General features: G+C 33.5%; 13 protein-coding genes and 1 pseudogene across 18 annotated transcripts; 3 read left to right on the top strand and 11 right to left on the bottom strand.

Annotated features, from left to right (window-relative positions):
• Positions 1-9863: 9863 nt before the first annotated feature.
• Positions 9864-14344, bottom strand: LOC126699057 (uncharacterized). 2 transcript variants are annotated; one of them, XM_050396612.1, is made up of 3 exons: positions 14185-14344; positions 12094-13027; positions 9864-10587 (listed from the first exon to the last, which is right to left on the bottom strand). In XM_050396612.1, the coding sequence occupies exons 2-3, from the start codon at positions 13011-13013 to the stop codon at positions 10122-10124; spliced, it is 1386 nt and encodes a 461-aa protein (XP_050252569.1). In that variant the 5' UTR covers positions 13014-13027; positions 14185-14344; the 3' UTR covers positions 9864-10121. The 2 variants fall into 2 exon arrangements, with proteins under 2 accessions (XP_050252569.1, XP_050252570.1); XM_050396613.1 differs by lacking the exon at positions 14185-14344 and adding an exon at positions 13141-13595.
• Positions 14345-19388: 5044 nt separating this feature from the next.
• Positions 19389-26579, bottom strand: LOC126699447 (uncharacterized). 2 transcript variants are annotated; one of them, XM_050397277.1, is made up of 9 exons: positions 26446-26579; positions 25120-25353; positions 24593-24866; positions 23866-24016; positions 21522-21744; positions 21324-21415; positions 20824-20959; positions 19894-20225; positions 19389-19659 (listed from the first exon to the last, which is right to left on the bottom strand). In XM_050397277.1, the coding sequence occupies exons 1-9, from the start codon at positions 26490-26492 to the stop codon at positions 19409-19411; spliced, it is 1740 nt and encodes a 579-aa protein (XP_050253234.1). In that variant the 5' UTR covers positions 26493-26579; the 3' UTR covers positions 19389-19408. The 2 variants fall into 2 exon arrangements, with proteins under 2 accessions (XP_050253234.1, XP_050253235.1); XM_050397278.1 differs by having other exon boundaries at positions 25120-25271; positions 26446-26537.
• A 2327-nt stretch (positions 26580-28906) lies between these two features.
• Positions 28907-33150, bottom strand: LOC126699893 (uncharacterized). 3 transcript variants are annotated; one of them, XM_050397861.1, is made up of 6 exons: positions 33010-33150; positions 32476-32651; positions 32249-32383; positions 31579-31689; positions 30552-30656; positions 28907-29323 (listed from the first exon to the last, which is right to left on the bottom strand). In XM_050397861.1, the coding sequence occupies exons 2-6, from the start codon at positions 32617-32619 to the stop codon at positions 29159-29161; spliced, it is 660 nt and encodes a 219-aa protein (XP_050253818.1). In that variant the 5' UTR covers positions 32620-32651; positions 33010-33150; the 3' UTR covers positions 28907-29158. The 3 variants fall into 3 exon arrangements, with proteins under 3 accessions (XP_050253818.1, XP_050253821.1, XP_050253820.1); XM_050397864.1 differs by having other exon boundaries at positions 32476-32647; XM_050397863.1 differs by having other exon boundaries at positions 32476-32657; positions 33011-33150.
• Positions 33151-38927: 5777 nt separating this feature from the next.
• LOC126699892 (RNA-binding KH domain-containing protein RCF3) lies at positions 38928-44473 on the bottom strand. Its single transcript, XM_050397860.1, has 8 exons — positions 43459-44473; positions 41605-42078; positions 41057-41305; positions 40303-40563; positions 40043-40113; positions 39750-39858; positions 39535-39661; positions 38928-39421 (listed from the first exon to the last, which is right to left on the bottom strand). Exons 1-8 carry the CDS (start codon positions 44131-44133, stop codon positions 39402-39404), a joined length of 1986 nt encoding a protein of 661 aa, XP_050253817.1. The 5' UTR covers positions 44134-44473; the 3' UTR covers positions 38928-39401.
• A 6934-nt stretch (positions 44474-51407) lies between these two features.
• On the top strand, positions 51408-54105 carry LOC126699567 (protein PLASTID TRANSCRIPTIONALLY ACTIVE 7). The gene is made up of 4 exons (XM_050397468.1): positions 51408-51572; positions 51830-51886; positions 52010-52069; positions 53656-54105. The coding sequence occupies exons 1-4, from the start codon at positions 51510-51512 to the stop codon at positions 53989-53991; spliced, it is 516 nt and encodes a 171-aa protein (XP_050253425.1). The 5' UTR covers positions 51408-51509; the 3' UTR covers positions 53992-54105.
• A 2591-nt stretch (positions 54106-56696) lies between these two features.
• On the top strand, positions 56697-61724 carry LOC126698956 (protein phosphatase 2C 57). The gene is made up of 11 exons (XM_050396487.1): positions 56697-57119; positions 58134-58262; positions 58394-58496; positions 58811-58921; positions 59424-59503; positions 59634-59687; positions 60351-60467; positions 60649-60703; positions 60840-60872; positions 60970-61016; positions 61349-61724. Exons 1-11 carry the CDS (start codon positions 56797-56799, stop codon positions 61470-61472), a joined length of 1176 nt encoding a protein of 391 aa, XP_050252444.1. The 5' UTR covers positions 56697-56796; the 3' UTR covers positions 61473-61724.
• A 4814-nt stretch (positions 61725-66538) lies between these two features.
• LOC126698752 (uncharacterized) lies at positions 66539-67498 on the bottom strand. The gene is made up of 3 exons (XM_050396175.1): positions 67346-67498; positions 67199-67251; positions 66539-66928 (listed from the first exon to the last, which is right to left on the bottom strand). Exons 1-3 carry the CDS (start codon positions 67407-67409, stop codon positions 66812-66814), a joined length of 234 nt encoding a protein of 77 aa, XP_050252132.1. The 5' UTR covers positions 67410-67498; the 3' UTR covers positions 66539-66811.
• A 4749-nt stretch (positions 67499-72247) lies between these two features.
• Positions 72248-78612, bottom strand: LOC126699241 (sm-like protein LSM5). Its single transcript, XM_050396949.1, has 5 exons — positions 78471-78612; positions 76424-76505; positions 76174-76297; positions 72916-72988; positions 72248-72623 (listed from the first exon to the last, which is right to left on the bottom strand). Exons 2-5 carry the CDS (start codon positions 76455-76457, stop codon positions 72591-72593), a joined length of 264 nt encoding a protein of 87 aa, XP_050252906.1. The 5' UTR covers positions 76458-76505; positions 78471-78612; the 3' UTR covers positions 72248-72590.
• A 3331-nt stretch (positions 78613-81943) lies between these two features.
• LOC126699773 (importin subunit beta-1) lies at positions 81944-87028 on the bottom strand. Its single transcript, XM_050397743.1, has 3 exons — positions 86844-87028; positions 83316-85739; positions 81944-83214 (listed from the first exon to the last, which is right to left on the bottom strand). The coding sequence occupies exons 2-3, from the start codon at positions 85730-85732 to the stop codon at positions 83016-83018; spliced, it is 2616 nt and encodes an 871-aa protein (XP_050253700.1). The 5' UTR covers positions 85733-85739; positions 86844-87028; the 3' UTR covers positions 81944-83015.
• Positions 87029-90315: 3287 nt separating this feature from the next.
• On the bottom strand, positions 90316-92622 carry LOC126699505 (uncharacterized). The gene is made up of 6 exons (XM_050397363.1): positions 92021-92622; positions 91582-91684; positions 91402-91467; positions 91084-91239; positions 90795-90891; positions 90316-90694 (listed from the first exon to the last, which is right to left on the bottom strand). The coding sequence occupies exons 1-6, from the start codon at positions 92565-92567 to the stop codon at positions 90569-90571; spliced, it is 1095 nt and encodes a 364-aa protein (XP_050253320.1). The 5' UTR covers positions 92568-92622; the 3' UTR covers positions 90316-90568.
• A 3129-nt stretch (positions 92623-95751) lies between these two features.
• Positions 95752-99608, top strand: LOC126699449 (luminal-binding protein 5-like). Its single transcript, XM_050397279.1, has 8 exons — positions 95752-95920; positions 96704-96971; positions 97063-97277; positions 97383-97625; positions 97768-98247; positions 98335-98489; positions 98659-98741; positions 98834-99608. The coding sequence occupies exons 1-8, from the start codon at positions 95863-95865 to the stop codon at positions 99333-99335; spliced, it is 2004 nt and encodes a 667-aa protein (XP_050253236.1). The 5' UTR covers positions 95752-95862; the 3' UTR covers positions 99336-99608.
• Positions 99609-99885: 277 nt separating this feature from the next.
• Positions 99886-102491, bottom strand: LOC126700674 (uncharacterized; annotated as a pseudogene).
• A 248-nt stretch (positions 102492-102739) lies between these two features.
• Positions 102740-108770, bottom strand: LOC126699450 (acyl-CoA-binding domain-containing protein 1-like). 2 transcript variants are annotated; one of them, XM_050397280.1, is made up of 6 exons: positions 107970-108767; positions 106779-106884; positions 106506-106609; positions 104810-104901; positions 103423-103520; positions 102740-103160 (listed from the first exon to the last, which is right to left on the bottom strand). In XM_050397280.1, the coding sequence occupies exons 1-6, from the start codon at positions 108521-108523 to the stop codon at positions 102981-102983; spliced, it is 1134 nt and encodes a 377-aa protein (XP_050253237.1). In that variant the 5' UTR covers positions 108524-108767; the 3' UTR covers positions 102740-102980. The 2 variants fall into 2 exon arrangements, 1 of the variants encoding a protein (XP_050253237.1); XR_007646797.1 differs by having other exon boundaries at positions 102915-103160; positions 103423-103540; positions 107970-108770.
• Positions 108771-111808: 3038 nt separating this feature from the next.
• LOC126699748 (glucan endo-1,3-beta-glucosidase) lies at positions 111809-114035 on the bottom strand. Its single transcript, XM_050397717.1, has 4 exons — positions 113765-114035; positions 112655-113631; positions 112227-112563; positions 111809-112105 (listed from the first exon to the last, which is right to left on the bottom strand). Exons 1-4 carry the CDS (start codon positions 113841-113843, stop codon positions 112083-112085), a joined length of 1416 nt encoding a protein of 471 aa, XP_050253674.1. The 5' UTR covers positions 113844-114035; the 3' UTR covers positions 111809-112082.
• Positions 114036-124060: the final 10025 nt, after the last annotated feature.

The following is a 124060-nucleotide window of genomic DNA, read 5'->3' as shown; positions in this document are numbered from 1 at the left end:
GAAGTTATGCATTTTATAAGATGAAAACACACTACTCAGACTGGCCATAGAAGTGGCAGCATTGATAAATTTTTGGGTTTCATGAAGCTGCCATTCTGTTGATGATTGTGGTTTTCTTATTGGCTTTGTTCGTATTGACGGGTTGGTAAAACTATAAAAGAACATGGAGGACTTAACTGCTCTGGAATGCCCAAACACACACTTGTTCGACCCAAAGATGTTAAATTGTTTATGGATTATGAAATAGGATATGTTTGGAACGGAGTAAGATGAGGGAGAGGGGTTGAGACTTCTGGTGGATGTTGAATCAATCAGCCTAAAACATTCATAGATCAACTTTTACTCCTCAAACTTCCAGTCTTCAATTATTGCTCAGTTGGAAAGCTGGATTGCTTCAACTTCTTCTTTCAGGACAACAAATGGTATCAATCTTTGGGATCAGGCCGGACTCAAATTTTTCATGTCTTCCATAAACATCATGGTTCCAAATCAAACTGGTGATGGTTATTTCAAATTGGGATTCCTATGTTGTCCATAAACCTTCCTGAATCTTAATTTGACCTTTTCCCCTCCATGATGTCCATAAACGTTCCTGAATCTTTGACATTTTCCCCTACATGATGTCCTTCAATCGGTCATTAGTGCTAAGAAGTTTATGATTGTGTCAATATGATATGCTCAGCTCAAATACAAACTGCATTATGTATGTCTATAATAGGCCACATCTTTCTATAGTTTTGCATACAATTGAAAAATATCTTGGGAAGTTTTTCTTTGTCGTTGTAGAAGAGATTTAATTGGGGGCTACACATCAAATAGAAGTTATTGAATCATAATTATGTATTTTATTAAAAAAATATATTGATTCATTTTGAAGAAATAATGAGATACCTTATTCAAATAAGGAATAGGGTTGAAAGTCAAAAAAGTCTGTGTGAATTATATAGAGAAAAAAAAAAAAAAAAAAAAAAAAAAAAAAAAAAAAAAAAGAATGAAAATTTCATTTTTTCAACATATTGAACCATTAAATTTTTATATAGTTATTAAAATATTTTATTTATTATTATTTAATTTTACCCATGAACTAGTTATAGACCGTGCTTTGCACGGTTTCATCTATTTGAAAATTTATAAATATTGCAACAATATACTTCTTTCAAAAGTACTGAGAGAAATACCAAAATTGTTAATGTAATAGACATGGTATTCTTGTAAAGATTCCCCAAATAGATGAACAAACACATATTCGATTATTCCTATAAAAAAACACATTCTATTATTGTTATATGAATTAGTAACCAATTAGTAATTTAAATTAAAAGAAATAAATTGTCTACTATCATGAGATTTATAATTAGATTTAACTAAACATTCTATGCACCAGTTTCACAAATCATGGCATAATAGTATGCTTTGTTGTTTTGTCATTAGAAGTTGAGTTAGATGAGACTTTAATATCAAGTTCCACACGTTGCATATTTGACTCTTCCAATCCCCTAACTCATGTCCTTCATTTCGGACCCATGCTCAATCTAGCAGCTGGAATTAGTGTCGTGATCTTCATCGAGAAGTCACAACCACAGGCATATATTACTGTTCATAGTGAGCCTTCCTATATCCAATCACTCCCTTACTTTGTCATCTCCAACGGTCTTTCCCGTTTTCCTTTTCCAAAGTCAAAATATATTTTACTCCATTTATACAAGAACTGAATGACTTTTAAGGAATTTTTAATTTTCTTTTGTTTTGCTTTGTTTTTTTTTTTTTAAATAATGATTTTTGTTAATGGGTTTTGCTTAAATTTGATATACTATTATGAAGTTATGTTTTCTCATTTCTGCTTGGCCCTGAAAATCTGTTAAATTGCTGGTTATGACGAATGTGTGCGTATGGGTGTATGAGTGGCTCTAAAGGTTGTGTCTTTGGTATAACATGTTTTGAAGATAATAATGAGGAGGTGAATTGGCTGTGTGAATTTCTCTAACTTGATGGTGATTTGATGGTGAATTTGATGGTGATTTCAAATTGGGATTCCTATGTTGTCCATAAACCTTCCTGAATCTTAATTTGACCTTTTCCCCTCCATGATGTCCATAAACGTTCCTGAATCTTTGACATTTTCCCCTACATGATGTCCTTCAATCGGTCATTAGTGCTAAGAAGTTTATGATTATGTCAATATGATATGCTCAGCTCAAATACAAACTGCATTATGTATGTCTATAATAGGCCACATCTTTCTATAGTTTTGCATACAATTGAAAAATATCTTGGGAAGTTTTTCTTTGTCGTTGTAGAAGAGATTTAATTGGGGGCTACACATCAAATAGAAGTTATTGAATCATAATTATGTATTTTATTAAAAAAATATATTGATTCATTTTGAAGAAATAATGAGATACCTTATTCAAATAAGGAATAGGGTTGAAAGTCAATCAAAGTCTGCGTGAATTATATTGAAAAAAAAAATAGAAAGTGTGCGAATTAAGATATAATGAACAAACTATATATAAAAAAAAGGAATGAAAATTTCATTTTTTCAACATATTGAACCATTAAATTTTTATATAGTTATTAAAATATTTTATTTATTATTATTTAATTTTACCCATGAACTAGCTATAGACCCATGCTTTGCACGGTTTCATCTATTTGAAAATTTATAAATATTGCAACAATAGACTTTTTTCAAAAGTACTGAGAGTAATACCAAAATTCTTAATGTAATAGACATGGTATTCTTGTAAGGATTCCCCAAATAGATGAACAAACACATATTCGATTATTCCTATAAAAAAAAAAAACACATTCTATTATTGTTATATGAATTAGTAACCAATTAGTAATTTAAATTAAAAGAAATAAATTGTCTACTATAATGAGATTTATAATTAGATTTAACGAAACATTCTATGCACCAGTTTCACAGATCATAGCATAATAGTATGCTTTGTTGTTTTGTCATTAGAAGTTGAGTTAGATGAGGCTTTAATATCAAGTTCCACACATTGCATATTTGACCCTTCCAATCCCCTAACTCATGTCCTTCATTTCGGACCCATGCTCAATCTAGCAGTTGGAATTAGTGTCGTGATCATCATCGAGAAGTCACAGCCACAAGCATACATTACTATTCATAGTGAGCCTTCCTATATCCAATCACTCCCTTACTTTGTCATCTCCAACGGTCTTTCCCGTTTTCCTTTTCCAAAGTCAAAATATATTTTACTCCATTTATACAAGAACTGAATGACTTCTAAGGAATTTTTAGTTTTCTTTTGTTTTTTTTTTTTTTTTTTTTTTTTTTTAAATGATTTTTGTTAATGGGTTTTGCTTAAATTTGATATACTATTATGAAGTTATGTTTTCTCATTTCTGCTTGGCCCTGAAAATCTGTTAAATTGCTGGTTATGACGAATGTGTGCTTATGGGTGTATGAGTGGCTCTAAAGGTTGTGTCTTTGGTATAACATGTTTTGAAGATAATGAGGAGGTGAATTGGCTGTGTGAAATTAGTTGATGAAGACGGTTAGAAATGCGGAATACATGACGGGCTTACCTGGACGGGCTTGACGGCCCTGCTTGACGGGCCCACCTGAACGGGCATGACGGCCCTGATTGACGGGCCCACCTGAACGGGCCTGACGGCCGTTCTTGAAGGGCCCACCTGAACGGGCCTGACGGGTTGGGACTGTTGGGCCTGTGCAAGGGCTATCCCACGCGCTTTGAAGGCCCATCGCTGACAGGCCCAATAAGGGCCCATGATCCGGAAACGGGAATCCTTGCTCACCACGCTTAGAAGAATTGGGACTAGAGTCCCACATTGAAAAAATGTGAAAACCAAAAAGGAAAAGTCAACCCTCTATCACTATAAAAGGTCTAATACCCACAGTAATCGAGGTACGCTTTAATTGACCCTCTCTAACGCTCTAAGTAAAAAAGAACAATTCTAACTTGACCGTCGGAGAACCTTTGGCCGGCACCACACCGGTGCTCTTTGAAGGACGTCCGTCGATTGTTCTTGTCGTGCAGGTTCGATTCGAGTCGCGAGTACGGTGTGACCCATTGGTGACAACTTTCAACGTCATCAGTTGATTTCTTTAACTTTTTGTTTGCATAACTGTGGTCTAAATTTCGATCCATGAAGTTGGTAAGTTGGAGTTTTTGCTAAGAGATTTTAAGTTGAATGAGTGAAACCATGTTGGAGGATCTTAGGATTTTCAAGTATAAATGTTTGGGTATGAAAATGGTAGGTGGTTCTCAACTTACCAATTTGAGGATTGAAAAGCAAGGGGGTGGTGGTGTGATTATTGATGGTTTATGACTTTATGTTAGTCATGTCTTTGGTTTAGTGGAGTTGATTTTCGTGTGAGTGTGAAATCTTGATTGACAATAAGGATACTACAAATTTTGTTACAAGTCTTTACAAACTGAAGTTTTATCTGTATCCCCTAGTTTATATCACTAGATATAATTTTATATATCAAAAAAATGTACAATGGGTATGAAAATGTTGGTGGATCTTTTTATATTCACTCAGTATAAACTAGGGATATAGAAAAAACTTTAAATGGAGAAGCCCAGTTCTTTCCCTCTCTGGGCTTAATGTTTAATTGTTTATTACAACTTTAAATTCAGGCTAACTAGATGCAGAGACAATGTTATCCAATTAAACATTAGCCCATTCCACCAGAGTTGCTTTCAAGCCCAAACTAGCCCAGATTCCCAAGCCCAAGTTTTTTTGGGTTTTATTAAAGAGAGCACTTGCCTCTCCAATTAAACATTAAGCCCATTCCACCACAGTTGCTTTCAAGCCCATAAGGTTTGAATGTTTGATTCATCCTTATGTGTCTGCCTCTTGATTCATTTACGAATACATTATGCTCATTCCTGTTATATGATGGCATTACTCGGTTCATCAGCCTCCAGTTTGAATATGGCATCTTGAAAATGCATTTGGTTTTCATGTTTGACAGTGATGATATATCATTGGATGGACTAGAGCAAGAACTGGAAGAATGCAAAAAATGACGTTGTAATTAAAGTAATTCCATATCATTTCCTTTGAAAATTCATTCCTTTAGATATATATATATATATATATATATTTTTTTTTTTATCAACGCTCCTTTACTGCAATACTTTGTTTATTTTATTTCTTTTGCTTTCTCCTTGTACATTTTCATCGTGTTTTATCATGTAAATTGGTTTTTGTTGCTTACCAAAAAAAAAAAAAAAAAAAAAAAAGGTTTCATGTGTATTTTTAGAGGTTTATATATTAATGATCCCCCCGTCTCTTTAATAATGTAGGTAGTTGCAAACATACTATCTGAAGGTACAAAATTAAGGGAGTATACAAAGGGGGTTGAGAACAATTTACGGAAAGTTGAATTGGACTTGATTCAGGTTTGTGCTTACTTAACAATATCCTTTTTTGCCAATCAATAATAGTTTTATAACTCATAAAGACATGATTTATTTTTGAAAACTTTCTTACTAGGCTTTGCTTTATGTTAACCAGAAAATTGTCTTATGTAGCTCATAGTTCTATGAAGTTCACAACATAAAAGTGGTAGATGCTTTGTTGCCAGAAATCCTATAATTATCCATATAAAAAAAATAGTGTAAAGAGGCTTCTCTTCTATGTCAGGAAGTCTTCTTCATAATAGCTTGGTTCTCCACTTATAGATCATGTTATATTGTGCACAAAATTTTTTTTCTTTCTTTAATTCGTTAGTTTATAAGCACTTAGTGAGTTCTGGAACCCAAAACCTTACCCTCCACCCTTTCTTATTGAGGAGGAGGTGCTGTGTTAGCTAGATCTCATTGGCCATATTGTGCAAAAGCTTTGTGGAGCATTGCTTCCTTTTGGAAAGCTTATTGTCAAGAGATCATTTAGTTGGTGATTTTGGTGTTGACTCACCGTCTCCGTTTTTTCATAGTGAATTATATATGGAAAGTTGGTTTTAGTGTCTCATGAGATACTTTTTGCTGAATGGTTTGTGAGTATTGTTATCCAAGTTAAAACTAATGATGATTAACAAATAGTCCATGCAGTTATTGGAGTGTGATTTGTGTGTGTTAAGTTTTGAGAAGCTTTGATATCAGATCTGGAAGTTTAAATTGCCGTATCTGCCCTTTATTCTAGTAGTTTCATATTGCCCAAGTTTCTTGCCACTGTCATTGTTTCCTTGTGCCAACTTTCTTTGACTGGTTAGATTTTGAACCAAATACTAATCTTTTTCTGTCCCACCCTTTGTCAGTTAACTGCATGGCTCTGTTATCATTTTAATCCTTATACTCCAGACACATTCGCATTCCCTTAGAGTTGGCAAAGTAAGCCCTACCTCATCTAGTTAGGCTTGCTTGTCTAGGTAGCCTGCATTTAAGGTTATAATAATTAGGTGTAGCACTTGGAGCTAGGGGTGTGCAACCAACCCACCAACCCGCTAAAACCGACCTGACCTAACCCAACCTGCTGGGTTGGGTCGGTTTTTAGAGGTTGGTGGGTTGGGTTATGAAATTTGTTTTTATAGTGGGTCAAATTGGATTCGGGTTATAAAATTTATAAATCTATCTAATCCAACCCTACCCACCTATATTTAATATATATGTATATATATTTTTAAAATTTTTAAAAATATATTATACAATTTTGTTATTTACTTTGTTACCGATCTTCCTAAATAATGTTTTATCGTAATTTATATGATTAACTGATCACTTGATTGTTGTATTGATCATTAATAAATTTTTTTTTTTAAATGTGCACTTCACATCGATCAGGCACACGCTTGCGCTTGATGCTTTGCGCTTAGGCTCCAGGAGGCCTTTGTACTTAAGTGCGCTCAGCGCTTTTAACAATACTGTGCCTGCCCTAAAAGGTTAGAAATGGTGGCTGGTTGTTTTGGCTTAAGAGTAAAGGGTGGCTGGTCGAGAGTCCTCCTAAGAGTAGAGGGGGTTGGTTGGCTGGCCTAAGGAAGAGGGTGACTACATCATTTTGTGTGTAAAAAATGTACAATTAACTTAGTGAAGAACACACACACACACATTTTTTTTCCGAACCCATCAGCATTACCTTTTATTCCGACTGTTTCTACTGCTGCTCTTGCAATAGGGAAGTCTCCACGAGCTCTTCTTCCTGCGAACACACACATATTAGTATATATCGATTTTTTTTTTTTTAATTTATAAACCGTCAGCTTTACAAACACATAAATGTCGTACCAAGTGCACAAAGATTTACACACATGCATAAGGCAAAAAAGGGGATACCAACCATCCAAAACATCAATCACAAAAGTAATTTCATACAACAATGTAAAGCAAACTACTTTCTTGAAATGAAAGACAAACAGTGATGGAGGAAAAATGGTGAAAAGAAAATATGTTTTAGAAAGCCAAGTTACTTAGAGAAAAGAAAGAATAAACTAACTCTTCAAAAGACACACTCTTAGAATAATACCTCTTAGGCAAATTTGCCAAAGGCTAACTAACTTTTCTAACTAACTAATAGGCTATTGCACTTATCACTAACAACTTATCAGCTAACTAACTTTCTGTTACAAGTGATGACTTAAAAGGAAAATGTAATTTTCAATTTTGCATTAGGAAAGTATATGAATAGATAAGAAACCGGCCACAATAAATGTATAATTAAATGCCTAATTGTCTAGCTAAAGCAACAATTGAGAAAAATTGAAGGAATTAACCTTCCTTGCGGTTGGAACCGTGGGTTTGAGAAGAGAGTTAAGAGAGCTTCCTCCTAGAGCTGATTCTCTGTATCAGAGACAGTATCGGTCTTTCATGGATTTGATTTCAGAAGTGTTGAACAGGTTTTCTACTTATCGGATCGCTTTGTTCTCTACCATTGCCTGGGCCTTATGGCAGAGAAGGAACTGATTGGAGAGTCGAGCTAAGGAGCTGATTGGGGAGTATTTTGACGCAAATTCCCAGCACATCTCAACGTGCACCTCGACCTGCCAGGGTGCGTTGGTGTCCTCCGCCTGAACAGCACTACAAGGGGAATTTTGATGCAGCTTTCTTTGATGCTTCGGGTTGTGCATGGATTGGAGTGGTTTTTCGCGATCACTCGGGCCAGAAGATTCCTTTGGTTCAGACAGTGGAGTTGGCTGAAGCCTTAGCAGCAAGGAGGGCGGTTGGGTTTGCTTTGGAGTTGAGTCTTTTCAGTGTTGAGCTTGAGGGAGACTGTTCAAGGGTGATTTCGGCTTTGAATGCTTTTGAAGAGCTGTAATACACTGTTTCGCCATGTGACTGATGAATGTAGGAGAGTTAGCGCTTCTCTGAGATTTTGCAAGTTTCAACATGTTAGAAGGGAGGGGAATAGATTAGTTCACGCTTTAGTTAGAAGAGCAGTTTTATCTGCAGACACAGATGTATGGGTTGAATCCCTACCTAGTGATTTGGAGGATGTATTCCAATCGGATTTAGCTTAATAAAATTCACTTATCTCTTTCTCAAACAAAAAAAAACTTCCTCTTTTTTTTTTTCATCTTTCGTTCAGAAAGAGATCAAACAATGGAGATGGGAATGAGGCCTTTGCATGGCTGGCCATGTGGCTAATTTAGGCTTAATGTACAAAACATGTGTCATCATGCATGGCTCTTTGGTATTAGGAAATGTATGGTGGTGGGTGAATAGAGAATGTGTGATTGCATTCACTTGGTTACCCCCACAGTAGCTAAGCTTAATAATTTGAAATTTAAATTAAGATATTCAGTATTTGCATTATAGTTTAATTTTGTACTTTTCAAGTGCCTAAAATAGAAAATTAAAAACAAGTTAAATATAAAAATTTGTCAACATTTACACAATTTATCAATTTTTATAAACATATTTTTTTAATACACGTATTGGGTTATAAAGTACTTAATTTACATTTTAAATTATTTTATGGTACTCTTTATACTAATAGTCTAATATACACAATAGGAACATAGTGAAAAAAAAAATTATTAATCATATTTTTATTCAGCCCTAAAACACAAACTCCTAGCTCTGCCAATGAGTATGTAATGAGGACAGTTTCTCCTCAATTTTTTTTTTCCTCAATTAAGTATGAAACTGTGACTATACAAAATACATCCATACATTATACACATACAAGTCTATTATATAGGCCTACAACTAGTGTGGCGTGTATTATATATACACATGCCATTGAATTTTATTACGACTTTCAGTAAAAGGTCCGAAAGGCTATCATTGCTTGTGCTCCGCGCATAAGATTTTTGAAGGGAAACAATCCCACCATTTGAATAACCAAAGAGATAGTAACAAATGAATACCAAGAGCTTGTAACTCAACTAGTAACTCTACCTCCTAGCATTTCCAAAGGAGGTATCCAAGATTCAAATCTCCTCTCTTCCAACTATTGAACTATAAAAAACAAAATGAATAAAAGCAACTGGGATTTGCTGCCAAATAAGCTACTTTTGGCTTGTTTTCTAATCAAACAAGCTGCTCCAGATAGATGGTTTTTACAAGAGCTTGAGTTAAACCTCATGAATCATTGAGGGAGGCCATAAACCCTGTTTGCAGTATTATAGTTCATAACTCTCAAAGAATTATCTGTAAAATTGGAAAGAAAAATATAGTCAATGATGTAAGAGAATTGCATTCAAGCTCTTGCTAAAGCTTGAATTGGACTCTAAAGCTTGCACAAGCTTTTAACTGACTCCAAAATTCAGCCAAGAGATATTATACAGAACATCAAGGAAAGTGAACATTATGAACATGATGATGACAAAGAAAATGCATTCAAACTAAGATGTTTAAATTAGGACATAGCTTACAATTTACAAACCATTTGGGATATGCATAGTAAATAATAGATAACAGACAGACAATCCAATCTAAATTTTTTTTACTCAATTATATACATATTTATATCTAGTCACATAATTTGTAAAAATTATGTACTTAATATACACAGTAAATAAATCCAAACTGCATTAATACTTACAGAAGTTTGAAAAAAAAATCACCAATCTGAAACATGCATCCCCATGTAGCCCAATTATGAACATGAAGAGCAAATTCTGTTCGTAGCATGATAGCAAATGGCATGAGTGCTATTGACAGCCATGATAAAGGATCAATTTAAAGAGATGGAAACAACCATCCCATGGTCCAACCAAGGAGCAAACCAGCACTGGCAAGACCCAACCCCACTGCAAAAGCAACAGCACGTTTTCTAATCTCACTCCTTCGTTTACCATGCCTTCTCTTTCCAGCCTTGTGCTGATCCTTCTTTGTCTGTCTGACCCTGTGCGGAAACCAAGGTAAGCCAGACGGAAAAAGACCAGAGATAGGTTGGTTTTTGTTCTTACGCTGGAGGCACAGGTTCTCCAGCTGCAGCAATTGGAACCACTGTTTATAAGCAAAGACCTGTGACGCCTGTATGAAAAAGAGTGTAACAACATGCTCCTTATCAGCATAGGCTTGCTCAGCTGCTTTCTCAGCTTCCCTTGCTCGTGTTTGAGAATGACACAGTGCCTCCAACAACTCTGTCTTGCTAGGATCATCGTCGGGCTCAACCTTGGTAGTACTATTACCAATACTGAGGCTGGAGCAAACATATGTACCATTGTTCATCAATAAATTGAACTCAATATGATTACAGCACAAGTAAAGTAACAAAAGGTACACAGAAGGCAATGACACTAGGGAAAGTAATGGCATTAACATTTAAAACCTTACCACAGGCATAATTATGGGATTTTGAGACATCCCTATGAAATAGGGAAAGTGGGAAACCAGTCGGAACAATATAATTTCTGAGAGTTCATTATAATTTGGAAAGAAAAAAGGATATATTCATAAACTTGGCAAATAATCCAGCATGATTTACGGCACAGGACATATACTGTGATTGAAATTTAGTATAATACATATACTTGGGTCACTTAGGTGTAATTAATGACCCCTTTAAAATATGAAGAATTTGTCACACAGTAGATATAACAGAGAGATGGATAAAACAAATTTTGTTGTAGCAATCAGTTATCTCTTTCTTCAGATCATCTAACTGGTTTTATTAACTCATGGTCACAATAATATAATATTAACAGTAAATAAACTCATGTTCTTGCAACTTAATAACTTAACAAACTAATGAAGATTTCTGACTATATTAAGGACAACTACAGTTTGTATGTGAAAACCCTTTTTTTTTGCTGGGGGTGGGGGAATTAGAACACAGTAAATGTGACTGTCAACAACCCCCCCACCTTTTTTTTCTTTTTCTTTTTTCTGTGGGACTACTAGATTCAGCCCTTCATAATCATAATATAGGAAACACATTCTTTGGACTTGAATTTCTGCAGTATTAGTTGTCAGCAATTTATCATTAAAAGATGTAGATAACAGTCTAATGGGATCTTTTCTTTTCTTTTTTGACAGATAAAGAAAGCATATGCATGTAAATGACAGAAGGTTGTACATCAAATCACAACAAGTCTATTGTGGCTTTGCATGTGATAGTAAACTTACCCCCCCCCCCCCCCCCCCTCTTTTTTTCCCCTCAACTTCAGCTTAAAATAAATAAATTACATCCTTCATATTTCATTTGGAAATTATTATATAGTGTTTGCTTGTGGATTCTAATCTTTCTGTGAGGGGGGACATCCTCACTACAACATCGGCAAAATGGTGGACCCTTGTAACAATCAAAGACCTTGCAATAAATTTTCATCCTTCTGATTGATGATTAAAAAAAACTTATTTAAATTAAATTAAATGATAATCCTATTTGAAAAATGACTTGATTACATCACTACACATTGATTACGGTCATGAGATTAAGGTTATCAATACCTAAATTCTATTAAAAAAATTTGAATCATCTAGATGAGTACGCTGTAGTCTGAACTACTAATAATTGATGTGAAAATGTGAGGTTTCCATTTGGGAAGCACCCCATCATATATTACTTCATATGGTCAAAAGTATAGTAAGTAAGACACAATGGATCACTTAAGCATCAATACACTATCTAAATGAAGCACCGATGATGGTGCTGTTGATTCTGAAACCACAAAAAGGACTGTAAAGTAACAATCTACAGCATTACCTGAAATGCTGGTCCGAATTCTGCTGTGAGTAATCTGTAGCGGAACTTTCCCATGCACGGTTCTCCAGATTGGAGAATCCCTTGTTAACTGTCTGATCTAAAGATGAAGCCAAACTCTCATCATGGTGGAAATGCTCTGTATGAGCAGACGGTCCCTTCCTAAAATGCTTGACCTGTGGCCTTGGAAGATCACAATTCTCAATATGTTCAAGTGACCTCTGAGCAACCAGCGAAGCCAACTCATCTTGACCAGCAGTGCGCCAACAGGTTTCAGTCTTCTCAGCTCCCACCCAATCGGATCCCAGTTCAGAAGAAAGCTTCTTAGCTTGTTCATGGACCAAGCAGTTGAAAGAATCCAAGCCCATGAATTTGTCATCTAAGTACCAGAATTCCCCCAAGTCTTTCTTCTTAAGAGTTTTCTGTGAATCATTACTGAGTACATCCTTGACTTCACCCATTCCAGTATTATTTTCATTTTTCAAACAACTGGCAGAAAAATCCCAAGGTTTCTCCATAAAAGAATTATTTTCTTTAACAGTTTGATTATTAACTTCTTCCTTTGTTTGATGATCCTCATTAATTTTTGTAGTTTTATTAACAAATCCAGAACTTAAAACTTCAAGCTCAGCCTCCAAGGCATTTAGCTGTTCATGAGTAAAATCTTTGGGGTGTCCAAAGTTTGGCTGCAGGTTCAACCACCACCTCATGTTGGTTGGTGGATCAGAATATGATTTATAAGGTGTGCGCATTGGGGAGGGATGATCAGGTCCATTTGCAGCACCATCAGGTGAAACATCGGATTCCGATTTTGAGGAAGATGACGAGGAGCAAGAAAAATTTGGAGCTCGCCTGGAATCTTCTTGGGCAAAGCGATAGTTAGCTGTTTGCTGCCTTGTTGCTCTTGCTTCTGATGTGGCCATTATGTTACCAATCTCTGATGGATTAAACAGAAGCAAAGTTAGAATCTCATATAGGCAACTATATCCAGTAAAGCATTTGTTGTAGTCCATATAATCAAGACATTTGAAAGCTCAAAGCTAAATAAACCTGTTAGACTAAGCTTGACTCAGCAAAGCCTTATCACAATTCACAATTACTTCGTTTACTTGGGTCACGGATCCCAATAGTCTAGTACTCCACAAAATAAACAGAATTCAGATCACAGAATATATGACCCAGACAAATTCAGCACAACTAAAATATGGTTCAACTCATAAGAAATAGGATGCTAGAGATAAATTTCAACACAAACTGAAAATTCTGGGAAACCTTTAGGAGCTGCTTTTGTTTAGTTACCAAACATTAAAGAAGTGAACTGTACATGAAAAAAATATGCAAATCATGCTGACAATAACACTTAACCTTGATGTATAAACACACAACAAATATCACACCCTTGATTAACCTACATTTACCAACATAAACAACTTCTCAATGAGTGAAATTGTTCTATTCGGATTTAAAAGCAAGCCATGTTCATGAAGTAGGTCAATTAGAAACATGAAGCAAAGCCTCATACAAGCATAGTTGACAACGAGATATATAAGTATATAACATAAACTCCCAAATCATATTGGCAATTATAAATTTGACCCAGTAGATAGACAACTATAATAATAAAAAAAAAACAAACCCATTATGAAGTATTATTGTATTAACCAAAACCCAGGTTTCAGAAAGTGCAAACAGGCCCTAAAGTCCAAGACCCACATCAAGAAATCCATAGAATTCACTTTGAAAATAACCACAGAAACTTCAGTATAAACAAAATGAAAGAACACCCATTTCTCAAAATAAAGAAAAGGTAGCAATCAAATTGGTTTCACTGCCAACCCAGAAGGTGAAACAAGAAGCTGATGCAAATTTATAGGCTCAAAAGACAAGACAGATATTGACACAACCTCTTCATAACAAACCAAATATACAGAAATGAACAGAAGTAGATTCGGTATCCTAAGTATAATACAAAAAAGGTAAAGCATAAAGAGTTAAAGAAAGCATTTAAAAATGAAGAAAAGAAAAAGGAACAGAACATGAACATGAACATGAACCAAAAATTTTGATGAGATCAAGAAAGAGAGATAATATTACCTTATCAAAAGAGATGGGTTTTTCTTGATTTCCCGCTAAACTCATATATGTACTTAAAAAAAAAAATTTGGTCTCAGGTCTGAAGTCTTAGTCCTTTACTGTTTTTTGTTTGTGTTTCTTGGCACTTACACCACTGTTGAATCTGTTGACAAAAAACTATACTTTCTTCTTCTTCTTTTTTTAAACAAAAAAAGAAAACTCATTTATAAAATAATTTTTCTGATTTTTTTTTTTTTTAAATTTAGAGGAAGAGAATTTATCTGAGGTTAAAGTCATAACTCAGTGATAAACCATTAATCTTTCTCAAAAAAGGAAGGAAAAAAACCCTCAACTTATCAAAAATAGAAATAAAATAGAAACGAATTTTGATTTTTTCATGGTTGGTTATTTGTTATTACCGAAAACTTTTTCTAGAAAATTGACTAATTTTTCTATATTTATGTTTGGTTGCAATGCTGAAAAATAAGGAATATTTTCACTTATTAGACTCACAAGGGAAAAGCATTAATATATATATATATATATATTTTTTTTTTTTTCCTACCAAAAGAATTAACATGTTTGTTATATTATATAAATATGTAACAAAAATTGTCTCTCTCTTTTTTTGTGCCATTTAGAAAAACTTCCACTGTTGCATATGAAAAAATATTAATGATTTTCCGTGTAAAACCAAACAACATAAAATATTTTCCAAATTGTTTTCTAGTATTGTTGTTAAAAATAATGTGAAAATTATGATTTAAAAAGTGTTGTAAAACACATGTTTACGGTATTCATAAAGCAAAAAATGTATTTGATACTATGTTTCAAATAACATATTTCAGTGTGTGAAAAAAATAATTATGTGTTTAGTATATGTGTGTATTTTTTTTTTTTTTTTTTTAAACTGACAAGCACAATACAAGTGGCCCCCTCATTGAAATTAAAAAATGAAGTGTTATCTAATCTAGTGGGTTCCATAGTTTTCAAAATATTTACAAAAGTGTCATTAAATAATGTTGTTTGAAAACTAAAAATTGGTAAAAGGAGTTTTTTAAATGCAATATTTAAACACCCTAAACTGAGCAACATTGCTCAAACACTCTAGTAAAAAAAATCCTTAACAAATGCATTATTATTATTTTTTTTGGCTCACAATTTTTTATATTTAAATACTGAAAACTATTGATTAAACACCCTAATCAAACAGGTCCGTAATCACATAAGTGGGTTCTAATTAACTCAACTAATAAAAATTTTTGTCGTTGAGTAAGAGATTTAGGGTTCAATATCGATCTACACCAAAAACCAATTGGCATCTTGGTTTGATGATAAAAAGTAATAATCAGAAACAAACTTCTTAAGTTGAAACTTTATTTAAAAAAATGTATTCGCATAAGTAAAACAAGTTATTTTTCTAAAGAAACAAATGTTTTACTTTGAAACGTTTTAGAAATATTCATTGTTTTACTAAGTCATGTCATTTAAAATTCCAATTTACTTAACAAGTTCATGTAAATCACACCAAAAAAAAAGACTCTCAACAAAAAAAAAAAAAAGTCACACCAAAAAAAAAACGACCATTGAATTTTTAAATGTTACGTGTCTTTCATCTAGTTGACCATAGATTTTTTTTTATGTTAAAGAAATTGTGAGATACCTTGCTTATAGATGGATTTATTTTTTATTTAAAAGGATAGTTAGGTTACAACTCACATTTGTAGTGTGGCCAATAAAGCAAGGATTAAATATAAATTAAATGAAATATTTTACTATTATTATCAAAATGAGTTTGGCTTACTTCTATTACCTTTTTAATTGAAATTTCTTTTTATTATAATGTGAAATTACCGTATTATTTACTAACTAAATAAAATGTAGAGATTAAAGATTTATTTGGAATCCGCTTATTTTGCTGAAACTGAAAACTTTTGGTTGAAAGTACTGTAAATAAAGGTAAAAGTTAACTGAAATAATACAGTGAAACTCATGAATAGTACTAAAAAATGCGGTGAGACTTATAAATAGTAGCAAAAATAAGTTAAATAGTAAAATAAGTTGGCAAAAATAATTTCTGCCAAACGGACATTAAAACCCACTACCACTTGCCATTGTATATTTAAAATAAAATGAAATTTTCAGTTAAAAAAGTATCGGAGATAAGTTAAACCTTATCAAAATTATCTTAATGATTAGTGAATCACTTCAAATTTTAATAGTTTCCAACTTTCAACTAAAGTAATCAATAATCATCGAGCACCCTTGGTGCGATGGTAAGTCTTTGTGGGGTGTAGGGAGTAAGAATTGGGGTTTAAATCTCTAGGCAAAAGTTTCACACATATATACACTTAAATTAAGTTAGAATAGAATTTCTATCTTGCAAAAATAAAAAATAAAAAAAATAAAATAACAACAACTACTACTGCTGCTGCTACTACTAAAGTAATCAATAAGCCACGTGGCAATAACACATTGATTGTACGTGTTGTACACATGATGAATTGATGAGCCACTTTGATGTAACTTTTATTATATTAAACATAGAATTATAATAGGTGATCAAAATGATTTTTAAAAATATTAAATTTATCTTAACTTTAGGTAATAGAGTTTATCAAACAAATTATCTTAACAATTTTTTTCATCTAAAGTAATTTGTCTTTATAATTAATGAGTTATACGGCAAACACGTATTATTCGATGTGTAAGTGTAACATATTTGTTAAACCACTTGTCACCATTATGATTTTTAAAACCTAATTTTTATTATATAATATTACAATATATATTTAGATGATTGTGGAAACACTCATCTAAATATTCTTTTACTATTTTTAGTTGTTTGGACGTGATAAATAGGCTTTGAAAGGCCTTGTTTAGCAATTCACCATTGGGGCCACATATTATCAACAAATCAAAAACACAAGATAAAAAATCTCCAATCATTTTCAACTACCATTCCATCAGTCACAGTATCACACCCCATCCTTTTCAGTCCTAGCCTTTCTTAAATTAAAGAAATTTGTTTTAGGGCAACAAAATGAGTCCCTTAAGTCTCAACCATGTAGGGTCCATGTCTAGATTTATAGCTGAGAAGCCGGACACAGCCATAACCTTTTAATAAAGACTCAGCATTTGCCCCAACAACCTGACCTTTGAAAAAAATGAAATTTTTGAAGCTAAAAACTAAAAGTTTAAAACCCTTTATTAACTATAATAACTCAGAAAATATATATATATATATATATATATTACCAATAGTTTTATAGTCTAGTGGCATGAAAAAGGTTATTATTATATACTTACTCAAAAAAATATATATAATACCAACAGTTTTATAGTCTAGTGGCATGGAAGAGGTTGAGAGTGTCAATTTCAATTTTAATCCCCACTTGCAAGTTGTAACTAAACGATAATGTAATTGAAATTTTCATGATTATCCTCTTGTCAAAAAATCAAATCACTAGAATTGCAGTCAATTGGATACATTTTCAATTAGAACTTAACATGAGTTTCAATTGGATATATTTTGAAACCATGATTTGTAGTAAGCAGGCAGAACTTTGAGTTGAAAGAGATGGAATTGCCAGTATATTGATTATACACCAAGTACTTGTTGTAATGAGAATAGTATTTTGATATCCAACTCAAGTTGCCCTTTTGGCATTGTTGTAAGAAGTAAAGCTTTAATTCTAGAGCACTAGATTTTACCACTTGTATACAACCAAGAAAATTGATGTTTGAATAATCATAAACTTGCTAATGAAGTTTGAGTCTTTAGTTGTGGGTGGTGCTGAGAAGTGAGAACCTATTCCAACTCAAAAGTTAGGACTTGGGGGGTGTATTGCTATTGCTCTTGCTCCTGCAATGGCAATACAACAGTCCCATAGATCCAAAGTATGCACATAAACCAGTCTAACAGACCACAAGAAAAACATAAAAATGAAGTACGGTTATGATAGGGTTAAACAGATACATTTTGCTATCAACAGCACGGGCGGCATTACGTGCAATTTTTTATTTTTATTTTTTTATATATATATAAAATTTTAAAAATAAATAAATAAAAATTGTTTTGACTCCCCTAAAATAAATATTTGAACTCACCCTCACCTTAAATTTTGATTAAATTCAGCTAAAATAAACTTGAATATAATCATTTTAATACGACTTTCACAATATTTTCACAATAATTAATTTTATAAGTGAGGTTAAGTGACAAGTTGTAATTAATTTTTACTTTGATTCACAACTGACATCACTTTTTTATCTTTCTTTTTTTGCTAATATATCACCCTTTTTTTTTTACTTACCTTTAACAACTTATCACCTATATTTGTTGTGAAATTTTTGTGTAAGTGTTGTGTCAACAACACTACTCTTAAAATATTTAATTTTATAATAAAAAAATGTTTCAAATTTTTGCTTATTCATTAAATAAATAAATAAATAAACCTCGTATTTGGGACTTTGGCTTACTTTTCCATTGATAGCAAAATGAAGCTGTTTTTCCCTGCACTTTTCTTCCTCATCAGCACAAAATTACACTGTAGTTCTAATCATCATATCTATATTTATATCTGTGATTATTTCCTTATTTTCTCTATCTCTCTTTCTCCGTTCTTTGTTTTCTTAGCTTTTATCTTTGTTTGATCAAGTAGTTTTCTTAACTTTTATCTTTGTTTGCTCCAATTCCAAAAGAGTGACCATATATATGGTTAAAAAGTCATACACTTCAAAAGTAAAAATTTATATCAGTTTTTTTTTTTCTTAGTTTCACATACTCCTAGTCCTACTCATAAGTTTGTTATTATTCTTCTTTATCCACACACATATACACTTACATTAAATTAGAGTAAAACTTCTATTCTGTATCCCAAAAAATATATATATTCTTCTTTATCATATATTTTTATTTAATTAATATTACATATAAATATAATAAGTTATCATGCATTTAATGGTTGTTATCTTACTAATTTTTAAACTATTAATAAATTTTTTAGACTATTACACGATATAGCTATATTGTATACTAAATTGTATTTATTTTGGATTATTGTATATAATATGGAAGTTGTATATATATAAATAAAAAATTAATCATTTTATTTTTTAATCACCCCATGACAAATTCCTAACTCCACCACTACTGACCCTCTTGGAAAAAAATCCTGGAGCCGCCACTGATCAACAGGGAGAAAAAATTAGAGACTTAGAAATATACAAAGATGATATGCCATTAATATTGAATCCTTTGTTTATATTTCATTCTAAGTATGGACAATCTTTTTTGCAGTGGAAACTTTTCATTCTTCCTACCCAGTTTGTCTAAGTAGTATACAATTTTTTTCAGGGTTTCCATGACCTCTTCACTCTCATAGCCAAATTCTCTCTCTTGGATACTCACAATTCTCTTGAGTAGCTCCAACAACTCACCATCATCCTTCCCTAATCTAGTCTGAATGGACACCAAACAGTCCAGAGCCTCCCCTGCCATTCAAATTAGAGAACATCAGATAGATACAGATTAGACTTGTATAAGTAGTTCATGTGAAAATTTCAAATGGATTTTGACACTAGTCAAGATTGTTGGTCACAGCCAGATTAGGTAACGTGAAGTAATGGGTAATTCATAATCATGACCATATCCAACATAAATAGAGAGGATAATAAACAAAATGACCCAAGTATCTCATCAAGCAAAAAGTAATAAAACAAGCTTACCAACAGGTAGAGAATCTTTTCCAAATGCCTTTTCACGGATGTGCAAAACCTCCAGCGCAAGTTGCTCAGCTTCTTCATCCCGTTTTAGATTGTACAGAGTAACTGCAAGATGCAACATAGGGAAGGTGATGGATTGATCATCAGGCCCCACTGTCTTCCTCATGATTTCTAAACTAGTCCTGAGCAAGCGTTCAGCTTCCACAAAATTCTTTGAGCGTGAATAGGACGTTGCAAGATTCAGCAGGTGTGTCACTGAACTGGGATGCTCTTTTCCTTTATACTTCTCAGTGATCAACAAGCATTCCTCTAACATTTTTCGGCCTTCTTTTCCCCTACGAGCAACAAGAGACGAAAGGGAAAGCAAACTAAGTGAGGTTGAGAACCATGAGGGCAAAAAATGAATTACTTGGTGAAGCTTCTCTTATTTACTGAAGTTTCAGAACTGTAGCCCATAAATTTTAGATTGTTTACATTCCAGCTATCCTTAAAAAAGGTAACTAAGCAAAACCATTTTAAAGCTCAATTATCAGGTCCCAAGATTTGACATCTCTTCCAAACTTAAGAAAAGGATGTTTTGCTTGACAAGCTTTGAAAGAGCAATTATAGGCCTTAAGCATGCCCTTTTGTTGAATTGGAAGTCGTTTCAAACTCATATATCCAGAGAAAAATCATTCGGATATCTGATGATACAATGATATTTCCTGATGGTTTTTCTACACCTACCAATTAATGCTATTAAATGTTGAAAGAAGTAGTTCTCATCACAGTCAAAGCATTTATCACTAATAAAGTAGCACAATCACATAATGAAAAGAAATAAAAATGCATAAATTAATTTCTTGGGGGTAAAATTATTAAATTATACCTAAAATATATATAATTTTGATATGTGCATTTTCATTTTTAAATCCAACGACAATCTGACTCTACCTTCCAACAACATGAAGTAACTCCGCCAAATCTATTCTCATCTTCTCCATTATGCTGTCATCTAAAGCCACATAATTTGAATCCTTGATAACCTGAAGAGCATTTTCATATAATTGAATGGCTTCATCAGGGTTTCCTGTGTAAAAACAGCATAAGAATTAAACTGTTTGAGAGTCATAGTGGTTATGAAACAGACACAACTTGATGACCTTGAGACTTATTGATAAAAGGCCCTCGAACTTAGATTATTATCATAGGACATTTGCTCATCAGACTATGAATTTTGAGCAAAATGAGGACTCTCACCATCCAAAAAATAAATTTATCTCATATCATTGACCGTAATCACTTTCTAATGATGACAAGGAATTAGGGCCAAATTGTTCTTCCCTTAGGCATCAATGTAGAAAATGAAGAAACAGCAAGACTTTTTATCAAAGTACAAGAAAAAGTGTTATTTGCAAAAGAGAGAGAGAGAGAGAGAAAGATTACAGAGCTACCTTTTGCACACTTTACATGGGCCAAGGAACACATTGCCATTCCAACTCTTCCATCACTTTCTCCATATAACTTCTTATATAGGTTTAAAATTCTACAGAAGATTAATATAAGATATAAGTGAAATAGTGAATAATCAATCTAAGCTCAGTTGACTCCGGTCCATATGAAAGAAAGTAACAAATATAAAAGATAATAACCTAACAAAATGAGTTTCTGCATCAGTCGCTCTTCCCTCTTTGAGTAAAATATTTCCAAGACCAAATAAAGCTACAACCAAATCCTCGCTTTCAGCACCTTTGTTCAATTCCAAGATAGCAATTGCACGATGGTAGGTTTCTACTGCTTTTGTGGATCTGCCAATGGCTCCAAGTACTTTTGCCATCCCCAACAATGGTGTGATAAGATAAATGCTATTTTTCCCTAGAAAAAAAAGGTTTAAAGACAACCTCTGAGTTTCTGATTTGCTCCTTCACATGAAGCTTTGGACAACAAAATAAATATCAAAGATGCAACAGTGACAACAGAAGCCTAAAGAATGATATAACGGGCTAAAAATAGAAATTTATGATCAATAATATCTTTGCCATCACAAATTTTGAAAAGGCTAAAATGCAAATTACATGGGGATCTTTGGAATTTACACCCTAAAATTTAAGAATATGGATTTTACCCTCCTAAAGTTTAAGAATACAGAATATAACTTCAGGAGGTAAAATCCATATTTTGAAAATTCAGAGTGTAAAATCCAAAGGCCCCCAAACGTTAGGGATGTAGTTTGCACTTTAAGCCTTTTGAAAAATTAGACCATAGCTCCAGCTTCACTCAAGCATATTAATAGCCCACCATACTTCCTTTTCTCCAACATTTCTTTAGGAAATGGAAGAGTCTTCAAGTCATTATACAAAGAGTAAAACTTAGGCCCAATTCCTTAGGTGTTGTACATTAGGTTCTCTAATTAAGTTTAACACGGTGATTGCATTAACCAATCAAGTACATGGTTGAATTTAATTGTCCTTAGAAAAGATCACATTGTTTTTGCTACCATCATTAATACAACTAATACAAATTCAATTAGGGAACCTAAGGTATAGCACCTAAAAACTATGCCTAAGCTTTGCCCTTGTACAAAATTGTACACACTATTAAGTATTAACTAGAATGACAATGCATAATAAATTAAAGACATCCTCAACGCCACTATCTAATCTCTGGAAGCATCTTATTTAATCTCTGGAAACATCTGAGAAACTGAATATTATGACATGATTGTTACTCATTGCATCTATATTGGAATATCTTGAATTTTTTGATCAACTTTATTTATGGCTGGGACTTTTGTATTCAGCCTAAGGTGGTTTCATCATGGGTAATGAAGAGAGGAAGGACCAATGGGCAACGGGTGAGGCAATGAGAAGAGAATAAAAAGCCCATGGTTTAGCAGAGGATTTAGCACTGGATTTGAATGTCTGATAACTCTAAGTAGCTGGCCTAAGAAATTTTTAGAATTTAGCTGATTTTTCATATTGAATTGTTCATTCTATATGTTTTCCAGGGACAGTGGGTTGAATTGAGTACATGGGCACTTTCCAGGAAGTATGAGAATTGGACCAACAGGGAAGAAAAATTTAAGCTAAATTTGTTATCAACTTAGTTCCCTTCTAGTTTTACTTTTGAGGCTTGCAACAAAGAATGATGTCTCAGTAAAGCCCTTGACATTCTAACACATTATACTGCAAAAATGGGTACAAACATGAATACTGCCGTCTGCACTTCTGTATCAGCTGGATGATCATTTGTGAGCATATATACCAGGACATCTTCAGAGGTAAATGCAACAAGTTTTTCTTTGCAAGTAAACAAGAATCCGGGTCAAGCAAATGCAACAATAATTTAGTCTTCTTTTTTCTTTTGGTTATGATTTAAGATAATTTCTTGATAAGTATGATTTAAGATAATTTATCCTTTTATTATTCAATAAATCCCCATCTCCTGAATATAGTTGATCCTCAAAATTTCAAATTGTTGCAAAGTGACAAATGTTTGAACATAAATAGCTCGAAAACTGCTAGCAAGGCAAGTATAAGCATCATTCAGGGTAATGAGATAGAGCAAATCCCAATGGATCTCAGCTTTGCAGTCAGAGTATTCTAACTTCACAGAAATGATCCCACATGAAAATTATGCATGGTGGATATGTGAAAAGTAAGTCAATGCTAACCTTTCATACCTTTCATAAACAAGGATGCCATTTGGGCTTAAAAATATACTACTGAAAAATGGTTTGTGCTTAAAATAACCGAAAAATGTTAGCATTTCAAGGCATCTTTGACTCACTGTAATAGAAGATTTAAGCAGTTACTTAATTACTTTAGCATTTTGTAGTAAAAGTTTTACAGGTTTCTAGATTCCACGCTAGATGTTAGCCTTGTGTTTTGTAAATAGAAGATACAGACAACTAATTTGTGATTCAATTTTTTTGACACCAGAAAATACAAGTAACAACAACTATATGAAAGTTTAGGGCCTTTAGGCTCCAATTACCGTATCTGTTCTCCAGAATATCAATAGATCTCCGGTACAGAAGCAATGATTTCTCAAACTTCCTCAAAGTCGAATACATACTTCCCATATGCACAAGCACAGAATCCAGAAACGGTTCATTGTCCTTTAGACTTTCAACAACCTCAGTCAACTGGCCATCAACAAAAATGCACCCAAAAAAGAAAAAGGCTTTAAATACATTATTTCCCATAGTGATCTAGGATGTACAAAGGTAAGCAATAATCTGCTATAAATAAATGAATTAGAAGGATAAAAACTGCTAGGTATAATTTCAAAATCTGCCCTAAAAATGGTTCAGTGTTGGAGTGAGAATACTTTGAATATCAATAAAACACGCAAAAAGGGACAATGCCTACTCTCTGAACAAGATGACGTACATGTTTATGTTGCACATTAATCATCATTCACTTGGGTTTTCTTTTCTCTTCTCCTTAAAAAAAGAAAATTAAAAAAAATATAAAATAAAAGAATACGGCTCTTAGCCTCTTCTTATCTTAATAAAGTCTGACGGAAAGCCCTAAAATTCCAAGTCTTTAATTTTATAATGGATTAGCACGAATAAATAGCTTGAAACTTAAAAAAAATTATCCTGCCATTTTCAGTTTCTTTTACCATAACAGAGAGAAAACTTATTTGTAGGAAATCACCACAGCCTAAGAATATGACATCAGAGTGATAGTACAGTCCATAAGGAAAAAATAATTACCATAGTAAGTAGGGAACCAACGAACTTTAAGTCCCCAACAGCCATATAACCAAGGGCAATGATGTCAAGAAGAGCAGCCTCTTCTATGCCTTTCGTACCTGCATTCATCTGTTCTTTCACAGCTTCATAATTTGCTTTAAGTAGGTATATGGCATCACTTTTGTTCCCCTTCATAATCATTCTTTTGACTTCACCAAATAACTCTTGCAATTGTTTTTCAAAATCACTCATGTCACCCAAGGGATAACTTGTCTGGTCAAAAGACATTTTAGACCTGATAATCATAAATATCAGTTAATGATGATTCTGATCATGATACTTCACATGCATAGAATGCCTTATGCTAGATCTTATGTCCACAAATTTTGAGATAAACTTATTATATCATTTTATAAAATTTTACAATTTAAAATTTCAGATGTCCAAGAAACAACAATACGCATTAAATCAGCAATGCTCATAAAAGAAAGCGATTGCAAGTACTGAACTTTTTTGATAAGTAATTGCAAGTACCGGAGTTTTCCCACCTTTGAATGTTGTTTGGAGCTGAAACATCAGGAGCATGATTTTCTTGGCTTGCCACATCTACATCTAATGAGCCAACTGATGCAAAAGGTTTCGAGACATGGTGACCAGCAATGGCTCTGAAGGGTAACATGTAAAGCTTGATGCTCCATTTCTGTTTTTGGAGACAAACTGAAAAGCATGTTATAGCTTTCTGCAATTGGTCTGACTGCATGTGTAGACACACTTGACTCATCCTAAAATGTTCAAGTAAGAAAAAAAATGAACGTGACAGCAAAAGTATGAAGCAAATTCAGCTATAAAGTTAGGAAATTATAGTTCATAATATTAGATTAAACCATCTGAAATGACTCTAGATTAAAACTGACCACAATGATTAACCTTCCTTTTTTTTTAGGCTTATTAATCTTGTTGTTCTTCATAAATGTAAATACACAAGTGGCTTGGCTTTCCATCGATTAAATCAAATTAATAGTCCCCTTACTTGATCCCCACCTTTTTGTGTCTCTATGAAATGTGAATGAAGTACACACCCCTTTCCCATTAGTTTGATCACTATTAATTTTTCCATTCATAAACATCCATGTAATAGTTGATACTGTCTTAATCCACAACCTGAAGTCTTTTCTTCAATTTGACCAAAAATGCCAAAGTTTTGCACAGAAATCTGTATGGCTTCAAATTCAATTGATGGACATAATTGATAGTAAAAATGGAAAACGTATTGGGTGATTGAACCATATTCATAATTATAATGGAAATCACTGTAAAATCACCATCATGAGAGACCTTACTAATACTACCTTGACAAATTGCATCCGACACCATAATTACAAATAGACGCCCTTTTAGCAAAACATCAATTTTCTCCATCTATAGGACTAAAACATCATGTCTTTTGGTCATGGTCCAAAAAAAAAGGTTACTCTGGAACTTAGCACTAGCTTCAACATAAAGGGTATCCCCTTATTAAATGTCTCATATGAACTCAAATAAAAATCCTTCCACAGTTGAATTAAGCAATTTTCTATTTTATCACTCAGAAAGCAGTTGATTATCAACCGGTTAGAACATTATAATTCCAGTAACATAGCTAGCATAGCTAGCAGAAGCAAAATTCAGCTAAAAAGAAACATAAAATAATGTTATATAGCTAGAAGGAGCAAAACCCAATACAAAACAGTGACAGAAATATTGAACTTACAGATAAAACACAGAGAAATTCTACTACAGTGTAAATTTCAAACAAAACACAAGAGAAATTTTACCACAGTGTAAATTTCAAGAAACCCACATGGTAAATTTGAATAGAGAGAGAAAGAAAGAACCTTTTGTTGCTGATAGAGGGAGAAAGAGAGAGAAGGGAAGCTGCCATTGTAGAAGTTTGCAGTGTGAGTGAGGAGTGATGAAATGAAAAGGCTTAGCGTTATGAGGCAAACGGTGTGGCCGGGTTGACTCAGCGAGTCACTTGATTGTTCAATATCAGATCATGGGCTCAGGGTTTTGGGAGCCCACCTTGAATTGGATTCATTAAGCCCATCTTTGAAAAAACTTGAATTTTTTTTTTTAATTATAGGAAAAAATAGATTTTACAGAGGTAAAAATTGGAGAGGTACTGTTTGTCAAAAGATGTCCCACGAATAAGAAGATCACAACAAGATTTTTTGCGGATTAGTGTTTAGTGCAAATAAGTTTTAATAATTGGGTCAATTGCAATGACATGTTCAACCTAAAACTACTCTATTCATTATTCGTGTCAATATCTTTTAACCCATGTAAATAAAATTTATTTTTGTTTTGACTTAAATTTGCATTTTAAGAATAGAATTTGATTTATCAAAAAAAAAAATTCTCACTTAATTTATTATTAGATTGTTTTATTTCTAAATTTGAGTAGAATTTCCTTGGGTTGAAATAAAAAAATTTTAGATTGTATGTCATTGGCACTTTAATTGAATTTATAACAAAATAGAAATTCTATAGAATTTTTATTTGTAATAATAATTATTATAGTTTACATGCTTATAAAATATAAAAATATGTTAAAGATTTTTGGTTGTATTTTTTAAAATGGGTAGAGATGGATTATATTTATGTTGACCCAATCCAATATGCTTATTAAAGGCGTTATGTAGGTCAAGTCGTGTTAATTTACTTAATAAATAGATTTTGTTCGAGTTGGCTCATGTAGTTGAACACTTTTTCTTATGTATTGGATACATGATATACTTTTCCCTTGGTAGAATTGATTGTGGGAGTCACGATTCCATATTGGTTTTAGGCCATGCCGATGTAAAATGTCGGAGGTCAAAAGTCTTAGTCAATGGGTCTCGATCAACGATCATGGTCAATGGTCAACCTATTGACGTGGCTAGTTGACGTGGTTACATTACTAGCTTTTGGTTTGCCTTTGCTTTAAATCTCTAAGTTATCTTTCAAAATTTTCATTTAAGACATTTTTACTCATTAATAATGTTGAAATAAGTAAAATAAAAGAATAAGATTTTTTTTTTTTTTTAGTGGTAAAAAAATGATTGCTTGGCTTTTACGAGGGATGCATGTAGAAAGGCAGAATTTGTATATCATTATGCTTAACATGTTATTTGACACTTAAGAGTCAGGAAAATTATTGGGTATTTCGGGTGTATATTTCCTCCCTCTCACATAGATGTGAGCCCCATGGTGGGTGGGACACACTCCTATGTGAGAGGGAGGGAGTCTACTCCTGGAGTATCCAATAACAATCCCAAGAATAAGGACGCAGCTATAACTTTTTTTGATGACATTCCTTTTTTTATTTATTTTTTTTTTTTTTATGAATAACTAGGAGACAAAAATTATTCTTAAAATTTCCACACATTGCGTGGTATATAAATGTTGAGGTGGAAGTTCCTTATTGGTATACAATAAAAATAAAAACATGTGTGAAAGCATTGTTGTACTAACCTCAACAAGTGTGAAAATTAAAAATCGTTTTTGTGCATCTTTAACATGGCTGTAAATATAAGGAAAAAACTTGTTGCACATGGTATGTGTAAATACACATTACCCAAAACAATTGAAAACGGTGACTTTAAGTTTGAAGTTTGAAATTTTGACTTAAAATCACATTTTTAGTTGTTTTGGATAGTGTGTATTTGCCCACACTATATGCAATAAACACTACTTTTCAAGCGCTTTTTGTGTGTACTGCTGTGTCTTTCCATGAAACATTTGCTTATGAGTTAAAAAAAAAAAATGGGAACCCAAGTCAGCACTGTATATGAAAGAGAATCACCAAAAAAGCAACCTTAGGCCTAACCCAACTCAATATGCTTATTACAGGCGTTATGTAGGTCAAGTCGTATTAACTCAATAAATAGATTGTGTTCGAATTGGCTCATGTAGTTAAACACCCTTCTTAGGTAACTCCACCTTACAATTTCTACAATTTTAACTAAGATTCAAATTTTGCCACATCAATAATTTAAATAAATACCATAACAGTGATGCCAACGTTTGTTGTGGAAACAGAACCTAGGATGGAATTGAACAGCCAATCTACAACATCAATCAATCTTTTTTTCTTTTTTCTTTTTTTGTATAAACATCAATCAATCTTTGTTATGATCATTGTATGATTGAATGATTGTGTTTGGACATATTCCATTTTCTGTTTTAGAATTCGATGATGGTCTAAATTTCAAATTGTAATGCTTATAATGCTTTTGTACTCTTTCCATCTTCTTGAATAAGATTATTTTATTCATATATACACAAACAAATGTGCATTTTTCTGAACCAAAAGAGGGGGAACCAAAGAACCAAATTTAGTCTTTTGACACCAAATGTCAACAGAGAAAATGGACAACCTTTGTCACTTTATCAGACAGAAATTTATAGGTAAAAAATACAAAATCAAATGGGCAACTTTCAGAACATCTTTTACTTAAAATACGAAGCTTTATCACTACAATAAATAGTTACCAAATTACAAAAGACAAAACCGACATCCCAGAATAACCTGGGACCAGAGTGCTCATTAAGCTAACAAGACCATCTTTATTTACCCCGGATTTTAACTGCAAGAGTCCACTGAACCTTCCCCTCCGGCAAAGGGATAGATTTTGGGAACCGTAGTGGCACCTCATACTCACCAAAAGTCGTCAAAGGGGAAGGTAGGTGCACGTTATCAGCCGTGATGCGCACACTAAGCTGCCTTTCTACCTGAAATGGCAAAGAGAACGTATCGGTAGGACAAATATAAAACAAAGCGGACACTACGAGACTTACACTGTCTTTAGAAGACACCATTTGAATCTAAGTACTGAAGCCTCCACAAACACCTTTAATCTTTCAACTAGTAACTTGCACAACACAATAACCATAACACATCTAGCAATAAAAGGACCACACCTTGGTCTGTATTGTCTAGGTCTAAAGACTAGCATGATTAAATCACATTAAGTATCTACCTTTTGCCTGCTGGTTTAGAGTTTAGACAGCAAAAGGTTTTCTATTGTAAAAAGAAGTAAAGTTCTCAAATCAGACAGGGTTCAAATACTAACTTCCGAAAAATACTCATATCAGACCATCCAGATTTTCTAGGTCCTTTATAATTAGCAGGGTGGATCCTTGATCAGTTAACCACTGAAATTATTTGGTTAAGTTAAATGAAAGCCATCTTTCCGGTCAAAGGACTACGTGCAAATTGTTTCCCAACTGTATACATAAAGCAAGAAAAGGAAGTTTAAAACATAAATCAACAAACCCAAAAGAAAAAAATGATGTCTAAAGAGGAATCACAAAGTGAATCACATTGAAAAGTTTACAGATCAATAGTCACTAGATTGATTTCAGTCCTAGAATTAAACTTTCAAGGTGCATTAAAGTAATTGCAGGTCCATCTAAGGAAAATTAGTACTCAAAAGTTAAGAGGAATCCAAGGATTATAACCACAAGGCCACCTTTTCTTTTTTCACGGGAACAATTTATTAAACATTAACAATAAGACCAGATATACTTTATGGTATGAATTCTTGGATGTTAAAGTGCAACATGTTCATTAGATACACCTAGTCAAATTTTGAATGTTAAGATAGATGAGTGGAAGTTATAAAAAAGATAAGGAATGAAGTCATCCACTCAAAGTGGTTAGCTCTTATCAAGTAAAAGAGCTAAGAAAAGTTACTTGCGATGGATGGGAGAGAAAGAGTGATTTAATTCAAATTTAAAAAGTGAAAAAGGTAGTGAAACCCTCAAATAACAGGGCAGAAGCAGTGATATGTTAAACAGGAAGACAATAGAAGTTTGGATAGGGAAGAATGGTGAAAAAAATATACGTGGCCAATTCCGATTAGTCAGCGAGGATCCACAGAACTGAGTCCATAATTAATTAGGATTAAGACTTAGTTCACTTAAATAATTTATCAAACATACGAAACAAAAACCAAACCTCAGCTATGATGTCCTCCTTTGTAATAGGTGAACGCAATTCTATAGGCTCTTCTTTTGAGGCACGTAAACGAAATTTTTCGACATTGATGAACCTCCGCAATACCTGTGAATTCTTAAACATGTCAGATACCCCAGATCACAATTTAATGCAATCAACATTCAATTATAGTATTAGATACCTCTATTATTTAAATGATGGAATAAACTGTAATAGTGCAGCGTCCCATCAACTTTAATGGGACCATACCTAGTTTCTCCTACAATAGTTAGATTATTAATAACTTCAAACCATTCAAATAAATCTATCAACTATAAAGGTATACAACTTTGAAATTTTGCTTAAACTGAAATGGTAAATTTACTTGTATTTTTACTAATATTTGTATAGTGAATAGTATAGCATGTATAAGTGAAAGAGCAACATTGAAATTTTGATGACAAGAAATATCCAATTCACAATTTTCATGTTGTAATCTTTCATATAAGACAACTTTATGTATTGAATGGTTTGGATTGTTGTAAAACCTACAATCACAAGAGAAAATAGGTGAGCAGTATTAGTGTTGAAGGGCTGCCAAAAACTATTATAGTTTATCCCTTAAATGATAACTCCAAAAACATACATACAACTTCTTAATTTTTTTTTTTTTTTTTTTTTTTTTTTTTTATAAGTGTTTGAGAAAACTTCTTAATTGTTAAGCAACATATTTTTACTTCATTAACACAGTTGTGAGAAATCAATTTGATCAACTTTTCTTTGGATAGGTAACTAGGGGGAGGCAGGCTGGTGGGTTTGAACCCCAGAGCCCAGTCACAACAAGAGGTGTTAGAACCACTGGGGTATTGCTCAAATATCAGCATTTGTTAACATATATCATAATTTTCACTTTTACACAAATTAAAGAATCATAGATAGATCAAACACTAACCCTGAAAGAAGAAAAGAGATATACATATTCAGAATCAAATGAAATGCCTTAAACTGTTCTGATTGGAAACCATAAGCATCAAAATTAGGTGCAAACCAGCTTAGAATTATCAAGACGTCTTGCTGCCTTCTCGAATTCTTTCAGCTTATCTTCCTTAGTCTCTTTAACTACTTTAACCTCCGCTTCTTCCTCCTCATGTTGGTAGATCTAAAGCAAGTAGATGAGAGGCATATCATCAACAATTTGATACATGACAAAAGAAAGGCATGGATGTCTCCCTTCTTGGAAAGAGACTTTGCTGTGATTTGGGCAAATAACATAGGTAAACAGTTTTTCATTTCTAGATAAACGATCAGCTCATGCTTCAATCATGGAACACATACAGTACAAGGAGAGGAGAGCTTGTGAAGGAGGAGAGAAAGAGAGATAGCGAGTAATGTCAAATGCATCAGAAAAGACATACCCTTAAAGATCCAAAATCATATCTACTGTAACTAATAAGATATGTAATGAGTTATGCTAGCAGAATGTAACTACCATCCGACTGCATAAACGCAAGAACATTCCATCCTAACCACAAATTCATAATTTTGCAACGGCGTAAGCATATTTGCATACGTGTGTGCGTGTCCACACATATTTGCTAAAAAATCTCCAATGCATTAATTTATGCACACACAAACATGTTCAATGCATAAGGGTGTAAAGCATAGTTACATGGAAATTAAGTACTGTAATAAGGCATATCTGTGCAATAGAAAAGAACCTTGCGCTGTTCCCTGACAAGATAAGCATACTTCTCAATATTTGGAACCGCTAGCAACTTGGGCATAAGGTGGTTGCGGAAATGTCCAGGAGCAACCTTCACTGTCTCACCGGCTTTACCAAGCTTCTCTATGCTCTGAATGCATCAACACTAATCAATACTTAACACCCCAAAAAAGAAAAATCCAATCAACATACAATCAAACTCTTAAAAACCCCTCTACTCACCGTGGTTAAAACAACTTCCAACTTCCTAAATCTAAGTCCTTGACTAGCATACAGCACCGGATTCACCACACGATCATTGCTCCGGACACTAGTGTCCGTAATAACCTTTCGAAGGGCATTTCTGCCATATTGCAAATAAGCCATCTAAAACAACCCTCTTTAGCTGAATCTCCTTCCTTCACATTACAACACAATCAATAACAAAGCCAAAGACTTTTTTTGATCACCCATTGAAACAGAAATAAAATATAGCAAGAAATGTAAGTTTTTCTTTGAAATGCTTTGAATTATAATCCAATCTAATCTACAATGATAACAATTCACGCCATTCTAAAAAAAATTATCTTAGAAATGATTCAATATTTGAGTAGACATACAGTGTTGGGTTTGAAAATTCCACATTGAAGAAATGGGGTTTTTGAATTGACACTAGAAGTGGAATTTAAGGGTTGTTAAAGTGGAGATTGTGTGCTTTCTCGGGAACCAAACACAGGCTTAACGAAAAATAAGAGAAAGGAGAGAAAAAATTCGTACCGAATACCGCGACGGAGAGAGAGTACGACGGTAGATACGGTGGTCGGAGAGAATAAGAGAGAGGAGTTAATGGTTAGGGTTTAAGAGAGTTCACAGAGGAAGAGACAGAAGGGGATTATGGGGTTTTGGTGATGAAATGTCTGAAATACCCCCCTAAAATTTATTTGTTATCTATATTTCTCTCTATATATATATATATAACCGAAATATCTGCTTGCACCACAATTTTCCACGTCAGCACAATATTTAAAAAATAAAAAATAATATATATATATATATATATAACCGAAACCTCTGCTGGCACCACAATTTTCCACGTCAGCACAATATTTAAAAAATAAATAATAAAAATAAAAACATTATAACACCTCAAAATCCTTGCAACCTTACCCCTCTCTCAAGTTAAAAAATATAAAGCCACAATTTCTGCAAACTCTCTCTCTCCAAATGTAAATATCAAATTCAACCCCTTTAATTTCTCTTTATATTTTTGAGGCTTCTATAGAATTTTCCACGTCAGCACAATATTTAAAAAATAAAAAATAAAAATAAAAACATTATAACACCTCAAAACCCTAGCAACCTTACCCCTTTCTAAAGTTAAGAAATATAAAGTCACAGTTTCTGCAAACTCTCTCTCTCCAAATGTAAATATCAAATTCAACCCCTTTAATTTCTCTTTATATTTTTGAGGCTTCTATAGAGTTATAGTGAGTTATGCTGATTTTGTTTTGTGTGTGTGTGTGTATAGATGGCCATAATACTCCAGTATTCCAAGAGAAGTTTGTGTTTTCGTTAATTGAAAGCCTTAGAGAGATAAGTGTTGCAGTTTGGAACAGCAATACAAAAGACGATTTCATTGGCAGCGGAAAGTAATTATTTTGTCTCATATTTTTGTTTTTTGAATTGATTTTGTGTGCTTTTTAGACCATTTTGGATCAATTTTGTTAATTGGTTGTTTTTTTTTTTTTTTTTTTTTTGATAGGGTCCAATTGGGGAAGGTTCTTTCAAAGGGTTACGACGACCGCACTTGGTGTCTGCATACTAATAGTGGGGGGTAAGTGCTATAAATTATTAACCCTTTTAAGTGTATAATCTGTTTCTAAAATTATCTATAATATTTTGTCCTCCAAAAATTTTATCTCTTTAATTTTAGTATATTATGTTTCTTAAGCTATAGACAGATTTTCTTTGTTTCTTATTTTCAATAATAAATCATTTTATTGCAATACCGGTAATTGTTTAAGAAATCCAATATGTTCATATATTTATAGAATAGAGAATAGTAGAAGCCAATTTTATTACAACTACTTAAATTGAGTTGACTTAATTCCGTACAATTACAAAGTATAGCATGAAAGATAATGGAATTAATTGTTATAATTTTTATTTTCTTTCCATGTTTTGAATTTCCATGTTTTTATTGTTGATGAGAAATTAAGGCTCAGTTGCACAATATGTGTAAATTCTTCAGAATGCTACTTTAAATAGTAAGTCAATGTGTCTCTTACATTTGGGTATTAGTTAGAATTATTTTCAAATGATTGTACCAATAAAAGTGAATGTGTATAAATTTTGTTTAATTATCCCGCGCATCGCACGGGTTAGCGACTAGTTTTTATTTATTGTTAATGTCATGGACTCATAGGAATTGAAAAAAAAAATTAAAAAATTAAAAACACCAAGAGCGGAGTACAAGTAAAATAAAATAAAATTATAGTCTTATATATATATATATATATATATATTTATAAATAAGCTAGTAAACAATATGACTCAATTAAAAATAAGTAAGTCTAGGTTTATTTATGGGCTTGATAATAAGCTTGATATGAGCTTGAAAATAAACTCATATGTTACTGGATCTTTAATTAAGTGGGAGTTGGGATCACTCGTCCAAACCATATGAGCTTAATATGGGTTTGTTGCTGTACTTTGTTTGATCTTAAGTTTAAAAGTTTTATATTGATCTTGAGATTGACTTGTCTAAGAATCAAGCCAAACTTAAGCTTGTAGACTTTTTAACAAGATTGAGTTCAAACATTGGTTAGGCTTGGTTCAAACATTTTACTTTTGTTATCGAAACAACAACAAGAAAAGGTCTGTTATGGTACTTTTTTTTCTTTTTCTTTTTTGTTTACACCTAATTTTATTTGGGTACCACATATTTATTTTCAAACATCACTAATAAGTTATTGGGTTTTCCCAAATATATTTTTTCTCTATTATTATGTTAATCACAAATGTTTTATATCTCATTATCTAAATTGGGTTATGATATAAAATATCACAAAAAAACCCAAAAACTCATACTTTATCCAATTTTATTATTATATTATATTTAAAGCTCAAGAATACTTATGCTTTACAATATTTGAGAAACACATGATTCAAGTCCATGACAAAACAATTTTATCAATGGAATTCAAATCCATGATCAAAGCCAATGATTTAAACCCATGGCAATTTATTTATCCAAAGCTCAATTTTTATTGGCAACATCAAAGCTCAATTCTCATTAGCAATATCAAAAGCCCAACTTACGTTGGCACTATTTAAATCCCAATTTTCATTGGCAACATCAAAACCCAATTCTCATTGGCAATATCAAAAGCCCAACTTACGTTAGCACTATTTAAAACTCAATTTTCATTGACAACATCAAAACTCAATTCTCATTGGCAATATCAAAACTCAATTCTCATTGACAATATCAAAAGGCCAACTTGCGTTGGCACTATTAAAAGCCCAAGCTAATTACTTGGCACTATTCTATCAAAAGCCCAAGGTTATTAATACTTGGCAAAATACTATATCATAATTATTTCACTTAAAAGTCTGATAATGAACAATACTTTAAATTCTTAAACATATTATTATAATATTACAAGCTCATGGAATTTATGAATTATCTATTTTCAAAACCCATGACAATCATCTTGTAAAAGCCCATGGAAAGTTATGATTGTTAGACCCATGAAGTACATGGACATCATTTGCATCGCGACATCCATAATATACGCCTTCGATACTCATGGTAAACATTCAAACCCATAAGATCATCATTTAAGTTATGATGCGATTATTAGAAACCATGAACATTATTGCAACATGGAATTTATCGAAGTAAATATTATTTACAAAAGTATTTTGAAACTTGTCCTATTGTTTCAAACATTACAACTAATTGCCTAAAGGCCCATTGCAAGTATTTATGAAAAACCCCAAAATATTTACTAATAAAAGTCCATGAGGAACGAAAGCCCATGGTAACATGTGCACACAACCCAACCCATGTGAGCAAGCCTAAGCAAAAAACACCAGCAGGAGGCAAAGGAGAGTGGGCAAACAACCCTTATTCATTCCTAACCAAAAAGAGCAACTAAATACTCATACAAGGGAACCAAACCTTTGAGAATGGACTAAGGGTTGTCCCATCAGTTTTTTGCCACCCTTTGCCTGACGTGAACAGTGCCTAAGGGCTGTCATATCAGCTGAAGTCAAAAGGATGAAGGGACTCCACCATCTTCCTCAAGACTGCACCTCTAGTGGAAGGGGAGCTGAAACCAAACTTCAACAAATTAATGCTATAAATGTTAAAAACATTCAAGACGTGATTCATGTGCTAAGCCCATGAATCCTAAAGGGGAAAAATTGGGAACATATGGTTTGGAGGGCATAAAGGGATCTCCAGCGGAACCCCTTGAAGTAGACTAAAGCTTGACACCTGGCTTGGGGGTGTTAAATCTTACTTCTCAAGGGGGTCCGAATCTCAGTTGCAACATTAGGATTCACTCTTGATACATACCTTAATCACAATAATTAAGCTCAACCCCAAATCCTGGCATTTAATGCAAAAAAAAAAACTCTAAAATCTCATCATTACCCAAAGAAGCAAGGCAGCCCCTAAAATGGATTTTCCTACTTCTGATCAAAAAAGCCTGACCTTGATTTAGTACCTCTGAGTAGTCATATGTTTTTGGATTCTTGTCAATAAATGCTTCCCTATGCTCCATTATAAAAACACAAGCAACTAATCAGAAAGACAACCTAGCTACCCTCCTCTGAGACTTTGGATTCGTTGGCCATTTTTGCTGGTGGTTCAGCTCTCCTTAAGCTCATCACTCATCATCTTCAGCCTACACTCATCTAATCCCAGATATTCTTCTCACCCCTCTACACATCACAGCTCAAAAATGTCCTCCAACTAGACACAAACAGCCCATTACTCACAAAAAGTTTTAATCTCAGTATTAATTTTATCTTACTCACTCAAAACAGTCCACATTCACCTCGTTCATGCCTTATAAATACATACCAACCAAAATATTAGCTTAATACTTGCTGCACTGAGCTGGAGATCTTTCTCTCCCTTTATTACATCATTTTTTTTTCCTCTTTTATTTGTAACTATGGAGTCTTTAATCCTTATTTAGTATTATTATGATGAATGCCATAATGTTCTGGAAACTATCTCTTCCAATGGAACCTTTAATTTTTGTTTTTTATTTTACGGTTGAAGGATATAATGTATATGTAACAATTGAACTTTTCCCTTATATTGATGTAATGATGGCTGAAAGTATAATGAACTCCCTTAACCGAGACATGCAAGGACCCCTAGGAGTTAACACATTCCTAAACTTATTTAATTATTGACCATTGGACTGTTTAAATCTGTTTTTTCTAGAATAAGTGTAATTTTACCCTTATCGCTGGAGGATTGATTTGAACTATGATGCTGTAAAAGGACTAATAATATAACAAACTAGCAACACTAACATGTTTATTTTACTTTATTGTTGTCTTCTTTGTTAGGGTACAACCTCTATCTCTTGCTTGAGCGGACTTACACCACACCGATAGCCTTTGAGCTTTATTTCAAGGGCCATCGTCGAGTTTCGACTTGACTACCCCATATTCTTTTTGGGAACATCAAAATTTTCCCCTCAACAAGGTCTATCCAATACCATATTGTTTAAAATTTAGGTGATGTGATAGTCTATACACAGTTAGATCTAGAAATAAAATCTTAACTATGAAATAGAGTGAATCATTTTCCAAAAAAAAAAAAAAGGCAAGAGTAAAACCGAAACCCAATCAAACTTCAAATTACTCATGAATAAGATTTTTTTTTTTTTTAATCCAAACCCTAATAGATCATAAAAGGAAAATAATGATAGACTGGATTACATAATTTAATCCTTCAAGTTTGGACTTGATTTCGTTTTTGGTCATTTTGATTTTAGTCCACTAAATTTGATTTTATTATGATCTTTCTATCTATGTCCATGGCTAAGAATAATGCTAGTATCATAGCATAACTCATAATTTGCCCACGTGGTGAGTTGTAAACCTACCACTTTTATCCTACTGCTCACAATTTGCATGTGGGGACAAGTTTAGTATAATTTTATTATGATCTTTCCATCTGTATGCATGGCTAAGAATAATGCTATACCACTACAAAACCCACAACTCGTCCACGTGACGAGTTATGAACCCACAACTTTTACACCACTTAACTCACCAAGTGGGCAAATTGTGGATTTTATTGTGGTACTAGTATTTTTCAAGACTAATCTTGGCAATCATGAGAGAAAAGTTTACAATAAAGAAAAGGCGTCCACACAGACAATCATAGAAATGAACAGTACAATTTAGCAAATAGAATCAAATTGTCAGGGGATGCATTTTGCTTATTAAATTTGAGAGTGGGAAGGGAGTTGCACACAAGCATCTGCGATGAATCATGAACCTTGTAGTATTAAGTAATTGATGAGTTATCCGCCACTCTCGTTTACCCTCCTCTCTCAATCACTGATAAAAGTTTGCCTTTTTCTTTTGCTTGACAATGAAAGAGAGAGAGAAAGAAGAAGAAGAAAAAAGAGTACAATACATTATAATAAGGACGAAACTAAAAATGAAATCATTACAAAGATTACTTCATTGACTAACTTTCAGTCAAAACTTGCAAAGCTTTACTCTAAGGAGTGTCCATTCAGGCTTTGTAGGAAAATTCCAAACTTGCAAATCCGAATGCTGGATTAGTGGACACCACTCACGCTAGAGCATTACAGGTACAATTGAAAAAAGAAAAAAAAAACTACTTTTAAGTTCCCCCATACTCATGCAGGAAAATTGAAACATTGCAGAAAAACAACAATTGAAGCTCCTTAGATGTCGACATTTACAGTGGAATGGTTCTTTCAATTTGAATACCCTTTTGAACGGCAGCCAGATGATAAAAATATACAAAACATGCGCGGACCATGGCCCTGGCCCCTTGCACTCTGGGATTAAAAAACTATGGGAAGTCGGATCACAGATGAAGCCTGAATGGCACCATTCCTGTTTAGCCGCCTTTCCATATGCATGTTGTCCATAATAACTTAAGGGGCATCTTCTTGAGCTGAAACGGGAAAAAAGGTGTGTAACTGTCACTTCATTTAACCAGAGAATCCAAGAATCAGGCATGCATGTACACAAAATACCGTTGTATGTGTGTGTCAGAGAGGGACTTACTGCTCAAAATAAATCCCTGAAGCAAACTCTGGGCTCTCTCGGTTTGGTCTGGAGTACCTGATATTTGAATGGTCTTTTGTGTCATATCTGGTCTATCTTCTACCAGGGTTACATTGGCTCCTGAAAGCTGTTCCCAAAAGAAGAAACGTCAAAAGGCCATTCCACATGGTATTGAGTTTAAGTAAATAAATTGTAATAAAGCCAGTCTGACTTACCTCACTAATCTGACTAAGCATGTTCTTTGATTTCATGATGAGTTTGGGAATCGCGTGCTCTGGTATAGCAACTTCAAGTGTACTCCTAGTTACAAGTGTTACAGGGATTCTAAAAAAAAGAGCAAGGCAGGGTCAGGTCAGGTGGGAAATCAATGACTAGCAGTCCCAAATTCAAAAAGAACATAAGCAACCAGCTGAATGAGTCTTAGGTTCATATAGGGACCAAATAACAAAATGAAGCCAAAATAATTTCATTCAGGGACCAAATAATAAAATTAAGCAGAATTCAGTACCTATTCAACCCACTAGGCACATCTTCACGGCGGTCACTATCATTTTGCTTTGGTATTTCACTGCCAGACTCCTACAAAAATGAGTGTTACAGTATTATATCATTTATCTATATGACTGCCAAAGGAAAGAATGGTAGAAAGCCCAACAATTGTATACATGGTAGCCATTGATAAAGAAAAGGCAGTAAAAAGAGAAGTATTATCCACACACAGACTTAAAGAGTCAGAGAGTTTCTCAATCTATCAAGGAATGAAGTTACCTTTGATGGCTGAGCTGCTGCCACAGTTTGAACATTCTGATATGTTGCAGTAGGAGGATCACCTCCAGTATGACCTTCACGACCTGGAGCTACGTTATTGGGAGAAGATGCCTCCAGTCCTAGACCGCTGCCCACAGGGCCTGGTGCAGAGACAGAAGGTGGTGTCATATCCTTTAGAAAGAACTCCCTATATATGTGACTCCTTAGTCTTGATGTCACCTCAACAAGAGCATCTCGAGCCGCTTTTATCTCCCCTACAATCTGCAGATGACATAAAAGAGCCTTTAAAAATGCCCAATCCTGCCAACCAGCCTTTGCTTGTTGACCTTGTGGGGCACAGGTTGGGACCTTTCTGTTATTTTTTTTTGGTAAAAACATTTTAAATGATATATCACAGACAAATAAAATCTAGATGCCCTAATCCATAAATGTAAAGATGCAAATACACATCACATACACAAGGGAAAGAAGCAAAATCAGAAAACGAGACATTTACCATTAATAGCATAACTAGATGAAATTAATTTTGCTCTGTCCCTGGATTGTTCATATCTAACAGTCCATAATAATAACCGAAAAAGATATCCAAACCCAGTTATGAGGGAGCCACCATCTGCACCATTAGTCTGCTTTAACCTAGAACTTATTATCGTTATAAAGTCTATTGTTCAACTTACATCATTATGTGAAACCCCAGGCATCTAACCAATTCAAACGGCTAACCAAATAAGAAGGTATAAATATAATGACAAACCTGTACAAGTTCCTCAGCCCCTGATACACACAGAGGAAGTTCTTCTCTTGGCAGTATTTGTATATTTGCACCAGTCAACCTCTTCATCTCCAACAATGATCCATCTCTTCCTTCCAAACATCCAATATCACTAGATGGGACAAGTAACCTAGTGGTTATAATGTTGTCCTTCTCTGGAACAAGATCAACAATGCGGGTTTGGATATGCAACAAAGCTTCCTGGGCTGGAAACATCTCATCATCAGGACCCTAAGTATAGAAATAATGGGTGGTTAGAACCTACTGAAGTATAATATTATTTACACAAGCAAATCAACATCAAGAAATATATATATGTATATATATATTTAACATTTTTATGTAACATCAAGAGGTTTATACTTGTTTCAAACTTATCTTAGAACTCAACAGCCTGAAACTCAGAATTAGTAAACTTAAAAGAGCACCATCACTTCCAAGATACGCACTACCAGATTATTATGGAACTCCACAGAGGTTTTAACATTAATTATCCACATTGCTTCAAAAGATAGAGAAGTGGCAAGTACCTCCTCTGAAGAAATGATAATTATCTGCTCATCTGAACCAACAACAGGATCAGTCACCTTAACATCGACCCCAATTTCATTTCGAAGCAATTCTAAGATTCCATCAGCCTCTCCAACAACACTGTCCACCTTGTCAATGGGGCAAAGTATTCGAAACACAATGTCCTCTCCATAATAGGGCTGCACATGGTCAACCATGGGAGCAACCCCAGATTCAATAAAACCAGATGAACGTGAGGCATAGTTGTTGCCTCTGATATTGTTGGCAGATAATCGTGGTCCAAAATTGGCACCATCGGACGAACGGCGTGCTGTACTGTTTATGTGAGGCATATAATCATCATCAGGAGGAAAAAATCGTTCCGGTGAATGCATTCGTCCATGGAAATGACCACGATCACGATGCTGACTCTCCCTTAGGCGTGATGAAATAATAGCTATAGCATTCTTTACAGCATTCACATCACCTACAACCTGCAGGGAAACAACGATATCATATTTAAACCCCAATATCTTTATTGATAAGAAAAGGTTGTATATCAAATATTCAGAAAGTTTTCTTATATCAAATGCATTTCTGCATGGTCATATTAGATGAATTAAGTGCCCTAATTAGACACCCACAAAATGACATAAAGCAACTCTCCCTTCCCCCTCAAAAAGAAAAGTCCAAATTGGCGATGAACATTCATAGCTGTATTTAGTATTCATAAATGCAGAAATAAACCTCAGTCCTCAGAATGTTGTAGGCAGAGAATTAGAACCTGACAAGGCTGGTAAACTCAAAGAAATGTAAAGGTATGACCTTGGAGAAAATCAGACTACAACATTGACTACCAAACCTAAGGTATATTCAACATGATAATTCTTCCAAGAAATTTATAACAAAATAAGGAAATATAATCTGGAGTTCAAGTATAACAGTGATAAAATGCAGCTATGAATGTTCACATATTGAGCATATTAAAACAACTTCAACCAGACCAATTTAGAATCTGACAAAACTAAGATTTGTTCCCTTCATTCCCTTCTAATGTACTGTCATGTAACTAGTCATTTCAAAAACCTCCCCATGGTTGTTTAATTTCGGCCATTTAAGAAGGCAATATCATCAGGTTACTCTTCATTAACTTTCTAAAGTTTGGGGGTTCAAGTGATAGCCTAGTGGTAATGGCAACCTTTATGATGCTGCATGTCTGGTTCAAACCCCACCTCCTCGTCCAACCAGTATTTAACTATCCAAAAAAAACCATTCTGAAGTTCAAAAATTACCTTTTCAAGACCAAGTTCACTGCTATATAGTCTAACCATAAAATACCCAAAAATTAGCACAAACTAATACACCAACTACCAAAAAGCACCAAACTCAACATCAAAACAAAGTGACAATATGCTTTTTCTGGAATACCCCCAAACACCATTAAGATACCAAATTATGTTCTTTTGGTCTTAATGTAAAAGCAATTAATATAATCAATGGGGTCCTCTTAAATTCAAATTTGGCTGTCTCACACACCATATCTCCTGCCACTTCCAAGTCTCAGGTCAGCAGCAACAGCAATGGGTTTTTTTGGTGTGTTGTTTTGGGTCTTCTACAAAAAGGCAATAATCACACACACTCTCAGTGACATTTACTCACAGTAAGCAAGTAGTAGTAGTAGTAGTAGTATTTAGTAGTACTTAGTAGCATGGCAATCTAAACCGTCCAAAGATCCAATCTTGATTGGGTTTTAAGTAGTAAGTACCAGTAGTAGTACTCAACAAAAGTATCATAATCAAATTGAAATTTTTAGTTTTGTGATTTGGGTATTTGAAATTTTGAACTTTTTTGAAGTATATGTGTTCCCAGAGAACCTGAACAATCTCCTCCGACATTGAAACGCAACGTGGTAGACTATGATCTCTAGGCAGAATTCTAATCTGGGTCTTTGTCTCAATCCTCATTTGCTCAATGATCTTCCCTCCTTTTCCCAACAAACAACCCACATGCATTCTCGACACAACAAGTCTCGTCGCCACTCTCTCCTTCCCGCCACTCATCACCAGCCCAAAACCCTCCTCGCCGGCGCCGGAGACGAACTCATCGGAGCTCTCGAGGATCCTGTCGTGGATGAGAAACAGCGCCTCCTGCGCCGGCGAGAACGCCGGCATTCTCCCGTCTGGGTCTCGCCGGCGCGTGTCGGAGATCTCGATGATCCGCTCCTCGTCCCCGGGGATCAGCTCGTGCACGTTGATCCACGCGCCGGTGTGCTGCCGAATCGACTTGATGATGCTCCCGGACTTCCCGATCACCCCTCCGGCCTTCATGTCGTGGCACAGAATCCGGTACGACGTCGTCACGGTCAGCGAAGGGTCCGGCTGGGGCTTCGCGGTTCGACCCGACCCGCCTCTATGGCGGTGGTGAGGAGGGCCTTGCGGAGCCGGAGCCGCCGCGTAGTGGTGGTTGTACCGAGGTCTCGTCCTACCTACCGTCTCGGAATCATAGTCCTGGTCATAGTAGTAGTTCCTCTTAGATCTTGACCTCTCCATCTCTCTCTAGGGTTTTTCTACTACTTCAAAGCTCAAAAAACAAACACTCAGATTCCACACATTGTTTGATTTGTTCTTTTCTCCCAATTTGTTCTCGCTGTGCTTCGGAGCTAGGGTTTTCTCGAATCTCGGTTTTTTTTGCTCTGCTTTGTCCCTTTGTTCTCTGTTTGTTTCTTGGGAAAATGGGATTTTTTTTTTTTTTTTTCAAACTTGGAAAACCCTAGATAATGGAAAGAAGAGAAGAGACTAGAGAGAGAGTTTAGAGTGTATGTGTTCAGATTCTTTCAGTTTGAACTTTGAAGTGTGGTTTACTTTACTGTGCTGTGCTGTGCTGTGCTGCGTGTGTGTTGCAGCAATAATTTATAGTGGGAGATTTGGCGAAAAACGACACCGTTTCCTGTGTTCTGGTTTCTACTAGAGGTAAAAAAAAAATTTTAAAAAAAAAAAAAAAATGTTGCTAATTTTAAACTTGTGTCAGTGACTCAGAGTGACTTTTTCAGTTTTTTCTTTTCTGTCTTTTTTTTACCTTTGGTGGAAACCTCCAAGGTTGCCACGTCAGCATGAAAAATAGCTTTAATAATGATCATGACATCCTCAGATTGATAGGATGGTAGTTACCACAAATTTCATATCTATTTGAGATTTTAGACTCTTCTCTCCCCCCCCCCAAAAAAAAAAAATTGAGACTTTTAAGATTCTGATTTTTTTTATTTATGGGTTTTTGTACTAATTAAGTATAATTTATCATGATAGTAGTGATGAAATTTGTTGTGTGGTTTATTATATTTGTGGCATTGTTGATATTTTGTAGATTTTACAAGTCAGTTTTTTTAACTTTTGAATACTTTGATAATTAGAGATATTATGAAGTGACAGTTGACTTAACGGATATCCGAGACATTGGAATGATAGATGATAAATTGATAATAATAAATGTTATCTATGAGAAAATAATTATAGAGTGCAAATTTTACTTCCATTTTGTTGCATTTATACTTCATGAATCAAAATGATTGGATTGGCATAAATATCCAGTTACACAAGCTATGGAGTAGGAATAAAAGGTTAGTCATTTGTCCATCCATCATTAATGATAACTAAAATTTGATCATATTTGAAGTTTTGAGCAGTTTTTGAGTGAGAGTTGGATTTTCTGAATTTGCATCACACTATCTTTATGTGATTTTTATTTTTATTTTTATTTTTAACTCAAGCTTTTTCTAATTATAGCTGGAAAATTGACTGCATTTTTGTCATGCTTGCTGGGAAGAATCAAAACCAAATACTAATAAGCAAGCTTCATTGGACTCAGCAGACTTAGAAAGTGAAACTTTAATTAATGCCATTGCCATGGCTGATGGCCCATACCCATGTAGTCAAATTAGTCTTCAAATGAATAGAATTCTCGATCAAATAAATAAATACCACTTTAAAATGTGTTAATTCAATTGGTAAGTTTTTTATAGTTAAATAAGAAATTTTAAGATTTTTACTTATTCTAGGCTAAAAACCAGTAATAAAGAGATTATTATAAAGTGGATGCTATAAATTAAAATTTTATTGTATTTATAAAAAATTAATTAGAGATCTGTGTGGTTTCGGTGTAATTCAACTTCTACCTACCAACCAAAACTTTCAAGTAAACAAAGTCTAAAGAGATAAGAAGAAAAAGGGTTTGTGGACAAAAGGAGGCGAAGCCAGATCATCGGCAAAATGCGTTGGAAGGGTTGCTTTTGATGATTTTGATTGGCTAGTACCAATAGATGGGGTACTCTTTTTTATGCTTTAATAGTGACAGTGCCCAAAAATACAAAACAGTGGTGAATGAATCAACATTAATTAAAGTACTTTTTGGAATTCAATATTTAAAATGTTAGTTAGAGAGAGAGAGAGAGAGAAAGGAACCAGAGAAGAAACGTTTTGAAGAAATATTCTGATTTATACTTTTCGGTTGTGTTTAGATACTTGAATTTGAATTTTGATTTAAATTTTAAAGTGATGAATTTAAAGTATTTTGATTTTGAATCTAAATATAAATACTTGAATTTTGATTTAGATTTGTCATATGAATTTTTAATATACGTGGAAAATTTTACAAATTGCCACCTAATAGATTTGAAGAAATTTCTTAGAAGACGTTTAGAGAAAGACTTTTTTTTTAATGAAATTTGGAGGAAGACTTTGTCCAATGTGAAATACATTATTGCAATATACTTTAGTCAGTACCCTCACCACCATCACCGCCACCAACACTACTGGCAAGTCATCACCATTGTCACCATTGCTAACTCTAGCACACCACATTTTACCACTATTACTATTCTACCAAATATTGATGAATTTTCAAAAAACTTAATGTTTTTATAATTTTTTTTCAAAGGTGCAAACTTGCAATCAAATACATGAAACAATTCCCTTTTTTTTAATATATCATGTTGGAAAATAATAGTGAATAAACAAGTTTGATACAACAAACAATGTCCCAAATAATTAGCAAAAATGTAAATAAGCAGTAATGAATCAACATTACTCTTTTTATGCTTTAATAGTGACAGTGCCCAAAAATACAAAACAGTGATGAATGAATCAACATTAATTAAAGTACTTTTTGGAATTCAATATTTAAAATGTTAGTTAGAGAGAGAGAGGAACCGGAGAAGAAACGTTTTGAAGAAATATTCTGATTTATACTTTTCGGTTGTGTTTAGATACTTGAATTTGAATTTTGATTTAAATTTTAAAGTGATGAATTTAAAGTATTTTGATTTTACATCTAAATATAAATACTTGAATTTTGATTTAGATTTGTCATATGAATTTTTAATATACGTGGAAAATTTTACAAATCGCCACCTAATAGATTTGAAGAGATTTCTTAGAAGACGTTTAGAGAAAGACTTTTTTTTAAAATAAAATTTGGAGGAAGACTTTGTCCAACGTGAAATACATTATTGCAATACACTTTAGTCAGTACCCTCACCACCATCACCGCCACCAACACTACTGGCAAGTCATCACCATTGTCACCATTGCTAACTCTAGCACACCACATTTTACCACTATTACTATTCTACCAAATATTGATGAATTTTCAAAAAACTTAATGTTTTTATAATTTTTTTTCAAAGGTGCAAACTTGCAATCAAATACACAAAACAAGTCCCTTTTTTTTAATATATCATGTTGGAAAATAATAGTGAATAAACAAGTTTGATACAACAAACAATATCCCAAATAATTAGCAAGAATGTAAATAAGCAGTAATGAATCAACATTACTCTTTTTTATGCTTTAATAGTGACAGTGCCCAAAAATACAAAACAGTGATGAATGAATCAACATTAATTAAAGTACTTTTTGGAATTCAATATTTAAAATGTTAGTTAGAGAGAGAGAGAGGAACCGGAGAAGAAACGTTTTGAAGAAATATTATAATTTATACTTTTCGGTTGTGTTTAGATACTTGAATTTGAATTTTGATTTAAATTTTAAAGTGATGAATTTAAAGTATTTTGATTTTAAATCTAAATATAAATAGTTGAATTTTGATTTAGATTTGTCATATGAATTTTTAATATACGTGGAAAATTTTACAAATCGCCACCTAATAGATTTGAAGAAATTTCTTAGAAGACGTTTAGAGAAAGACTTTTTTTTTAATGAAATTTGGAGGAAGACTTTGTCCAACGTGAAATACATTACTGCAATACACTTTAGTCAGTACCCTCACCACCATCACCGCCACCAACACTACTGGCAAGTCATCACCATTGTCACCATTGCTAACTCTAGCACACCACATTTTACCACTATTACTATTTCCAAATATTGATGAATTTTCAAAAAACTTAATGTTTTTATAAATTTTTTTCAAAGGTGCAAACTTGCAATCAAATACATGAAACAAGTCCCTTTTTTTTAATATATCATGTTGGAAAATAATAGTGAATAAACAAGTTTGATACAACAAACAATGTCCCAAATAATTAGCAAGAATGTAAATAAGCAATAATAATATAAATTTAAGTAAAGTTATGAACAATCTCACAGTGCTATAGAATCACGCAAAGAGCGTTGTCCTTAAAGGTTGATTCGTGCCATCCAAAATAAAATTTGGTGCGATTGGTTCTCTTAGCCAAATAACTCCCCATGATTAGACTATAGCGTCGACCTTTGTGATGTACGCACTTCCACTCACAAAAGGTTTAAGAACAACTCTCTATTGCCTTTCCTTAGAACAAATATTCTTGTAAAAAAAATATGTGGGAGAGGAAGATAGTAGACTTGTGTATATCTAAAAATATAGAGTAGTAAAAAGACTCTTTAGAAAGTGTGTTATGATGAGTATTATATAGGCTACTTATGAAGATAAAAGTCTATAGTTATTGGTTACTAATAACCCTTAAAAGCCTAACGACTATATTATCAATTATTGTCTAACGGCTATTTATTTTATAATTGCCTAACGGCTATTTTACTCATAAATTTCCAACAGTTAGAAAATAAAAAAGAATAAAAGTGTTTGGAACACACACCACATCAACATATCATACTATTTAATAGCTCTAAATTGTTAACTCATTTATTTGGATTGCTACAGAGGTGTTATAAGAATATTTGATGATTCTCCTCAAAAAAGAATATTTGATGATAAGTGCGCAATTAAATACTATACTTTGCTTTCTCAAAAAAAGAAAAAAAAAAATAGTATACTTTGTTTACTATAGTAAATAAATATTCTCTTCTTTTACTTTCATTTACTTTCTTATTAGTTTGACTTTGATAATGTTGCGTGTAAAAGAAGGTGTACACACAAACTTCTTTTGAGAAAAGTTTAAATTGAAATCAATGATCAATCAGCTAAAGGTAAAGGCATTGGTGTCAGGTAGGTCATGAGCTCGAATCTTTTGAAACGATGGCATGAAATTGATTAGGCAGAAATATTATTGCTTTATATTGTATAAAAACTACTTAATTTTTGAGGGAGTTTGAGATTAGAATATAATTCAATTTTCTTGAATGAGCATCTATAGATCCCTCACTTGGGTTTTTATCTCATGGACTGTCTAAGACCCTCTATTTTATCCCAAAATATTTCTTAAACTAACTTGGTATCCTCAAATGAGTTCAATATTGTCTAAATTAAGAGGACTTTGATAAAAACAATAACGATAAATAACATAATACAGATAGACTAATAAATCTCAAACACTAAATTACATTAATTGAAGAGGGTAATACAAAGATTTCCATAGTGATAGTATTTTTGATCAAATTCCAAGTAATTATTCAATGAAGAATAACTTGAGAATTGTAGGGACACGTTTTGGACCTTAGACCCAAAGCATGATTGGATCCAAGCCCAATAAGCTTAATACAATAAATTTAGAGAACGTGTTGGAAAACTAGACTCTAATGAATGAGACAACAATTAGAATATATTTTAACAGATAATCAAACAGAAATGGATTGGAGTTATCTAAGTAAATTTGTCTTTGGCACAATTCGAAGAGGTTTGTTCTAGTATATATTGATTGAAAATTGTTACAAATATAGTTTAAGCTGCTACAATGCTTTCTCTTACAAAATTTTGATTCTCTTTACCATTGCTCCTTCTTTCTTTTATACTCTCTTCCTCTTTCATCCTTATCCTCCATGTGCAGACCAGATGGTTGGTGCTTGATCTTTGTCCCATCAGCAATTTTCTGAAGTCTTTAGGTAGTATCTGTAAAGCTGAAAACCACTGTTCAAATATCACATCCACATTAATGCGGTCAAAGAGTTAGCTGTAGAGCATTAAATGCGATGGTAGCAGCTTTCTCCTTAGAGATTTTAGGACTCCCCTCTGTCATTTGTTTCTACGATGCTTATCCATGCCAACTGAGTGTCTTAGATCATTCCCCCGAATGACAGACTACCTTTACGAACCTCGGCTTTGGTTAGCCGAGGAGACACTCATCCTCGGCCCAACCTCCTGGGCCATTATGATCAAATCCAACTTTTTTTTTCTACTAACACGGACTCCCCTGACCACATCTACTCCTCCTCAGACAGTGTTACATCCTCGAATTGGGGCCTAGGCCCAGTGTATACATAGATAGTGAATTTATGGGTCCACTATCCCTACAAGAATAATCTTGATCAAAATCTTATACAAATGAGTAAAATTTCTAAATTACATTATTCCAAAAACATTTATATATGCTTGTAAGAGATTATGTTAGATGAAAGAGATTTAATTTTTTCCCTTTTTATACTACCATGTAACCAACCCACAATGTGAGTAGTAGTTTCAACCATTCTTGTGGATTCCATTTTGTTATGGTCGAAATAGTTGAAAAATACCACATTGTTAAGAAAACCGGAACAAGAAATCCTTTCATTCCACTTTAGGGTAAATTATGGTCATTCTAGGTTATTTACGCTCTGTTTGTTTTGGCGATAATGTTTTTTAGAAAATGGGTCATTTTTCAAAAAATATTTTATATAAAACTATATTATTTTTCTATGTTTTGTAACAACCTTAAATTTTCAAACTTCCCCTTATTTAGACAATCTCTAAAAATAAGCCATACATTTTATGTTGACTGAAAATAGTTTTCCATTGATTATTAAATTTTTTTTTTTTTATGTTATCAAACATTGGATAACACGAAAACCTATCTTTACACAAAATTTTTTATCGAAACAAACAAAGCGTTAGACTAATTCTAATTGGTCGTTCCAATAAAATCATGGTTTACTCATCTTAAAAGACACTAAAATTATGTTGTTTTGATTTGATTTTTATTATTTCATCTAGGATGAATAAATATAAGTATTAAATATCTATTTAGTGGAAATCCCGAAACAATATCGAAATATTATGTTTCAATAAACAAATCAGGATGAAAATTGAAAAAAAAAAAAAGATCAAGAGTAGATGATGGTTGTGGTGTGTAAAAAGAGAGACTTTTATTTTAAAAAAGTAGAGTTTAGAATGAATAATATGATTTGGATAATTTGAAAACTCTTATTCTAACTAACATTTTTTTTTTTTGAGAAAAAAAAACATAATCGCAGAAGAGAGAGGAAAAAGAATTCTAACACAAAATCATACCACAACTCTATTAAAAAGCCATAATAATTTTGAAGGGATGGTGACCAAGTTATTCTAACCAACATTTTTTTTTTTTGAGATACAGTTATTCTAAGGAACATGAACGCTCTTATTAAAAACAAAATCGACCCGGTTCGCAAATGTTACCTTTAAAAGTTACGGGTCAAATACCCGAGACCCAACCAATGATGGCATTATCGTAGTTTAGGCAAGAATTCGGTGGCAATAAGTAAAGAAAGCAAAAGAGAGGGACACAGAGATAACGCAGGGTCCAGCTATGGCGATTTCCACACTACTACCCTTCTTCACTCTCTCTTCTTCTTCTTCTTCAGCTCCACCAGTAATTTTCTCTCTCCCTCGCTTTCCTAGAAATAATTTTCTGTTTGTTTCTCTAAAAAGCTTTTCAACAAATAAAGTATAACCAACAAAAAAAAAAAAAACATAAATATTTAGTGTTAATGTTATAATCTAAGTAACATAAAACTTGAAATCTTATTGTGTTTAAATTTTCATTCATTAGAATATATATATTTTTTTGTTTGGTACTATGTTTAGTCCGTAGTTGTTTTTTTGTTGTTGTTGTTGTCGGAAATGTAGAGGATTGAGATAGGAGCTGGAAATTCATGGAGGCTGAGTTGTTCTATTCGCTCGCAGGTTAATATTTAGTTTTGTTGTTTATGTTGGAAATTATTAAATTAAGGTTTTTTTTTTTTTTTTTTTTTTTTTTTTTTTTTTTTTTTAAATAAAAAATATGTAATTTGTTAGTTTCATGTGTAGGTAATGTCGAAAATGCAGAAGGATGGTCGTGGCCGGCGAGTATGGCGGCGAAGAAAATTGGTACTTAGAAAATTCCCCTATTTATTTTATATTTATTTGTTTATTATTATTATTATTATTATTATTTGGTAGATAATATGATAGAATGACTGAAAAGAATACATGTGACTGACCTTGACTGACCATGTGTGTTGCGGCTTAGAAGATGACCTGAAATAACACTAGTAGAAAAAGTTAAAAAAGACACTAGTTTGGATATCATTGAATGACAGAGATGAGGATTTGTAAAAAAAAACCCTTAATTAGTCTGTTGAGGATTCATTTCCTTCCCTGTTGTTTTGAGATTAAGGTTTTTTTTTGTTGTTGTTGTAATTATGTGTCGTTGATAGAAATTATACAAATTGAAAGAATTTTTTTGAGGGTAGTGTTATTAAAATGAATTTTTCTCATTCGAAAATGGATTGTTAGTGCATTGGTAACTTTAACTCTGCTAGGAAATAGTAGCAATTGGTGGAGTCCTTGAGATTAGAGACGATTATCTTCTGTAGTAAAATTAAGGGGTAGGTGCTGATTGTTAGGAAGGGAGTAGAATTTGCAGTTCAAAGGTAGTCTGCATTGGTGAAAAAGTAGTCGTGATTGAGGGTTCCAAAAGCTTGAGGAGCGGGTTTATCATTTTAGATAAAAGCTAACGGATGAAGGGAGGCTTAAATGGGATTAATAAGAGTTTTCTCTTGCTCTTGCTTATTAAATTGGAACACATGATTCATGCTGTATATCTCATATAACAAGGAAGCAACTTTTCATACTGTTGTTAAGAATTTTGGGTGGCTTGTACATTTTCTAATGTGGTAATGTGTATTTTTCTATATCTTGATTATCGGCTAGAATGGCTAGATGGGTATTTTACTGATCAAACTAAATACTGATGAGAGTATGACAGGTAGCTCTGACCTTGCATGAATGACAAAGGGGGAAGTAATTCTAGCCTACTACCAGGACTTGGGACTTGGGACTTGGGGAATCAGAGAAAGTCTTAAAGAGTTCCAGCCAGAAAAATTTAAATGTTTAACAACTGAATCGGATTGCAAATTGGCCATTTCGTGTGCAAGATAGGACATTTTATTCTTCAACATAAGTTATCGGAAATAAACTTCTGTGTGGATGCTGTTCTTATAAAATTCAACTTGACACCGGAAGGAAAGGGCCTTTTCCCACTACTGATTTAACTGGAGTGCCCTACGTTAGCTTTTAGTTTATATCCCCTATAACCAAACAGAAACCCTTTGATTATTCTGCTTAATCCTGATGAATGCATTATTTAGAGCTAAGGTAAGATACTCCCAACAGCCTTGTAGCTCAGTGGCATTGTTTGATTTCTTTTAGAGGGGAATCAGGGTTTGAATCCCTCTTCCCCCACTTGTTGTAACAATTGAATACGGCAAGATACTGGGTGAGCAGTTTAGTACTGCAGCAGCTGCTTCTTATGCATTATTGTTTATCTGCTTGAGAAATGAAATTGTGATTGAATCATGATTTAATATACTTGCTGAGACAATAATTGTTGTGATTATGTTATTGGAAAACCTTCTCTCACATGCTCATTAGCATTGTCTAGTAGTACTCATGCAGTAATTTCTTTGTTTTAGACGAAGAAGGATGACGTGTTGCGCTACCAAATGGAGCGAGTTCCTTTCCTTGAGGAGCAGGAGAGGAAGATAAAGGAATCGGGAAAGGTAATGACTATGGACATTGAAAGATTGTTGCTATCAGAGGAGAACCGGTTTGCTTTTGTGAATGAGGTAGCTGCCGAGGCCAATAGCTATGTTGAGAACAACCCAGATGAGTATGGAGGTAAGAAAAAAGCAGTCCTTCATGTGCTCAGTAATCGTGTGAACGATTTGGGGGCTTACCGAAAAGATGCATATGAGGAATCTGATCCCTATAAGCCTGGGCCTAATTATATGAAGGAATTCTATACATAAGGTTAAATTGATATATTATGTTACTGAAAGTTGTAATTGTTAGTTTCTTTAAAGACTGTCAGTGTATCTTTCCTTGACCTTTTTATTATATCCAATGGTTGTTTACTTCTTGTATATGCATGCAAGCTTACATTTTTTTTCCCGGTGAGGTACACATTTATCCAGTGGGTTTCGATTTTGAACCCACAACCTTATTATCCACGTATTCTTATGGAAGGAGGAACTGTCATTTGAGTTAATAGTGAATTTTGAAAATTTGGGCAAACAGTACATGAAACATAAATTTCTTTGGAAATGCATATGGGAAATATAACCAGCCAGCTCCATTGCGTTAGTGTTACCCGGTACCAGCAAACTCATCTGAACTATTAATATTACCGGTTGCAGACGCTGCAATGCGTAGAAAAATTTGACAATTTTTTTTTTTAAGTGAAAAATGAAAATAATAAACGAGACTTATAAGTGTTAGTTCAAACCCTTCTTAAAATGATTTGATTATTTTTCTAACAAAATATAATCTATGCAATATTTTTTATTTTTTAAATTAACCTATTTATATTGTTATATTGTTATTTGAAAGTATTTTAAATTTTGTAATTTTTTTAAAGGAAACATAATGCTTTTTAAAGCTAATTATTATAAATGGATTGAAGTCTACTGAAATGCTACACTAATGTAGTTCAATAGTAACAACAATAAATGTTATACTTTATATTATATAGATTATTAATGAAACATAACATCTGGTGCAAATAACTAGTCATTTCTCTGGCCAAGCAAATTGGTGCTGACACAGATTTTCTTTTACCCTTCCTAATGAGTTATGAATTTTGGAACAAATGAAATTTCTATCTCGTAAACAATAGAAGAGAATAAAATTATGAATCGATGATGGATTCAATCAATCTCGTATAAGCACTGTAAAACTCATTTTTTGAAATTTAAAGAAAGGATTATAAAAGTTATTTTCATTTTCTCAACAACTTGAAGCAATACTTTTTAAAGAAGTACTCATCATGTTCTTTCTTCAGAAGCAAAGCTTGTGGGTATTCTCTTATTAAAAAAAAAAAGAAAAAAAAGCCTATGATTTTCTAGAAAATAAGAAAAACTTCTCTCAAAAAAAAAAAAAAAAAAGTAAGAAAAACCACAGCCAAGCATTCTGTAGAAAAGCAAATAGTCATGTTTGACAGTTTCCCAATAGTATATCTGAATCTCACCCTCCTTTAATATCAAATGACTTTATCCAATCTTCATTTGTTTTGATACAAAATGATTTTTAAATTTTTATTTATTTATTTTTTAAAATTGATTGTTTTTCCCTTTGATTGTTTAGTTGTGAATCTGAGTAAGTCAGAAAATATTTTCTATCATATGCCCTGCACAAAAAATTATTAATATTTATTAAAATTCCTCATAATTATATGAGCAAAAGCTTTCATTCATGAAAAATGATCCTAGGTAGGGCTATCATCCAATCCACCAACCCGTCAAAACCGATCCGACCCAACCCAACCCGCCGTGTTGGGTCAGTTTTTAGGGGTGGATGAGTTGGGTTGGGTTATGAAATTTTTTTTAATAGTGGGTTGGGTTGGGTTTGGGTCATAACAATCACAACCCGCCTAATCCGACCTGACCCACCTATATATTTAAATTTTAAATATTATATATATATATATATATATTTATATTTAAAATTATATTATATAATTAATAATTTTTTTAATTTTTCCCCCTATTCAGCTCTTCCTATATAAAACTCAATTACTTCGTAAACTCTAACAATCTTATTTCTCTCTCTGCCACCTCCCATTCCCATTCTCTCACTCCACTCTTATTTGTTTATAACTGACTTGAGATACTCCCTCCGTTCCACTTTTTTTATCCTATATTCCATTTTGAGATGTCCCAAAATATTGTATTGTTTTTAAAAATAAACGTCATTAATTTACTAATGATCCTATTATACCCTTATTAATTTACTAATTCAATTTTTTGATAAATTTTTTTAAGGGTAGTTTTGGAAACTTATACATTTTTAAAAGGTAAACAAAATAATAAATGATATTTCCTTAAAAATTTTGACTTTTCAAACAAGATAAAAAAAGTGGGACGACGGGAGTACTAGTTTATGTATATTTTGTTTATCAACTCAGTTGGATATATTTTGTTTATAACTGAGTTAAAATATTAGTTTATATATATTTTGTTTATCAACTTAGGTGGCAAATGAGATATATTTTTTTGCTCAATTTAATAATCATAGTAATAATAATAAAAATTGTCCAACCCATGGGTTCAATCAAACCCAACCTGACCCATGTGGGTTGGGTTAAACCCCTATGACGGGTTGGGTTGGGTTAGATTTTTTTAACCTACCATGGTGGGCTGAATCGAAAAATTTCCTTAACTCGACCCAATCCGACCCATGCACACCTATTCTTAGGGTAAAAATTTGTGGCAATTTGGGAGCTCAAATTGGAAACAAGCACTATTTCAGAGAATGTAATTTTCCCTATTAAAACATTTTCATTTTCACCAAACACCCCAACCAAAAAAAAAAAAAAAATCACAAACAAAAAGTGAATTTGTATTGGACCCACCAAGTACTGGGTCACATCTGACTTGGCAAAATCAGAGGCTTCTGTGATTTCCACCCAATCTTGAATCCAATCCGTTAAATCAGTTAAAGGCCTTCCTTCACTCTCTCTTATCCTTCACAAAAACCAGACATCCACCACTTCTCTCACAACCAACTGTTCCAAACACTTTGAACCCACATCCAACTGAGTGCTTCAAACTCAGTTAATGGCACTACTAACCCCACAGTTACAGAAGTTCCTCTTGACAAAGCTGACCCACTGTAGCTCTAGCTTCAAGCCACCTAAGAAATATACTAGTGGTAGTACCACTACCAAAGCAAGAACCCCATGTTGCTCTGCTATTGCTATTGATGCACCATCATCACTCACTGGTGGTGTAGCTGGTGTTCGATGGGGATCAACGGCTCTGCAGGGTCTCAGGGAAGAGATGGAAGATGATATTCTTGTCAGGTCTGATGGCTTTGATGGGTTCTACTTTGCTGCTGTGTTTGATGGCCATGGTGGGTTGTCTTCAGTCAAGTTCCTCAGGTTAGACTACATGGAAATTTGTGTAATAAAGTAGAAGAATATTGTGTTTCTTTTCTTGTTTGTATGGTTTAATGTTTTGTATTTTAGATGGTATGCAATATTGGAGTAGCATTTATGTTGATGGGCTTGGTGGGTTTCCATGCTTTGTTTGTATTTTCTTGCTTTCTTCTTGTTAGAATAGTAGTTTAATGATTAAATTTCTCATTTTCTAAAATTGTAAGCTTTTGGAGCAAGTGGTAGAACTGAAATAGTGTTTTTACAACACGATTTCAGTATAAAATGAATACTATTTGAACTTTTGCGTTAGAGATCTCCAAACCTTAAAGATTTGGATGTGTGATTTCCAAACTAATATATAGAATTGAAATATTCTTTCTAAGACACGATTTTTGTATAGCATGGATACTATTGAATTTTTGCCTTAAAGATATGTGTAATATCCAAACCGATATGTAGCATTGAAACCGTGTATTCAATGTGTCTTAGAAGCACTATTTTAGTTCTATCATATCAGTTTAAATATTAGGCAAAAATTCAAATAGTATAATAAATAAACGTCTTTGTTAGAAACACCAAGAGGTGTTAGTTGAACTACAAGGCTCTTGGTGTAAGCATTGCAATTAGGATTTGAAAATTTTGAGTTGATATTGCAGAATTTTTCTTGACCTTTTCATTAACTAGGTGAATTAAATGTATCCTCTTTATATTTGGAGGGACTCCTCAAATTATATCCAAGTATCTCAAATGCTATAAATGTTACTTGACCTATACACGGTGTGGGTAAATGGAACATTCTATCTTATTCTGTATAGGGTTTAAACAGCACTATTGTTTGGAGGTATGATATCCACTCAATAAAATTTTATCATCACATGTCATGCTGAACCCATACTTGAGCCCCTTGCTTATGCCTGGATTTGTTATAAAGAATGCTCTGGAATATAATCTGGAGCAATTAATTCTCAATTAAGTTATCTTTGCAAGATCCTATCTGATTTTATGTACCAATCACAGGGATGAGCTTTATAAAGAGTGTGTTGAAGCTTTACAAGGCGGGTTGCTTTTGAGTGGAAAAGATCTCAAAACCATTAGAGAGGCATTACAGGAGGCTTTTGCAAAAACTGATGCAAAGTTGTTAAATTGGTAGGCAAATAAATGTTTTAAGCAAAAATCTGTCTTGGTCAGCCTAACACATAGAAACCATATAGTCTCAATATGATTGTATATTCTATATCACTGCATTGAAGGTTTAGATGGTGTTTCATTTTGTAAAGGCTTGAAATGGCTGGGGAGGAAGACGAATCGGGATCAACCGCTACTGTTATGTTCCTTGGAAATGATACACTGTTTATTTCACATATTGGTGATTCATGTGTGGTATGTATCCCATCCTAGCATTAATTTAGGAGCCCATGAATCTTATGGTTTAATGGTTGTTTTCCAGCCCTTTTTTTTTTTGAGGAATTTAGAATTATCTATAGATAGTTTTTCAAACTTGATTCCCATTAAGATATACAAGAAGGAAGGGAAATACAACCAAAAAAAGAAAAAAAATTGAATAAGGTAAAAGTAGCTGACTCCAAGAATTTTTTCCTCTATAAGTTTTCATGAATTAGATTGAGCTTAATGAAAGAAGAGATTAGAAAATTTTAATGATTTTTCATGTTTTCTTGGTGAACTCGTTGATGCAGGCTCTATCTCGTTCTGGAAAAACAGAAGTCTTAACCAATCCTCATAGGCCTTATGGAAGCAACAAGGCCTCACTTCAAGAAATCAAAAGAGTTAGAGATGCAGGTGGATGGGTGTGTCTTTCTGTTCATTTTCTTCCAAATAATAAAGAAAATTTTGAAACTGCTATGGAAGTGCAAAAATCCATTTACCTTAGTAAAGCGGGGTGGTTGATGTTTTGAATTGACATCTCATCTTCACTGCTTTTGCCTTGTTCCAAGAATTTGAGGTCAACAATACTCCTCTCCGCAACTTTATTTAGCTTTACAATGGGAACCTGAGTCCAATAACCTAAGGTGAAATTTATATAGCTTCTGTATTCTCAGATTGCCATATACTAGGAAGTTGGAGCACCTGAATGTTAATAGACATTTAAGATGCCAATTCTGGTTGAAAATCCTCGGTTCAATTCAATTGACATCTTTACATGGCTTTTACTGTTTTGGCGTTTTTGCAATTAAAACCTCATATCTTTCAAATTATTTAGATTATTAATAGAAACTCCAGTGCTTATTTGGAGTTCATATCTAATCCATATTACATGTCATGTAACAAGTGTTCTTATGGTGTCTACAGATTGGCAATGGAAGGATTTGTGGGGACATTGCTGTATCTCGTGCTTTTGGTGACATGCGGTTCAAGACAAAGAAAAATGAGTTCGGTCTTTCTCCTATCTTCTTTTTCAGAACAAAATTATCAATTATGATTCTTTCCTTTAAACTTAAAATGTATGGCCTACCACTATATGCATCTGCTGATGATTTTGTGTGTTTTAACACAAAAAAGGATGCTGAAGAAAGGAGTACTAGAAGGGAGATGGTCTGAAAAATTTGTTTCTCGGTAGGTAATCTCGTATATTTCTTCATAATGTGTGTGTTTCCACTCATATACTTCAGACCCGCTTATTTTTGTTGTTGTGATATGTCTGTAGTGGATTGCCCTCATTGTTAAGTTCTCACATTTTCAGTCATATCAGATGATTGGGTGAAATCAAACACAAAGTTTAATCTGTTGTCAACTCTTAATGAACTATATGGCCATTCTTGGCCACAAACAACAACAAGGCATTAGTCCCAAAAGGCCACAAGCTATATGTAATTTGGTCATTATTTGAGTGCTCCTGGAGCTTCAATTTGTGCTTGAGGGCTACCAATCGAATGGTTGAGAACCCAATATCTGATTTTCCCCCCTTAGAGTGGAGGGATGAGGAACCATTCTTCTCCTAAAAAATTTGTCATGTTATTCCCCATAAATCAAAAACCATTTAAATTTATCAAATGATTTGGATGTATCTTTTCTTGGTCTGAATATAATGATTCAAAATTCTAAATTTGGTTGCCACCATAATGATTTGGATGTATCTTTTCTAAGTTATTATTTCAAGAGGTTTCTAAAATAGTTTTGGCATAAGTTGGATATTCCCTTTTTTGTATGATAGCAGTTGATAGAATCCGGCAGAAATTATGAGATTTATTTGACAGTTAACACATTTACTTTTTACAGTGTGCAATTCAATGCAGACTTGGTTAGTGCATGTCCTGATATATTTCAAGTAACTCTTGGGTCAGATGTGGAGTTTGTACTCTTAGCATCTGATGGCTTATGGGATTACATGAACAGGTCTGTTGGGCCTCCTTTTTACTCTTGGCTATTTCATTAGGCGGTCAGGTTAAAAGCACCTGCAATTGTTTTAATTAGCTTCCTTTGTCTGATAACATTAACGGAGGAGAATCACTTAGCACTTTTGCTATTTTTTTTGGCTGGTTTGCAGTTGCTTAACATTTTTGTTATTGCTTTTCAGCTCAGAAGCAGTTAGTTTTGTTAGAAATCAACTTCGACAGCATGGAGATGTTCAGGTATTGTGTTAGTACTTATTATACTAGTTCCATAACATTGTTATAACCTAGAAGTCAGTATAAATTGCATATTCTTTTCTTTTCATTTATATTTTAATCATGGGCAGTGTTAACATTCCTCTTGTTCTGATTTCAGCTTGCTTGTGAAGCACTGGCTCAAGCAGTTCTGGTAATGCGTTAAATGATCATTTCTTTTAATCTACACAGATTGGTTAGGTATTTTACTTGGGAACTTATAATGACCTAAAAATGCATATGCCCTGCAGGACCGACGATCAGAAGATAATGTCAGCATTATCATTGCTGATTTAGGGTATGCACCTATTCGTTCATATATAAATTTTATAATTTATTGGTGAAGCTAAATTGAGTTGACTGAATAAATCTGATTCATCCTCTGACCAAAAATTAATACATCATTAGAATGACAATGGATCTCAAGATTCACAATTAAATGTTCTTTTCCAACTGGAGGTTTAATTGTTTATGAGCTAAAGTTCAAAATTTTTGTTGGCACCTATTATTCTTGTAATACTGTGTGTATAGTTATTCACTTTGTTTGATTATTCAGAGATGGAATTTTACCATATTCTGACTATTTTTGTTAATCTTTCTCACTTTGCCTTGGTTCTGACTTGTGCATAGGCGGACAGATTGGCAAAGTTTGCCACTTCAGCAACAAAATTTTGTATTTGAATTGGGCCAAGCTTTTGCTACAATTGGTATCGTGTCACTTGGAATTTGGATGTCATCTCAGCTGTCTTTATAAACTTAAACCTCTTAAAATGTAAATAATTCAACATAGATTTCCACACATTTTGTATGTATAATTTAAATGTACAAGTCTTATACCTTTATAATGTTAGTTTAGGAAAGTCAGAATAGTCTAAAAAGAATACTATGACCTTTGTTAATGTCATATTTAACTTCTGAAGTTCAGTAATTGTAATTACTGCAACATAGTGATGGCTAAACTTAAGTCAGGATTTATGAGAGATGCATCTCAAAGATTGACCATTCATTCCTGGTCTGTTAAAGCCTAACCAGAAAATCTATTCTCATTCACCAGAATGAGCTGATCGAGTTCATTAATAGGACTGATCCTGTTATATCTCCTCACTGATTGGAAAGAACATCTTAGTATCAAGATGCATCAGTATTAAGCCCACTAGGAGAACTGAAAGGAACAATTATAATATCCAAAAGTCTATGCATTGTTTGGACAAAAGATTTATACAACATGGATAATTCATTCTTTTATAGGAAAACATGGATTTGGACCAACATACACATAAGTATCAGAGTTTCTTAACATAAGGACAATACCTAGAGTAATTAGTAGGAATTGTTTCAAGTTCTTATTCTGACATGGTTACCTACTTAGGTTTTCTTGGTATAAAATAGAAGTTGACTTGGCTACCTCTTTTAAAATCTATTCATTGTCAAAGAAACAATTGGTATTCATTATCAAGGCGTAATATTATATATCGTGTTCATGAAGGAATAGAAGTTTTGTTGGTTTTGGCCATAAGGTCTTCCCATATGGTGGAGAGGAAAAGACTTTTAAAAGAACTTAGAGTGAAACAAAGAGAGTAATCACAGTCAGTGAGCCTTTGTTGTGAGGCAGCTATGTGAGAGATTGAGCACTGATATATTAATTGAGAACAGTGGAATTATTTTTCTCTCCTTGGATGTAGGCAAACTTGTGTAAATTCTTATCTCTATTGTGTGTACATATTGTTCTTTATTTGTCTTTACTGTTACTTGTTCAAATTTGTGTAATTCATCCAAAAAATAAATGGAGATGGAAAATAATAAGCACAACAAATAAACAGCTAGTTTTGGACCTTTTACTTTGTGGTTAGGGACCAATCTATAGAAAGCTTGGTCATTGTTTACCCTCTGAATCCTTCCCTTAATGATTGGACATTTACTTGAATCAATTGGTGAAAGGGGAACCATGATTTTTGCAAGAGGAAAAGGGCTATATTCTTTCTCACAAGAAATGTGAGATGAGGGAGCTTTTTATCCTGTCAAATAGAACTTACTGGAGACTAATCCAAGTTCCATGAGAAATCATGTTAAAGAGAGAGAAAAAAAGGGGGGTGGGAATTCTTTTTTGTCACTAAGGCCACCTAATTTTTAAGGGATTAGATGTCACTATCAAGTCTAATTCACAAAAGTTCCATCCATGATTGTGCATAAACTATGTATGCAGTTCTAACTCCGTTGAGAAACCACAGAGTTGTGCTATTGATATTCTGTGCCTTGATTAGAGAGGACTAATCTATCCTTAGAAAGAGACTAGACATGCTCTAGAGGTTTCCAGTAATCTAAGTGTGCTATGATCAGCCATAGTGTAATGGTGAAGTTGAATTGTGTCAGATAAATGAGTTCCAATAAAAATGTTGTAACAGAGAAGAGGATGAAAAAACAAAGTCAGCACTGAGGAGCACTTCTAAAAGAAATGAGTCTCACAGCTTTTGCTGGTAATTAAGAAGTTTGATGCGTAATGATATTTTTAAAGTCACATTCAAATAGACCATTGGATTCTCTGTTGAAAAGACTGTCTTTGAATTCCCAAAATCATATCATGTGCATGGTTTCTGTTATTTTATAGTAATATGTTGTTCAAATCCATAGTTGAAAACAGCAATTAAGTAGCATATTACCTACTATTGATGTACAAAAACTTCCAAGTTTTGACCATCAATTTGGAAAAAAAAAAAAAAAAAATATTAAATGGTTTTGATGAAAGTGGATGGAACTAACTTGCCAAAGGATGCTTCTATCAATTGGGGACCCCTACCTCCACTATCTTCTAAGCACTAATAATAGATACTTCAATATTGTGTGTTGTGTAGAAAGTAGAAAACTACAAGGTGCATAAGGATGTATGTTCTTGACTTGATAATTCTGAAACCCAATTTCTCAAAGCAGTCAGAACATGGAATCATTGCAAGAAAGAAATGTTTGGACGGTGAGAACAAAGATTTCAGCAAATGTCCAAAAAAAAAAAAAAAAAAAAAAAAAAAACCCATTAAATTTTGAAAGTGAGTTTTCTGATCTCTTGGCTCTTGGCTCTTACTGAAAGAACTGTAGGTACTTTGTTCTTTCTGTAATCATATTTTGACTATGCATTGTAGTCACAAAATTACTGGCCATTTGTTTTCAATTTTGACTGCACTATATAGTTTATATACATACATCTTCTCTAGAGCATTTTCTGAACAAAGTAATGATTCTCAAATATAATAATCATTTTCCAAAGTAATTATTATATTTGAGTAATAATTACTTCGGAAAATTCACTGTTAATTAAGATTGGTCAACTAGTAAACGTCGTGCATGGCCATTAGCCCAAGTATACCTTGAATGCCAATGGTTTCTGTCTATTCCTTTCTTTTTGTTTATGTAATTATATCTTGTACTAATAAGGATAGAGTTTAAAAGGGCCAACTTGTAGGATCAAAATGAAACTATATCAAACTAAAAAAAACGTGGTTATAGACCTGTAGGTGCTATTGTCGTAGAGTATAGGCCATGTGTGTAAGCGCAACTATAAACCAAATAGGCCTATAGCCGCGTTTTTAGGGTTTATAGCCACGTTTTAAAAATGCAGCTATAACCCTCGTTTTTTGTAGTGGCAAACACCATGAATTTGCTATTTGCTTAAAACTATGAGTGAATTTTTTCATATTTTGTGAGAGAACTAAATTAAAATTATAGAGATTTTTAATTCAGTTTATTTTTTATATTTTTAATATAAAAGTTTTGTTTAAATATAATCTTTCATGTCAATTTAAATAAGTCAAATATTATTGAGTTCATATCAATTCAAATAGGTAATATATTATTATTGAGTAATTGAAAGATTTTAAAGTTTTATATGAAAAAAATATAATCTAATCAATTATTTATATGGTATATGTGATATATTTTTAACTTTATTTAAATGTATCTAAACTTTTAACTTCTTGAACATTAAAATTTTATTTTGAAAAAATAGAGAATGCACTAGATACATAGCATATATAACAATTATTTGACCCACAAATTAATAACAAAACAATACACCAAATGAAGAATCAATCTCTAAAAAAACTCAATTTTCTTTTGAACTAATCTCATATCAATTTGCACTTTTTTCTGTCCCTAAAATAAACAAGATAGTGGAAATAAGAAAATATCAATAAATTGAAAAAAATATTGAGAACTCAAGGTTATTATAAAGATTGAGCATATTGAACACATAATTCAAAAATTGTTGGAACTTGTTTGACAAAAGCTAAAACTTATTAGAGCATTCGCATAAAAGGTGTTAAAAGTTTTAGTTTTTAACAACTCAAAAAGTTACCTTATCTATTTTAATACTTCATTTTACAATACACATTATATCGATGTTGATATCAAATACTTTATTCTTTTACTACTTCATTTAAATATTTTTTCTTTTACCACTCATCTCTCTCTCTCTCATTTAAATAATGTTTTTGTGTGTTTAACACCCAACTATGCCAAAGATGACAATTTTTTGTAATTAGGTATTAAAAATTTCAACTTTTGACACCTTTGATGTAGTGGGTTATTGTTTTGGGTGCTAAAAAATAGCATTTTAGCTATTTTAGTGCATGTGAATACTAGACAACATTTTATTTTGGGTATGAAAATGTATTTTCTTTAGCCAGATTTCTTAAATAATTTTTTTAAGAAAACAAATGCCTTAAATATAATTTTATTAGAACCACTAAGGAGTTCTCATGTATTATCTTTACAAAAATAATGAATTTGATTGGAACTTTAATAAAAATTGTATAGTCCATTTGTAATCTTGTTTTTATATGAGATACTACAATCTTTTTAAAAATATTTTTTTTAGGGGCCAATTCATGTAAATTATTTACAAATTTTGAGCCAGGTGGCCTCTTGCGTGATGTAGGGGCAATTCATAAAATATCAATGAAAATTTTTAGTCACATTGTTCATTTATTTTATGAGTCATATGATTTGTTTAAATAAAACTAAACTAGCTTAAAAAAAACTTTGTTGGTAGTAAGGTCTTTTATATATTTTATGGTGTTACAGGCTTACAGCAATAGCAGAAACTTGATTTGTTTTTATTATAGCAGAATAGGCAATAGCAGCAGAACTGCATACATACGAAATATTTGATATACAAGGAAATTAAGCTCCTATGGCCTTTAAAAATTCAGTTTTAAACCTCTAGACCATAAGCTGACTATTTATTTTGTGGTAGATGATCACTCATTGGAGCTGTAATATTGAGCACCTAAATTGACCATAAGCTGATCACTCATTGTAGCTGGAACTAACTTTTTTTAAGACCGTGTAATTTATTTAAATAATTTAATGAGACATATGATTTAGTATATGCAAATAATTTTATGAATTGCTACCCAATGAATTGAGAAGATCAATATTAAAGCCTGGGTTGATATTGATAATGTCACCAACAGGAATAAAAATTGTTAAGATTGGGGCCTGAGCCATCAGTGAAATACCATTTTGAAAGAGCTAAAATTTTAACCTTGTGTTAATATCTGCAAGCCTTCATATACAACAGATGATGCGAAGGGGTCGGGGAAAGCTTGAACCCAATTCCGATAATGATGAATATAAGAACAATTGAAATTCTTGGGGAGTTATGAATTTGTGTAATAATAAGACCATTCACTATCTTTTGAAGTTTGATCTTTCACCCAACCCCAGATGAACCGTATAGCCAAGAAACCATGAACCATAATAGAAGAGCTTGCCCCGCTCATGAGTATCATAGTAGCCTAGGAGATTTGTCTAAATCGATTTGGAAGACAATTTTGTCACAATAGCATAAACTTGTTTTATTTGTATCATAGCAGAATAAGCAATAGCAGCAGAACTGCATACATAGGAAACATCTGATATACTAAGTGAGGTCCTACATATTTTAAGGCCTTACAACACCCACTACTAGGGTTGGATACCATATATATTAATAAAGAAACTCATTTAGAATGCTATATTGGCGTTTCCTCAAACATTATCAAACCCTCTAGAGAGAGAGAGGCAGTAGCTTCTATTATAAGGTTAGGGCCCAAAAGGCAGTACTTAAGGGTTTCCAGGTTTCTTCTTCGGGTCATGCCTAGTATTGGGTCCTGCACCTTCATAATCGTGCAGCAGTGCATCAAGCTCTGGAAGCTTCCTCCAGTTCACTCGGATACCATCCTTAACAAAGAAATAATTAACTCTGTTAGCAATTTAAGAAGAATAATTTCACTTCCGCAGTGTCTAGGAGAGGTGAAGAAGTATGATATACCAACTAAATCTTAGTTTGACATAAGATCATAAAATGTAACTAGTTTATTGCATTCACTTATAATGAGTGTAACATTAGTTGTAAAAGAACAGGTTATTCATCTTTATCACTATCTCTTTTTGTCTTAATAATGTGACTTTCATTGCTTATAAAGTTTGCATGAGTAGTAGCTAGGCTACCTTGCGAAGTGAGTGATTGGGATTCATGCCATCCTTGAAGCCTTCAACCATGCCTGCAAAGAAAGAGAGCATTTGTTATTAAGCAATAACTTAATTAATTAATGTTTGGAAAAGTTCTAGGTAATAATATTGAGAACTATAGCTAACCTGATAAGGGCATAAGCAGTACAAGAAGAAGCAGAAGAAAGGCCTTGATTTTAGGAGTATTCATGGCTGATCTTCTCTTCTTGTTAATTTGCTTGATACTTAGGAATGTGAGCTATGGCTTTAGCGTGAAAAATGGTGGAGGGAAGGTCTGCTTTTATGCTTACTCGGTGGTACAAAATGTGCCATCATCAAAGATGCTGTCATGGTGCACCCCCACCAAGCTAAGAGCAACAGAATGATGATGATATGCATTAACTTTTAAGGCCACAACCCTAAAGTCAACTGCATTATTTTATTTTGCCTCAATAAAGAAGAACTTGTATGCATGTGGACACTGCAAACAGTACCTTGCATGGCTTAAACTCTTAAACTCTAGACACTTTCAGCTTGGCTTTTAGGGGGTATTTTCACCTTTTTTACAAGTCAATCTGCATTCATTCTCCCTAGTCTCAACACACATAACATGTGCCATAGGCTCATCATTCATCTTTTTCATTTGGATTGTTTAGGCTTCCAATATTGTTTTAAATGCACATAAATCTTGTTTTACAACTTCAGACACCCCCACCACATACAGTTTTTGATAAAATTTTGAAAACGGCAATGTCAATATTGTTTGGATTAGCAGCAGAGTCAGAAAGGTTTTTCAAAGGTTGGCCTAGCTATATATTGACAAAATAAATTCTAGCTAAGATGGTCACCTGTTTAAACTTGATCCACCTCAATGCATATGTAATATGCATGAGTTTGAAACAAATCCGCAGTGTACATGTATGAATTATGAATGCAAGTAGCGATTGACTATCACTTAATATATTGATATAATAGTTTTCAACTTTTGAGTTTAAGAATTTGATTAACTATTTTAATAGCATAATTTAAGGTTTTTTTTTTTTGGAAAGAATTTCAACTTATAGCATCTGCTCCTGATGATAGTTCTTTATCATCAGATCAAGATACCAATTGGTTTTTGGTGTAGGCAGGGATTGAGCATTAGATCTCTTATTTAACTATCAGAAACTTTACTAGTTGAGTCAACTAAAATCCACTAATATAACAATATATAAGAAGATAAAAATATATAACATAACATAAGAAGATATAAGACATAGTTATCCTACTATGTTAAAATAGAACAAAGAAAATAAAATATTGAAGAGAAAGAAAATAAAAGCAAAAGAATTAACGTGATGTAGCCTAGCGGCCTATGTACAAGAGATTCCTTAGCGACATTTTTTTAATGTACCAAACTATGTGTTGCTATTAGCTTAGTGTAGGGTATATACTATATGCAGTAGCTAACCTTAGGATTTTGGTACTTACATTACAATTAGATTAGGATAAGCTTGGACTCTTGGAATACAATATTTTTAACAATAAAAATAACATTAAGAAAAGCATGGATACTTAAACATTCTTAATTTCATATTTAGGATTATAATATGGAGAAAATGAGACCTAGACTTGTTTGGACTCAATTTGGACTCGACCTAATTCCTTTAGATTATAGAAAACGAGACCCATTATCAACTGAAGAGAAGTAACAAGTTAGTCAGGGTCAATTGTCCACGGTGGTAGTTAGTTTCGGTCAAAACTAGAAGAAATGACGACGAGGAGAGATTCTGGCGATCTAGCCAAAGATCGTGAGATCTCCACCAATCTAGGCAGAAATTTGGGTAGAAATGGGTTTTTTCTATCGAATCTGGTCAAGTTAGATTCTGGATAAGGAGACCCGCTATCAATAGGTTTTTAAGGTGAACACTTGTCGTTAATTGCCACAATTTTCAGATCAGTTGATTTCTGATTCAGGTATGATTGGATGGATTGGGTCGAACGTGTTTGTGGACAACCCCAATTTGAATGTTAAACTATTACAAATGAAGGAGGTGATGGTTTGTAAAAGTAAAATGTTACAAACCATGAATATTAAAGAAGGGATTCAAAAGACCAGGGGCCCTTCCCCCCGCCACATGTTTTGATGATTTGATTATAAATTCAAAGCACAATAGGATGTGAACGTGGCATAGAAAGCTCCATTAAGTTTGTCTGGCTTATATATGAACATACTTCCTCCAAAGGCTAGGAAATTAAAATAATGATACTACAAATTTTCATCACTGTATACATGGACAGTGATGAAGCAATAAGAAACATGGACTATATTTCTGAAGAGATCATCATCATCATCACCTATCTTATGCTCTCTGATCATTAGGTAGTGGGAACTCTCCTAAAAAACTTCTCCTAGATTTCATTTTCCGTGGTACCAAACACCACTAGTGTGCGGTGCTTTTGGTCCTCATATTTCGGTTTTCATCACACACTTTCTTTTCTTAGTCAAAGGTAGAGACAATGAACATGAAGAGTGGGCTACAGATGAAATCAAATTATAAAGTATTAGGAGGGTTGAATTTGTTGGAGGCCATTAGTGGGAGCACTAGCTAAAAGTTGGGACACAACTCAAAAACATTTTGAACTCTCAACATTGGTTTTACTTTAACCATACATTAAAACAAACAAACAAAAATTAAGTTTATTTTAATCAATCCTCTTAGAGACCACACATAATTTTATACATATATATTTTTTGGTAATTATGATGTTTACAAGGTAGTGATTGAATAATAAAACTTAAAAAAGTAGTACGTTCACAATATTTTCACAACAAATCATAAGTCATAAGTTGTTATTAGTTTTAATTTAAATTCATAATTGAAATTATTTTTTACCTATTAGTAGCCGCTAATAATAACCTGACACGTAAAATTTTTTACGAAAATATTGTGAACATAGTATTTCTCATAAAACTTACTAAAAAAACTCTTTTGTTTTTTTTTTTTGGCAATGGTTCTAGGTTGTCGGGGGAACAGTTTGGTGATATGGTCTGTTACATTCGTACAATGCTCAAAAATGTGCAAACGCAAATGTGACGAATGGCATGTGCTATGCTTTGCGAAAATTGAAATTAATTAAAAAAAAGATAAAGATTAAATATGGGGTTTGCCCCTCCAAGTCTAGCCTCTGATTGTGATTAAGCATTAACAATATATATGGTGGTTGGTGTATACAGTGTCATGATATATTTTTTTTCCTTTTTAAGTAATTTTGAGGAGAATAACTGAAATTTGAACCGTGGACATCTTTATTGAATTATAAGGCAATTAGCATTACTAATTTTACTTTAAAAGACTTATAAATGTGAATGAGTTCTAACTTAACTAGCATATCCTCTCCTAAAAAAAAAAAGACATACAAATATACAATTGCTGCGAAAATGAATGTGACCAATGCCACATCAATGACATGATACATAGATTATTTAATTATTGTTTGTTTCAATTTTAAAAGTTGATACATCAATTTGAAATACCTAAATAATAAAATGTAATATTTGTAATATTGCTCAAAATTATTTCCATCTTGAATTGTTTTAACTTAGATATTCAATAAAATCATTATCCTCAGTCTTTTCTTAGCAATGTGAGACTTCATTTATGGGCTCATCTTTTTCTTTTTAGTGATACTAGGGATACTACAAATTTTAGTAGTATGAGCCCATAGACTAGTTTCATTTACATTAGCACAATTAGTTTAATTTTGAAATTCAGCAAAAAAAAAAAAAAAAGGTTTAATTTTGAATAATATTAGGGATAATATGGAGTTTACTACGTGACTTTTACCAATTAATGTGTCACTAATCACAAAAAAGTAAATTCATTTATTATACTATTGATATCAACTAATCACGTTCATAAGCACGTCAAAGATTATATATTAAAATTTGTTGGATCTTTAGGATTTATTTTGTTTTTATATCTAGTTCTATGGACCTAGTATTGACAAGGCAAGACTGAGGGAGAGGATAAGTGCACTGAACGGCACTTTGAAGTCACTACATGACTGCTCAAAGTGGTTGGTTCTGTTCATTTAGGATGCTTACTGTACTTTCATTTTCTTCCACTGTCCAATCTTTCTTGATTTCTTCTTCATCTTCTTCTTCTTCTTCTTCCTTTTTTTTTTTTCCTTTTGTGAGTATATATGTCATGGAGAAACCCCAAGCGCATAGAGTGATAGAGCCATAGAGATAGAGGTACACAACAGCACTAGGAAAAGAACAAAAATAGGGAAATTATCCAACCCCACTGGCTTTGTTAGATATGGAAGGTGGGAGTCATATCACTAAGGGGTACTACGGCACTTTCTCTGTACGACTTTTAAAGTAAAACCTAATATCTCTTTCCATATAACTTTATGCTCACTATGATGCTCACTTTCTCAATCCATTTAATTTTTTTTTCCTTCATCTAGTTCGTTTTTGTAGTTACATACATTGTGTATTGCACCCCTTTAACTTTTTAATATTTTCTAGTTTGGACACCATGTCACATTATAAAGTGTTGAATTTTCCTGTTACTTCCAATGACATTTTGTGGTTACTTTTTTATTAGTGAGTTAGACATGTACTTGTAGATCTTAAATCGATAGCCTCATCATCCACCTAGAACTCATTGTGTTAAATTTCTCTCTTTCCCACTAACAGAAATGCTCTCTCTCTCTCTCTCTCTCTCTCTATATATATATATATATATGTGTGTGTGTGTGTGTGTGTGTAGAAAGGTATTCTTTCATGTGTTGTGCAAGCAAGGGCTATTGACAACAAACTGCAAACCAAATGCTCTCTTAGTCTTTAGCAATTGACAGTCAACTCAGGAAGATCATAGACTTGGAAACCTCTAGTATCCAACCAAACCCTTTAAACCAACTAGTAGCCCTGAAGAGGTCTGTTTGAAACTTTGAATCCAAAGGTTTCCAACAAGTCTTTCAAGTTTCAACAAACATCACAACTTGAGACCAGAAAAAAAATCATTAAAGCCAACAAGCTATACCCAAATGGCATTACAATTAACAAAGAAGTCTACTTAGCATTGATTTAACTGGCAGCAGATAAAGTTAAATTTTGTCTTTGAAACCATACAATATCATCTGAAGCAATAGTAGAGCTCATGGCACACTAACTATGATTAGCAATACAAACTAACTATTAGGACAAACACAATCCATCATAATCTATGATCATTGATAGACCCACCACCATTATCCAACAATCATGATAACTAATGAATAACAAAGTGGTGGAAAAAAGAGCATCTTGGTGGTCAGAATTCTCATTAAAACAGAAGAGTAATCTGACCCCAACCACGGTAGAGGAAGAGGAAATCAATAACAGAGTAGAGGCTAGCTGCACTCATTCTGGATCAGGTGAACCACCAGGGACCAGCTGCATTCCAACAAAAGTATTAGAAAGGAAATTTAGATATTTGAAACATATATTTCCCATTTTTCACATTATGGCTCCATTTAAATTTAATCAAAATAGGCAAATAAGCAGCTAAGTAAAGGCTTGCAGAAAGTAGTTTAAAAAGCATAGGGTTTACACTTTAAGATGAAATGTTTGGGATGTTGAAATTCATTCTTTGTATCAATGATAGAGGAAATACATCCCGCAAACTTGAAAACAAAACTAAACTACTCAAGCATAATGAATAAAAAAACCATTGTATCTCACTTACAATGGCAATGTTGTTTCCATTTAGTAAAATCTGATCAAGCTTTGTTATCCGTCTCCCTTCAGCAGTGATCTCACTGTGAAATGATATTTGAACCATAAAGTGATTAATAAAACCTCTATAGTTGTTCACTAACAAATGAAAACAAAATTTTAAATCTTGAACAGGAACAGAAGCTCACACTGAAGTACTGAACTGACTGAAGCTAACATATTAGCTAAACACAGTTCTTTTAAGAGAATAAAAATGAAGAAAGATACAGAATCTAATTTCAAATCGTATAAAAGAAGACAATATAAATAGCTAAATCTTACAAAAGTCCTTTTTTTTTTCCTCAGGAAGCTAGTGCTATGTTTTTCACGCCTTGTAATTTTGTCAGCCTTAGATATTCATCCTTGTAATTCATATTGTTTGTTGAAAATAGAAATTCAGAAGAAGAGAAGGCACTTTTCAGTGAAACGAACACTGTCTTAAACATCCACAAAATGCAACAACAAAGGCTACAGTTCCCCTGTTTAGCAAAAAAAAAAAAAAAAAAGGCTACAGTTCCCATTTTTCATCCAAAAATCAAATTCCCCAGGTTAAGAATCCCACCTCAGAATCTGCTTCCCTTTCATCCACACAAAAAGAATGTGGTTGTCCAAATACTATCAACCTCCCGCAAAATTTTAATACTTCAGACTCAATCTACATTACCTTAAATTTTTTTAGCAGCATTTGGGTGATTACCTTCAATAACAACTTTTTAACCAAGGGACCTTATGTTTCAATCACATTATCTGCCTGACATCTGAACACCAAAGGCTTGGACAAAGTGGAAAATGAAGTATCAATAATCTCCTACTGTATTAAACTTCACAAAGAGTAAGTAGCCAACTAAATTGAAAGATGTGTCATGTGAAGGATGTCACTAAACTCAATGATGGGGATAAAAATACAGCAACTTTCATGCCAAAAAGAAAAAGGAAAAACACAGATACAATTTATTAAGCTCCAGAAAGACCCCATAAAATCAAAGCATCAAGATCCAGGAAAACAATACCACATGCAATCTCTTCTATGGAGTCTAAAGATACCCTAAAAACTTGTGCTCCTTTTCCCTGCAAAATATATCTATATATATATATTTTTTTTAAAAAAATTTTCAACAAGTAAACTTTCATATGAAAATGATAACTCCATGCACCAATAAATTTTTACAAGGGTCCCAATGGCCCTAACCAAGAATGGAACTTCTTGCAATTGCAAAACCACCTACTATAACACGATCCTGCAAAAATTTAGAAAAGAATGACATCCTCCACAAGGGCCAGACTGAAAATTGCCGTTTGGAATAAATACTTTCAATTATTAGACAAGATCAAGAAGAAGTAAGATCATTTGTTTTGCCTGCCTTTTGGCATGTTATGCACAAAAGAGATGAGACAGTTACAAAACTTCCTATTTGAAAGCAATTTTGCAGTCTTTATTTATAAAAGCAACAATAACAGGTGAAAACCTTAGAATTGGGAGGAGCAGCAGAAGAGAAGGAGAAAAGGTAAAAATCTCAAATAATTAAGGAAAACCGAAAACAAATGCCTTCCAAACAGGATTTGCCAAAAAGGCCAAGCAAAACAGTGAATATGGCATGACACATAATTCTATATTAATCTATGAGATTAACTATGGAATTCTGTATATTTACCATAGAGCGAGTATCCTTCCCCTCCTTTTCCTGCTAGGATTTGAAGTCATGTATAATGGAAAGGAGCATGTGCCTATTCACATAATAGATCATATGGTGGGCCATAAATAGGGAGGCTGATACCAAAAATCTATATTTGTTTGTAAACTCTCCTAGCAGATGGATAGTACCTAGATAGCTATCTATGACCTCCATTATCTTTTTCTTTTTTTGAACGATAAGTTACACTCACCAATTGGTTCTTGAACCCATGATTATGGAAGGAGGAAGTAACATTTAAGCTAGAGTTCATTGGCTATAACCTCCATTATCTTTTAGAAGGCCCTTGTCCCACATGAACTGGCAAATTAAGAGTTGTCAAATGATAAAACTTACATGCTCAAGATTACACCATGACACAATCTACTAAGTTTCAATGAAATCTTCAACTCTACATTTTAAAGCAATATCTCAGAAAACAGTCTATCAACACGATGGTGAATCTATTCACATTCTCCTTCTTACTCTTATATTCCAATGACATCTATAAAAAAAAATTTAAAATTGATATGTCACAATCTAGAATGTCTATAAGGGTTGAGGTAAGGTGAATTTACCAACAAGAAACAAAAGTTTTTCTTCAGCATACTGATCTGTTACAATTGGGACTAAAACCCTACTGCTCTAGAATTTTTGTGGAATGCAATTGAATAAGTTTATGAATCCAATAACTAACTTCTGAAAAACAAAGTACTCCAACCAAGAACAAAAGTTATATCACACAACAAAATGACAAATGCTCTAAGACTATTGATTTTTATCACAATATATCATACAATCATCAATGAGCACTAGCTCAAATCACACCCCGTTCCATTGTAAGAGAAAAGTGAAGGGTGACTAGATGCATGTGTAACTTACCAATAAAAAATAATATATCACACAATCCATTGTTTTTGATACACTGTGTGTATCAAAACTCTCTCATCTTCCTAATAAATTTAGTTTTACTTATCAAAGAGGACTTCTACTTTGATCTTGAACAACTCAAAAATGCATTACCTTGGGCCTTGCCTCAACTTGTCATCTTCCTAATAATCAACCACCTTGCCTAATGCACCACCTCACTGCCAAATATGCATAAACCATTGCTTTACTAGTGTGATATAGTGAGACAAACCCCAAGACTACATCCTCAGCCCACATAGAACATTTCACCAACAGGCACCCTCAGTTACAAAGCCAACACATTCCATAAATTTGTCTTTGCCTCTCATGGTCCCTTTACATTTACAAAGCCCAAACCAACACAACCTTCACCTTCTTTCAAGAAAAAACTAACCAACAGTTTTTTGATAGGTAAAACCAACCACGAATTTGACCTCTCTTTCTCTCTCTCTCTCTCACCTAATCCTCTACCAACAGTAATAGCCAAAGTCAGTGAACACGAAACTAAATTTACACTGCTATACACAATGGTACTAGTATAAATTAGCAGAAAAAAATAAAATAAAAAATCCTATATGTAGAGAATATAAGAAAGAAATGAGTGAGACTTATCAAAAAGAAAAAAGAAAAGAAATGAGTGAGGGGCATACTATTCAGTGACGTCTTCAAGGACCATGTTGACATAGACATCAAAGCCCCTAAGAGTGCCAACGAGCTCCTTGTCTCCCTTCATTATCACCCATATCTTCGACCCTATGCACCTATCAATTAGCTCTGCAGAAAATAAATAAATTAAAGTTTTAATATTCTAATGATTTTCTCTTAAAAAAGATAATAGAAAACACAGAGAGAGGGGGGGGGGGGGGGGAGAGAGAGAGAGAGAGAGAGAGAGAATAGGACCTGATGGGAGCAGTTGTGAAGGATTGTTGGCCATGGAGAGTGATCGAAAATGGAGTTTTATCAAGAGTTACTCCTAGAAATCCTTTCAAAACAAACAAAAAGTTACAACCATCAGTTTTGGAGCATGCATGCATTTGCCACTAACTAATCCAATACATTTATTCTATTCTTTATATAAAAGAGATGCATCAAGAAAAGTTGATGGTTCACGATATATACTATAGTCCTTTTTTTTTTTATAAGTAATAAGAGTTTTATTGAAAATGAAAAGTACTATATGGTCATGGTGGTGAACACAGAGTATCTTTAAAAATTACAAGAATATCAAGGAGAAAATCTAAGGGAATTTTGGAACTCAAAAATGGAATAACAAAGTGTAAAAACCCATGCCTGAGACCAATCAATTAAGATATGTATCATCAAGGATTTCAATTGATCAAGAGATCTCTTGACAGCCTCAAACGTATGACTATTCCATTCCCTCCTTACTATCCACATCAAGATACTGGCACTAGATTCCATACATCCAAGGAATGTTTCCCAAACCAATTTCTCCAACCAAATAATAGAGTTGGGATAGTCAATGGCATCACCCACTAAATCTCAAACATCCTAAACACCTCACTCCACAAAATATATGCAACATCACAATGGAGTAACAAATGGTTCACCGTTTCCTCACTACACTGGCATGTACAACACCAACGTACTAATGAGAAAGCCCTCTTGATTAGATTATCAAGAATGAGAATCTTACCCCACGCTGCTGTCCACAAGAAGAAAAACACCCTTTTTGGGGCCTTAACTCGCTAAATGCTCTTCCATGGACAAGAAAGAATGATCATTAGTGCCACAAATGGCCTTGTAGTAAGACCAAATATCAAATGTGCCACTCCCATTTAATCACCAAGTCATCCTATCAACCCCCTCTCCTCCATCTACCAATCATGAAAGGCTTTGTGGAACCTCAAATTCCAAAAGATTAAGGTTGTAGATACTTAAGAGGAATATGACCACTCCAAAGATCATACCAAAATCTTATTTGATTGCCCTCACCTACCTTGAAAGCCACATGTTGGAAGAAACTATCCCAAGCTGCTCTACCAAGAGCCTCATAGCTCAATTGGCACCTCCTGGCATTTCCCACTAAAACAGGCAGAGTTCAAATCCCACGACCCCCCACTGTTGTAACTGTTGAATTATCAAAAAAAAAAAAAAACTATCCCAACCTGTTCTGATACTCCTCCAAAAACTACACCTGTGCATACCTGTACTAACTTGTGTGGCCCATCTACCCTTATCCTTCCCATATATGGATGCAATCACCCAACCCCACAAGTGAGTAACTTCATACCCCCAATCTCCATGGCCATTTCCCTAGTAACGCTTGATTATTCAAATGTGACGGGTAGATATAATTTGTTTGCAGGAGATGAAGACGCAGGTGATTACTAGAGTGTTCATAAGAAGCTTATGGGGTTGTCATTATGTGGATTGGTTGTATTTGGGTTCTGTGGGTGCTTCAGGTGGGATTTTGATTATGTGGGATAGTTCCCACTTTTCGCTTTCGTGCAGACTTAAAAATATGGGTAACCAATTCAAAGAATTCAAAAGCACAAACAGATGCAATGCCACATGAAGCATGTTTCCTCCACTGTAATAATATAGGAGCTATTAACTAAAAACTATATGTACTGCATGTTTTCACTTTACAAAGATGGTTGTTTTTAACTAAAAAACTATATGTAAACCCCTCATAATTTTAACCAAACATTCAAATATCAGCTGTCAACAAGAATTTTGTAACATGTACCTTCATCATAGCAACATAAAAAATTGTAATAATAATTAAAAAAAAAAAAATACACAAACAAACTATAATACAGTACATCAATTCCAGCTCCTAATTATATTCCAGTTCCTAATTAACCAACAAAACCAAAAACAAAAAAAAAAAAATCATGTATTTCAGTTCCTAATACCCATCAAAACCAAATCTTTCAAATACCCATTTCGAGAGAGAGAGAGAGAGAGAGAGAGAGCTTACAGTCGGTGTTGAACGGTAGAGAGTTTGAGAGTGAGTGATCGACGGGTGAGACAGAGAGTTTGAGAGTGGACTTCGTTTCCCTATATTGGCTTCTACTCTCTAACATGGGCCCTCACTTTTAGCCCAAGCAAACCCTCGTAAAGAAAATACCAAACTAACTTTTGGGCTTTCTCAACATATGGATCACACGGTCCACCCAAGAGAGTCAAGCCCATGAATTAGATTGTGTCTTGTCTTTTTTTGATTAGATACAGACATACATTACAACTTCAGTTTATTATATGATAATTGTTTTTTGTTATCAAATCAAAATATCAATTAGTTTTTAATTGTAGGCAGAGTTCGAATCGTACATCTCTTATTCAACGAGGAGATTTCACTAATTGAGTTAACTAAAACCTACTGATAGATGTTTGTCTTAAAAATTACACAAATTAATATTTAATATGAATTATGAAATAGACTATTATTATGCATTGTTTTTTTTTTTTTTTTTTTTTTTGGGTACCATAAAACGGAATAATAGAAAAATAAAAAGCCCAAAAGCGAAGCAACAAATATTAACAACTAGCTCCCAAGGATGATTTGGTAGTTCATACTTCGACAAAATTCGGATCAGATAGGATGGGCGAGGGAAGACTGAGATCACCCAATGAAGTGGGTATAAGTATAACTCTTATTTGGTTATATTCGGTCCATTCTATCCAATGCGGTCCAATTTGGTTCTATTCGGTCCATTCTGTCCACTTTGATCTTATTCAGTCCATTTTGGTCTTATTCGGTTCACTTTGGTTCTATTCGGTCAAATTTGGTCCTATTCGGTCCACATTGGTTCTATTCAGTCCATTCTGTCCACTTTCGTTTTATTCGGTCCACTTTGGTCTTATTCGGTCCATTCTTCCAACTTTGCTCTTATTTGGTCCACTTTGGTCCTATTGAACAAAATAAAAATATTTAACATTTGCTAACTATTCGGTGCATTACACGGGTTAGTAATTAGTTCATTATAGATTTAAGATATTGTGAGACATCAGTTAAGATATTTTGCCTCTTTACAATTGACTCTTCAACTTTTTTTTTATGCCACCATGTTTGTTCATTTTTTTTAAGAATCTAGTTGTTCTTAGTTTTTAGTTTTTTTTTTTAGAAATGTAAGTTGTTCTTACTTTTTTATTAGATAGTTACAATGTGTTGTTCACTTGCAACTCTAACTTTTTTCTTCAAAACCTCTCAAGCACTTTTATGTATGAGAATGTGTCAATTAAGCTACAAGATTCTTAGCTCAGTTGTTTTTACTTAAATCTAAATATTGTAGTTTCAAGAATAACAAATTGAGCCTTGAAATTACAAAAAGTAAAGTTAAATATTATGATTCTATAGGCTAAATATTTCATCAAGTGAATTATATGCTAAGGGTTTAATTTGTTATTTTTAAAAAACTTAATTTAATTTATTACTTATTAATTATTACTGATTCTATATGTTTTAAAAAAAAGGGAACCCAAAGATTTAAAAAAACGAGACAACGACCAAGGAGTTGATAAAAATATGCCTTTTCTCTATCTGATTCTGTATCCTTGCAATTAAAACAAGAATACCACCAGTGGCACTGTCCTTTCGGCCATGCCAGCTTCCAGTGGGTCAGGTTGGAACCTTTGGGAAAAGAAGAGGACACGCAATCTTTAAATAATGCTATCTTTTAAGATTGTCCAGTAATCATAATCAATCATTTTTAATTATTGTCAATTCAATGAAGGTAGATAAAGATTCAAATAGGAGGATATCAAAGCATCCTTTTTTATCCAAACTTCCATGCCAATTGATGTATCTAATGCTATTTGTACTTCTTTTTTTTTTTTTTTTTGCATATTAATTGTGTGTTTGAATACCGTTTATTGCTAAAAATTGAAAACTTATTGCTGAAAACATTGTAGTAGAATAGTTTTTAAATATGAATAGTGCCATGTGGGACCTAGAAAATTGCCTGATCTACCGTATGCATAGTTATCGTGGGACCCACTGTAGCCGTGGGACCCATTGTTTAAAACACCAAACTCCAAACGCAGGTCATTTTAAGTGCTATCCAAACATAGCTTAATTTATTACAGTACATAATATCAAAATCTAAAATTCTAATCTCTCTCCCTCATTTATTCTGGTAACCAAATAGGAATACAAATTTGAGTCCAATTAAGTGCATGCATTGTCAAAAAAGTTAGTCACATTTTCATTTTTCCAATAAAAAAATTAAAATTTTTATTAATATATGCTGTAAGAGTATATATTAGTAAAACCTAATTTGCTTTTCAAGAGCAACATCGGACAGATAAATTTCAATGCTCTCTCATTTAATTTGACGCTAGCTTTCTAAACCTTGACTATCCAAAACTAAATTAACACAAATACCCTAACGTAAAACCAAATCCAACAAAAAAAATATGCAGACAAAACAAAAGAAAAGAAATACTAACTCAAAAACATGAATCAAACCAACACAACCAAAGCACTGAAATTAATCATATTTACTGTCCAAAATTTTGGAAAAAAAAAACCTTTATGATATTAGATGTTTAGAACAGGAATGGTTGCAACAATTTTTCAAAAACATAATCAAGCAATGCTAGAGAGAGAAGAAATATTGGAATACCTTGCAGTCTTGTCATCGTTGCAGCTCATGACCCATTGCTTATTCCTAATTTGGCTCTCTATGGTTCAAGAATTTTGTGTGTGGGAAAAATAGATTTAAACACCATTTCAGTTTTTTTTGGTCACAGTAGATATTACTAATGTAACCCAAATTCACAAAATTCAAATCCTTGAAATGGTGTTTTTTTTTTTTTTTTGTCAGTATGTAACAAATCCAAATCTAACACACAGACAAAAAATTGAACCAACTCAAACAAAAATCATTCCAAAAACTTATTTGACGCCTAACAAAAAAATTAATTAATTAAAAAATGTACTAGTTACAGTTCCGGCAATATCATGGTGGTGGTAGGCCAAGCAGACGGCAGTGAGGCCCTCAAAATTCTCTCTCTCTCCGCCCTACGGACTCTGTCTCTCACCATCTGAAACTGTGCACGTCACGTCACGGTGTGCATTGTGGAGTTTTAAGGGGTGTGTTTTACACGGTCTTAGAGAATTCTTAGAGAATTACCAATGGGGATTACCAATTGTGGTGGTTTGGAAATTTCATAAACCACATCTTTATGGGAGGGAATTGAGGATTAGGCTTCTGCTATATTATATATATACATATAAACCAATTGCAGCTGAAGCATGGATTCTGTGATGTAATGCAGATTATAATAAGTTCTTGACCAATGAGGTCAATAATTTGGGCAGCAAGGATCTGGTATCCAATTATTCATGGCAGGGGCCAAGGCTAGTTTGTAAATGAATTATGGCAATTAATCAAACAGAAAGGCAAGAAAGACCAATAAACAGAAAGAAAGAAAATAAAGCTGCCCATATTCACAAAATTCATCGTTTCTATAAACATTAATATCACTTGAAAGATAACAACTGAGGCAGGACCACAAATACACTGCCTCTAGCAAAGGGTGACACTTCAAATCCTTACATAACCTTTTAATGTCATCACAATTCGTGACATTCCAATATACTACCCTCCACAGGAGGGGATAGATATGAATATGATTACACATTCCAAAGCAAAATCAAAACCTATACTCATATACCACTCTTCATGAATGCATGGTATTACATTTGACCTGAGAAAACACCTACTAAGACTGACAAAAATGAAAAATGAATGAATGAAATGCAAGATGAAATGCTCTTAGACTCAGTAAATGTGGGTGAATCCCAACCCGCATACTAAGTATAAGAAAAAATATGAAAAGGATGAAATAAAACTGACCATGATGGACATATGATGAACAGATGAAGACACAAATTAACAAAAGAATGAGAATCTGCTATTGACGGAGAAACCAGGAATGAAAACGTTCTCCAGGAAGGAGAAAATGGAAATAAAAACATGCCGATGGAAGGAGAAACTCGGGAATATAGCACTTGGGTGCTGTTGAAATGTCACAACACCAGAACCGACCTCTTCGCATTCTTCTGTTCAAAAACCTGTAACCATTTGGGACTAACCTCAACAAGAATAGGACTATCGTTTAAGGACCCAAGCGCACAGCCAATCATCAAGCAGTTTGAGCAGCATCTAATTTCATCTCACACTTACCTCCCTCTCTGTCTGCAACTGCACTCCTCCATGAGCTCTCTTTGCTCTGATTTTCTATGGAGACCTCCACCCATTTCAGTGAAGCCATGACTACCCTCTTCTCCATAACAACCCTCCCCCCACCCCCGGGTGTGCGCGCGCGTGCTGATGCATTAGTTAGTGATAACATTTGGTGATGACGCAAGAGTTAGTGACAGCTTGAAGACCAACAGTATTGTGTTGTCAGAAAATGGTGATGACTCAATGAATATGCAACCCTGGACCCCAACTCGACACGACCAAATGCATGCAGGGACTTCTAAAATAAAGGAGAATACCAAGCAATGCTAGCCTCAAACAGAAATGGCGCGACTGATGGCCAACTTAGCCCATTCAGCAGATTCTTTGATCAAATGGTCATCTGAGGACAAGCATTCATCTAAAAAGTCTTTGCTTGACAGAGATTGCTGTATCAGAGTACCTGCATTACTTCCAAGTGTATCTGCAAGATCTCCAAGGACTCCAACAGCAGTTTTCATTACCACATCATCCCTATAAATCAATTTTTTTAAAAAAAAATCAGTAAATAATGCGGAACAAAATATTTAAAATAAGAACACCAGAAAAATAAATGTTTTCTACAGAGAACTCACATGTCTTTCTCCATATAAATGCTGTCCAAAAACTGGAGGATGTGAAGTGCAAAGGGAATCAAGAGCTGGGTTTCAGGAGAGTTCTTAAACCCTTGGAAAATCCCAGAATATGCCTCCAAGATTCCATTTCTCAGAGAATTGGTGTAGTCTACCAAATCATCATCAGCACCCGATGTGTGGGCAGACAACTCTGCAGCACTCTGGAGCATGGGCATGGCATACATCAAATACTTTTTGAAGTTCTCTCCAATAGCCAGTGCTATATCACCAAAGCATGAGAATATGGGAGGCTTAACAGAACGGTGCAACTGATTGCTTGATAAGTTCTTAAGTAGTTGTGTCATAATCCCATCACAGTAAGGAAGAATCTGATCCTCCAATGCCCTGCATATATCTCCCACAACACCAACTGTCACAGCACACACTTGGTACTCCTCAAAATTTTGAAGACCCATTTCCAAGTACTTGTAAAACTCTGGCATGTATTTTGCAAAATCTGGGCCTGTTGCATAGGCAAGGGCTCCAATGGCAAGCATGGCCTCCTCATGCACAGTGGCACTTCTACACGCAAAAACTCTCAGGTATAGTTCCATTATCTGATCTGCATACTGCATAAAGAGATATTTAGTTGGCTCTGATGATCCTAGCTTCTGAATAATGACCTGTAAACACCCACAAAGAAGGCCTTGTAATTCACTCTGCTTCTCTCTCTCATCAGATGAGAGTTTCTGCCCCTCAAGAGTCTTGTGCAGCTCCATCATGATGATAGGAACAAGATGCAACACCATGCTAGCTGTTTCATCAGTTGAACACCTCACCACTTCATTCAATGTTTCATATGCAGCAGTCCTCAATCGAGATTCACTAGCATCTTCTCTGTGTGTAACAGTGAGAAGGGCCTGAACGATTTCCTGGAAAAAAGGAGTTAGAGTTGATAATGGGCCCCCCTCCTCAAACCCTTGAGCAAGAAAATAGAGAGCACCACAGGCCTTCTCAGCAACATTTGGAACATCTTTCATGCTCTGAAGCAGAACAGTAATGATCTGTTGGCAATTTGCTTGAGTAATTATGGGTGAATCTATGGTTGAACCATGAAGAAATTCAAAGATTCGCCCCAGGGTCCAAGCAGTAGTGTCCTTCACATGGTTATTTGGGTCCTTAGTTAAAGCAGTGAGCATGAATGTTAACGCAACATTGACAATAGGTGTTAACTTGTCAGGGGAAGGACCCTCCAAAATTGAACCAAAAGCATACGTGGCTGCTTCCCTTTGCCTCCACTCTGGTTTTGTTATGTTCTCTTCAATAAATGGCATAACGAGTGGGACAATATCATCTCCCACTGTACGTGCAACCAAGCCAAGGCAAGTGCCCCCAGCCATTGCAATATTCCAAGCTCCCTCATCCTGATCCTGATCCTCCTCTTGCTTAAGGAGTGTCTCCAACAGCATAGGGACAAGAGCAGGGAGGGCCTGCTTTATAAAATAAAAACAGGGAATAGCAGAGTCCCCGGTAAAATCACCCCCATAATCTTCCAAGATATCTATCTCCTCATCACAAATTGAACTCCAGAACTCAATGGCTTGAAGAGCAACAGGTTCCTCATCTTCCCTCACGGCCTTCGCTGTAATGTTAAAGATGTCCTGGATGTAATGAGCCAATTTCTCATAGTAAGTTGATGAAATGGAGACCAAACACTCAAAAGCTGCCTGCCGTATTTTCACTTCTGGGGAGAGAGTTGCCTCACAGACAACTCTCATGATATAGTCACGCTCCATATCATTGCTAAAATTTGCCTGAGCAAAGCCCAGGGCATTGTACAGTGCTCGAGTAGCAGCAAGCCTAACATCATTGTTCCCTTCAGATGCATTCATACCCTGAACTACAGCTGTAAGTATTTTATTCACTTGATCCTGATCCACAACATTAGGAGAGACTTCCTCACACAAATATCCAAGAGTCTCCAAAGTGGCTTGCCTGACATTAGCTGCTTGCTGGTGAATATTTGACAAAAGGGACACTATAAGCTCAGGCCATTGTTTCTGAGGCAATTCAATGCCTGCAATCTTTGCAATGACTTGAGATGCAGTTGATCGAGCATCAGATACAGCAGAAGATAGGGTCTGTAACAAACATGTCTTGATCTGGGCCTTCACGGCAGTGTCCAGGGTCACCCAGCTTTGAACAAGCTCAAACTTTCTATGTTGTTCCTTAGCATCCAAGGCGTTCTTAAGTATCAAACCTGCTAATTTACGGCTCTCTACAGGCTTATCATCATTCGCTAGCTCTCCAGACAGAGATAACAAGAAACTGGGGAGGTTTTGCTCCTGAAACTGTTTTATACTGTCTTCTGCATGCTTCCGCACATTACCATCGATCGATTGTGCATTCAGAAGAATCTGGGTAACTTCCATCGCCATATTGTATCTGAGAGTATCAAATATATCTTAATTCAGACACATAAATGTTCAACAAGCTTCCCATCCCAAACCCAAGTCCATAAAGAACTCAATAAATGATCAATAGTTTAAGAACGGACATCACAATGTGATTAAAACATCCATGAAAAAATTGCAGTAACCAAGAACTCAATAAATGATCGATAGTTTAAGAATGGACATCACAATGTGATTAAAACATCCATGAAAAAATTGTAGTAACCAAAACTTTCATACTTCAATTCCAACAATAAATCGAAGTAAAACCACAACAACTAAGCAAACACATATATTTTGTGCAGTTAACTCGGATATACTCCTGCATCCTTTTTCCCTTAATTTATCTATATCCATTGCTTCAAATTTCTGGAAACCAAATTTCATTTAAAGCTTGATATTTAAATTATTTGTATTTCTCATCATTTTCTGCATCCAATGTAAAAATAAAACTTAATTTAAGGTGAAAATTAAATTTAAAAACATGAAGCATGAAAAGATGACTAAAATGAAAATCTGCTCTGCTGTGCACGTTGAATATTAATATTATAATCAGAATGAGACAAATATCAGAAAACAGTTCAAAATCCACTGAGACTAGTAACCTTAAACGTAAATCAGCTGCACTACCTAAATTACATCAAAGTGAATCTATATGACTATTATCACATCAACCCCACTAATCACTCAACTTTTCAAAATAAGAATTAAAAGCAATAAAAACATAAACTTGAAAGAAAAAACTAACTTTTTTGCCCCAGAATTTGAAAAGCTATTATATACCCGCAAGACCTTGAGCACTTAGAATTGAAACCCATGTAAGTAAGTTTGAAGAAAGTCACGGATCGAATCAGATTGAATCCAATAACACATACAATTCTATCAAATTCACACTTCAATTAACAAAAAGAATGAAAACCCACTAAAATTACAACCACAAGCTAATCAAAATTCAACCCATTTGCCAACAATTGAAGCAAAAACACATCAGCAAATTATAGATCGAATGCCCAAATCAACATACCCAAAAAATAATAATAAACCCTAATTTCAGTCAAAAAAATTGGGGGCTTTGATAGAGGAATGATAAAATTACCTGGTGGTCCACGGAATTGAATGAGACAGTAGCAGTACTGTCACCGATCGAGACAAACTCAACGGCGCTCTGAAAAAGTGAAACCCTAGCTCAGAGAAAGAGAGAGAGAGAGAGAAAACGAAAATTGAAAAACAAGAAGCTTGAATTACACAAATTTATAGTACTATAAATTTTGATACTTTTTTTTTTTTCTTTTTGTATTTGAAATTTTTATGAATTTTATTTTGTGGGACCCGTTAGATTGTTCTCCAAGTCAGATCAGAGCCGTTGATTTTTTTTTTTTTTGCTTTACGCGTCTTTTTTAAAAAAAAATTGACCTGGCTTCGAGTTGTGACGGTGAGTACTGAGTTGTATTGTGGACCCAATTATTCTAATTTTGTAACTTTAATTTGTTCAAATTTTTATCTCCAAAAAAAAAAAAAAAAAAAAATCAAATCAAATCGAATTGATAAGATTAAGAAGTATTTTTAGATGTTGAAATTATTGGGGGAAAGTCAGCTTGGTTGACGAATGAGATTTCTTTTTGAGAAAAAGGTTTTTGTTCTTCGCCGTATGATTAAAGTAAGACGTGTGGGACCAGATAGAACCAATTTTGCTGATTTTGAGATGGGATTTTTCCTATCATTAACGTTAAGCAAAGGTTATTATAAGAAGGTAAAAAAATTATTGGACTACTATGATTTTGAGGTCTTTCTAGGAAATCCAAGCCACTATAAAATAAAACTTTGGTCTTCAAGAATTCCAAAAAAAAAAAAAAAAGTATACTTACCAATTCAATGCATTTTTATTCATTTGCAAATATTGAATGCAATTATTTAGGAAACAAAATGATTGAATGTAACAGTCACTACTTTTTTTTTTTTTTTTTTTACATGTACAAATAATTTAAAAGAAATTAGAATCTAGATCCAAACATGCACTATTCTCACTGAAAAGAGGGAGACTCTAGTCTAGACCAGAGCCCCTTTTTTTCTCCAATGTGATTAGGTGAATCAACCATCAACTATGGTTGTTACTTGTTAGCCCCATGGCCTTTAAATTTGAGCAACATGTGGAACCTCTTTACCATTCTTAGGCCTAAAGCAATCTTGGGGGGGTTAGAATGACGAAGTAGTTAGCTAATTTTAGCTTTTATGACACTATTTTATGTGATCAAATTTGGATGGCTAGGAACAAAGCTAGAGTGGATGGCAATAAAAGTTCCACAACTGATCTATCTATGCAAGTTCTCAAATCATATATAGAGCATAAGGAAGCATGGGATGACCAATAGAAGAGACCAGCAAAGGAGAAAGGTTGGAAATACCCACCAAAGAATTGGGTTAAGCTCAACCTTGGTGAGCGTTTGGATCCGGATGAACCTGCGTTTGCGTTTGCGTTTTGCGTTTTGCTCTTCTTCTTCTTCTTCTTTTTTTTTTTTTTTTTTTTTTTTTTTTTTTTTCTACATGAGTTTCAGCTTTAGGGGACAAGTGCACTATTGAGTACTGTTTATGTATTGTTGAGCCGTGATTTTTGACATTTTTGTGCACACTAGTGGGTCTTGTGCACTGTTTACGGGACCCACAAACTTCACTTTTCAGCAATTTTTTCATTAAAAATGGATCTAATGGCACTATTCACACATTTAAAAATTATTTTATTACAGTGTTTTCAGTTGTATCGAAACGGATCCTTGATGTAGTGATGGTAACAAAAAATGAGAAACAAAAGCTATTATCGGCCTAAACAGAGCAGTTGGATCCTAGTAGCCCTTTGTTGGGTTAAGCAAAGGTAGCCTTATGCGTTCTTAGAATAGCTGCACTGCGTGATTGGATTTGGGCTAGTGCCCATCTCTAGTTTTCCATCCCTAGTCTCATAGGCAATAAACCTAGGCCTCTCCTTTTTGTGTCGTTGGGTTGATCAATAAAGCGTTTATCCGGGGGAAAAAAAAAAAACCCACTTAATAGTGAAATATTTCTTTTTTGAGATAATATTTAAAGTTACTAGTTTAAATTCTTTCTTTTAAAAAAATAAATAAATGTCACAATAAGTGATGGAGGGGGTTTCGAACTTTGTTCTACTCATAAGGAAGACTAAACAATGCTAATGAACTACAAAAGGTTCTTGACAAATCACAAACGTGTTCAAATTCTCAATTACCTTTACAACTCAAACTTTTCAAGCCTTAAATGTAAGCTTGACAGCAATGTGAAATCATTTTAAAACCAAAGAACTTTAAAAAAATAATAATAATAAAATAGAGGAACCCAAAACTTTTTTTTTTTTTTTTTTGAATGGAAGGTATAGAAAGAGGAACCCAAAACCGTAATCCTGGATAACATGGGAACTACCTTTGTAAATGTTGATAAGCAATGGGACTTTGATATGAGATGAATATAGCATCATTCTTCTTTTTAAATCTTGAAAGTTTTTTTTTTTTTTTGTTGAGAAACTAAATCTTGAAAGCTAACAGTGAACTTAAGGAATGCAAAATTTGGTGATAATGGCCTAAAATTATAAAAATCAATTACAAATCTGCCATTATAAAATTTAATTACTTGTTTAATTATATTTTATAGTTAAAAAGTATTGATCCTTATTATTTATAGATAGGTAGATAATAGGAGAAGAGAGGCAGAATTCGAACCAAATATGGGCCACCACAAAGATTGTACTCTCCTTCTTGTATTTCTGTATGAGTGTTATATCCAATGTAACATAAAATAATAAAGCTTTGCTAATAAAACAAATCTATCTGAAGTGGATGGAATGGATCCATGGACCATGACAATGGTTGTTCACTAATCTAAGCCAAGTAGTTCCTTATTTAATAATTAACACTACAGCTGAAAGCCTTCTCGAAAGAGACATACTGTGTACATAATTCAATCTTCTTCAGGAAAAAATAATGTTTGAAAAGATTATTCTATAGACAAAATGACTAAAGCAATTCTAAGTAACAGTTCTAATAGTGTTGTTTTTCAAGTTATTTTGTACACATATTTGGAAAGATAAAAGTAAGTGGTGTAACTTGTCTAATGCAGTAGTGAATCAAAACCCAAGGAATCTGGGAGATATTACTTGAATCAATCAACCAATATTAAGGATCTTGATAATGGAGTAAAAAACTAAGCCAACTCAAACTGTCTATTCAAGAAAAATATTTCATTTTGTGATATGCTTAATTACTACTCTGCCTGTTAAATTACTGATTGTTCCAAAAACTTAAACTATCAGAATATGGTAAATTTAATCATTTAACCATATATTTCTAACACTATCATGGAAGTAGCTTTTGTAGAAACCACTTGAATCCACAAAGTGATGACTATATACTTTTACCACAATACTAATAAAAGAAAAACCCATACCAGACGGTCCAGACAACACACTTTTGGTCACATTAAGCACATACCCAATATTCATTGCATTAGATTTCAATCAAAAGAGGTTGGATATTTCCTCTATTTGTGACATTTTAGGAAAAAGAAATTAAAAAAAAAATTGCAACTCAAGTTAATTCGGACATCCATTGCTGCATCTTTACACATGGACTGAACTTTAATTACATTCTATACTAGGTTAGATCTACTCAATCATTATAAAGGAAATTTAGGCATGTTTGAAGAGCTAAGGCTTCTTCATAAATAGAAAACTCAGTACTTTCTAAGAGAGAAGGAAAATTTTGTTTCATTTTTCATTTTCTTCTGTATTGGTATGTTAAAAAATGTTCTGGGGATCACAGTTTAGAGTTCATCATGGAAATCATCATCGTAATCTTCTTTGCTTTCATCAAAGACTGTGTTATAGAAAATATGCTCATGATTGAGCATCTCATCAAGCGATAAGTTCCCATCTTTGTTGTCATCAGCCTGAATGAAATAAAAGGCACAAAGTTAGAAAGTTCAATGTCCTTACAGTTAGAAACCAACAAGTAATGCAAAGACTTAACATTACAGAATAGCAACTGACCTCATGAATCAGATAACTAGTATAATATTTTGCATAAGTCAGTTCTCCTGGGTGAAGATAACCTAGTATGGGTTTCAATTCTTCCACTACCAACAATCTGAAATTTTTTTGTCAATATGAGATTAGTGGATAACCTAAACAACAACAGCTAGTTTAAACCATCCACCAGCAACATTGAACATAAAGATATAATCCTGTGGTTTGCAAAAGAACTTAACATTATTCAACGGGAAAATTATCGTGCATAATTTGAAAGAAAAACTTGTTCTTAAGTTCATAGGATGCATACTTGTCCTTGTTCACATCAAGCTCTGCAAACTTCTCTTCTGCTGTGGGTACATCAGCCCCACGAGATTCAAAATCAGCATAATTCTTATAAATATCATAAGCATGGTCGAGGAATTCTTCAAAATTGAGTTTCCCATCACCATCATTGTCCATCCGCCTGTAAAGAAAATCATTGTGTCAAGGCACTAAGCATACAAGAGGTTTTGGGCTAACAAGATTAAGGGAAACTAAACTATCATCATTCATAGCATATCTCAATTGTACATTATTACAATGTAAATGCAAAAGGAAGAAAATATTAGACTTGTGGATTACTTACTTTATCTTTTCTCTCAAAAGCCATTTCTGAATTTTCTCATTCCCACTGTCTTCTGGGTGCAAAAAACTGCATGGAGATAAGGCTTTTATTCATCAAATTCCCCAGCATGCACAAATCATTTGTGTATCTTAAACACATGAATAAGACGAAATGGAGAGCAAAGGAAGTTCGAAAATTTACTCTTTGAACTCATCAAAGCTAAGAGATCCACTTCGATCAATGTCAGCATTATCAAATTGCTCCTTCCACCATCCAGCTTCACCATGCCCCATTCCATTTTTCTCTGTTTCACATTCTTTATATCAAATTCTATCCAATACAACATCTGTTTGCTCATATAGGTTACCAAGAAAACAAGAGAAACAAAAGAAGTTTCTAGCTAATATTACAACAACCATTTTGTTACAATAAAGTAAATTCTTACATTTCTTAACAACTTAATCTTTTATTCCAAACAGTAATTGATCATATTCTAATCCCAACTAGCTCTAAATTCCAAATTTTTATTTCACAATTGGTTATGTCTAGGAAGACAAATGGAGCAATTTCTGTATTATTCGCACAATCAGCTTGAGACCAGTTTTTGGTTTAAATAATAAAAAAAAAAACTCTTAAGTACCTATATCTTCTTTAAAAAACTGAGGTAGATACTCATTGAAAGCTATGGCCCCATCCACGTCCTTGTCGCGCGATGCCATCTCTTTCTGTGTTGTATAAATCAATCTCTGATGTGCTTGATATTCAAACCAAGCCTCTAGCTCCTTGAAACTAACCACCCCATCGGTTGGTGCTTTGTCTATCAAAGGGAACAAAATGTACAACCTTAAGGTTGTATTTAATTTTCCTTCACTAAAATATTCATATGCATCGTCAACCTCATCCACAAAGGAACTGTTTTCAAAATTGAAGGAAGAAGTAGTACTATTAATGGGGTCTTCTTGTCCCCTATTTTCAGCCAATCTTTCCAACTTGCTGACTAGAGGGTCGAAATTTGTGATCCGGAATTCGTAGCCTAGGCGGCGATTTAGGCCACGATGATCACGACCATGTTGTCTGGAGGGAGAGAATACCATGATGATGAAGAAGGCGGTGGCTATGAGGGCGTAAACCACCGCATTGGCCATTAGAGACAGAGAGAGAACAAAGGGTGAGATATTGGCATGCATAGGAGAAGTTGGTGGTGGGTATATTGTTTTGTTGGTTTGGTTTGAAGGAACCACATTGGTGTTGGGAAAAACGGTTATTGACAGTTATTATTGAGGGGTTGCCTAAAATACATTGTGTGTTTCAATTTAGCAACCTCATCTTTCCTAACTTGTTTTTTACCAAGAGAGAGAGAGAGAGAGAGAGAGTAGCTGAACTGGTTGTGAGTTGTGACCTCCTGCTATTAATGATGGAGAGAAATGACTGTGTCATTTTAGTTTTATGAGAAGAAATGGCCAACGTGGCACCCTCCCATCATTTTTTTTTTTTTTTTTTTTTGGGGAATGATCCCATAATTGGGAAGGGGAATAAATCATCATTGATAATAATATGTAACATTTGAGAAGTGCTATATTTACAATATTTTTATAACAAATTATAAGTGGTTGATTGTTATTAATTCTAATTTGAAGCTACCACTGAAATTATTTTTCCATCTTACTAATAACAATCTGTAACAGCTTGCCACATAAGATTTATTGAAAAGATGTTGTGAAAATGTTATAGACATATCATTTCTCGTAACGTTTTGGGATACTTCCACCTCCGACTGTCTTTATGAATATGACCCAAGTGTTTAGTGTGAGGATGGACACCAATCTTTGAATTAAACCTTATTTGCTATTTGGTAGACTACAATGTAGTCTCAAGATTTTGTGATGGTCTACAGTTACTAAACAGATTAATTGGGACCATTATATGTACTTTTCATAATACGATGCAGTGTGTCACTAGTAGGAGATGATGCTCTAACATCATGTCTATAAAACTATTATTCATAATAAAATGATTAAATTTTACGTTAATTGTCAATCTATCATGACCTATCTCTTTCCCTCCAAAGAATAAGGTATAAATTCAAATTATATCACATCTATTGAAAAATGGGTAAGAAACTTAGAAACCTATGTAAAGACATATGTGGAGTCAATGATTTAGTATAGGATTTTGTGCATCATCAGGGTGAAAGAAAACAAATCAAATCAAAACAAAAGATACGTGATGTTAGATAATTTATGCGAATTATTAACCCAAATTTCTATTGGAAAAGGCACTTAATTTTGAACTCCATAACCCAATGGCTTTAAGAGGAAAAAAATTGTACTTTTTGTGTCGTATTAACCCAAAATATTTTACTAATGGCATAAAAAATATTTAGTAAAATATTTTATTTTATTTACATATAAATTTTAATTAATCCATAGACATATTATTAATATTATACTATATAATAAAAGTTGGGTTATATAAATAACATTTATGATAAGTGGATATACTCTCTTTATACCACTCGTATAATAAAAGTATCCTCACAAACCATAGCACATATACATCATCAAATTTATTAATTTAACTGTGCTCTACTTAAAGTTCTATTATTAATTAAGCTAATTATACTCTAGATAAATATCTCTTACCAAAGTTTCAATAAATTTAAAATAATTTTTCGATCAAATTAATTTTAAAATTTCATTATTCACTTAAATTGTTTGGTTCATCTACTGTAACTTTTAGTTTTTTTTTTTTTAAAAAAAAAAAAATCTTATATATGATAGGCTTTTTGTCATATAACATTTTTTTTTTTTTTTGCTTTGAAAAAAATCTGTCTTATATATAACATAAGGTTATGTTAACTTGTACCCTTAGGGAAATTGTTAACAAACTATTTTAAGAAAGTTTAAACACAATTTTTATGGGAAATAGAAAAATCTGTCAAAACATTAAGGTTATGTTTAGTAACAATTTTTTGTTTTCTATTTTCAAAAACTTGTTTTTAGGAATATAAATAAAAAATAATTTTCTTGTATTTTTTAAATTAAAAACATGTTTGGTTAGTTGAAATTAAAAAGATAGTTTTTTGAAAAAAAAAATAGAAAATACTAAAATATATTGTTACTAGGATTTGAACTCTAATGCTAATTCATTAAATGAGACAGATTCATTAAATTAAATGTGTGTTTTCATTGACTTTTGAAAATTAGAAATTGAAAACAACTTTTTACATGTTTTCAGTTTCCTTTATGAATTAAGTTTTGAGAACAATTTTTGTTTTTTTGTCAATTTTAGGTTGTCAAACAAGTTTTTTAGTCTCAAAAATCGAAAATTGTTTTTGGAAATAGAAAATAAGGGGAAAAAACAGTTACTAAACATACCTTAATTGTTTTTTTTTTCTTTTTCCATAAAACTTTTCCTAAAATGGTTCATTAACAAATGCCTTAGGGTTTAGGGCATCCTTTAACATTTCTCCATAAAATAAGATAAATTTTTATTATTATAATGGGTTACAAAATTGGTTGTAACTTAAGATTACAACTTTACTCAATATCATCAACATTATTGCATATTTTGAGAATCTAATCATTGGATTGTATGTTCTTTACACTCTTAATACACATGTCAAATTTTGTGCCAATCGGATATTATTTATTATATGATATATAAGATTATATTTTATGCATAATTTTAAACTATAAAAACTTAAAATTTAAACAATTTATTGATTTTAGAAATTTTGCAAGTATAGAGGATATAAGAAGAAAATGTAATCTAATGGTAGATTTGTCAAAATTCATCTTCAATAAAAAGATATTGAGTTGCAAAATTTCTAAGATCAGTAGCTATCTCATCAATAAATTGTTTAAATTTCAAGTTTTTGCATTTTAAAATTATGCATAAAATATAAGCTTACATCATATAATAAATAATATCCGATTGACACAAAATTTGACTAATATATTAAAAACGTAAAGAAAATACAATTTAACGATTAAAATTTTAAAATATATAATAATATTTATTTTATCGAATAGGATTGTAATTTTACGTTACACCCCAATTTTGTAGCAAAACTTTTGTCATATTATAATTTTTTTTTTTTTTTTTGTAGTAATATTATAATTTTATAATAACGTGAGTCTAACCGTGAATGACACTCTTTTTGTCAACGTTGTGTTGTTTTTGACCAAAGACCAAGGAGACCTCAAAGACGTGGGAAAATGAAGGGCCAGGATCATCCCAACACAAAATATGAATCTCATTGGCTTGACAACACAAAGCCTGAACCCCATTGGTCCACGTCATCACCAATGACGCTCTCTCTGAAATACACAAACTCACACCCGGACCCGACAGTTACGGAAGGTCCCATATAAATAAACTTCGAACTCACAAACACAAAAACAACAACAACATAGTCACATACAATTTTTCAAGTAGTTCTACAAGAAAAATTTAAAGGAGGTTGGAGCTTTTTACGTGATGGACAGTGCGTTTAGACTACGCGCTTCTCTGATCTTTCTGGGCATCGTTTTGTTTGGTGAGTCTTTGTGTTTTTTCGCTTCCTTTTGTACTTTGTTTGAGAGCTTTTTTTTTTTTTTTGGGCAACTGAGAAAGAAAGAAAAATTCGTTTTTTGGGTCTTATTTTTCATGATGTTTTATTCAGAACCAAAACCAAAAGCTTAAATTTTGATGGAGAAGAAGACTAACTATTGTTATATTACTATTAATTTTTGAGTCTTTTGTTATAAAAGCATAAATTTTGGTAGAGAAGAAGACTAACACTATTGGTATATATATTTACTGTTGGAAATGTTTGTATTGGTTTGAAACTTGTGATACTTTATTTGTTGTATTAATCATATGTTTATTGTGATTTGTTTGAATGCACTTAGAAATTGAAACTGGGTCTTTTTTCATTTTATGTGTTTTGAGATGATTAAATATTATAGATCGAAGGTTTTGAGTGGTTGAGCTAAAATGCTACTTAGTTTAGGATAGCATCTATCTTGTTTTTATGGCTGGGGATGCTTTAATTAATTGATTATGATTTGATTTGATTGAGTTTGATGATTTGGTGCCTTACTCCGCACCCTTTAGTTGAAAAGCCATCTTAGGGGCACTAAAAAATTTCACATTTTTCTCGACTTGCTAAGATGGTAAGTTTTGATTGGAGTAATTTCACTCTTTATAATGTATTGATCAGTTAGTTGTTGTGAAAAAATTTGTGTTACTAGATTTACACTTTAGTTGAATCATCTAATTAATTTTCCAAAAGGACAGGGGAATGAGATGTAATTAATTCTGATTTTTTTGTTAACAGGGAGTTTATTCGCATTTTCTATTGCGAAAGAGGAGGCAAACAAGTTAGGAACAGTGATTGGGATAGACCTTGGCACAACTTACTCTTGTGTTGGTGTTTATAAGAATGGACATGTTGAAATCATAGCGAATGACCAAGGTAACCGAATCACCCCTTCATGGGTTGCATTCACTGATAGTGAGAGATTGATCGGCGAGGCAGCTAAGAATCAGGGGCCTGTCAATGCCGAGAGGACCATCTTCGATGTCAAAAGACTTGTCGGAAGAAAGTAATGTGTCTTTCACTCTGTCTATCTCTCTTGTAGATAAAATGTGTGTGAGAATAGTGTTCCTCAAGGGTTTATATTGTGCCTTTTGCAGGTTTGATGACAAGGAGGTACAGAAGGACATGAAACTTGTTCCATACAAGATTGTGAACAAGGATGGAAAACCCTACATACAAGTAAAGATCAAGGATGGGGAGACTAAAGTTTTTAGTCCCGAGGAGATAAGTGCTATGGTTCTAACAAAGATGAAGGAGACAGCTGAGGCATTCCTTGGGAAGAAAATTAAGGATGCTGTTGTGACAGTTCCTGGTAAAGTGAAATTTCTTGTTTTGGATTTTAATTCCAAGTTGATCTAGGAAGCAAACTATGATTAATATATGATTGACTAATATACTCAGTTCATGAACCCTACAGCTTACTTCAATGATGCCCAAAGGCAGGCTACCAAGGATGCTGGTGTTATTGCTGGACTGAACGTCGCAAGAATTATAAATGAACCAACTGCGGCAGCCATTGCCTATGGTTTGGACAAGAAGGGTGGTGAGAAGAACATCCTTGTCTTCGACCTTGGAGGTGGAACATTTGATGTTAGTATTTTGACAATTGACAACGGTGTTTTTGAGGTTCTTGCCACAAATGGAGACACTCATTTGGGAGGTAACTTTCCTGCATGCTTAATGCTATGTTACTTGTGCCTTTTGCTCTCTATTAGAAGAATGGTGGATTCTGTGAGCTGGGTAGAGAACAATTTAATTTGGGAAAGGATAAGAAGTTTAACACACATTCATTTCTCTTATAGGTGAGGACTTTGATCACAGAGTTATGGATTATTTCATCAAATTGATTAAGAAGAAGCACAGCAAGGATATCAGCAAGGACAATAGAGCTCTTGGGAAGCTGAGGAGAGAAGCTGAGCGTGCCAAAAGAGCCTTGAGCAGCCAGCACCAGGTTCGTGTGGAGATTGAATCCCTCTTTGATGGTGTGGATTTCTCTGAACCACTTACCAGAGCTCGATTTGAAGAGTTGAACAACGATTTATTCAGAAAGACCATGGGACCTGTTAAGAAGGCCATGGACGATGCTGGATTGGAGAAGCGCCAGATTGATGAAATTGTACTTGTTGGTGGAAGCACCAGGATTCCAAAGGTTCAGCAACTTCTTAAGGACTTTTTTGATGGTAAGGAGCCCAACAAGGGTGTGAACCCAGATGAGGCTGTTGCTTATGGTGCTGCTGTACAAGGAGGCATTTTGAGTGGAGAGGGTGGTGATGAAACCAAAGGTACTTTTCCCTTGCAATTACGAATCATGAATATTTTAGGAATATGGCTGGTCCACTGACTTCTATTATCTGTTAAATTGTATTCAGATATCCTTCTCTTGGATGTGGCCCCACTTACCCTTGGTATCGAAACTGTTGGTGGAGTGATGACAAAATTGATTCCTAGGAACACTGTTATTCCAAGCAAGAAATCCCAAGTCTTCACAACTTACCAGGATCAGCAGACGACTGTCACTATCCAGGTACAAAATATTTTTGCATTAGTGTTTACTGTTTAGTTAGCGTAATGAATGGGAAGAAATCATATCTCCATACTAATCTTGAAAGTCAGTGTGCAAACTGGCTTTTATGTGTAAGTTTGATTAATTCCTTTTGCATCTGTTCTGATGCCAAGTTGGTTCTCTCCAACAGGTTTTTGAAGGAGAAAGGAGTCTCACAAAAGACTGCAGACTGCTTGGGAATTTTGATTTGACTGGAATTGCTCCAGCTCCAAGGTTGTTTTCCCATGCCTCTTTTAAATCTGCTTCCATTCTATCAAAGTTTTGTGTGCTTTAGCTTACTAGAATTGGCTTGTTTCTTTGAGCAGAGGAACACCTCAGATTGAAGTCACATTTGAGGTTGATGCCAATGGTATTCTAAACGTGAAAGCTGAAGATAAGGCCTCAGGGAAATCAGAGAAGATCACAATCACCAATGACAAGGGTCGGCTGAGTCAAGAGGAGATTGATCGGATGGTGCAGGAGGCCGAGGAGTTTGCCGAGGAAGACAAGAAGGTCAAGGAGAAGATTGATGCCCGAAACAGCTTGGAAACCTATATCTACAACATGAAGAACCAGATCAATGACAAGGACAAACTTGCGGACAAGTTAGAGTCTGATGAGAAGGAGAAGATTGAGACAGCAGTTAAAGAGGCACTTGAGTGGTTGGATGACAATCAGAGTGCTGAGAAAGAGGATTATGAGGAGAAGCTGAAAGAGGTAGAGGCTGTTTGCAATCCAATTATAACTGCTGTCTATCAGCGGTCTGGTGGAGCCCCTGGCAGTGAATCAGATGGAGGAGAAGATGATGATTCGCATGATGAACTCTAAATCTTCTAAGCAATTCAAAGACATTTGAGGAATAGGATAAACAAGGTGGTCTAATTTTATTTGGTTTTTGGTTTAGTAGGGTGGAAGGAAACACAGTGTGGGGTTTAACTCCCTTGTGCTTCCTTTCCTTCAGTTCAATTTTGAGAAGGTGATTTGTATAGAGTGATCCTATATTAGAAGCATAGGATTTTTACATCCCTTATTGGGGAAAATAACCCACATAAAAGTTGTTTGTCAGCAATTAAAGTACAGGCAGGTGATTTCTATGTTTCACTTTTCTTTGTAGTGTTAATTTTAACAAGTCAGGTTGCCTTGCACTGGTAGGAAGGGAATACTTTAATTATGTATTGCTAGAAAAATATATATGGTGGAATCATAAAATCATCCTCTTCTTCAGGGAGTGCCTATTTCCAATTAGCAAAGGTGATCTTGGAGGTAGGGCTCAGCTGCACACATAGAAGGACTGGGATTCATTTTTCCTGAGAAAATCGAACTCATCCATTTAATATTGGATCTGATAAATGATTGACATGAGAGAATTTTACCACAACAAACTAAGATACAAAACATCAATCAGTCACCCACAAGATTGTGAAGAAACGACATCGAGCATTAGAATCTTAATTCGACCAAGCACTGTTGCCTTCGTTTTGTATGAAATCATTTCCCCCACTAACAATACCTTCAAAATCCCCATCCTCAGTCTCCTCAACAGCCTCGTCCTCAAAATCACATACATTATTCATCAACTTAGGATTGTACGTCAAAATTTCATTCTCTTCAAAGATTGTGAAGAATCAACTACCCACTAACAATACCTTCAAAATCCCCATCCTCACTCTCCTTAACAATTTCATCATCAAAATCATATACCTTTTTCTCCACCTCAGGGTTGTATGTCCACTCCAATCTCTTCAAAACATCACGGTCCTTCCATTTCCCAACAATACTACCTCCTTCTTAGCCTTCCCCATCAAAACTTCTCTCCATGAAAAACCTGCATCTGCAATCCTCTTCGAAGCCCCATCATTCATATCCCCCACAACAACCGTCTTCAAACACCTTAACTTCGCCTCCTTCAAAACATCCACAAAATCTAATGATGAATCATCCGATACAAGCTTCATACATTCAACTCTCCTCCTATCCATGACATCCACCATATGATTCTTCAATGCAAAATCTGCCGCTTGTGGTTTATCCGACACAATTTCAACCCAAAACCCCGCTGCTTCAACTCACCCGCCATCCCCTAACTTGGGAGTCATGACATCCCTTGCAGCATTCTTATACTCTCCATCTTCATGGAATATTCAGCCACCAACTTCACCCTCCTCTTCCCTCTTGCCGACTCTATCTAATTCAACCTTTTAACCAGCTCATGCTCATGAATTTGCTCAAAATGATTCACAAATTTCTCATTTGTATAAAAATTCCTCCCGCAAACCCAAAAAATATATTGCTCAACTGTCTTAATCATTCCCTTATTCTCCATCTGATCAACACTTCCTCTCTTTAGTTTGCTCCCTAACAACTTGAGGGACATACCTAAATGCATGGCAATTTGCATAAGCCACTGTGTATCTAACAACCCCAAAAGATGCTGCCTCAGCCTTTAGTTTGATAGCAGCCCCTTAGAGCATCCGCACTAGTGGGTGCAAAATTTTCCTTCTATTTTACAATACAAACCTACTTTTTTCTATTTATACGATCAATTTGTAAAAACACCCGCATCAAATTATCTATAATACACTCTTTTATTTAAATAATACTTTCTCACCTTTTTTTTATTAATTATTTCACTTACCCACAGCCCCACCACTTTACCCCACACACACACTCCACCTAAACACTCTCTCTCTCTCTTTTTCCTTTTCTCCTTCTTCTTCCTTCTTCTCCTTCTTTCTTCCGCTGCGTTTTTTCTTTTTTGGCATCTTCATCTTTCTTTCTTCTTCTTCTTTTTCTTTTGCTATTCTTTCTTTCTTCATATTCTTTTTCATTTCTAAAAAAAAAAAAATTATTTCTCTTTCTCCCCCCCCCCCCATCTCTCTATCAAACTGGTGCTCTCTTCAAATCTGAAAAAAAAATTTCTCTCTACCAAGCCTCCATGACTCAATACACTCACACTCTGACACTCTCTCTCATGGTGGCAGCAAGCATTCCATGGTAGCAATGGCTTGGGTTTTGGGTTGATTTGTATTTTTCCAAATGGATTTTCAGGTGTTTTATTTTGAGTTGATTTTAAGTTGGGTTTGTGATGATTTTTCATTAATTTTGGGTTGATTGTGTTTGGATTAAATTGATGTTGTAATGGGTTGGCTATGGTGGTGGTAGTGGTGGTGGTTGGTTAGTTGTGATGGTGGGTGGATGTTGGGGGTGGTTGATGGTGATTGGTTGTGATGTTGGGCGGATGTTGTGGTGGTCTTCTTCTTCTTCTTCTTCTTGATATTGAAGAGAGGGTGAGAGAGAGTCTAACAAGGCTAGGGAGAGAGGAGAGAGAAAAAAAATCATTTACATATCTACAGTAATCATGCATATATGCACAGTTACTGTAGCAATTTTGCATATATGCACAATTACTGTAGCAATTTTGCATATATGCAAAGTTATGCAAACTTTTACAAACACTGATGCAGGTCTATTTTATGCTATATTGTGCAAATTTTTGCACATTTTGTATTTTGCACCCACTGGTATAGATGCTCTTATGGTGGGAATAAGTTTGGTGATTTATTGTCCAAATCCCATATATTGCAACATTGATTTTTTTAGCAATTTTTGGTGATGGATCCTGAGAATTAAAGCCTGGTTTTGATTCAAAGTGACAAAATCTAGTCAATAGGGGAAAAGGGTTTACGATCTGTAAAGCTTTGAGTTGAGTTTGCAGAAAAAGTTGTGTGATTTGATGAATACAACAATAGGCGGTGAGATCTCTTCTTTTTGTTTTATTGTTGAATTACTCTTAAGATCTTGACATGTTTGTTTTTGTTATGTTTTACTGTTTTTAACAGTTAAAGTAATGACATGGATTATAGATGACTAATAAAAATGAGTCAGGTGGGTTAAGTGACATTTTTCAAACCATGAGTAAATACTATTAAAACAAGCTAAACAACAAGTGGGTAAATTACAGTTACCTCTTATTTTATTCACCATATCTCCTGCCATTCTCTCTCCTCATTAGCAATTGTGTTGGGTTCTGTACTATTGTAGGTAAAAAATAGATTATCTTAATGAGATGTAATGCAAAATAAATAATAGGACATATGATGTGTTGTAAGAGTGGTTGTGTAAAATAAATAAAATGGGCTTTGATGATGCAAAAAACATATTTTTTTTTTTGAAGTTGATGGGAATGCTCTAACTCCCCTATTCTAGGGTTTATATTTGAAACTAATGCGCAATTAATCAGACCATAAATCAATTTCACTATTCCATATGCATGCTGTTTTACCCCTTGAATTCATTCTTCACAATTGCTTTAGTTCAATATTAGTAAGAAACAAAAAATTGGGTAGAAAAAACCTTAATCACTAAATATATTTGGATGAGGTAAAAACTTTAAAGGGTTAATACATAAACATATACATCAACTAAGAATTTGCCAAAAATGACTTCAGCAAGATTCCTAAGACTAATAAACCATCAGTCAATCTGCTTCCCCACACTTTGCATCCAAGGCCAGTTTGCCTTACAGAGATCAGAAGGGGAATCACCATCATTGTCCTTTAAATCTGTACCTGCATTTTGCTTCACAAGACATTCGGCAATGGCTTCTCTCTCGCACACAACAGCATAATGCAAAGGGGTTTGGCCATCATTGTCCTTCCAATAGAGAGATAGAGACAATTTAGACAACAAAAATGAAAGTTGAAAGGGAAAGAAATAACAAGCATGGAAGAATGTTTTAAGGTGATGCTTGAGATGAACAGTATTGAGAGCAAGAAAGAACTCCAAAATGCAAAAAATGATCATATAAACTATCTATGCAACCCTTGGACTTGGCTCAGGTAAAAAAGGGGTAGTGTGGGGTAGATTTTAGGTCTGTGTTGCCTAGTAAAACGAAATATGTAGCATTTCAAACTACCTTTGCATTTACATCAGCATTCCTGCTAAGAAGCAATTCGGTGATGTTAAGGTGTCCACGATCTACAGCCCAATGCAATGGGGTACGACCCTCACTATCTGCAACAAATTTAGGCAAACTGAGAAGGCAACATAAGATTTGATTATCTTTGGAAGGAAGAGTACATTTAAAAATAAAATAAAATCCTTTGAACTCCTCATTTTATTACACAATGAGTACATAATAAACATCAAGAACAGAAAATAATACATGCATCTTGTGTCTATAAAGCTTAATGAATTTGCGGCAGTACAACAAAAAAATTCTCTGATTTAAGCTCTTATAGATCATTCAAGTGAAATTTCAGTATCATAACAAGTTTCTGTGTGTATAAATATTGGGGGGTGGGGGATAAAGAGAGAAAGAAAGAAAATGCACAAATAAGTATAATGATAAGCCTATTACTCCTACAAGAAAAAATTATGCCATACTTTAAAAAAAAAACCAATCCATATATTGGAAACGGAGTTGAGTATTGGGCAGTTCAAATCAGCTTGTTCGAATTTATGTCAAGATCAATGTTGATCTAAAATAAGCCAATGTTTTCTAGATTTGGTTAAGTAATGCTTCCATGAACTTGGGTCTGTTCTCAAGCTGTATCAGCTTACCAGTCAGTCCAATCTAACATGAAAATTTGTGAACATCCAAGACTCCTGCCATCACTAATCCAGAAACATTATTACAAGTTACTAGAAAGGTTACATTCTCAGCCAGTTTCACTTATCAATTATGCCTACCTTAATTGTGCACAAGCCTAAGAGAACCAAACCTAACTTTGCCCTAGCTTTGGCTTCTTAAGCAATCAAGCTCATAAAATAAGCTTGCCCTTGGCTCCTTAAATGGGTGAAACACACTTCTGAAGAGCCGAGTCTGAGCTGTTAACAAGCACCCTGGGCTGTTTTAATCACCCAAAATATTTTTAAGTGACATAAGGAAAATCCCCAATTTTTCCGCATGTAGTTGTGTTGGATTTAGGGTTTTGATATAAAAAGAGGAAGGTCTTGACTTAGGGTTATAACTTATAAGAAAGAAGGAAAAGAGACATTTATAGTGTTCAAGGTTGTATGATCAGTATCCCAAGAAAGAGAAAAAGAAAATAGAAAGGGACTAGACCTTTATAACCAAATCAATTTTACTTTAATTGGATTCCACACATGGGCCCCCATAAAATAAATCTCAAATAGACAAATTTGCAAAATAATAACAAATTAATATTCCATGACTGCATCATAAAGACATTGCAGAAACACCTATAGGATCTCAACATCTATTCTAAATCCAACAATGATGTTTACATAATTGAAAATTTTACAAAGTTAAAAATGGGGACAGCTAAAAAGAACCAAACCTTTCAGATTTACTGAGACACCACCTTCAATACACTTAAGCAAATTATCCACTTCTCCTTCCCTAGCAAAGGCATGAATAGCATCCATTTTCCTGAAAATAAAACAAGAAACATTTATCTCAGTCAAAAGAAAGAAAGAAATGCCCTTGACACTGTTATCAATAATTTATTCTTCCAACAAATGGTATCTCTTGGTGAAAGAAAATGTTATCAAGGAATAATTAATATAATTTATGAAAAATAAATAAATGCTTTGTAATGCTAAGAGGAAGTATAGTATGGCAGAAAACAGGCACATCCATAGACATCTTATTAACTTATTATGCACCGTACATTAGGATTTTAAGCCTAGCTAGCATAAAACTACTTTATTTTTCTCTCATAAGCAAGAAAGCAGCCTCTTAAAACCTTTATTAGTTCCTCAACAAGAACAAAATTTGTTTCTATTGGTAAGCTACACAATTTTTAAATCCATGACCTCACTCACCACCCATTCTAACGGGACTAGGAATTGTCATTTAAGCCAAAGTTGATTGTTGCTAACCAAGAACAAAATGAGAGTGCAGATGGACATGATTCATGATAGTTTTTTTAAGGACATGATTCATGATAGTTATGCTAAATCACTGATTCCCGGGTCAAGACAAACAGAAAAGTTTTGACTTATAACAGTCAGACAAAGCCTCTTCCATGGGTCCCAAAAAATACAATATCCTAACCTGCAATGACCTCCAAAGAAAAGTTAGCAATCATAAAACCATTAAGTAAAATTGACAACAGGAAGTTAGTGTTGAGATCTCACTAAGAATCCATCAAAAAAATTATTAAAGGCCCTCTCTCCACACTATAGAGTTACAACTTACAACCAGACAAGTCATAGAACACCATCCAGTAATCAGCCATCCATAATCAGGTCAGATACCAAGAATGGAAAACCCAACTCATTCCGAAAGGGACATTATGTTTTGGTAAGTTAATAGGAAATTGTTAAAATCGTTCTGCATCCAATTACATTCAAATATGCACCTGGTAGGTGGTGGTTGTTATTTATAAACACACCCAGTGGTCCAGTATTGGTAAGTTACACCTGAGAATGGGTTTTGAAACCACAACCACACCCTCCACCCTTTCTTATAAGAAAGAAGTGTCATTTAAGCTAGAGCACATAGGCCAAAGTGTCTATTAAAAATATCTGATCTCCTCATCTAATAATCAGTCAACCATATATAATTTGTTGCAACAGGTCATGCAATAAGGTGTACAGAAAATCTAAACATGACTGTTGACCTGGATTCTTGTCAACCTTCAAATCATAGTAACTAAAAAAAGACCACTAACAAGTGAGAAAGAGCCCTAATAATTACTCTTCCAAGAAATTAGTCATCCCTGTTATGTATAGAGCTAACTGCAGCCCCCATGACTATTTATCTTGACTAGCTGTTATCCTCTTGAGGATTGTGCATGGGCATGCATGCAGCTGCAGATGGGATTGTTAAATTCAGAATATGAGCAGCCTCCAACTAAGCATGATCAAAGCCAAGAAAAAGACATACATGCACAAACTCTACATGTTTTTTTTTTTTTTCATATAAATACAGAATCACTTAAAGGCCATGAAACCACCTTCGTGCTGAACTAATTAAGGCTTTAAATGAGAACACTGGACTTGTATATTAAGAAGTTCTAAGAACCTTACAACTCATTTCCGGATTCCTCCTCATAAACAAAAGTGCTGAAAACTGGTCCCATTGGTCCTTTAGCATCTGTATTTGATGCATCACCTCCTCTACCTTTGCTCTTCTGATTATACATGAGTTAATAAACCAGGAAAGAGTTAAAAAAAATAATAATAAAATTTAAAAAAAAGAAAAAGAAAAAAAGAAGAAGAAGAGAGAACATCACATAGAAAGTAAGTACATGTACAGAAGACTAAAGAAACAGCAAGTCAGAAAAACAAAAATATTCTCACCAAAGTTGAACCATCTGCCCAAGTAGGATACAAATCTGTAACAATATCAATGTACTTCTGCATAGCTTCTTCTGCAGGCATAGCACCCAATTTCTGCCATGCTTGCCTACCACACATCAGCCAGGACAATATATTTCACACACTCAACCAGGAAGTCTTAAAGTGGAAACAATTTCATGTACCCTAAATAAATATAATGTGCGCAATCGAAAATGAAGTCTGAACAATAGCAACTCTATATACTAATGTGCTTATTTCAATCTCTTTTTCCCCCTTATGTTAAGTATATATTAAAACTGATACTGTTGGTATATATGTGTGTGTGTGTGTGTGTGTGTGTGTGTAGAATTGGTAACTAGAGGTGACAAATGTTAAACAGATCTTTTTTAAAAAAGAAATTATCACAGGTGGATGATAAGAAAAGAAAAACAATGTATCCATATAAAGGCTGAAATTTGATCAACCAAAGAAACAAAAGCTGGACAATTCATGCAAGCAAAAATCTTTTTTTTTTTTTTTTTGGATAGACATGTTAGGAATTGAACCTATGGCATCGGCTCCTTCATGATTGCTTGTTACCAATAGGTTTTCTTTTGGTTAAGGTATTCAATCACAAGTCCATATTCAATAACAAGAGACTTTTACTAATTAAGATAATTAAAACCCACACAAAATCATTCACTTGTTTTTGAAGCTTTACTGAAAAGTAATCAGATTCTCAATACATCATATGACAGACTCCCCCCACACACACACAAAGTTCTACCCCAAAAGCAAACATATTTCCTAGTAAAAATAAATGTCATAGTCATATCCATTACATTCTATACATTCTAATTCGACAACAGCTAAGAATTATGGTCTACTTTAGTGCTGAATTCCTAAAGATCCAACATCAAAATTTACATACAATTTTCTTCAAATTCATCTATAACCTTTCACAAACATAAACAACTTTGTTACTTAATACTAACCACAACCCCCATTGCCTTTAAAGTCAAATACCCAAAACCTTCAAATCCCACATTGAATCAAACACACATAACACCTCATCACCAAGCTTATGCAATCAATCACATTCACATTCCACATTAAACCCACAAGACCCATTAACACAAATCAAAGAAACACACCTAAAAACTATAAAAAAAAAAAAGTGACAATGACAGCGCAAAAAACGACATTCGATACCATTTAGCTCGGGCCGTCATTTTCAAAGCGGAAGGCTGAGGCGTACTGCAGGGACCTTCAGTGGCAATCTTGTAAAACCCATAAAGCTTCAACTGCAACTCGTTCGACACCTTCTCCGACACCCGATCGGCCGCCGCCGCCGCCACGAACGCCGTGGCGGCACTGAAAGTCTCGTCCAATTCCGTACTCTCCACTCCCTCCCAATCATCATAATCATCCTCGTCATCATCATCATCATCGTCATCGTCATCGTCACCACCATCGTCGCCGTAAACGCTGTCGTTTCCGACGCTGCCTTGCTCGGCAACCATGGAGTAAGAATCGTGGGAATCGTGGGCCGGGGGGCTAAAAGCACTGCCGTCGTGGTCGTGGTCGTGGTCGAGGGTTTCGGTTTCGGGTTCGGGTTCGGGTTCGGGTTTCTTGGGCTCGGCGGAGCGAGAGATCGAGAGGTTGTCTTCTTTGAAAGAGATGACTATGGAGATGAGCTTGGCCAGAAGGTAGGAGAAAATGAGACCAAGGACTACGGATTGGACGAGTTGTTGCCAATCAGCCATGGCTGTACGGAAAATTCGATTTCTGTGAAAAAAACCCTATTTGTACGGAATGGGGGTTTTCAAAACCCTAGAAATGGAACATATGTGAGAGAGAGAGAGAGAGAAAGTTAGAAACAAAGAGCTAAAAAATTTTCAGGGAGAGAGGGGAGAGAGAGAGAGAGAGATGACAAATGTGAAATACAGAGGGAGACGAGAAAGAGAGAGTTGTTTTTTTTTTGTTGCGCCAGGTGGAAACAGGACGCACAGTATTGATCGATCATATAGGTGAAAATAGTCATATAACATATTTTGACAAAATTTATAGCAAATTAGTATTGTTTCGAAAATATTTAATAATGCACCAGTTTTTTAGTATTCGAATTTCACAAAATCGAGTTCTAAATAGTATTCAATATTATAAAGAATTTAGTACTTTTTTATAATACTTGAGTTTCACAAAATCGAATACCTTGTTTTTCTTTTTTTTCTACTTTTTGTTTCGTACAAAATTTATACTTATTTCATTTTTTCTTTTTGTATATAGGTAGAATATCTTATTAAAAGAATAAAGTAATACATGTGTAAGAGGGTCCAGGAGCTAAACATAGGCTGAAACAGCTATCCTAAGCCCATAGACAAGACATATATCAGTAGTACAAACCTAGCACTAGCTACATAGTTCTTTGATTTGCCACTAGCGTCTGATATTCATCAAGTAAAGAAGAATTAGATTTGTATTTTCTGAAATTTGTGAACTAAGTACCTACAGATTTTTCTATGCTCTATTGCGTTAAGTGTAAAAAGAAGCTGTAGATTTTTAGGCTTTTGGGTTCGGTTCTGCACAAGTTACCAAAATGTGGATTTGGGTGAATAAGAAAGGTCAAATAGACTAGGCTCGAGGCCTGACAAGTTCTCAAATATCACATGTGGTGTTGTGCACATCTCAAAAGAAAATTAATGGTAGCAGGTGGCAGAAAAAAGGAAAAAAAAAAGAAAAGAAAAGAAAAGAAGACTGTATAGAAGAAGATGGGTCTAGGATGGATTTTTAGGAAATTCTATAGCAGTGCCAGCCTGATATATGTCTTGTTTATGGGCTTAGGATAGCTGTTTCAGCCTATGTTTAGCTCCTGGACCCTCTTACACATGTATTACTCTATTCTTTTAATAAGATATTCTACCTATTCAGTCAAAAAAAGAAAAAAAGAGATGACATAAGTAAAAGTTTTGTACGAAACAAAAAGTAGGAAAAAAGAAAAAGAAAAATAAGGTATTCGACGAAGCTTGAGTACTATAAAGAAGTACTCGATTTTCATAATATCGAGTAGTATATTGCTTTTTTAATTTCACAAATTCCAAGTTAATAGTGCCACGCTGGCGACTCACTTAGGAACTCGAGTTTACGAAACTCAAGTACTATTTAGAACTCAATTTTATAAAACTCGAGTACTAAAAAAGTAATAGATTGCTAAATATTTGATATTTTCGAAACAATGCTAGTTTGCCACAAATTTTGCCAAAACGTGGAATTTGGCTACTTTCATCGATCATCTATGTTCCTTTTTTTTTTAAAGTCTTTTAGAGGAGCACAAAATAAATATCTCGTCTTAAAAGTTAAAAAAAAAAAAAAAAAAGTTAAAAAGTTAAAAGTTGACTTAATTAAAAAAAAAAAATGGGCTTGAAATTTAGATAAATTAAGCAAAAAGTTAGCTTATAATCAATTGCCAAATGCACATTGAGAAATCTCAAGCAACGCACGTGATAGTGTGTCTGATGATTTGGTGAGTGTACAATAGTTAGTATGTGATAATTATTGAACATACAAATTATTAAATGTTTTCGAAGTAATATAATAATCTTTACTAAATCCCCTCACATGAATGGAGAATCCTAACGTATAAGTAGTGCTATGAATGGTGAGTATGTCATAGAGTATTTAGTATTGTATAATTACAAGATGAGTTCTATGTTTGTGGGGGGTCTACTTCCCACCCAATATAACCCTTTACACAAGGTAATAAATCAACATGGGGGCGGTGGCTCTTGTCAATTTTGATAATGACACTTGGTTGATTACTGTGTGGGTGATAATTAGGGTGGGGCATCACTATGTGGTTCTTGCCATTTTGAGACCTCTTTGGCCTTTGCCATGAATATGAGGTGTATGGACAGTAGTAGCTTGGTAGTTGCCACGTTGGCTATAGGTCATTTCGAGTCATAAGTTGATGTGCTAAAACTTGGAAGGTTAAGGTTGCAGTTATCTTGCTGCCATTGTTCTAATTAATACATTCTAGTGTTTGGTTTAATTTGCTCTTTTTAAATGTATTCAAGTTGGAAATCCGTGCAATAGCAAAGCTATTGAAAGTAAGATCTAATAATATCTTGGTTATTTTCTTCTTCTCTTTAATATGTCCTTTTCTTTTTGTGGTAATTTGAAATGTTGTAGTAAGTAAGAGATTTGTTCCAAATCATTAATTACCACAATCAAACTATAGGCAACCAATTTTAGAGGTCATTGAAACCAATTGCATGGCAATGCAAATTGAAATTATCATCCACATATATTATATAGCCCATCTAGGGAATAAGTTATTACTAGATGAATATGTTGGAAACTGAACCATGGAGGTTGGATATATATACCCACCATAAGGTAGAGATGACATTATGCTGAAATGCTATTAACATTTGCCACCAATATTTTTTGTTTTAACTTTTGACTTATGTTGCTTTTGTACAACTTTTTAAAATCTCACTTTTTCAAAGTATAAGTATAGTTTAACCCACCTCTAATAAAAAACAATAAATAAGAAGTCAAATAAGTTGTTGCAAAATGGACATGCATGTTATGGTGCTTTTATGTTTGGCTAGATTATTTGCTAAAATATGAGATAAAAAGAGTAACATTAAACAAATAAGCTAGCTAACTTGACTTATTTTGAGCGCATGTAAATGATTTTAAGCAAATAGCCCAATCATTCATGTAATTTCCAAAGAGCATTCTCTTGTGGTTGGATAAATTTAATGAATCATGAATCAATAATATTTCAGTTGCATGAATAATATTCTTCATCCCCTTTCGTTTTTGGATTTTTAGTCTGATGAATGGAGATGGCTTAATCTTATTATATATCTCCTCTTTCGTAACAAAATTTATTATTATTATTATTATTATTATGAGAGAGAGAGAGAGAGAGAGAGAGAGAGAGAGAGAGAGGGAGACTTTATGCCAAGCAATTGCACTAAAAAAAAAAAAAAAAACTGGGAACATACTAGATTGCTGCAAAGCACATCCATTGTTTGTTGAAGTTTCAAAAAATAAAATCAGAAAGTAAAATTTTGTTTAATGAATTATCTTCCTTTAACATTGATGACTATCTATAATAAGCCAGTGAAGCTCAAACTGCTATGAATTTTGACTAACACTACGTGTCCATGTCTAGAAACAAATGTTACTAATCATTTATTCTACCTTCAAAAAAGAAAAAAGAGATAATAATAATACTATAATAGCTTTAAAAGCCTGCATTAACTTGTAGCAATGGTCCATCTCTAGCGAGTATCCTTGCAATTCAGCTCATTCTCAATATTTGCATCTTCCATAGCCTGTTCAAAATAAAAGATAAATGAAATCAATGCCTTCAAAAAAAAAAATACAAATTTATAATTAAAATATTTTAAATAAATAACTAAATAAGGAAGAAGAAGGAGTATATATGAGACTTACTCGGATCCACATCTGTGAGGGCTCCAGAATGTTCAAAATCACAATCATACTCATAACTTCCCATTACTTGATAGTACATATTCATGGCATAAGCTGCATGGGCCCGAACTGTATTTGGATCAAAACACATCCCTCCTTCTTGGATCGGCCCACAGTCCAAGCCCAGCCCACAAACATAATCAATATTCCTTTGCAAAGCATCTTGATCGACCCCTGATTTGGGCAGACACCATCTTTTTCCATCAACTGGCTGTGAACTTGGGCTTGGGCCAATTGGTGAAACTGCTGGAACTGGGCTTTCATATGGGCTTGGGTTCATAGGAACAGATGATCTACCCTGCCAGAGCCAAGTCCACAAACCAATCAAGAATTAGCATAATGATGATTAGCAAAAATGTTTTATGGTGATTATTGGCATTGGCAGCTACCGTGGGCCGCATGATCCCTATATCATAGACGGGCGTCATATCGGGCCGAAACAACCCGAAGTTCCTCTCGCTTATTGGGCCGGGCTTGAGATTTTCGTTGAATAGAGCAAAAATGAATGTCTCAAATGTCCTGTTGGGCATGAGAGGTGTCCCAACACCAGAGTTGACATGCCTCATAAGATTTCCATTGTATTCAGCAGCATTCTCTGGGCTAACACCAACTTGGGCTGAATCTGCCTCCGAAGGCCAACCGGTTTCCGCAATAACTATATCGAGGTCCTCAAAGCCCAACAATTTCATGGCTGAGAAAACTGCATCCAATTGAGCATCCAACATGTTTGTGTATGTAAGCTTAGTGTTCTCATCAAGAACCCCTGGATTGGGCCTAAAAAGTGCATAATCCAATGTGTCATCCGAATACCCAAAATATGGATATGGATTTACCATGAAAGGTGCATTGGTGGATCTAAGGAAGCTAAACAATGGTTTAAACACATGGGTGTCATAGCCTTGTCTAAATTTTCCAGTGGATGGTGGGCTTGAGGTTGATAAAATGCCCAAAGAGTGAGGTGTAGAAACCTTAATTTTTGGGTCCAAAGAGGCTGCCACAAGTGCTGTGTGAAGGGTCTGCATGGCTGGGACAAGGCTTGCGATGAACAATTTATTAGCTGTGGATAATACTTCATTGCCTACTAAAATTCGGACTATATTGGTGGCAGGTGTATAAGCTTGGACATTGGTTTTAACCCATTGTTCAGCAAAGCTTAGTTTGGTTAGGTGGGGGATTTGGTCATTAGGGACACTGATTGTGACCTCAATTCCTGTGTGAGCAAAGGCTTGCAATATTTCAGGGTTGGAATCAAAGAGCCTGATACGGTTGATAATGGTGGATTCTACAAGGAAATGTGCAACTTGGGGTGATGGAGGAAGATCATTTGCCACTGTGCCATAGTTGACCCCAATGGTTCCTTGCGCACCTGAAAACAACATAGTAGAATTTTTAGTCTTTTGAGTATTATGTTCAAATCAAAGTGTACAAAGTTAAAGCTAAGTGTAAAGGCCAAAAATGCCAAACTTTTGAATATAGGCCTAATGTTTATCTGGACATACCTTGGAACAGAGTTGATGCAAGGAGAAGCAAGATTTGGCTGACCATTGAAGCAAAAATGATGGCAATGGAATTATCCATGACTCTAGTGTGGAGGTGATGAAGATGATGAATGGTACAATGGAAGCAGCCATTGCTGAAGAAGTAACCTTGAGATGCTTTGCTTTGTGATTGGGGAAGATTTTGGTTCTAATGGTTGAAAGTGTGCAAGAGAGCTTTATCTTTTGTGCTTGCTTTAGATGACACTTTGAATATCGACGTGGCCTTTGAATCTGTTCTACTTCTATATATCATAATCTTTTTGCAGTTTGGGAGGAAATTTTGTTAACAAATGTCTAGTCAATTTAAGTGTTTTAGTCTTCTAAATATTTTTTTTAAGTATAAGCAAGCAGTTCATACTTGAAACTGAGAATCTGCTAGCTAAAGCTATGTGCATAGGCTAAAGACAGATCTTGCTTTTGTTGGGAATAATCTTTGCTTAAAATGGTGGAAAAGGAATTGTCATAAACATACTCTAAAGAATAATTTTCTTATAATTTTTTTTTGTTTTTATTAAATTACACTTTTTGCTTGTGTAAAAAGAAACAATAGTGACTTCCGAAATTTTGCAAAAAATTGACAATCCTCCTAAGTTTTATGTCAAGAAGAGTAGATACAATTAAATTTCTATTTTACCGAATTACATTTTTACAATATTTAATTAAATCATATATATATATATTATGAACAAAATATGGATTTCAAGCCAAAGGAAAATAAGAAACACTATCGCCTAACAAAGGACAAGTAGTCTACAAAAATAATAAATAACTAGATAGTAAATTAGGAATTTCAACGTATCAATTATATTATCACAACTCATCAAAAAAAAAAAAAAAATTATTATCACAAAGCTTAATAGGGGATTTTTTTTTTCTACAAAAATTTAAGAGTAATTGCTGTTTTCTTATATTTAAAAGGAAGTTGATGTTATTTATTTTTAAAAAATTTACTTATGCTTTAAACCATGTGAAGAAGTTTGATTCATATTGTCATGTGAACTTATTTTTAATTAAGGCCATAACTTGGTTGTTAAAAAAAAAAAAAAAAAAAAAAAAAAAGGCCATAACTTGGCATCTCTAAGAGGTTCAACAATCCCTCTTTCACTCCTTATTTTTTTACAAAGCCAAACATAAAATAAATGCCCCAATAGACAGGTTTGGATGTTAGTTTTAGTTTTATTATTATTTTTTTTTTCACTTGCTACAATAACTCTCAAGACTGAGTTGTTATATATATCAGATACGTAATATCTTTTTTTCTTTAGGTCAGAGAGTCATTATAACTTTAATTTTTTTTTTTCACTTGCTACAATAACTCTCAAGATTAAGTTGTTATATATATCAAATACATGATATCTTTTTTTCTTTAGGTCAGAGGTTGAGTTGTTACATATATCAGATACGTGATATCTTTTTTCCTTTACGTCAGAGAGTCATAATAACTTTGTGGTCCAATAATTTATAATATTTTGTGGACACCAATGAACACAATCAAGAAACCATGATTCAACAAAGTGATATCTTTTTTTCTTTAGGTCCGAGACTGAGTTGTTACATATATCAGATACGTGATATCTTTTTTCCTTCACGTCAGAGAGTCATAATAACTTTGTGGTCCAATAATTTATGATATTTTGTGGACACCAATAAACACAATCAAGAAACCATGATTCAACAAAGTGCGGAGCAGTCGAGCAGTTATCCATCACACTCAACCTCACTAAATTTTGAATTCAGTACAAAACACAAAATATAGATAGTCAAGTACACACTGCACACTTTTTAGCAAAAAAAAAAAAAAGTACACACTACACCTCGAGTGCAAACAAATATTTAATGCATTACAGGTGCTGAATTGGTTATTATCGATGGAACGTGATTCTGTGATAGCCAGCCACTAAATTATGTAAGGTTTGAGGAGAAGATGTAATTTTCAAAGGAAATGTAAATGGCCATAAATATGAAATACTTTTGGTAATTCAAATTATGAGTAATGTTATAATCACAAACTATTTTATAATATTTTTATAATATGTTGATATAACTAATCTCTTATTGGTTTCCATTTAGACCTACTATTAGTATTACCTTTTCATTTACCAATAATCACTCACCACATCAGTAGTTTATAAAAAATTTTGTAAAATAATTTGTATCTCTAACAATATTCTTCAAACTATTATTATTATTATTGAATATTAACATTGTCAACATTATTTTAATATATCAATAAGTCTTTCTTCGTCTTGATAAAAGATAAAGTGTATTTTTACTGATAATTGATCAATATTTGCACAACTAGTCAATTTTGAACTCACATCCTATCCTTCCATCTTTATGTTATTAAACTTGGTTGATTAACATTTTTTTTTTCATATACAGTAGACCAAAATTACTCCTTCACCAATCTAAGCTAAAAATTAATTAATAAATTGTAATTAAAATTATACTATTTGAGTTAATTAGATATAATTATTTTTATTTAATAACTTATAAAAATTAAATTCACTAACCTTATGCGGTTAGAAAAATACTATAAAATAGACTTTTTATGCTATTAATAAGTTACAAGTAGTAATTTGATATCTTATAAATTTATTTACGAATTTACATAATCCAATCTCTATTCTATATAAGTATATTTTAAATGTGTATGCATATAAACATATTATATTATGTATACATTAATTGAGGCTCATACTCATAAGTTTCTTCACAAAGAAATTATTATGTTCAAGTTAGACTTATTTAATAATCGAGCTTAACTTGTGTTTGGATTGGCTCATTTATTAAATAAATAAACATTAAAAAGTTTTTTCCCAAGCCTAATCTGAATTGTTCATAAGTGCATAGTAGTAGTAGTGTAAAGAGAGACAAAAACAAACAAACAAACACCCTCTTTGAATATACACACACATATATATTTTTACACATAAGGAAATGACTGCACATGCCACATGCAATTATGGTTAGATATTCAACTGAGTAGCATACTATATAAAGAGGAAACCTCTAAAAGGAAACCTCTCTCTCTCTCTCTCTCTCTCTCTCTCTCTCTCTCTCTCTCTCTCTCTCTCTCTCTCTCTCTCTCTCTCTCTCTCTCTCTCTCTCTCTCTCTCTCTCTCTCTCTCTCTCTCTCTCTCTCTCTCTCTCTCTCTCTCTCTCTCTCTCAAACACATGCATGCATGCGTTTAGGTGGGGAGCTAGGAATTTTACTTTGGGGGGCTGAGGCAAAACTATCATATTAGCTTTTACTAGTTATCTTTTAGGTCCACACCCCACCACTAACATCATTTTTTTTTCTTTTTTAAGTAAGACCATAACTTGGCATCTCCAAGAGGCTCAACAATTCCTCTTTCACTCCTTATTTTTTTACAAAGCCAAACATAAAATAAATGCCCCAATAGACAGGTTTGGAGGTTAGTTGGTTGGTTTTTTTTTTTTTTTTTTTTACTTGCTACAGTAACTCTCAAGACCAAGTTGGTACATATATAAGAAGATGGTACATATATCAGATACGTGATATCCTTTTTCCTTTAGGTCAGAGAGTCATCATAACTTTGCGAACCAACAATTTATAATATTTTGTCAATACCAATGATCACAAACAAGAAACCATGATTAGTGGAGATCCATCACTCTCAACCTCACTAAATTTTGAATTCATTACAAAAAAAACACATAATATCGATAGTCAAGTACACACTACACACTCACCATAAACATAAACCCACTTTGTCTTTTTCTTTAAAAAAAAAAACAGAAAGAAACAATAGTCAATTGCAAACAAATATTTTAATGCAATACAAGTGCTGATATATATGCATTGTTTATTATTGATAGAGCGTGTTTCTGTGATAGCCAGCCACTAAATTATGGAAGGTTTGAGGAGATGTCGATTTCAAAGGAAATGTAAATGGCCATATGAATTACTTTTGGTAATTCAAACTATTATTATTATTAAATATTAACATTGTCAACGTTATTCTAATATATCACACTTGATAAGGCTTTCGTCTCATTGGTAAAAGATAAAGTGTATTTTTACTGATAATCGATCAATATTTGCACAACTACTCAATTTTGAACACACACTCTATTCTTCCATCTTTATGTTATTAAAATTTGTTTATTAAAATTTATTTTGAATACAACCTAAGCTTGAGTCCATTACCAAACCAGATTACATATTCAAACATAGTTTGTTTTCTTATAAAAAAAGCTTGAACTTATTTATGAGCTACTTGATTAACATTTTTTTTTTTCATATACAGTAAACACTAGGACCAAATTTTTTTACTCCTTCACCAATCTAAGCTAAAAACTAATAAATAAATTGTAATTAAAATTATACTATTTGAGTTAATTAGATATAATTGTTTTTATTTAAGAACTTATAAAAATTAGATTCACTAACCTTATGTTGTTAAAAAAAAAAAAACTATAAAATAGACTTTTTATGTTATTAATAAGTTACAAGTAATAATTTAATATCTTATAAACTTATTTGCTAATTTACATAATCCAATCTCTATTCTATATAAGTATATTTTAAATATTTATGCTTATAAACATATTATATTATATATACATTAATTGAGACTCATACTCATAAGTTTCTTCACAAAGAAATTATTATGTTTAAGTTAGACTTGTTTAATAATCAAGCTTAAACTTATGCTTTGATTGGCTCATTTATTAAATAAATAAACATTACAAAAAAATTTCCCAAGCCTAATTTGAATTGTTCATAAGCGCATAGTAGTAGTGTAAAGAGAGACAAAAACAAACAAATAAACAACCCCCTTTGAATATAAATATATATATATATATAGCTCAAATGTGCATAAGGAAATGATTGCACATGCCACATGCAATTACGGTTAGATATTCAACCGAGTAGCATACTATATAAAGAGAAAACCTCTAAAAGGAAACCTCTGTCTCTCTCTTTCTCTCTCTCTCTCAACTCTCAAACACATGCATGCATATGTTTAGGTGCGGAGCTAGGAATTTTACTTTGGGGGGCCGAGGCAAAACTATCATATTAGTTTTTACTAGTTATCTTTTAGGTCCACACCCCACCACTATCATTTTTTTTTTTTTTTTAACCTAGCTATAACTATCAATTAGCCACATCAACAGGTGTGAAATTTTTTGTATATATATCGTACATTTTTTTGATAAAAAAAAAAATCTTTCAATTAATTTGGAAGAACCTATAACAGTGCAAAATTTTTGTTAGAAATTTTTAATCAATGTAAATATTATTAGTACCCAAAATACTAATAAAAATAAATGACCAATTGATCATCTTAAGGGTAGTTCTCAAAAAAAAAAAAAAAAAAAAAAAAAGATCATCTTAAGGTCTTTTTTTTTTCCCCTGAGATTCTCCTATTCCTTTAAACAGTTATAAGTCAATAACATTCATAGAAATAAAATATAAGTATATAATAAAACTAAAATACATTGCAAGAAAAAAAATATTAATAGAAATTAAATATAACAAAATAACTCTTAGCAGCCATAAAACAAATATTATCTAAATTCAAACAAATTAGATTACTGTCATGAAAATTAAAATTAAATTCAAGATCACTTTTTTGCCTCTCAAATATATAGAAATGTAACTTAATAAAAAAACCATAAACCATAATCATAAGATTAGTAAATAGAGATTGGACTATAATAGAAATGAAAGGGCAAAACAATAATTGTGTACCTCTCAAAATTCGCATAAGTGGGTGAAGCGAAATTGAAAAGAATTTGAGAATAACTGGGTGATAAAAGGTTTTTGGGTGACTAGAAGGTTAACGCTATAAAGTATTTTGAAAAAAAACTCGACTAAAGAAACTAGTAAAAATATGGGTGGTTGACAATTGAGGCTTTAGTTTTACCTACTCCATAGCATTTTTTTAAAAAAAAATTGGGGTGGTACACTTGATCTTAGCCAAAAGGCTGAGAAAGGTATGGGTGGTGCAGATATATAGCTCTGCCACTGCATCCATTTAAGGACATATATACAGAACGTATACATGTGACTTACTTTTTTGGACACAACACAAGAGATAGTACATGCAGCACATGGACTTAGCCCTTATATATGTACATACTGAAACAAACGTACAGTACGCATAAATTCAAAAGGAAAATGTATATGAACCAAGTCCCATTCCCATATACGGATTTCGTAGTATCAGTTCAAAACTTAGCACTAGAAGCGAAAATCTTGTATGGGACAGGCGCATGCACCTAATGTCTCACTGACATGTGGCCTCTCATGCGTGTGGAACCCACATGTCAATGAGACATTGGGCACATGCGCCTATCTCACATGCAAGATACTTAATTGCCCCATAATTGGTAATTCCTAACTCGAAGCCAAGATTTAGTTGAATAGTGAGCATCAATTTTTTATATATATATAATTTATAGGTTAGAATGGTAGTTGTAATAAGCCTATATGTATATAAAGAAAGAGAAACTTACAACGACAAAGTTCAATTACAAAATTGGTTATAGCCTAGAGCTACAACCTTATTCAAATTTTTTTTTTTATTGAAGGAGAATTTTGACAAATCTACCATTGGATCAAATCTTCTTCTTATATTCTCTATACTTGAAAATTTTCTAGAAAATTAAAGATCAATAACTATGTCATCAATAAATTGTCTAAATTGCAAGTTTTTGTAGTTTAAAATTATACATAAAATAAAAGCTTATAGCTAGATCATTTAATAAATAATATCCAATTAAGCGTAAAGAACATCAAATTCAACGATTAGATTTCCAAAATATGTAATAATGCTCATTTTATTGAATAAGGTTATAGACTTAGGCTATAACTAATTTTATAGTTAAATTTTGTCCAACTTAAAAATGTATGGAAAAGAACACTAAATTTTCCTTATATAGTTTCTCAAAAAAAAAAAATTTTCCTTATATTTGTATTTTATCTTACTTAATTAGTTTCAGGTCAATATACTATGTTAACTGAAACTTAGCCTTCGTAAATCCTAACGCGAATCAGGATTTAGTTTGATAGTCAGCATCGATCAGATTTATTTTTATAGGTTAGAATGGTAGTTGTAATACTTTTCTTTTATATATGTAAAAGCTAAGTTTTAGCTTTTTATCACTGACCTTAAAACAATTAATTTATTAGTTAACTTTTATCATACATTTTATACTGATATTACTATTTAATATTGTTATATGGTTAAACTTGTTGCACACAAATTGTTTTACACATCTTAAAATGCAATTGAAATTATGTGTAAAATTGTGTGAAACAATTTATACAAAATAAACACTACTTATTATTTTTGTGGTTTTTCAAATATACATCCTATCCGAAATAGGTACTTTGAGTGTTTGAGTTCCTTCAAATATTAGCTCACGGAGTAAAAAAAAAAAAGTTAATGAAGTTTTAATTTACCTTTAGTAAAGCGATGCATGGTGAAGAAAAGTTAAAATCTTATTTTCAATTTTAATTTTAAATTGAGAGAGAGACCCTTGCGTGAGTACTAATTGGGGTGTCAGTATGTCACTACGTGATTGGTGCCACGTGTACTCAAGTGCTTTTTTTTTTTAATAAGAAATTGTTCCATGTAATATGAAAGGTGGATGGAAAGATATAAATTGGAGCATAATACAAAAATTTTGCATGTAAAAGGGTGCGAAATTTAGGAATGAAATCTATATTTTAGCTTTTGAATTATTTCAATCCCATCCAGATTCTAATTAATAGAAGCTAAGCAGTTTTAAGCTTTCACTATTTTTCTTATGGTGATGTAGTCTTTTTTGACATAGCTCTCTCCTTTGGCCCTTGCATTGTGGAACTAAGGTTGTTGTGGTATGTTCACTTTTGGACTAACATTTCATTCTATAATAAATGCAGTTGACTCCAAAATTTTGGGACTTAAATTTAGATTGTATTTCTTATTTTGGTGGGAAGAGGGGGTGAATAAACACTAAAATTCAACATTTTGATTTTGGAGTGAAAGCATCTGAAGAGAATTAATCCCATTCTAAACCCTTTTTTTTACCAAAAGGTTATCAAATCAAAAACAAATAATCACTTATTAATAATTTAAAGAGTGTCTAGTGTAACTCTATCATGGAGTTCCTAAAATTATATCTATTCATTTTGAAATGAATGGATTAGATTTTATCACTTCATCAACATTTAAAAAAAAAAAAAAAAAAAAAAAAAAACCGTACTACTACGTACCCTTAGTGCAGTGGTAACTCTACAAGCATATGTGCTTGTGGGGCGTGGGGGCAAGAACCGAGGTTCAAGTCTCCAAGAGGGAGTTTTACACACATATACACTTAGATTAGACTAGAGTAGAAATTCTATCTTGTAGAAAAAAAAATTAAAAAAAAAACTATATTATATTTATTTTTCATGCTTACAAAATTTTAAAAATAAAAAACTATGTCATCAATGACATGTGTAAATTTCAAGTTTTTGTGGTAAAAAATTATGTTAAAAAATAAATTTATTAATTGAATAGTAAATAACACCTTATTCAAACAAAATTTGACATGTTTGTTAAGAATATAAAGAATATGTAATCCAATGATTAGATTTTTAAATTCATATTTAATAAAAAGATATATGAAGAGTTTGAGAGAAACCTTGTCCTCCAAGAAGGGGATGGTAGACATTATTTTTGTAACAAATGCAAAAGGTCAATTTACTTCTTGATTATTTTTGTCATGATATAATTCTATAAGGCACCACCGCACACCCTTAGTGTGGCGGTCACTCCACAAATATAAGTGCTTGTGAGGTGTGAGAGACAAGGGCTGGGGTTCAAAAAAAAAAAAACTCTATAAGGCAATTTTTCATTTTTTATAATTTTTTTTTAATGAATAAGAATAATTTATATTTGTGTCTATATCAATATCTATATAATAATATAAAAACGAAACATTTGACTTTTTGTTAACCACTTCTCATTGCGCCACGTGGCTACATAAATTACTGTCACCTTTACCTTTTAAAAAACCCAAAACATTGTGTCTTTTCAACTGTTGGTATTTAGTTGTCTCTCTTGGATAGTAGTTACAGAATATTAAAAAAAAAAAACTCTTCTTTAAAGTCGTGACATATCAGCAAATAACCCTTTTTCCCCCCTAAAAAAAAAAAAAAAGCCACAAACTGGCCAAATCAATTATATTTTAGCCTCACCCTCACACACTTTATCCAAAAATTTACTTTTTCTTGAAAAAACCACATTGTTTCAGTGGGTAACCATTTATCTGCCTCTTTATTTATTATCAACTTCTCTCAAATTATTTTCCTCCTTTTTATGCACCTTTTTCCTCTGCGATAAGAGACCACCACCTGTAGACACTGCATTTTGTATCCCTTACGACTCAGGGCCCCATTTTCCAATTATGCTGAAATTCTAAGACCCAAGGTTGGTTTAGGGCCCAATCAAATGTTAAATTGACTTGAGAAATGTTAAAATGAAAAATATAACTTTTAATGAGTAAATAAAGCTATTTTTGGAGAAGTAAAGCCAAGAAAACCCTCAGCATGCGCACGCAGAAATTAGCCTGCACATGCAACCATGATGCATGCACACGCAAGCCCAATCCTGCATATGCATGAATGGTTCCAAAAACAATGAAATAAAAGTTTTCTGCATTAAAGATTGAAGTTTGGAACAAATCCCACGTTGTCTAGGAGTCGTTCCAAACTCCCATTTTCACAATATAAATAGCCATACATGGTATCTTTCCAAAACACACAGAAATCCAAAAGGAAAACACTAAGATTCACTAGAAATAGTGAATCAAAGAGGAAGTTTTTCACAAAACATCATCGAGTCAATTTTATTTTGATTGGGTCCTTTTCTGACCTTGATCTTTGAGTTTAAGATTACTAATCACTTTTTTATTGATTGTGAATAGATTTGACTGAGGGGAATGGTAAAAAATCAAGCCTAAGAGCTTTTGTTTTGGGATATTGAGTTCTAAACACTTTTCTCTCTTTTCTGTTTTAATCTTGCTTCTTTACCTGTTTACATGCTTTAATATGTTTATATAGCTTAGGTTTATATAGTTGTTGTGTTTAAGATTACTAATCACTTTTTTATTGATTGTGAATAGATTTGACTAAGGAGGACGGTCAAAAATCAAGCCTAGGAGCTTTTGTTTTGAGATATTGAGTTATAAACTCTTTTCTCTCTTTTCTGTTTTAATCTTGTTTCTTTACCTGTTTACATGCTTTAATATGTTTAT

The sequence above is a fragment of the Quercus robur genome, chromosome 9 (genome assembly GCF_932294415.1).
Source record: "Quercus robur chromosome 9, dhQueRobu3.1, whole genome shotgun sequence".
In the NCBI taxonomy this organism is placed as follows: domain Eukaryota; kingdom Viridiplantae; phylum Streptophyta; class Magnoliopsida; order Fagales; family Fagaceae; genus Quercus; species Quercus robur.
This window is presented reverse-complemented; position numbering and strand designations above follow the sequence as displayed.

What these genes read in the sequence shown, in the direction of transcription:
- LOC126699057 (XM_050396612.1), bottom strand. Translation starts at nt 13,013, where the DNA reads ATGGCCACATCAGAAGCAAGAGCAACAAGGCAGCAAACAGCTAACTAT. An exon ending in AATTCGGACCAGCATTTCAG is followed by an intron (nt 10,588 to 12,093) that starts GTAATGCTGTAG and finishes TGTTTGCTCCAG; the next exon opens with CCTCAGTATTGGTAATAGTA.
- LOC126699447 (XM_050397277.1), bottom strand. Translation starts at nt 26,492, where the DNA reads ATGGCAGCTTCCCTTCTCTCTCTTTCTCCCTCTATCAGCAACAAAAG. An exon ending in CCCTCTATCAGCAACAAAAG is followed by an intron (nt 25,354 to 26,445) that starts GTTCTTTCTTTC and finishes TGAACATTTTAG; the next exon opens with GATGAGTCAAGTGTGTCTAC. An exon ending in TTACTTCATGTTGTTGGAAG is followed by an intron (nt 20,226 to 20,823) that starts GTAGAGTCAGAT and finishes TGTTGCTCGTAG; the next exon opens with GGGAAAAGAAGGCCGAAAAA.
- LOC126699893 (XM_050397861.1), bottom strand. Translation starts at nt 32,619, where the DNA reads ATGGCTTATTTGCAATATGGCAGAAATGCCCTTCGAAAGGTTATTACG. An exon ending in TGGAAGTTGTTTTAACCACG is followed by an intron (nt 32,384 to 32,475) that starts GTGAGTAGAGGG and finishes TGATGCATTCAG; the next exon opens with AGCATAGAGAAGCTTGGTAA. An exon ending in TTGTCAGGGAACAGCGCAAG is followed by an intron (nt 31,690 to 32,248) that starts GTTCTTTTCTAT and finishes TACTTGCTTTAG; the next exon opens with ATCTACCAACATGAGGAGGA.
- LOC126699892 (XM_050397860.1), bottom strand. Translation starts at nt 44,133, where the DNA reads ATGGAGAGGTCAAGATCTAAGAGGAACTACTACTATGACCAGGACTAT. An exon ending in TGTCGGAGGAGATTGTTCAG is followed by an intron (nt 42,079 to 43,458) that starts GTTCTCTGGGAA and finishes GTTTCCCTGCAG; the next exon opens with GTTGTAGGTGATGTGAATGC. An exon ending in GTGCCTAGTGGGTTGAATAG is followed by an intron (nt 39,859 to 40,042) that starts GTACTGAATTCT and finishes TCTTTTTTTTAG; the next exon opens with AATCCCTGTAACACTTGTAA.
- LOC126699567 (XM_050397468.1), top strand. Translation starts at nt 51,510, where the DNA reads ATGGCGATTTCCACACTACTACCCTTCTTCACTCTCTCTTCTTCTTCT. An exon ending in GTTGTTCTATTCGCTCGCAG is followed by an intron (nt 51,887 to 52,009) that starts GTTAATATTTAG and finishes TTTCATGTGTAG; the next exon opens with GTAATGTCGAAAATGCAGAA. An exon ending in TATGGCGGCGAAGAAAATTG is followed by an intron (nt 52,070 to 53,655) that starts GTACTTAGAAAA and finishes TCTTTGTTTTAG; the next exon opens with ACGAAGAAGGATGACGTGTT.
- LOC126698956 (XM_050396487.1), top strand. Translation starts at nt 56,797, where the DNA reads ATGGCACTACTAACCCCACAGTTACAGAAGTTCCTCTTGACAAAGCTG. An exon ending in TCTGAAAAATTTGTTTCTCG is followed by an intron (nt 59,688 to 60,350) that starts GTAGGTAATCTC and finishes TACTTTTTACAG; the next exon opens with TGTGCAATTCAATGCAGACT. An exon ending in GACAGCATGGAGATGTTCAG is followed by an intron (nt 60,704 to 60,839) that starts GTATTGTGTTAG and finishes TTCTGATTTCAG; the next exon opens with CTTGCTTGTGAAGCACTGGC.
- LOC126698752 (XM_050396175.1), bottom strand. Translation starts at nt 67,409, where the DNA reads ATGAATACTCCTAAAATCAAGGCCTTTCTTCTGCTTCTTCTTGTACTG. An exon ending in ACTGCTTATGCCCTTATCAG is followed by an intron (nt 67,252 to 67,345) that starts GTTAGCTATAGT and finishes CTTTCTTTGCAG; the next exon opens with GCATGGTTGAAGGCTTCAAG. An exon ending in CCAATCACTCACTTCGCAAG is followed by an intron (nt 66,929 to 67,198) that starts GTAGCCTAGCTA and finishes TTCTTTGTTAAG; the next exon opens with GATGGTATCCGAGTGAACTG.
- LOC126699241 (XM_050396949.1), bottom strand. Translation starts at nt 76,457, where the DNA reads ATGGCCAACAATCCTTCACAACTGCTCCCATCAG. An exon ending in CTTGAAGACGTCACTGAATA is followed by an intron (nt 72,989 to 76,173) that starts GTATGCCCCTCA and finishes ATCATTTCACAG; the next exon opens with TGAGATCACTGCTGAAGGGA. An exon ending in ATGGAAACAACATTGCCATT is followed by an intron (nt 72,624 to 72,915) that starts GTAAGTGAGATA and finishes GTTGGAATGCAG; the next exon opens with CTGGTCCCTGGTGGTTCACC.
- LOC126699773 (XM_050397743.1), bottom strand. Translation starts at nt 85,732, where the DNA reads ATGGCGATGGAAGTTACCCAGATTCTTCTGAATGCACAATCGATCGAT. An exon ending in ATTTATATGGAGAAAGACAT is followed by an intron (nt 83,215 to 83,315) that starts GTGAGTTCTCTG and finishes ATTGATTTATAG; the next exon opens with GGATGATGTGGTAATGAAAA.
- LOC126699505 (XM_050397363.1), bottom strand. Translation starts at nt 92,567, where the DNA reads ATGCATGCCAATATCTCACCCTTTGTTCTCTCTCTGTCTCTAATGGCC. An exon ending in GTTTTTTAAAGAAGATATAG is followed by an intron (nt 91,685 to 92,020) that starts GTACTTAAGAGT and finishes AATGTGAAACAG; the next exon opens with AGAAAAATGGAATGGGGCAT. An exon ending in CTAGTTATCTGATTCATGAG is followed by an intron (nt 90,695 to 90,794) that starts GTCAGTTGCTAT and finishes TATTTCATTCAG; the next exon opens with GCTGATGACAACAAAGATGG.
- LOC126699449 (XM_050397279.1), top strand. Translation starts at nt 95,863, where the DNA reads ATGGACAGTGCGTTTAGACTACGCGCTTCTCTGATCTTTCTGGGCATC. An exon ending in TGCTGTTGTGACAGTTCCTG is followed by an intron (nt 97,278 to 97,382) that starts GTAAAGTGAAAT and finishes TGAACCCTACAG; the next exon opens with CTTACTTCAATGATGCCCAA. An exon ending in GGGTGGTGATGAAACCAAAG is followed by an intron (nt 98,248 to 98,334) that starts GTACTTTTCCCT and finishes AATTGTATTCAG; the next exon opens with ATATCCTTCTCTTGGATGTG.
- LOC126699450 (XM_050397280.1), bottom strand. Translation starts at nt 108,523, where the DNA reads ATGGCTGATTGGCAACAACTCGTCCAATCCGTAGTCCTTGGTCTCATT. An exon ending in ATGACGGCCCGAGCTAAATG is followed by an intron (nt 106,885 to 107,969) that starts GTATCGAATGTC and finishes GATGTGTGGTAG; the next exon opens with GCAAGCATGGCAGAAATTGG. An exon ending in TGTCTCAGTAAATCTGAAAG is followed by an intron (nt 103,521 to 104,809) that starts GTTTGGTTCTTT and finishes AATTTGTTGCAG; the next exon opens with ATAGTGAGGGTCGTACCCCA.
- LOC126699748 (XM_050397717.1), bottom strand. Translation starts at nt 113,843, where the DNA reads ATGGATAATTCCATTGCCATCATTTTTGCTTCAATGGTCAGCCAAATC. An exon ending in TGCATCAACTCTGTTCCAAG is followed by an intron (nt 113,632 to 113,764) that starts GTATGTCCAGAT and finishes TGTTGTTTTCAG; the next exon opens with GTGCGCAAGGAACCATTGGG. An exon ending in TAGGGATCATGCGGCCCACG is followed by an intron (nt 112,564 to 112,654) that starts GTAGCTGCCAAT and finishes TGGCTCTGGCAG; the next exon opens with GGTAGATCATCTGTTCCTAT.